This window comes from Rutidosis leptorrhynchoides, chromosome 1 (genome assembly GCF_046630445.1).
Source record: "Rutidosis leptorrhynchoides isolate AG116_Rl617_1_P2 chromosome 1, CSIRO_AGI_Rlap_v1, whole genome shotgun sequence".
Classification (NCBI taxonomy): domain Eukaryota; kingdom Viridiplantae; phylum Streptophyta; class Magnoliopsida; order Asterales; family Asteraceae; genus Rutidosis; species Rutidosis leptorrhynchoides.
Window position 1 is genome coordinate 447,104,242 of NC_092333.1, and position 144,179 is coordinate 447,248,420.

Genomic DNA, 144,179 nt, shown 5'->3' on the forward strand with positions numbered 1-144,179 from the left:
TATTTCCAGAAGATACGTCAACACCTCCAACTGCTTAAAATTTCGGGACGAAATTTATTTAACGGGTAGGTACTGTAGTGACCCGAACTTTTCCATGTTTATATATATATTAAATGAAATTGTTATTTACATGATTAAGTGTTTCCAACATGTTAAGTAATCAAACTTGTTAAGACTTGATTAATTGAAATAGGTTTCATATAGACAATTGACCACCCAAGTTGACCGGTGATTCACGAACGTTAAAACTTGTAAAAACTATACGATGACATATATATGGTTATATATATAGTTAAAATGGTTTTATTATAAGTATGTATCTCATTAGGTATTTTAACAATGAGTTATATACATAAAAATGAGACTATTAATTTAAGAAACTCGAAAACGATATATATAACGATTATCGTTATAACAACATCTTACTAGGTACATATGAATCATATTAAGATATTGATACACTTGGTTAATTATGTTAAATGATAAGTAAATATATTATTAAGTGTATTAACAATGAAATACATATGTAAAAATAAGACTACTAACTTAATGATTTCGAAACGAGACATATATGTAACGATTATCGTTGTAACGACATTTAACTGTATATATATCATACTAAGATATATTATATATCATAATATGATGATAATATAACAATTTAACATCTCATTTGTTATAATAAACAATGGGTTAACAACATTCAACAAGATCGTTAACCTAAAGGTTTCAAAACAACATTTACATGTAACGACTAACGATGACTTAACGACTCAGTTAAAATGTATATACATGTAGTGTTTTAATATGTATTCATACACTTTTGAAAGACTTCAAGACACTTATCAAAATACTTATACTTAACAAAAATTCTTACAATTACATCCTCGTTCAGTTTCATCAACAATTCTACTCGTATGCACCCTTATTCATACTCGTACAATACACAGCTTTTAGATGTATGTACTATTGGTATATACACTCCAATGATCAGCTCTTAGCAGCCCATGTGAATCACCTAACACATGTGGGAACCATCATTTGGCAACTAGCATAAAATATCTCATAAAATTACAAAAATATGAGTAATCATTCATGACTTATTTACATGAAAACAAAATTACATATCCTTTATATCTAATCCATACACCAACGACCAAAAACACCTACAAACACTTTAATTCTTCAATTTTCTTCATCTAATTGATCTCTCTCAAGTTCTATCTTCAAGTTCTAAGTGTTCTTCATAAATTCCAAAAGTTCTAGTTTCATAAAATCAAGAATACTTCCAAGATTGCAAGTTTACTTCCAAGTTTTCTAAATCCATTCCAAGTAATCATCCAAGATCAAGAAACCTTTGTTACTTACAGTAGGTTATCTTTCTAATATAAGATAATAATCATATTCAAACTTTAATTCAATTTCTATAACTATAACAATCTTATTTCGAGTGGAAATCTTACTTGAAATTGTTTTCGTGTCATAATTCTGCTTCAAGAACTTTCAAGCCATCCAAGGATCCTTTGAAGCTAGATCGATTTTTCTCATTTCCAGTAGGTTTATCCAAGGAACTTGAGGTAGTAATGATGTTCATAACATCATTCTATTCATACATATAAAGCTATCTTATTCGAAGGTTTAAACTTGTAATCACTAGAACATAGTTTAGTTAATTCTAAACTTGTTCGCAAATAAAAGTTAATCCTTCTAACTTAACTTTTAAAATCAACTAAACACATGTTCTATATCTATATGATATGCTAACTTAATGATTTAAAACCTGAAAACACGAAAAACACCGTAAAACCGGATTTACGCCGTCGTAGTAACACCGCGGGCTGTTTTGGGTTAGTTAATTAAAAACTATGATAAACTTTGATTTAAAAGTTGTTATTCTGGGAAAATGATTTTTATTATGAACATGAAACTATATCCAAAAATTATGATTAAACTCAAAGTGGAAGTATGTTTTCTAAAATGGTCATCTAGACGTCGTTCTTTCGACTGAAATGACTACCTTTACAAAAATGACTTGTAACTTATTTTTCCGACTATAAACCTATAACTTTTCTGTTTATATTCATAAAATAGAGTTCAATATGAAACCATAGCAATTTGATTCACTCAAAACGGATTTAAAATGAAGAAGTTATGGGTAAAACAAGATTGGATAATTTTTCTCATTTTAGCTACTTGAAAATTGGTAACAAATCTATTCCAACCATAACTTAATCAACTTGTATTGTATATTATGTAATCTTAAGATACCATAGACACGTATACAATGTTTTGACCTATCATGTCGACACATCTATATATATTTCGGAACAACCATAGACACTCTATATGTGAATGTTGGAGTTAGCTATACAGGGTTGAGGTTGATTCCAAAATATATATAGTTTGAGTTGTGATCAATACTGAGATACGTATACACTGGGTCGTGGATTGATTCAAGATAATATTTATCGATTTATTTCTGTACATCTAATTGTGGACAACTAGTTATAGGTTACTAACGAGGACAGCTGATTTAATAAACTTAAAACATTAAAATATATTAAAAATGTTGTAAATATATTTTGAACATACTTTGATATATATGTATATATTGTAATAGGTTCGTGAATCAACCAGTGGCCAAGTCTTACTTCCCGATGAAGTAAAAATCTGTGAAAGTGAGTTATAGTCCCACTTTTAAAATCTAATATTTTTGGGATGAGAATACATGCAGGTTTTATAAATGATTTACAAAATAGACACAAGTACGTGAAACTACATTCTATGGTTGAATTATCAAAATCGAATATGCCCCTTTTTATTAAGTCTGGTAATCTAAGAATTAGGGAACAGACACCCTAATTGACGCGAATCCTAAAGATAGATCTATTGGGCCTAACAAACCCCATCCAAAGTACCGGATACTTTAGTACTTAGAAATTTATATCATATCCGAAGGGTGTCCCGGAATGATGGGGATATTCTTATATATGCATTTTGTTAATGTCGGTTACTAGGTGTTCACCATATGAATGATTTTTATCTCTATGTATGGGATGTGTATTGAAATATGAAATCTTGTGGTCTATTGTTACGATTTGATATATATAGGTTAAACCTATAACTCACCAACATTTTTGTTGACGTTTAAAGCATGTTTATTCTCAGGTGAATACTAAGAGCTTCCGCTGTTGCATACTAAAATAAGGACAAGATTTGGAGTCCATGTTTGTATGATATTGTGTAAAAACTGCATTCAAGAAACTGATTTCGATGTAACATATTTGTATTGTAAACCATTATGTAATGGTCGTGTGTAAACAGGATATTTTAGATTATCATTATTTGATAATCTATGTAAAGCTTTTTAAACCTTTATTTATGAAATAAAGGTTATGGTTTGTTTTAAAAATGAATGCAGTCTTTGAAAAACGTCTCATATAGAGGTCAAAACCTCGCAACGAAATCAATTAATATGGAACGTTTTTAATCAATAAGAACGGGACATTTCATGATGGCCCTAATGTTCTTCACCATTTGGGGTGTTCCTTAGCACAAAATAGCATAACGTGCTAGCGTCGATGAAACAACGTAATAGAAATAGACCAGAAACGAGTGGTGATTGAATCGACTAGGAGTGAGGAAGAGTGTTGAATAGCGGTTGGCAATGATATATAGTAAGGAATTGCGATATGAGATGATGGGTATGTTCAATATATATCAACTAATGATACGTAGTAACAAGTGGGGTCATTAGTGATGAGTTGTAGTATGTACATATATTATCGATAGGTTATGAGAGACTATTAGGTTCATTTTATAAGCAGTGCAAATTAGAAAAATTTCTTTAACTAGCCTCCCATTCCTTATGTCATGCTTTCAAAACTTCCATATAAGTTACCGTAATATAATCCCGGTCATTACATTACGCCGACTCATACTTTCATTTCGACATTACTTCACAAGTTCAGATTAGCAAAACACGTACGGTTAATCCATTGCACGTAGCGAGAATCTATGTGTACTTTTACCCACTGGAAGAAATACTAAACTGAAAATCTGAGATGATAACGTTATCGGCCTCGAAAAACTACTGAATTTAGACCCGAAATTCACCTTCATACGATTTTTCTATGACTTTATAAAAATTGACAAAGTTCCTTATACTTAAATAAGTGCTGTAATATTTCAGAGATACAGTCACGTGCGTTTTAATTTAATGCGACTTTTCCTACAAAACGTTAGGGACGGTTATTTGGATGAGTTATAAGGGACTTCACTACGAAATCTCTGACGTGCATTTCAAGCCAACAGAGCTGTACTTATATTATATAAAAATTTCAGAGTTGATTGTACGCTATACTATACCAACATGTAAACAAAGTGTATGACACTCGTGTTTTAGTTTAAATCAACGTTAGTGTAACTGTCCAAATGACATAACCTTAGTGTAAATAAATAGTAGTAATGGTATGAACAACTTTCAACAACACATGCACGAATAAAATAGAAGGAATAGCATTCAAAATATGAAAGTACAATAAAAGGTCTCGAAGTGATTAAATATGTCTCATAAAACAAATAATGAAACATGTCTGCTAGTCTTAACACGAAACAAGGTACTGTAGGTAACGTACATTAAGATAAACTCGATCTCACTCGGAGTCATCTTCATCTGGAAATTTCCGCTCTAAACGGAGAAAACTTGGTCCGACGCGCTCTTTGAATGCGGCCAACTCATCGTTCAGGTCAGCATACTTTTCGCTAAGGCGTTCATAGTCTTCTTGGATGGCTGCTGTGGCTTTTTGTTCCTCTTCTAACACTGAAACTCTGGCTACCAAACTCCTAACAATCTCCTTTAACTCTCGGACTTCATCGGTAGGGGATGATGAAGGCTTTGCAACACTAGTAGTTGTTATATTAGAACGGTGACGAACAACACGAGGTAGGGAAGTACTTGAGCCATAGTAGCATGTAGTATCATTGTCATGAGAACTAAATGTAATTTTACGCTTACAGGAATTCTTGGCGGGTGGCAATACACGAGATTCGGTAAGGGTAGTAGGTGTAGTGATAGGTATAATCGGATCCTGGGGTCTTGGTTTAGTAGTGAGCAGTTCCTTAGACTTTTCTTCACCCTCGGAATCCTTTTCCTTCTCGGATCCCTTTTCTTCATCAGAATCTTCTTCATCAGAATCTTCCTCATTCACGGGTTCCTCTTCTTCATCGGAATCATCTCGGTCGAGAAAATCAAACAAAGGGTTATCCTCGGCATTGGAATCTTCCTCGTCCTCTTTGGTTTCAGGCTGCCCAACAGTCTCAGACAATCTCTCTTTATCAGTACAAGGTGTAAGAGTATCCCGAGCAGTCACGGAAGTATCGGACTCGGTATCCGCATCCCAAGCACTTAAGTAAACATCATGAAGATACTTCATATGGTGTCAGCATGGAAGCACGCTCACATTAGAACATCTAATATATAATAATAGTAGGCATTTATATATAAACATACATGATATACTAAGCAGACATAGAATCAAGTAAAGTAGTAAGTAGTGTAACTACAGTCTATGTAGCTTAACTAGTCTATGGTTACAGTCCAGATGCACTAGTTGTCCTAGCGTTCGACTCTCTAATGCAGCCTAGTCCTGGGTAACCAATTGGCAATGATACCAACTTTAAAACCCCGCCAAATTACCATCTGACGGCGTATTAATTCAGGTCCCACAGTTAACAGTTACGCCCTCTATATGAGACGTTTAAAGCAATCGCATTTAATTTTATTTAAAAAAAAGATTAACTTTCAAAAGCATAAGTAAATAATCCTAAAATAGAAACACTGTTGTGATCGTAACCACAAGCTAACAGTATTTAAACAGTATAAAAGTTTTAAATGCGAAAGTAATTAATGTTCTTTAAAATCAAATGCTGACTCTACGGCCAGTCATGCAGCAAACACAGCGGAAGCATACCTCTTAAGGACCTGAGAATAACAACACGCAAAAACAGGTCAACAAATAATGTTGGTGAATCTACAGGTTTAAAGTAATGTAATAGTATCTGAAAAACAGTTATCAGAAAAATAGTTTAGTTTCCTTGACCACGAGATTTTAACGTTTGCATAATCTGAGCACCTGAATACTAGCAATGACCCGAGTATAGAAGCCACTATACCCGCCTTTACCTCCTAAAATGTTATACAATTGTTCAAATGTATTTAATGTTCAAAGTAAATGCACTACAATTTTTATAGTGGGTGAGGTTGTCAACCTAACGGATCCGTCCATCTAAATTGTGCTTACACCGATGGTATTAAAAGTATTCAAGCTAGAGGCATTTTGAACAAACTCAATATGCATATATAGTTCTCATGTCAATACAAAAGCATTTGAAAATGTAAGTATAACAGCGTGTATTCTCATCCCTGAAAACATGTAAAAAGCGGGACTGTAGACTCACCTTTGAATAAAGCTCGGATTGAAAAGTGGACAATTAACTTGTACGGTTTATAGCCGAGTAATGCAACCTAAGTATACGTATTTAGGTTGGTCAATATATATATCTTAAATAAGTGTGGTTTCATAGTGTACGTTGTCATATTGCTCGACTCGACGCGTTTCAAAGTAAAAGTCAACTATATCATACAAGTCAAACAAAGTCAACCGAAGTCAAACCGAAAGTCAAACTTGGTCAACGTGGTCAAATAAAGTCAACATCAGTAGGTTCATGTCAAATATTGGTCAACATTTCAAACCTAAGTCAAACAATACGTTTTAGGTCATGAATGATCATTTTCACAATTTCAGTTTATCGTTATGCACAAAGTTCATGAACACGTAGCATACTTAGCACATTATCTCATAGTACAAAAATAATGTAATCATGAAAAACTCCAGATCATAAATATACTTAAAATCAATTCCAAAAAGTCTGGCCAGGGACTCATACGATAATTAAAAGTCAGGAATCAGAAGGGATACATTTGGGGTTTGCCAAGTCAGTTTCTGACCGCGCACTGATTTCATTTTGGCTATAACCGGAGTTAGGAACATGCAATTGATACAAGACCAGTGGCCATAGTTTAAGGACAAATCAAAGTAACACATATCAAATCTAGTAACTTTTGTTTAGCCAATTTGTACAGTTTATTCGTGAAATTTGAACATTCAGTTTTCAGCTCAAATCAGAATTCACATAAAGTATGGCTCTATTGTGCCCAATGCATAAGGTTTCAGAGATTGACATAAACTAAAAATAAGTCACATATCATGTTAAGTTTCATTTTACAGAAGCATACATTCTCATGCAATTCACACAATCCACAAAGTACAAAACCGTGAGCAAGTTACAGATTCGATTCTTATTTAGTTAGTCACATTCGCACGCGATTATCCGAAGATCTAGATACAATTAGCCTATGATATCCACATGAAAGATGAAGTAATTTTTGTCTAATTTCCAAATAAGCAAAGCTTTAATCACAAAAGTTAACACATTTTATCATACAAGGTTATTTTCATGCAAGTGCTGTATAAAACTACTTTTACACTAATTCAAGTATATCTCGGGCTATAAACAAGAAAATGACATGATATCCTAGTCTAAATTGGTTATTTTTAAATTATATTTCCAGTGGTATAAGTCTCACATGCCAATTCGTTGTCTATCAATACCAGATTTCTGATCAAGCAACAAAAACACAACGATAATTCAAATTGACATAACTTAATCATACGGAAACGAAATCAAGCGAATCCAAAGCCTAAACTCAATAGTTTTTCGCAAGGAATCTGATTATAACATAATAATTAAAATTTGAAAAACTTAATTTTTCTGATCAAGAAAATACAAATTCGTTTTTAAACCCTAGCGCATCAAACAATCAAAATAACGATTACAATTAACACGTACGCGTATAGACTTGAGCAATTGACAACATAACTATGAAACTCTAATAAAAATCAGATTTTAAGAATTAGAGTTCATGTAATTATACCTTAGATCGCTAAAAGAATTATACCAACGCGTAGAGGAGATCGAGAATTGCAACTTTCGTGTTCAAGGTTTTATCAAAAAGTGAAAATTGAATGGTATGATGATGGTGGTGATGGTCGACGTGAAAGAGAGCCAGGGAGGGAGATCGACTGTTCAAAATTTGATGTAGGGGATTATGACTAAATTAGGTTAACACATGTTATTTATATCTAGCCCTAATATTGATAAATACACTTAAGTCCCTCAACTAAACCAACATTTAACAAAATAAAGGGGAGGGGGAGGGGGGGAGGCCGAATGGGGCCCATGGGAAATGTCCGGGCTCGTGTTGTCCAATTCCTTGTAATCGTGGTCCGTTTTAAGTGTCGTTTAGTCGTACCGAAGGCCCGGAACGCTAACCCGATCGTTAAACGCAACCAATCGCTTAATTTATTAAAAACTCAATAAATTAAATATTTTAAAAAGTTAATAATTAATAAAATTAATTATTAAAATAAACCCGAGCGTTTCGTTGCTCAAAAAGCTATTATCAAAATCGTATCGTTTTTATCGTATTTCATTATCCGAAATATTTATTTGAATTAATATCAACCCATATTAATTATTGTAACCCTCTGAAGATCAAGTATGCATTTATTACACATAAAGACATAAAAGTTAAATAATCGCCGTTAAATAACTAACTGAAGGTTAACGGAAGTAACGGAAAAATCAGGGTTGTTACACTATATCACCCAACGCGATCTACCAGGTCCACTACGCCGTGAACCAGGTCTTGCATTAATCCAAACCGAGAAGGATTCATGCTGCGTCGAAACTCAATACTCTCAACGGTCCATAACCGTACCACTGAACGATCGCACATTCGTTTATGTGCAAACATTTGTTTTCCACCCTAGAAAACCCGTGATTCGCAATTTTTACAAGTCGATGCCAACGGGGCAATCAAAACGCTCCTCCGACTAGTACTTCTTACAGTCACCACAACCGGGTTATTCCTTCAACAACGAAATTGCGGTAACCTTGAAATAAGCCCTTCAGGAGCACCACCTTTCCATTGATCGATCCACACGTGACTATCCGTCACTGGATTAATCCCGGACGATAATAATACACCACGAGTTAGACGAAACATCAACACTCGATACAAGGTTCCTGCCTTAAATCCTCCAACACATCCTTACAATTGCGGCTTCCTAGTACTAGCATGGAAACTATTCGTGTACTAGAATACCGTCAACAACGGATTATCATCACAACAATTCACAATTCGTCACGAGACCCGCAAAAATATCCACCAACGCCTGGTGAATCCTCTTGCCTCGACCGTCCGTTAACGATGGCCTCGACATCTCAATGCAACTAATGGGTCACATCACTAGGTAACTTGCACACATAAACAAACAACAACCACGTGTCTCTAAGTGAGGCAATTGGAACCTGCACTCCCCATTTCACAATCATTCATAAAGTGGAATAATCCACTGACATTTTCCACGAACACGTTTCTCGACAGGGAAAATACAGTTTCCTTCGCGGCATCAAACTTCTACCCATTCAATAATACTATATGAGTTTCACGACAACCCAGATTTTTACTATGAGAGCACCCACAACGACAGCTTCATTCTCTCACTTCGGGATCTCAAACTTCACATTTGGTCTCATACCGCACATTGGTACTACACGACCACCTTACATAGAAAGTCTTACACTTCCTTCGATCCCATGATCCCAATCTTCACGCATAACATTCCAGAATTGTAACTCACGATCGTAATGCACGATCTCGAGTTGACATCAAAACCCGTCACTCTTCCTCGTTAGGAACTCCGAATACCTATTGAGGCTTAGCACGGTACACTCCGACACTTCGGTATACAATACACCACCGGATCTTCCTCGGCGGCAATAAAAACTCCCCCACTTAGGATTTATCTCCACATTCTCACCGCCAAGATGATAACATCCCGCGGAATCGAAATTCCACGTCACACATGACCATTCTCACTGTTGGTCATTAACACCAAATCACCGCAAATTCACTTTAGGCTCTCAGAGCCGACATACACAATCACAATTAACATCTCTCCAACGTTCTCAAAGCGAACTCCACCGAAGTCCCACATACGCTTCTAAGCCTTGGCATATGCCTCTCCGCTTAATTAGTCATGCATCTCAGTCGAGATCACCCTACCTTCCACTCAACGAACCATTATCCGTAATTGCTCACTCTCATAGAGAAGAGTGACCAATCTGATACAATAATTACGTTGACCACAATATCAACACTTCATCATAACCTTAGGCCTAACCGAACATTAAGTCCACCGCCGGTTCACCGGTCATTTTTACCCGTCTATCACTTAAGTGCAACAAGATTCGCTCACTCGTCACTTCATAAGATGTATTTACCGCGATGCTCTTAAACTTCGACTTCTGCAACCGTCGAATTACTATCACCTGTCGATCACTATTATAATCTCCAATGCTTCCAAGGGTATCTCAAGGGCACCCTAAGCATAAAGTGATCACACCATCACCAGAGTTAAACATTACACTAGAAGGTATAAGAAGGCACCTGACGCCGTGTCATGCAAACTCTATCCACAATCTGCCGAATTCTAAAACTCGGTCTTTGGGTTCCATACACCCGATGTCACCTACCTCACCACAATAATGACCTAAAGTCTTACCTTCCCGAAAAACCTTACGGTTTATTGTCTTATCGAAAGTCTCTATCGATCACATGCTACCCGCAATTTCCACAAGGCCAAAAGATATAGCCTAACGAAACCTTCCGTCTAACACTAAGAGGTGCTTGGAGACACCAAGTCCTATGCCCTTCCGCACCTCGACACATCCACTACAATAAGGGATATTCCGTTAGGAATGTTACCCTATAAACCATCACAATAACGCGACCATTGTCATACGGATCTTACTCCTATGAGTTTAATGACCCAAAGACTCCTCGATTCACAAATTCCAAGATGACTCATAACTAAAGTCCTTACGCGATTCTCTAACCACACACTCTACGGAATGTAACCCAATTCTACAGTCATTAGGCTTGTTACGTCCCATTACGGGATTTAAGTCTTCGTCGCACACATACGCACATCATTATGGGTTATCCTAGTTACGATGGGTAACCACAACCAATGACAATCTCAATAGTGCACCCACTACTTAGGGTGACTACGCACGCTCCGAACTCGTGAGTTTGCTCACTCACCTTAGCTGACCGAAACCACTATAACACTTCCCGACTCACAAAGAACTCGATGTGACAACAAGCACATTACTCGAGACCGCAATATCCTAGGAACCAATAAAAGATTCCTAATTCGTCCCGTTCTACCCCAACCATGCCACGTTTCCTCCGTTCGGTACTTGTCATGTCATGCTTGGTGTCAAGATACACTTTTGTAATAATGGTGATCGGTCACTATTACAATTACGTACCTTACCATTTCCACATGGTCACACAAAGTACTTTACCCGGACTGACGCAACATTCACACAAAATAACACGCGTTAACTCCTAGTACCCGAATGACCAAATTCCTTACCGTGAACTTGACACTCAAAACCACCAAACACCCGAATCTCTCCAATAGATTCGTCTCTAGGACACCGCACCAATAGATACCTGTATATATACACCTATATACAATATAATAATAAATATACACAAGCACACCGCAACAACAAGTCAACCTACAACCTAAGTGACTATCACTAAAACAATGTCCAAGTTCGCCTACTTACATTAGGCACTAACAATCTAAGGCACTAATTTACACACGGAATAAGGCCCCACATAATCACACTTTGAACAAACACAAGTCCTAGTTAGTCACCTACTATAAGGCACTAACAAATCTCAATCCGACCCGCAATCCTACAAGTCCCGCAAATAACGCACCACTTGAAAGGACCCGTTCATATACATTATAAACGATTCACAATAGTTGATTACATTGCGAGGTATTTGACTTCTATATGATACATTTTACAAACATTGCATTCGTTTTTAAAAGACAATCTTTCTTTACATCGAAAATTGACAGGCATGCATACCATTTCATAATATCCACTATCCAACTATAAATTGATTTAATAATAATCTTTGATGAACTCAATGACTCGAATGCAACGTTCTTCGAAATATGCTATGAAAGACTCCAAGTAATATCTTTAAAATGAGCAAATGCACAGCGGAAGATTTCTTTAACACCTGAGAATAAACATGCTTTAAAGTGTCAACCAAAAGGTTGGTGAGTTCATTAGTTTAACATAAATAATCATTTCATAATTTTAATAGACCACAAGATTTCATATTTCCATTTCTCATAACATACGTCCCATGCATAGAGACAAAAAATATCATTCATATGGATTGAACACCTGGTAACCGACATTAACTAGATACATATAAGAATATCCCCTATCATTCCGGGATCCTCCTTCGAACATGATATAAATTTCGAAGTACTAAAGCATCCGGTACTTTGGATGGGGTTTGTTAGGCCCAATAGATCTATCTTTAGGATTCGCGTCAATTAGGGTGTCTGTTCCCTAATTCTTAGATTACCAGACTTTAATAAAAAGGGGCATATTCGATTTCGATAATTCAACCATAGAATGTAGTTTCAATTACTTGTGTCTATTTCGTCAAACATTTATAAAAGCGCATGTATTCTCAGTCCCAAAAATATAGAGGGTAAAAAGGCAAATGAAACTCACCATACTGTATTTCGTAGTAAAAATACATATAACGTCATTGAACAAGTGCAAGGTTGGCCTCGGATTCACGAACCTAAATTAATTATATATATTTATGTGTTGGTCAATATTTGTCTAACAAATTAGGTCAAGTCATAGTGTACCACAATCCTAATGCTCGAGACTAATATGCAAAAGTCAACAAATGTAAATTTGACTCAAAATAATTTCCAAAAATCTATACATGATTAATATATAGTTTAAATATCGTCGTTTTATATTTTTAAATATTTTTAAAAGATTTATTAGAGTAAATAATATAATTTATTTATTAATAAATAAAATTTTATATTAAATTTATATAATAAAATATACTTTTATATATATTAAGTAATAAAATTTATAGGGTTCATTTAATATCATAAAGATAATATGATAGGTATTATTAAAGTAAGTTATTACACGTAGTAAAATATGTTTGTATCACATATTCATTTGATAAAATAATATCTATAATGATAGTAAGTAAAAGTTGTATTATTTTGTAATAATAATTATTATTATAAAAATATCAATATTTATAATTACTAAGATGACATTATGATAAAACGAAAATTCTAATTATGATAACTTTAATATTTACGATAATTTTTAATATTATCTTTAAAATAATAATTCTATTTAAAATAATAATAATAATGATATTTTATAGTAACAATGACATTTCTATTAAAATGATAATTTTTGTTAAAATGATAGTTTTAATACTAACGATACTTTTAATAATAATAGTAATGATAAAAATAATAAGAACGATAATTTTATCTAAATCAATATCTTATAATATTTTAATTTCATCATGATACTCTTACCCATTATTTCCTAATCGTTTCGTTTAATAGCTTTAAATCGTCTTTTATATCGTGTTTATAATAATGATAATAATAGTAATCAAAATAATTAGGTGTTACAAATATTTGTTTTAATTACACTAATATTAATAATGATAGTTACTATAACATTATTAACGATAATACTAATAATTAACTTAATGATAATATAGTAATAATAATAATAACAATAACAATAACAATAACTATTTTTAAATAATGATATATATATTAATAATGATAATAATAATAACAATAAAAATAATAATAATAATAATAATAATAATAATAATAATAATTGGATAATAATAATAATACTAATTATAACTTTAACGATAATAACGATAGTAATAATAAAAAAAATAACAATTTTTAATGATAAATCTCTTTTATTGATAAAGATAATAATAATGATAATAATAAGATAAAACTAGAACGACGATAAAAACGACGATAATAATAATCATTTTTAAAAAATATCGAAAATTCAATTGATTATAACTTCTAATCCGTTCATCGAAACCATTCGATATCTAAAGGAAAAGTTCTTAATTTTTCGCTAGCTTTCCAAGGACATGCATATCTTATACCTTATCTCAACCGCAAGTGTAACTAATTCAAGATTCAACCTAACCTGTCTAAGGGCAATATCAAAAGTACAAGCATGCATAATCCTAAATACTCGAGCACTAGTCAGGGATACACTATTAGTATGTAAAAGTTAAATTATGAGTACTCACGTATCAATATTGAGATTCAATATTGTAGGAAAGGTACATAGACGCAACGGAAATGATAAACACTATATTGACCTCACGAGCATACCCATAAACCATACTCAATCACCTCCATTGCTATAACCCATAATTTCCTTAATCCTATCCCACTCGAAAAACAATTTTGAAATCACTCGGACAGCACTCTGCCGTAATATTTTATGTATACTAATAATATCTTGAAATAATACGGAGTAAATATATATATGTAAATCGATTGAGAGAGTTTAGAGAAAAATATTTTCAAGTTTCTATGAAATAATGAAACCTATTGAATTCTATTTATAATAGATTTTTGAATTATTAAAGTGAATTATTAAAGTATGAATTATTAAAGTGAATTATTAAAGTACAAATTATTAAAGTGAATTATTAAAGTACGAATTATTAAAGTATGACTTATTAAAGTAAATTATTAAAGTATGAATTATTAAAGTGAATTATTAAAGTTAAAGTAAAGTAAAGTAAAGTTGAAGTATAGTAAAAGTATAAAACTATGTACGTATAATACGCATATAAATATATATAATATTAATTTAAATCGCTATATATATTTAATAAAATAAAATATAAATATCGTTATCTTTATCATACTAGTTAAGTAATGAGTTGTCAAAAGTGGTTCTAGATATTTATAAAAGTTATATACGTTTTAATAATAAAGTTCTTTTTAAACTGAAAACGTTTTTGTACGTTTGAAACTAAATAGATCAATCGAGTCTTTATGAGATTCAATCTTCCACTATCCTTTGTCTAGTTCTCAATGATTGACAATTTGTTCTTATTTATAAATCAATTTACCATTTTCCGAATATTGTTAAAATGGAAAGATTTCTCAAATCAACGTGGGCCTTTCAACAGAGACTTGTAATCTTAATTCAATATATCTGATAATTCAATCATTTGATCTTATCTTCTAATTCCATTGATAAACATTTTGAAACAGATACAATCATATAAAGTATTTAATCTAATATTTTATTTACGTTTCAAGTTATAATATATATACACATATACATATACAATCATATTCGTTTAATGGTTCGTGAATCGTTGGAACTTGGTCGAGGTTGAATGAATGTATGAACATAGTTTAAAATTCTTGAAATTTAACAAATATTGCTTATCGTGTCGGAAACATATAAAGATTAAAGTTTAAATTTGGTTGGAAATTTCCGGGTTGTCACAGTACCTACCCGTTAAAGAAATTTCGTCCCGAAATTTGAGTGGAAAGGTCGTGAATGATAATAAGTATGTTTTCATGATGCATACGGGCTGAAAATTAGAGTTTTATCATCAGCGAATAATTTGGATAAACAATCCATTTATATGAAGAGTACAAATGAAGCTAACATAGAAGAGTGAAATGAGTAAGTGTAGATTCATCTTATCCTTTGACGTAGATATGATTGATTCCCAGATTTCAAGGGATTTGAAGAAAATCTTCTTAATAAGATTTGACTCTCCAGTAATCAAGGGAATTAGGATCCGCTTTAAATGCGATCGTCCATTTTAATTGTTCTGTCAGAGATTTTCTTATAAATTCACCTCCTTCGTTTCCTTACAACTCACACCTTCTGTTGATGCATTTTATGCAAGTCCCTAGACATCTACCCACGTCCATTGCAGGTACAACAGTTTACAGGCCACCATGATTACTCGTTATTATCCTATCCGTGTTTGTATGTGGTTACAGGAACTGCAGGAATGAGATTTAAATGTTTGACTATGTTAGACTTAGTCAGACGTACGAGTGAAGCCTCACTAGTACGGCTAACAGGCTCATACACACGGTTGATGCTGAGTTAAGTCACAATTACAACCTAAATGAGAAGACACGAATGAGTGATCACCCGTACGGCTGATGAAGACAACTCGTACGCGTGATGAATGAATCGTATGGGTGAGTCAACAGCAGGGGTATATAAAGTCTTATGTTCTTCATTTTAGGTTAAGCCTCTCATTTGTTACACACACTCAGATCTAGTGAGCTCCTCCGATTCTCTCTCAGTCCAAATCACCCAGGTGGTGAATAATAGCTCTAGGTGTTGATCTAATCACACTTGATTTAGTTGTCGTTTGACTAAATTAATCAAAAAAAAAAAACTTAACCTATTCACTAGAGGGTTTGATTCACTTATTCCGCCATTGTGTGAGTTAAATCTGTTGATTTCTAAGTTCCTAGTCATGTTTCATCACCTTCTATTCTTTCCCCCTCAACTCATATTTTAAAGTATTCATCAATATGCTCCATCAAGTTCTGATTCTCGATATACTTCTAACTTTCATATCGGTCATTCTTCCTTTTCATCTACCGCCGGAAGAATCTATTTACTTCTACTATACTCTTGGGTTTATAGTGTTTCTAGTTCTCCCGTGTCTTTATATTGCTATATGCATCGATATATATGGTTTATAATTTCTGGTTTATCGTTGGGCTTTATATGTTCCCTTATATTTCAAAGTCTCTGCTTCTGTCTTCTATAATCATTATCATTCACAGTTAATGCTCTGTTTTATTTGCTGCAATTTATACCCCAATTTCTATTTCGGAGTTTTGTCCTTTCGTTTCTTCTTTTTGCGATTAAGCACCGCTTGTAATGGTCCAGAATTCACAGATATGAATTTCGGAATGAACATTGTTAATGTTCTAGGAAGGAAATTGTGATGGCATGATCTTGACTTGTCAAATTACTAGAATACCTTGGAAAAGGCCGAATCATCAAGAAATATTTTCTTGATATTTTAGAGGTTAAATAGAATACAAGAGTCGTATAACATGGCACATGATGATGTTATGATTTGTGAATCATCACTTTCCATTTAGAAACTCAGCATGACTTAATGTAATATAATCACGTTGATCAAGTGTCATTATATTATACTAATTCATGCTTCAGTTCCCAACACTACTTCAAAATATTCCTATTTTAAACTTGAATGTTTCAGAATTTAGAAACTAAAATAGTTTCTTTTATGATGTAATACAGATAGCGCGAAGAGCTAAATGATCTCAAATAAGAAAAAATTAAGAAAATATCTTCAAAAATATGGAGGATATTTATAATGAAAGATATGTTGATATTTTAGAATTTCTAATATCAGAGGATGATGAAGAATATTGTCCGCAGGGGTTTAGAGTCAGGAGTAAGGTATTCGTTAATGACTTCAGCAGGTACTGAATCATTTGGATCCTTTAAAGTCAGGTTCAGTCTTTGTAATTTGTCCACAGCCTCCTTCCTACTTTGCTCAATCCGTTTTACAGTTCCAAAACTTCTCTTTTTCCGCGCTTTGCCAGCACACTTCATCATTATCATCCAGCTTTTACCGTTTAAATTCGTTTATAGTTTTTGCTGCTTCATCAGCATTTTTTCCATTTTCGGAGAACCAATTCGTAGTTCGGAGTGTTTTTCAGAAACTTCACATTCAAATTAAGTCCAGAAAATAGACGTTATATATACACATATAACTGTTGGCGTAGACATGCTGCGAGATTTCAAAATACTGATTGCTAATTCCCAATGATTCGTATGGAAATTCTCATTACAAGATGCGAATGAGTAAATGATGGGGTTTCAATAAATAATTATAATGACTTTTTGGAGAGGCTAAAGTCAAAGGGTAATGAAGTTGTTGGTATATCTGCTAATAATGTGGTGGAATGTAAAAGGTTCCCTGATAACGATGGTGTATATCTCAAGGTTATAATAAGGTTAGTCTGACTAAAAAGTCGAAGTTGACTTGCTGGAGCTGTGACAAAACTAGCTACTTTGAATAGGAGTCGTAAAGTTATTTTTGCTAATAAATGCCAAAGGATCTGACGCGGATACATTGTTTAACTTTTACTTTGGTTTCAAGAGTTTTTCGGGTACATAACTGTGGGTAGCATGTGGTTGGATCATCATCTCGATTGCTCATCATTCGAAGTGTCTTCAGAAATTTTCGAAGGGTTTGAACACAGATTGTAATCGTTAACATACATTTGATGTTCTAACACAGTTTTGAAGTCAAAATATAGCTTGTGAAAGATGTAAGGATCTAAGAGTTATGATTTTGGTCATATCTCGAGTTGAATTTTGAGATTTCAAAATCAGAATATGTAATTAAATTTTGAATGAGTATGGTTGTTTTAATTTCTATAAAAGAATGTATATTGTTGTGAAAGTAGAGAGTATAATGGATGATTTGCTGAATCAGATTCGAAGAATGTAACATATTATTTGTGAATTTATATATCTCTCGGGTATTACCTACCCGTTAAAAAAATTCACAATTAATATTTTGTACAAAAGAATTTTATTACAGTCTTTATGAAAATATATATATGTATATTTTCTTCAGATGTAACATAAATTTAATGAGTTAATGTTAAATTAAACTCATTTGATTTACGGTTGAAACTAGAATTGAATAATCCCTAAAGGCTTTAAAAATTACATAACTTTTACGCAGTATTTCTTTAATGACATTGAAATTATGAATCAATACTTCGTTATTTGTTGATGTATGATGTTCGGTTCGTGGAATTCTTGTGAATTTCGCAAATTACGAATGATGTTATCTTAAAAGTTTCGGGTACATCGATGATGGAAGTGTAAAATCAAATATATACTTGATTTATTATGAATTGGAATTTGTTGAATTGCGACAGAGATTGTAGTTAACGCTGGTTAAGTTGCGGCCGAAGGACGTACATTATTGCATATTTGTAATATGAATTAACCGAGTAGTTAAGATTCACACACAATAGCTTAGCACGGAAAGATTTATTTCAAAATATATATATATATATATATATATATATATATATATATATATATATATATATATATATATATATATATATATATATATATATATATATATATATAATATACATATAATTTCTTCAGAGGGAATGAGTTAATTCTTCATAACTCGTTGATACAATATACACGTTATAGATTCGTAATGATGTCCACAGTGATTCTTGAACTGACAGAGTTTGTGATGTTATCGGTGTTGTTGATTCGGATGTTGACTGTACTGACGATGCTGGTAACGCTGACGGTACTGTTAATGCTGTTGGTAAAGCAAGTTTAGCTTGTTAATCACACACCATTTTTGTCAGGGTTTCTACTCTTCCTTCTATCATTTTGGTTCGCTTAACTGATTTATGGTTAGGGCTAGATTAGATAATCTCTAAGACTTTAGAGATTACATAATCGTCGCGGAATGTTTCTCCAATGAAGTTATGAATTAATACTTCGTCAGTTATTGTTGTTGGTACTCCTTGGTATCTATGGTGCGTATGACGTTGATGCTCGTGGGACAGATTGTGAAGTTGAGGTTTACGACGCAGTTGTGATTGGAGGTGGTAATGGTACTGTTGGCGTTGATGATGGTGGTACTGGTTATGCTGCTGATGCTGCTGCTGGTGTTTGTAATCTCTGCACCATATTCTCCAAAGCCACTACCCGAGCGCGAAGCTCATTGACTTCTTCTATTACACCGGGGTGATTTTCGGTTCAGACGAGCGGATAAATAAAATCTAAAATTTGATGTAATATATAATCGTGACGAGATACTCTGGAAATGAGCGAGAACAGGGTGTTTCGGACAGGTTCACCGGTAAGTGCTTCAGGTTCTTCGTCAAGAGCGCAATGTGGTGGATGGAAGGGATCACCTTCTTCTTGTCTCCAATGATTGAGGAGGCTACGAACCCATCCCCAATTCATCCAGAATAGGTGATGACTGATTGGTTGATCTATTCCGGTCACACTGCTTTCGAAGCTTGAATGGGATTCCATTTCGGAATCTGAGTGACTTGAACTGATGACGAATTCCATTTCGTACGATTGGATAAAGGATTTTTTTTTCTGATATGAAATGATTTTGGCTAACGGATGGTATTCTAATTACATAGAATATATATATATATATATATATATATATATATATATATATATATATATATATATATATATATATATATATATATATATATATATATATATATATATATATATATATATATCAAAAGATTTTGTAGATTACGGAGGACTTTGCGGGATATGTCAGGCAAAGTTTAAAGTAACAGATACGATAAGATATGATTTAGCAGATATGCTATGATATGAATTTTTGTCTATACACTATTCATGCAATCAATGCATCAAGACGTGTCTTAGACTAAAAATGATAAGCAGGTAATTTCCTGAGGATGATAAGTAGTTAATTTTCGACACAAAATGATAAGCAAAACTTTTGACATGCAGACACGGTCGAAGTCCAGACTCACTAATGCATCCTATCGACTTATCAGTTAGACACACTAATGCAGACCTGGTTTGCTAAGACCACCGCTCTGATACCAACTGAAAGGACCCGTTCATATACATTATAAATGATTCACAATAGTTGATTACATTGCGAAGTATTTGACTTCTATATGATACATTTTACAAACATTGCATTCGTTTTTAAAAGACAATCTTTCTTTACATCAAAAATTGACAAGCATGCATACCATTTCATAATATCCACTATCCAACTATAAATTGATTTAATAATAATCTTTGATGAACTCAATGACTCGAATGCAACGTTCTTCGAAATATGCTATGAAAGACTCCAAGTAATATCTTTAAAATGAGCAAATGCACAGCGGAAGATTTCTTTAACACCTGAGAATAAACATGCTTTAAAGTGTCAACCAAAAGGTTGGTGAGTTCATTAGTTTAACATAAATAATCATTTCATAATTTTAATAGACCACAAGATTTCATATTTCCATTTCTCATAACATACGTCCCATGCATAGAGACAAAAAATATCATTCATATGGATTGAACACCTGGTAACCGACATTAACTAGATACATATAAGAATATCCCCTATCATTCCGGGATCCTCCTTCGGACATGATATAAATTTCGAAGTACTAAAGCATCCGGTACTTTGGATGGGGTTTTTTAGGCCCAATAGATCTATCTTTAGGATTCGCGTCAATTAGGGTGTCTGTTCCCTAATTCTTAGATTACCAGACTTTAATAAAAAGGGGCATATTCGATTTCGATAATTCAACCATAGAATGTAGTTTCAATTACTTGTGTCTATTTCGTCAAACATTTATAAAAGCGCATGTATTCTCAGTCCCAAAAATATAAAGGGTAAAAAGGCAAATGAAACTTACCATACTGTATTTCGTAGTAAAAATACATATAACGTCATTGAACAAGTACAAGGTTGGCCTCGGATTCACGAACCTAAATTAATTATATATATTTATGTGTTGGTCAATATTTGTCTAACAAATTAGGTCAAGTCATAGTGTACCACAATCCTAATGCTCGAGACTAATATGCAAAAGTCAACAAAAGTAAATTTGACTCAAATTAATTTCCAAAAATCTATACATGATTAATATATAGTTTAAATATCGTCGTTTTATATTTTTAAATATTTTTAAAAGATTTATTAGAGTAAATAATATAATTTATTTATTAATAAATAAAATTTTATATTAAATTTATATAATAAAATATACTTTTATATATATTAAGTAATAAAATTTATAGGGTTCATTTAATATCATAAAGATAATATGATAGGTATTATTAAAGTAAGTTATTACACGTAGTAAAATATGTTTGTATCACATATTCATTTGATAAAATAATATCTATAATGATAGTAAGTAAAAGTTGTATTATTTTGTAATAATAATTATTATTATAAAAATATCAATATTTATAATTACTAAGATGACATTATGATAAAACGAAAATTCTAATTATGATAACTTTAATATTTACGATAATTTTTAATATTATCTTTAAAATAATAATTCTATTTTAAAAAACAATAATAATGATATTTTATAGTAACAATGACATTTCTATTAAAATGATAATTTTTGTTAAAATGATAGTTTTAATACTAACGATACTTTTAATAATAATAGTAATGATAAAAATAATAAGAACGATAATTTTATCTAAATCAATATCTTATAATATTTTAATTTCATCATGATACTCTTACCCATTATTTCCTAATCGTTTCGTTTAATAGCTTTTAATCGTTTATTATATCGTGTTCATAATAATGATAAAAATAGTAATCAAAATAATTAGGTGTTACAAATATTTGTTTTATGTTTTAATTACACTAATATTAATAATGATAGTTACTATAACATTATTAACGATAATACTAATAATTATCTTAATGATAATATAGTAATAATAATAATAACAATAACAATAACTATTTTTAAATAATGATATATATATTAATAATGATAATAATAACAATACCAATAATAATAATAATAATAATAATAATAATAATAATAATAATAATAATAATAATAATAATAATAATAATAATAATAATAATAATTGGATAATAATAATAATACTAATTATAACTTTAACGATAATAACGATAGTAATAATAAAAAAAAATAACAATTTTTAATGATAAATCTCTTTTATTGATAAAGATAATAATAATGATAATAATAAGATAAAACTAGAACGACAATAAAAACGACGATAATAATAATCATTTTTAAAAAATATCGAAAATTCAATTGATTATAACTTCTAATCCGTTCATCGAAACCATTCGATATCTAAAGGAAAAGTTCTTAATTTTTCGCTAGCTTTCTAAGGACATGCATATCTTATACCTTATCTCAACCGTAAGTGTAACTAATTCAAGATTCAACCTAACCTGTCTAAGGGCAATATCAAAAGTACAAGCATGCATAATCCTAAATACTCGAGCACTAGTCAGGGATACACTATTAGTATGTAAAAGTTAAATTATGAGTACTCACGTATCAATATTGTAGGAAAGGTACGTAGACGCAACGAAAATGATAAACACTATATTGACCTCACGAGCATACCCATGAACCATACTCAATCACCTCCATAGCTATAACCCATAATTTCCTTAATCCTATCCCACTCGAAAAACAATTTCGAAATCACTCAGACAGCACTCTGTCGTAATATTTTATGTATACTAATAATATCTTGAAATAATACGGAGTAAATATATATATGTAAATCGATTGAGAGAGTTTAGAGAGAAATATTTTCAAGTTTCTATGAAATAATAAAACTTATTGAATTCTATTTATAATAGATTTTTGAATTATTAAAGTGAATTATTAAAGTATGAATTATTAAAGTGAATTATTAAAGTATGAATTATTAAAGTGAATTATTAAAGTACGAATTATTAAAGTGAATTATTAAAGTATGAATTATTAAAGTAAATTATTAAAGTATGAATTATTAAAGTGAATTATTAAAGTTAAAGTAAAGTAAAGGTAAAGTTGAAGTATAGTAAAAGTATAAAACTATGTACGTATAATACGCGTATAAATATATATAATATTAATTTAAATTGTTATATAGATTTAATAAAATAAAATATAAATATCGTTATCTTTATCATACTAGTTAAGTAATGAGTTGTCAAAAGTGGTTCTAGATATTTATAAAAGTTATATACGTTTTAATAATAAAGTTCTTTTTAAACTGAAAACGTTTTTGTACGTTTGAAACTAAATAGATCAATCGAGTCTTTATGAGATTCAATCTTCCACTATCCTTTGTCTAGTTCTCAATGATTGACAATTTGTTCTTATTTATAAATCACTTTACCATTTTCCGAATATTGTTAAAATGGAAAGATTTCTCAAATCAACGTGGGCCTTTCAACAGGGACTTGTAATCATAATTCAATATATCTGATAATTCAATCATTTGATCTTATCTTCGAATTCCATTGATAAACATTTTGAAACAGATACAATCATATAAAGTATTTAATCTAATATTTTATTTACGTTTCAAGTTATAATATATATACACATATACATATACAATCATATTCGTTTAATGGTTCGTGAATCGTTGGAACTTGGTCGAGGTTGAATGAATGTATGAACATAGTTTAAAATTCTTGAAATTTAACAAATATTGCTTATCGTGTCGGAAACATATAAAGATTAAAGTTTAAATTTGGTTGGAAATTTCCGGGTTGTCACACCACTGTCAATAAGTCTAAGACTAGGCACCTACTCCAAGGTTACCTAATTCCCTTAGACTATGCTCTGATACCACTTGTAACGACCCAACTTCGTTTTACCAATAACACGACAAATTTTTTATTTTTTTTAAACAGACCATCTGGACGGCGCCCAGACCTCTAGACGGCGTCCAGTTACAAAGAGCAGGACGGCGTCCAACAATCAGGACAACGTCCAGTAACACTATAATGTTCTGAGACAGAAAACACCTAACCCAGTTATACTGGACGGCGTCCAACCAATCTGGATGGCGTCCAGGATACCTGATGTAGTGACCCGAACTTTTCCATGTTTATATATATTAAATGAAATTGTTATTTACATGATTAAGTGTTTCAAACATGTTAAGCATCAAACTTGTTACGACTTGATTAATTTAAATAGGTTTCATATAGACAATTGACCACCCAAGTTGACCGGTGATTCACGAACGTTAAAACTTGTAAAAACTATATGATGACATATATATGATTATATATATATAGTTAACATGATATTATGATAAGTAAGTATCTCATTAGGTATTTTAACAATGAGTTATATACATAAAATTGAGTTTATTGAATTAAGAAACTCGAAACGATATATATAACGATTATCGTTATAACAACGTCTTACTAAATACATATGAATCATATTAAGATATTGATACACTATGTTTAATCATGATAAATGATAAGTAAACATGTCATTAAGTGTATTAACAATGAACTACATATGTAAAAACAAGACTACTAACTTAATGATTTCGAAACGAGACATATATGTAACGATTATCGTTGTAACAACATTTAACTGTATATATATCATACTAAGATATATTAATATATCATAATATCATGATAATGTAATAATTTAACATCTCTTTAGATATAATAAACAATGGTTTAACAACATTTAACAAGATCGTTAACCTAAAGGTTTCAAAACAACATTTACATGTAATGACTAACGATGACTTAACGACTCAGTTATAATGTATATACATGTAGTGTTTTATCAAAATACTTCTACTTAACAAAAATGCTTACAATTACATCCTCGTTCAGTTTCATCAACAATTCTACTCGTATGCACCGGTATTCGTACTCGTACAATACACAGCTTTTAGATGTATGTACTATTGGTATATACACTCCAATGATCAGCTCTTAGCAGCTCATGTGAGTCACCTAACATATATGGGAACCATCATTTGGCAACTAGCATGAAATACCTCATAAAATTACAAAAATATTAGTAATCATTCATGACTTATTTACATGTAAACAAAATTACACATACTTTATATCTAATCCATATATCAATGACCAAAAACACCTACAAACACTTTCATTATTCAATTTTATTCATCTAATTGATCTCTCTCAAGTTCTATCTTCAAGTTCTAAGTGTTCTTTATAAATTCTATAAGTTCTAGTTTCATAAAATCAAGAATACTTCCAAGTTTGCTAGCTTACTTCCAATCTTGTAAAGTGATCATCTAACTTTAAGAAATCTTTCTTATTTACAGTAAGATATCTTTCTAATACAAGGTAATACTCATATTCAAACTTTGATTCAATTTCTATAACTATAACAATCTTATTTCGAGTGGAAATCTTACTTGAACTTGTTTTCGTGTCATGATTCTGCTTCAAGAACTTTCAAGCCATCCAAGAATCCTTTGAAGCTAAATCTATTTTTCTCATTTCTAGTAGGTTTATCCACAAAACCTGAGATAGTAATGATGTTCATAACATCATTCGATTCATATATATAAAACTACCTTATTCGAAGGTTTAAACTTGAAATCACTAGAACATAGTTTAGTTAATTCTAAAATTGTTCGCAAACAATAGTTAATCCTTATAACTTGACTTTTAAAATCAACTAAACACATGTTATATATCTATATGATATGCTAACTTAATGATTTAAAATCTGGAAACACGAAAAACACCGCGGGCTGTTTTGGGTTTGATAATTAAAAACTATGATAAACTTTGATTTAAAAGTTGTTCTTCTGGGAAAATGATTTTTCTTATGAACATGAAACTATATACAAAAATCATGGTTAAACTCAAAGTGGAAGTATGTTTTTCAAAATGGTCATCAAGACGTCGTTCTTTCGACTGAAATGACTACCTCTTACAAAAATGACTTGTAACTTATATTTCCGACTATAAACCTATAATTTTTCTATTTAGATTCATAAAATAGAGTTAAATATGAAACCATAGCAATTTGATTCACTCAAAACGGATTTAAAACGAAGAAGTTATGGGTAAAACAAGATTGGTTATTTTTTGATTGTTGTAGCTACGGGAAATATTGTAACAATTCTATAAAAATCATATCCTAGCTAACTTATATTGTATTATACATGTATTCTAATATATTATGTAATCTTGGGATACCATAGACACGTATGCAAATGTTTTGACATATCATATCGACCCATGTATATATATTATTTGGAACAACCATAGACACTCTATATGCAGTAATGTTTGAGTTAGCTATACAGGGTTGAAGTTGATTACAAAAATATATATACTTTGAGTTGTGATCTAGCCTGAGACGTGTATACACTGGGTCGTTGATTGATTCAAGATCATATATATCAATTTATTTCTGTACATCTAACTATGGACAACTAGTTGTGGGTTACTAACGAGGACAGCTGACTTAATAAACTTAAAACATCAAAATGTATTAAAAATGTTGTAAATATATTTTGAACATACTTTGATATATATATGTATATATTTGTTATAGGTTCGTGAATCAACCAGTGGCCAAGTCTTACTCCCGACGAAGTAAAAATCTGTAAAAGTGAGTTATAGTCCCACTTTTAAAATCTAATATTTTGGGATGAGAATACATGCAGTTTTATAAATATTTTACGAAATAGACACAAGTAAATGAAACTACATTATATGGGTGAATGATCGAATCTGAATATGCCCATTTTGCTTGGTAGCCTAAGAATTAGTAAACCGATCTACTAATTAACGCGAATTCTAAAGATAGATCTATTGGGCCTAATGAACCCCATCCAAAGTACCGGATGCTTTAGTACTTCGAATTCGTTTTTATCATGTCCGAAGGATTTCCCGGAATGATAGGGGATATTCTTATATGCATCTTGTTAATGTCGGTCACCAGGTGTTCACCATATGAATGATTTTTATCTCTATGTATGGGATGTATATTGAAATATGAAATCTTGTGGTCTATTATTATGATTTGATAATATATAGGTTAAACCTATAACTCACCAACATTTTTGTTGACGTTTTAAGCATGTTTATTCTCAGGTGATTATTAAGAGCTTCCGCTGTTGCATACAAAAATAAGGACAAGATTTGGAGTCCATGCTTGTATGATATTATGTAAAACCTGCATTCAAGAAACTTATTTTTGATGTAATATATTCTTATTGTAAACCATTATGTAATGGTCGTGTGTAAACGGTATATTTTAGATTATCATTATTTGATAATCTACGTAATGCTTTTTAAATCTTTATAGATAAAATAAAGGCTATGATTATTTTAAAAATGAATGCAGTCTTTGAAAAACGTCTCATAAAGAGGTCAAAACCTCGCAACGAAATCAATTAATATGGAACGTTTATAATCAATATGAACGGGACATTTCAGTTGGTATCCGAGCGTTGGTCTTAGAGAACCAGAAAGTTGCATTAGTGTGTCTTATCGAGTTTGTTAGGATACATTACTGAGTCTGGACTTCGACCGTGTTTTCTTTAAAAACGATTGCTTAACACTTTTGTTGGAAACTATATATTATTAACATGTAAATATTATGTGATATATTAACCTCTTAATGTGTTTGATATTGTGTGATAGATGTCTACCACTAGTACAAATCCCATCGATTCACCTAATAAGAATGAAGAGTCGAATATATTTTGGGAAGATTCACAAATTCCCGAAGAGGAACCTGAAGAAGAGGAACCAGAAGAGGAGGAACCGGAAGAGGAGGAACCGGAAGAAGAGGAACCGGAAGAGGAGGAACCAGAAGAAGAAGAGGCTCCGGAGGAAGAAATATTGATACCTATAGTAAATCGATTAAATAAAAGAAAATCCTCAACCAACGGACCAAAGTTAATAATGGTCAATGGTGTTTCCGCCGAGGAAGCAAAATATTGGGAAGATTATCAATTTTTCGATGAATCGGATCCCGATGAGGATTCCGATGATGTTATAGAAATTACCTCGACCCAATTTAATAAAGCGAAAGAAAATAATAAGGGAAAAGGTATAAAAATAGAGAAACCCGATTCCAACCCCGATGAACTTTATATGTATCGGCAACATCCGTATTTCCTAAAATGTAACAATGACCCGGGAACCTCTAAACCACCAGGTTTTTCTAAACCATTGGGGAAAACGACGGCTCGTATTAGAGGAACACCATATATTAATAGAAAATTAAGAAAACGAACCAAGTCCGAAGAAGTAGAAACCAATGATTCAGATTAGAGGGTTGTAATCATGTTGTGTATTATATGTATTGTAGTGTGCTTGTACTTTTATGTTCTATATAAAAATTGCTTGTATTGTTTGTTAATTATCTTTTACGAATCTAATCCTTGTCTATTTTACAGTATAAAAACAAAATGGACGTTAAGGGTAGACAACCTAATATTTTAGAAGATCTACCAGAGGTTATGATTGAGGAAATCTTGTCTAGAGTCGGTCAGAATTCATCAGCATAATTAATTATGGCAAAATTAACTTGTCAATCATTTGAAAGACTTTCCAGAAATGCCTTAGTTTATAAAAGGCTTTCCTTTGATAGGTGGGGTATATCACATTGGGAAGACCGTAAGTTACGCCGTGTTTTCTTTAAAGCGTTAAATGCGGGGAACCCAAATGCAATTTTACGCTACGGGTTAAGAACCTATTTTGACTCAACATATCCCAACATAGGATTTCGTGAATTAGAAAGAGCTTCTAACATGCATCATAAAGAAGCATGTTATGCTTACAGGTTAGTGATGTTTGCTTCTTACCAAAGTGAGAAAAAGAACATTGGATTGCAGCTTTTAAATAAAACCTTCCCACAAGTGACGGATTCAGTAGTTGGGGTGAGAAACAAGGTTTTTAGATTATTACGGGGCTGTTGGACATTACGAAACCCTCATCCTTTTGACGACATTACAACATGCTGCCTAGCCAATGGTTATAACGGTTATTTTCCACAAGACCAAGGATGGGAAGTTGTCTTAGTAAAACCAGAATGCATGACTTGTTTCTGGACTTATGAATTAAGTGTACTATATTTCATGTTATATGTAATATAGCGATGTTGTAAGTTTGAAGAATATTTATATGTGATATATTATTATAATTAGTTTTTCATATGGAATTGTAGTAGTTGAATTGTATATTAGCTACTAAGTATGAACTTAACGGGTAGGTAGTACCCGAATTTAAACTTATAAAACGATAATATGAAGAAAAAGCTTTTATAAATGAGTTCATATTATGCTACGAAATACTATTGACTACTCTTAATATTCTGTATGATTAACTCGATTCAGTTGGCTATTTTGAAGGAAATGGCACCGACTACTCGACACACCATGAATATGAGCGAAGAGGAATTTCGTACCTTTCTTGCTGCAAACGTAGCCGTAGTACAGGCTGCGCTACATACCAACAATAACTCTGAATCTAGCAATGCAGCTAACGGTGCAAGAAATCGTGTAGGATGCTCCTACAAAGAATTCACTGCCTGCAAACCTTTGGAATTTGATGGAATAGAAGGACCAATTAGATTGAAACGGTGGACAGAGAAAGTCAAATCGGTGTTTGCCATACGTAAGTGTACTAAAGAGGATAAAGTTAAGTACGCTACGCATACCTTCACAGGTACTGCGTTAATGTGGTGGAACACCTATCTTGAATAGGTAGGACAAAATGCTGCTTACGCACTACCGTGGTCGGCATTCAAGCAATCGATGAACGAGCAGTACCGTCCTAGAAACGAAGTCAATAAGCTCAAGGTAGAGCTTAGAGAGTTACGAACACAAGGGTTCAACATTACCACATATGAACGACGATTCACAGAGTTATGCCTATTATGTCCAGGAGCGTTCGAAGATGAAGAATGGAAGATTGACGCGTTTGTAAAAGGGTTACCAGTAAGGATTCAAGAAGATGTGAGTTCACACAAGCCCGCTTCCATACAAAAGGCAAGTCGAATGGCTCATAAACTCATAAATCAGATTGAGGGAAGAATTAAAGAGTAGGCGGCCGAAGAAGCCAACACGAAACAACTCAAGAGGAAGTGGGAGGAAAACGGTGACAAGAGTCACCAGTACAACAACAATAACAATTACAACCACAATCGCAACAACTATCCCAACAACCGCAACAACAATCGCAACAATAACCGCAATCCTAACAATAACTACAATAAACATCCCAACAACAACAATAACTAAAACAACCGTTTCAACAACAATAACAATCCCAACAACAACCTCAATAACAACAACGGCAACAAAAACCAAAAACAGCCATGTCATAGGTGTGAAAAAAATCATCAGGGGTTTTGCACGACATTTTGCAACAGGTGTAAAAGAAATGGTCATAGCGCGACAAAGTGTGAGGTCTACGGACCAAAGTTTAACAGAACTAAAGGAACAAATAGTTTCGGAACAAGTAATGCCGGAACGAATAGTGTCGGAGCAAGTAATACCAACGCTGTTTGTTATAAATGTGGAAAACCAGGCCACATTATTAGAAATTTCCCGAATCAGGGGAATACTAATGGGCAGGGCCGTGGAAGAGTTTTCAATATTAATGCGGCAGAAGCACAGGAAGACACGGAGCTTGTTACGGGTACGTTTCTTATTGACGATAAATCTGCTTATGTTTTATTTGATTCGGGTGCGGATAGAAGCTATATGAGTATAGAATTTTGTGTTAAATTAAGTTGCCCATTGACGCCTTTAGATAATAAATTTTTACTCGAATTAGCAAATGATAAATTAATTTCAGCAGATAATATATGTCGGGATAGAGAAATTAAACTGGGTGATGAAACGTTTAAGATTGATTTAATACCAGTCGAGTTAGGGAGTTTTGATGTAATAATTAGCATGGACTGGTTGAAGAAGGTAAGAGCAGAGGTCGTTTGTTACAAAAATGCGATTCGCATTATGCATGAAAAAGGAAAACTTTAATGGTGTACGGAGAAAAGAACAACGCGAAGTTAAATCTTATTAGTAGTTTGAAGGCGCAAAAACTAATAAGAAAAGGTTGTTACGTCATTCTAGCACACATCGAGGAAGTTAAACCTGAAGAAAAGAACATCAGTGATGTTCCCGTCGCAAAAAAATTTTCCGATATATTTCCGAAAGAATTGCCGGGATTACCCCCACATCTGTGACAACCCGGAAATTTCCAATCAAATTTAAACTTTATCTTTATATTATTCCGACACGATAAGCAAAGTTTGTTAAGTTAAATCTCAAGAATTTTAAATTGTGTTCATACATTCATTATAACCTCGACCAAATTCAGACGATTCACGAACCGTTATATATAAATAAATATGTATATATATGTATATATATATATATATTATAACTTGAGAATATTAATAAAGTATTAAACGTATAATACTTTACATGATCGTATTTGTTTCAATATGTTTATCGATGGAATTAGAAGATAATATCAAATTGTTGATTTATCAGATACATTATGATATGATTACGGGTCTATGTTATGAGGTCCACTGTGATTTAAGAAATCTATTCTTTTTGACAACATTCGGAAAATGGTAAAGTGATTTATAAGTAAGAACGTGAAGTATAAATAACTTAGATGTTGGATATCGACAAGTTAAGTAACTCGACATTTTTCATTAAGATGATTTCATACGTTTATTTATCCTTTGAACTTTATCCCATGCTTCACCAACAAACTGTAATTTAAAAACTTGAAACCTATTATGAATATATATGATTCTACTTTTTTAAAACATTTTATGATATAACGATTTCCATTATTTTAACCTTTAAACAAAATGATTCTTAAAAATATATTTGGTTTTGGAAAACAAAATTATTATATTTATTTGATTTAGTTTCAAACGTACAAAAACGTTTTCAGTTTAAAAAGAACTTTATTATTAAAACGTATATAACTTTTATAAATATCTAGAACCACTTTTGACAACTCATTACTTAACCAGTATGATAAAGATAACGATATTTATATTTTATTTTATTAAATATATATAACGATTTAAATTAATATTATATATATTTATACGCGTATTATACGTACATAGTTTTATACTTTTACTATACTTAAACTTTACCTTTACTTTATTTTTACTTTACTTTAACTTTAATAATTCACTTTAATAATTCATACTTTAATAATTCACTTTAATAATTCATACTTTAATAATTCACTTTAATAATTCATACTTTAATAATTCACTTTAATAATTCATATTTTAATAATTCACTTTAATAATTCAAAAATCTATTATAAATAGAATTCAATAGGTTTCATTATTTCATAGAAACTTGAAAATATTTTTCTCTAAATTCTCTCAATCGATTTACATATATATATTTACTCCGTATTATTTCAAGATATTATTAGTATACATAAAATATTACGTCAGAGTGCTGTCCGAGTGATTTCGAAATTGTTTTTCGAGTGGGATTGGATTAAGGAAATTATGGTTTATAACTATGGAGGTGATTGGTATGGTTCATGGGTATGCTCGTGAGGTCAATATAGTGTTTATCATCTCTGTTGCGTCTACGTACCTTTCCTGCAATATTGAATCTCAATATTAATACAAGAGTACCCATAATTTAACTTTTACATACTAATAGTGTATCCCTGACTAGTGCTCGAGTATATAGGATTATGCATGTTTGTACTTTTGATATTGCCTTTAGTTAGGTTATGTTGAATCCTGAATTTGTTATATATGCGACTGAGATAAGGTATAAGATATGCATGTTGTTGGAAAGCTAGCGAAAAATTAAGAACTTTTCATTTAGATATCGAATGATTTCGATGAACGGATTTGAAGTTATAGTCCATCGAATTTTTGTATTATTATTAAAAATGATTATTATTATCGTCGTTATTATCGTCGTTCTAGTTTTATCTTATTATTATTATTATTATCTTTATCAATAAAAGGATTTATCATTAAAAATTGTTATTTTTTTTATTATTACTATCGTTATTATCGTTAAAGTTATAATTAGTATTATTATTATTATCCAATTATTATTATTATTATTATTATTATTATTATTATTATTATTATTATTATTATTATTATTATTATTATTATTGGTATTATTATTATTATTATCATTATTAATATATATATCATTATTTAAAAATGGTTATTGTTATTGTTATTATTATTATTACTATATTATCATTAAGATAATTATTAGTATTATCGTTAATAATGTTATAGTAACTATCATTATTAATATTAGTGTAATTAAAACAAATATTTGTAACACCTAATTATTTTGATTACTATTATTATCATTATTACGAACACGATATAAAAGACGATTAAAAGCTATTAAACGAAACGATTAGGAAATAATGGGTAAGAGTATCATGATGAAATTAAAATATTATAAGATATTGATTTAGATAAAATTATCGTTCTTATTATTTTTATCATTACTATTATTATTAAAATTATCGTTAGTATTAAAACCATCATTTTAACAAAAATTATCATTTTTATAGAAATGTCATTGTTACTATAAAATATCATTATTATTATTATTATTATTTTAAATAGAATTATTATTTTAAAGATAATATTAAAAATTATCGTAAATATTAAAGTTATCATAATTAGAATTATCGTTTTATCATAATGTCATCTTAGTAATTATAAATATTAATATTTTTATAATAATAATTATTATTACAAAATAATACAACTTTTACTTACTATCATTATAGATATTATTTTATCAAATAAATATTTGATACAAACATATTTTACTACGTGTAATAACTTACTTTAATAATACGTATCATATTATCTTTATAATATTAAATGAACCCTATAAATTTTATTACTTAATATATATAAAAGTATATTTTATTATATAAATATAATATAAAATTTTATTTATTAATAAATAAATTATATTATTTACTCTAATAAATCTTTTAAAAATATTTAAAAATATAAAACGACGATATTTAAACTATATATTAATCATGTATAAATTTTTGGAAATTATTTTGAGTCAAATTTACTTTTGTTGACTTTTGCATATTAGTCTCGAGCATTAGGATTGTGGTACACTATGACTTGACCTAATTTGTTAGACAAATATTGACCAACACATAAATATATATAATTAATTTAGGTTCGTGAATCCGAGGCCAACCTTGCACTTGTTCAATGACGTTATATGTATTTTTACTACGAAATACAGTATGGTGAGTTTCATTTGCCTTTTTACCCTTTATATTTTTGGGACTGAGAATACATGCGCTTTTATAAATGTTTGACGAAATAGATACAAGTAATTGAAACTACATTATATGGTTGAATTATCGAAATCGAATATGCCCCTTTTTATTAAGGTCTGGTAATCTAAGAATTAGGGAACAGACACCCTAATTGACGCGAATCCTAAAGATAGATCTATTGGGCCTAACAAACCCCATCCAAAGTACCGGATGCTTTAGTACTTCGAAATTATATCATGTCCGAAGGAGGATCTCGAAATGATAGGGGATATTCTTATATGTATCTAGTTAATGTCGGTTACCAGGTGTTCACCATATGAATGATTATTTTTTGTCTCTATGCATGGGACGTATATTTATGAGAACTGGAAATGAAATTCTTGTGGTCTATTAAAATGATGGAAATAAATGATTATGATAAACTAATGAACTCACCAACCTTTTGGTTGACACTTTAAAGCATGATTATTCTCAGGTGTTAAAGAAATCTTCCGCTGTGCATTTGTTCATTTTAAAGATATTACTTGGAGTCTTTCATAGCATATTTCGAAGAACGTTGCATTCGAGTCATTGAGTTCATCAAAGATTATTATTAAATCAATTTATAGTTGGATAGTGGATATTATGAAATGGTATGCATGCCTGTCAATTTTTGATGTAAAGAAAGATTGTCTTTTAAAAACGAATGCAATGTTTGTAAAATGTATCATATAGAGGTCAAATACCTCGCAATGTAATCAACTATTGTGAATCGTTTATAATGTATATGAACGGGTCCTTTCAGTTGGTATCAGAGCGGTGGTCTTCGCGAACCAGGTCTGCATTAGTGTGTCTAACTGATAAGTCGTTAGGATGCATTAGTGAGTCTGGACTTCGACCGTGTCTGCATGTCAAAAGTTTTGCTTATCATTTCTAGTCGAAAATCATCTGCTTATCATCCATAGGAAATTACCTGCTTATCATTATTAGTCTAGACACGTCTTGCTATATTAATTACATGAGTAGTGTATAGACAAACTTCATATCTTAGCGTATCTGCTAAATCAAATCTTATCGTATCTGTTACTTTAAACTTTACCTGACATACCCCGCAAATTCCTCCGTAATCTATGAAATCTTTTGATCTCTATATATAAATATCCTATGTAAATAGAATACCACCCGATAGCCGAAAAATCATTTTTATATCGAAAATCCTTTATCCAATCGTACGAAATGGAATTTGTCATCAGTTCAAGTCACTCGGATTCCGAAATGGAATCTTACTCAAGCTCCGAAAGCAGTGTGACCGGAATGGATCAACTAGTCAGTCATCACCTATTCTGGATGAATTGGGGATGGGTTCGTAGCCTCCTCAATCATTGGAAACAAGAAGAAGGCGATCCTTTCCATCCACCACATTGCCCTCTTGGCGAAGAACCTGAAGCACTTACCGGCGAACCTGTTCGAGACACCATTTTCTCTCTCATTTCCAGGGTATCTCGTCACGATTATATACTACATCAAATTCTAGATTTTATTTATCCGCTCGTTCCGACCGACAATCATCCTGGAATAATAGAAGAAGTCAACGAACTTCGCGCTCGGGTAGTGGCTTTGGAGAATATGGTGCAGAGATTACAAACACCAGCAGCAGCACCAGCAGCATAACCAGTACCACCATCATCAACGCCAACAGTACCATTACCACCTCCAACCACAACCGCGTTGTAAACCTCAACTTCACAATGTGTCCCACGAGCATCAACGTTATATGCACCATAGATACCAAGGAGTACCAACAACAATAACTGACGAAGTATTAATTCATAACTTCATTGGAGAAACATTCCGCGGCGATTATATAATCTCTAAAGTCTTAGAGATTATCTAATCTAGCCCTAACCATAAATCAGTTAAGCGAACCAAAATGATAGAAGGAAGAGTAGAAACCCTGACAAAAATGGTGTGTGATTAACAAGTTAAACTTGTTTTACCAACAGCATCAACAGTACCGTCAACGTCACCAGCATCGTCAGTACAGTCAACATCAGAATCAACAACACCTATAACATCACAAACTCCGTCAGTTCAAGAATCACTGTGGACATCATTACGAATCAATAACGTGTATATTGTATCAACAAGTTATGAAGAATTAACTCATTCCCTCTGAAGAAATTATATATATATTTTATATATATATATATTTTTTGAAATAAAAAATAAATTTTTCCGTGCTAAGCTATTGTGTGTGAATCTTAACTACTCAGTTAATTCATATTACAAATATGCAATAATGTACGTCCCTCACCCGCGACTTAACCATCGTTAACTACAATCTCTGTCTCAATTCAACAAATTCTAATTCCTAATAAATCAAGTATATATTTGATTTTACACTTCATCATTGATGTAACCGAAACTTTTCAGATAACATCATTCGTACTTTGCGAAGTTCACAAGAATTTAACGAAAACCAACATCACATCTCAACAAATAACGAAGTATTGATTCATAATTTCAATATTATTGAAGAAATAGTTATGTAACCTCTAAACCTTCAAGGAATTATTCAATTCTAGTTCCAACCGTAAATCGAATGAGTTTAATTTAGTATTAACTCATTAAAATCTATGTTACATCTCAGGAGAATATATACATATATATTTTCATAAAGACTGTAATAAAATTCTTATGTACAAAATATTAATTGTGAAAATTTTTTAACGGGTAGGTAATACCCGAGAGATATATATAAATTCACAATTAATATGTTACATTCTTCGAATCAGATTAAGCAAATTATCAATTATACTTGCTACTTTCACAATAATATACATTCTTTCATAGAAATCAAAACAACCATACTCATTCAAACCCAATTACGTATTCTGATTTTAAAATCTCAGAATTCAATTCGAGATATAACCTGTAACATCCCGCATTTTTCCGTTAAATTACTTTAACGCCCGTCTTTTTCTTTTTAAATAATACCCTTCGTATCTAGATTCGTATCCTTTGTTATGTAACATTTTAAATATTCTCGTTGTTGGAAGATAACGTCGCCCGTACTCTCGTGTAATTTAAATTATTCGATCGGTTAAATCCCGCACCCGCTTCTAAACTCGAGGGACTAAAATTGACACGGGTCAAACTAGTTGACTAGGTCAACTAGTCCACCCCAATCACCACCATTCAACCATCTCCCTCTCTCTCTCTTTCTCTCTAGCAAGAACACACACACAAACCCCAACTTCATAAAATCATCATCTAAATTCGGGATTGGAAGCAAACTTCAAAACAAATTACATATTCGTGATCCTCTCTTCATCCTCTACATTTTGGTACCAATTTCATCGAGTTTGGGTAACTTTCTAAAAACTCTAGATTTCTATAAATTCGTGTTTTTGACTTGAAATTGTGTTAGTTAGTGTCTATGGCTCGTGTCTAGCATGAATATATGATTTACTTGCTCGATTTGTTGTTTTGAGTAACTAGTTTGAGTTTTTGAAATGGGTTTGCTTAATCCTTGATTTTGGATGAGTTAATGTTGTTAGATTGTTAAAGTTCATGTTTTAATTGTGTTACTAGTATCACTAGCTTCGTTTTGATGTATTGGTTGATTTGTAAAACTTCAAAAACATGATTAATGATTTTGTGATTCTTGACTAGGGTTTGATGGTTCTTGACATGAATTTTTGGATGCTTGAATGCCATGGAATGTTAATTGTTAGTGTTTAGTTGTAATGTATGCCTCATTACCTTCAAAACGGTATATCATATGTGAGAATTGGATTCCCGAAACTCAAAATGCATTTAATGAACTTGAAAATTTGAAAATAGACTTTTATTGATTACTTGACGAGAAATCGGTTGTTGAAAATGATGTTTTTGATTGATGATACATGTTTAGTTGTGTTCCTTGTCAAAAGAGCTTTCCAACGGTATAAGATACGCCTTCTAGTTGTTTACGGTTTGCGTTTTATGGTTGTTTGAAGTTTTGACCAAGACTTGAACATTTGAAACTGACCAGGTACCAGGCCACGCCTAATGTCGCGGCGCGACACCTCTGGCCGCGGCGCGGCATATGCCGTGGTCAGATTCTGACCTACTTTGTCAAATTTCGAAAAATGTTTGCTATGCTACGCACCTCCGATTAACATGTAACTTGGCCAACATGCTCATATATGACTTCTAAGCTTAGAAAAATAGTTCGGGACCCGACCCGAACGTGTTGACTTTTCGTTGACTTTGACCAAGTTTGACTTTTAGTCAAACTTAACCAAACTTTTATACAATCGTTCTAACATGCTTTTGTACGTGATTCTTGCATGAAACTTGACAACGTGATTCACATGCTATACTATTCAAGTCGTATTGAGCCATAGGACTAATTGAACACATTTCACCCGACCTTGTGTCGTAACCGGTTAATTGATACAACTTATTTGTTTAGGTCAAGGCTAAGCAACATTCATGCACACGTTTACTTTGTGAAGTACATTTATACTCGTGCACTCGAGGTGAGATCATAGTCCCACCTTTTCAACAACTTTTATACTTTTAAATCGTGGGCTGAGAAAACATATACTTTGTTACATCTTGTACTACTTACTTTTATGTTTTGAACACAAGTGTGAAAACAAACATTCTACATACGAGTTTAGAACAAAAATCCTCAATTCGATTATCATTAGTTACACTTGCCGGGTGTAAGCGAGAACTTATGTTATATGGCCATATGGGTTGACAACCCTCATCTTTGACGGTTAGCTACCGTCTACGGATGAAATATATTTTCGAGAATCAGTGTTTGTTCTAGCACTAAGTGATGGGGTATACAATGGAAGGAATGTTAAGCTTTGATAATTGGGTGCTCGTGAAACAAACTTTTGGAATGTATTACTATTATTTCATTGATGCAAATCTTGTGGTTCACTTGTACTTACTTACTTAAACCTATGATTTCACCAACGTTTTCGTTGACAGATTTCTATGTTTTTCTCAGGTCTTGCACGATATGTGAAACATGCTTCCGCTTACTATTTGATACTTGCATCCGATGTCGAGTATACATGCATTTCATGGAGCGTCTTTTGACTTTACTTTAAACCGTGTCGCCTAGATTTCAATCGTACTTATAACGTTGTAACTTAACTTTTGGTTGAACAATTCTTGTAAACTTTGAAACAATCTTTATTTTGAAATGAAGGCAACATATTTTGGTCAAACGTTATCTTAAAGACTTATAATCAGGCAATGGGACCCATGTAGCCGACGCCGTCACTTGACGATTTGTCGGGGTCGCTATAAGTGGTATCAGAGCCTTGGTTGTAGGGATTTAGAGTTCATTTGTGTTCACCCCGAGTCATAGGGTACATAGGTGAATCTAGACTACAACCGGCATATAGACTGAAGTAGGAATTATTTGACTAATTGTGCATTTATACTCGAACTCTTCTATCATATCTAACTCGTATTCGATCTTGATCTTACGTTGATAAATTTTGTTGGTGCGCCACCTTGACTTTATGAAGTAATGTTAAATGCACATGAGAATCAGGGTAATATAATTTCTGGGATTATATTACGGTGATTCACATGGACGTTCCGACATTATGACATAGAGAATTTAAGGCGAGTCAAGGAAAATTTTCTCTCTATCCTTATTCCATGCCACGGTTAGTATTGTTGAAAATACTAACCAACGATATTCTTGTCTCATGAAGGAACAATGGCTCACCAAGGTCAACACAATACTCCTCTCGAAACTCTAGAACTAGCTCTTCAACGAATGATAACCACCGCTGTGGGTACGGCCGTGGCCGATCACTTTTCTAACAACAACAATCATGGAGCCGGTAATTCAATCGAAGGTTGCTCCTACAAGAACTTCATGAAGTACAATCCTCCCACTTTCGATGGAACCGGGGGACCGGTTACTCTCACCCGATGGTTTGAACAAATGGAGACCGTTTTTAACACAAGCGGTTGTCGAGACCAAGATAAGGTCAAGTTTTCCACCCTCACTTTCACCGGTATTGCTCTCTCATGGTGGAACACGTATGTACAATTAGTGGGAAGCGATGAAGCCCACACACTCTCTTGGACCGAATTAAGAGAAAGAATGATCACCGAATACTTCCCGCGCGACGAGACTCGAAGGCTCGAACAGGGTCTAAGGAATTTAAAAACGGCCGGAAATGACCTCAAGGCTTATAATCAACGGTTTACCGAACTAGTCTCGATGTGTCCAATTCTCATGACTCCCGAATCCCTAAGAGTCGAACTTTACATGGATGGCCTCCCTAAGAGCATTCAACACAAGGTAATGACATCTCAACCCACTAACCTACAAGAGGCTTTAACAATGGCCCGCCAAGCCTTAGAAACGGTGAATGAAATGGAAGCACCGGCACCAATGGTCGAGAACCACCCGAGTAACGACAAAAGAACATGGGAAGCCTCTCAATCAAGCAACCACAACAATAACAACAACCCCGCCAAGAAGCCTTTTACCTCCAACGACAAGAAAGGCTATGCCGGAAAACTGCCTTTTTGTGACGAATGCCACAAGCATCACTTTGAAGGATGTGGCAGGTTTCGCCACCGGCGCCAAGGACCCGTCGCTCGAAAGATGCCCAACGCACACAGAACGGGTGCTTGCTTCGAATGTGGCCAACTGGGTCATTTTAGGAATGTGTGCCCAAATAAGAAAATCAACCCCAACGCACGCCGTTGAACCTTCGACATCGACACCAAGGATGCCCGGAACGACGATGGACTAGTAACGGGTACGTTTCTTCACAACAAACCGTATATTTCATACTTGTTCGATTCGATTACCGCTAGACGTTTTATAACCAAGGATTTGACTCATGCTCTTTATATTCCACCTCTTTCCCCCAGATACTACTTAGACGATTTAAGTGACCGACGAAAAATATTGTGTGCCTATAAATTTTATTGGATGATATACGTTAAGACTTTTGACTTGACACCTATAGAACTAGGGAGCTCGGAACCAAAAAAAAAAAAAAAAAAAAAAAAAAAAAAAAAAAATGTTTCCCCATCATCTTGTATAGATTATCGTGAACTGAGTAATTTTCGGTTGGAAACCGATACCCTCTCCCTCGCATCCATGACCTCATGATTATTTGCACGAATCCCGTATGTTCCAAATCGACCTCCGTTCCGGTTATCATCAATTGGGGGTTAAGTGAGACGATGTCTCCTAAGCCACTTTCCGAACTCGCAACGTTAGTTGTAAAACTCTCTTAGTACCGTTTGATTTATTTAGGGCTCGCCCGTATCCATAAACCTCTTGAACCGCGTATGCAAATTCATATAGACTAATCTGTTATCGTATTTATAGATGACATCTTAACTTATTTAAGTAAAGAAGGAAAACGAACAACATCACCATCTTACGCTCGAACTTTTGAGAAAAGAGCAACTTTATACCAAATTCTCCGAGTGAGAATTTCTGTTGAACGAAGTCCAATTTTCTAGACCATGAAGTTAATGGTCAAGGCATTACAATCAATCTCGAAATCAAGCCACATGTAATCAGGAAACTCTCCCAACTCAGACTTGTATTCGTAAAAATCTTAGATCTCACCGGTTGTTACCGAAGATTCATTTCTGACTTTTCTCGTATTACACGACTTTAATCTCTCCGCGATCGAACCTTGAGCGTGATTCTTCACACCAACATTTCTAGCTAAATTCGTACAACACCAGATGGGACTCAAATATGGAAATATTTCTACTTGGACGCCGAAAGGCATACTCCCTCGACTCGAAATTAACGGGACGGAAATTCGTTATTTTGCACGAAGAATTCGAATACTAAATTGTGGATCCGATCAATATTCTTGTCATCACGTACCACACTACATACCTCTGTTATTTCACCGTTACCGTCTGATATTACTGGAAATTAAGATAACACACAATCCAACGATACTTCACTCTTCTTTGACTTAACGCCCTTGTGTTTCTGATAATCGGTCAACTATTATTCAACCCCGAACTATACAACTACGTGTACTACCTCGTTTCTCTTTCAGACTTCAACTTTTGACAACTAGAGGCACGTTATAGTAACCTCGAGATGTAAACTCATCCTATTCTAAGTCCTCATTTCACTACTATCTTTACCGTTCTCATTTCCGTTTAAAGAAACTCCTTGTAACATTTCTCCATGGATAGAGAAACTCCTCATATTACATAAGTATTCGCCACGAGGGTGAATAGTCCTAACGAACATTTTTCGAACCCTAACTAACTTGTTCAAACGTATCTTAAGAGATTCTATTCCAACACGGTGTATCTTTGTCAATTATTCTGTATCGAAATACTCGTTTCACTTCTAGTTTTACAAGAAACCTTGGGAACCTGCTTAGACATGAGTACCGCGTACCACCCACAAACTGACGAACCGAGCAAACGAACGATTTACGTCTTGGAAAGACATCTCACAAACTCGTATTGTCACCTTTAGTAGATCACTCTTACAACAGTAGTTACCACTCGTGTGTTCACGCGCACTTTTCGAAACCTTATATGACCGCTAATGTCATACCCCTGTTCATTTAACCAAAGCATCAACCACCGAAATCTGAACTCCATCAAGAAACAACAATTGAGATCGTTCAAGTCCGAGAAGGGCTCGAGACAACCCATTGTCGCCAGAAGAGTTATACCAAACTTAGAGGAGAACCTCACAAATCCCAGTGTGTAACCGCGTAATATTGAGAACCCGCACCTTGGAAGGGTGTAATCCGTTTCGGGAATCAAGGAAAGTTAAACCCGCGACATGTTAACCCTTTTGAAACCTTGGGGCGTATTGGAACCGCTCCCTACCGTTTAGAACTTCCGACTCAATTAAGTTTCCGTTTACCCTACATTTCGTGTAACAAACTTAGAAACGTGCCCTGCGGAACAGGAACGTGCAATCCTGCTGGATACATCAACTATCGATGACAAACTTCTCTTCATAGGAAAACCAGTTGAAACTGGGGATCGTAAAAACCGAACCTTAATGCAACGTAAAACCCTGACTATCCAAATTCATGAGAACCCTCAAGAACGTACTTTCACTTATTCATAGCATTGACAACGTAAAGTCTCGAGTAAGAGATATCGACTACTACTTCCAACTAAATTTCGGGACGAAATTTCTTTTGAGGTGTGGATAATGTAACATCCCGCATTTTTCCGTTAAATTACTTTAACGCCCGTCTTTTTCTTTTTAAATAATACCCTTCGTATCTAGATTCGTATCCTTTGTTATGTAACATTTTAAATATTCTCGTTGTTGGAAGATAACGTCTCCCGTACTCTCGTGTAATTTAAATTATTCGATCGGTTAAATCCCGCACCCGCTTCTAAACTCGAGGGACTAAAATTGACACGGGTCAAACTAGTTGACTAGGTCAACTAGTCCACCCCAATCACCACCATTCAACCATCTCCCTCTCTCTCTCTCTTTCTCTCTAGCAAGAACACACACACAAACCCCAACTTCATAAAATCATCATCTAAATTCGGGATTGGAAGCAAACTTCAAAACAAATTACATATTCGTGATCCTCTCTTCATCCTCTACATTTTGGTACCAATTTCATCGAGTTTGGGTAACTTTCTAAAAACTCTAGATTTCTATAAATTCGTGTTTTTGACTTGAAATTGTGTTAGTTAGTGTCTATGGCTCGTGTCTAGCATGAATATATGATTTACTTGCTCGATTTGTTGTTTTGAGTAACTAGTTTGAGTTTTTGAAATGGGTTTGCTTAATCCTTGATTTTGGATGAGTTAATGTTGTTAGATTGTTAAAGTTCATGTTTTAATTGTGTTACTAGTATCACTAGCTTCGTTTTGATGTATTGGTTGATTTGTAAAACTTCAAAAACATGATTAATGATTTTGTGATTCTTGACTAGGGTTTGATGGTTCTTGACATGAATTTTTGGATGCTTGAATGCCATGGAATGTTAATTGTTAGTGTTTAGTTGTAATGTATGCCTCATTACCTTCAAAACGGTATATCATATGTGAGAATTGGATTCCCGAAACTCAAAATGCATTTGATGAACTTGAAAATTTGAAAATAGACTTTTATTGATTACTTGACAAGAAATCGGTTGTTGAAAATGATGTTTTTGATTGATGATACATGTTTAGTTGTGTTCCTTGTCAAAAGAGCTTTCCAACGGTATAAGATACGCCTTCTAGTTGTTTACGGTTTGCGTTTTATGGTTGTTTGAAGTTTTGACCAAGACTTGAACATTTGAAACTGACCAGGTACCAGGCCACGCCTAATGTCGCGGCGCGACACCTCTGGCCGCGGCGCGGCATATGCCGTGGTCAGATTCTGACCTACTTTGTCAAATTTCGAAAAATGTTTGCTATGTTACGCACCTCCGATTAACATGTAACTTGGCCAACATGCTCATATATGACTTCTAAGCTTAGAAAAATAGTTCGGGACCCGACCCGAACGTGTTGACTTTTCGTTGACTTTGACCAAGTTTGACTTTTAGTCAAACTTAACCAAACTTTTATACAATCGTTCTAACATGCTTTTGTACGTGATTCTTGCATGAAACTTGACAACGTGATTCACATGCTATACTATTCAAGTCGTATTGAGCCATAGGACTAATTGAACACATTTCACCCGACCTTGTGTCGTAACCGGTTAATTGATACAACTTATTTGTTTAGGTCAAGGCTAAGCAACATTCATGCACACGTTTACTTTGTGAAGTACATTTATACTCGTGCAATCAAAGGTGAGATCATAGTCCCACTTTTACTCTTTTTGAACTTATATTTGGGATGAGAAAACATAAACGATTCTTTTGAACTAAGTGAACACAAGAACGGGAAAACAAACATTCTACATACGAGTTTAGAACAAAAATCCTCAATTCGATTATCATTAGTTACACTTGCCGGGTGTAAGCGAGAACTTATGTTATATGGCCATATGGGTTGACAACCCTCATCTTTGACGGTTAGCTACCGTCTACGGATGAAATATATTTTCGAGAATCAGTGTTTGTTCTAGCACTAAGTGATGGGGTATACAATGGAAGGAATGTTAAGCTTTGATAATTGGGTGCTCGTGAAACAAACTTTTGGAATGTATTACTATTATTTCATTGATGCAAATCTTGTGGTTCACTTGTACTTACTTACTTAAACCTATGATTTCACCAACGTTTTCGTTGACAGATTTCTATGTTTTTCTCAGGTCTTGCACGATATGTGAAACATGCTTCCGCTTACTATTTGATACTTGCATCCGATGTCGAGTATACATGCATTTCATGGAGCGTCTTTTGACTTTACTTTAAACCGTGTCGCCTAGATTTCAATCGTACTTATAACGTTGTAACTTAACTTTTGGTTGAACAATTCTTGTAAACTTTGAAACAATCTTTATTTTGAAATGAAGGCGACATATTTTGGTCAAACGTTATCTTAAAGACTTATAATCAGGCAATGGGACCCACGTAGCCGACGCCGTCACTTGACGATTTGTCGGGGTCGCTACATAACCGGTACCATTACTTTTAGATTCCTACATCTTTCAAAGCTATACTTTGACTTCAAAAGTGTGTTAGAACATCAAATGTATACAAACGATTACAATCTATGTTCAAGCCCTTCGAAAATCTCTGAAGACACTTCAAATAATGAGCAATCGAGATGATGATCCAACCACATATTACCCACAGTTATGTACTTAAAAAGCTCTCGAAACCAAAGTCATAATTCAACACATATCTGTGTCAGATCTTTTGGCATTTATTAGCAAAAATAACCTTGCAATTCCTTTGCAAAGTAGCAAATTATATCACAGCTCCAGCAAGACAACTTCGATTTTTTCATTCGGAGTAGCCTTATCATAATTTTGATATATGTGATTACCCTTTTGTTACCGGAGAACCTTTCATATTCCACCACATTAGCAATAAACTTACCAACAACTTCACTGATCTTGGGCATTCTGAAGAATCTTTATATTTATCGAAACCTCATCATTTACTCATCTGCCTCTTGTAACGAGAATTGTCATATGAATCATTGGGAGTTAGCAATCAGTATTTTGAAATCTCACAGCATGTTGACGCCAACAGTTATACATAACGTCTATTTCCAAGGCTTACATACTTCGAATGTGAAGTTTCTGAAAAACACTCTGAACCGCGAACTAGTTCTCGAAATACTGATGAAGCAACAAAAACTGTAAACGACCTTAGCAGTAAAAATTTGATGATAAAGATTAGTGTATTAACAAAGCTCAGAAATAGAGAAGTTTTGGAACTGGAAAACGGATTGAGCAAAGTATGAAGGAGGCTGTGGACAAATCACAAAGACTGAACCTGCCTTCAAAGAATCTAAATGATTCAGTGTCTGCTGAAGTCATTAACGAATACCTTGCTCCTGACACTAAACCCTTACAGACAATATTCTTCATCATCCTCTGATATTAGAAATTCTAAGATATCATCGTATCTTTCATTATAAATATCCTCCATATTTCTGAAGATATTTCCATAACTATTCTTATCTGGAATCATTTATCTCTTTGCGCTATCTGTATTACATCAAAAAGGAAACTGTTTAGTTCCTATACTCTGTAAACCTTTGAGTTTAAAATATGAATGTTTTTGAAGTAGTGTTGGAAACTGAAGCATGAGTTAGTATAATATAATGACACTTGATCAACGTGATTATATTACAGTAATTCATGCTGAGTTTCTAAATGGAACGTGATGATTCACAGATCATAACATCATCATGTGCCATGTTATACGACTCTTGTATTCTATTTAACCTCTAAAATATCAAGAAAATATTTCTTGATGATTCGGCCTTTTCCAAGGTATTCTAGTAATTTGACAAGTCAAGATTGTGTCATCATAATTTCCTTCCTAGAACATTAACAATGTTCAATCCGAAAATCATATTTGTGAATTCTGGACCATTACAAGCGGTGCTTAATCGCAAGAAGAAGAAACGAAAGGACAAAACTCCGAAATAGAAATTGGGGTATAAATTGCAGCAAATAAAAGAGAGCATTAACTGTGGATGACAATGATTATAGAAGATAGAAACAGAGACTTTGAAATATAAGGGAAGATATAAAGCCCAACGACAAACCAAAAATTATAAACCATATATATCGATGCATATAGCAATATAAAGACACGGGAGAACTAGAAACACTATAAACTCAAGAGTATAGTAGAAGTAAATAGATTCTTCCAGCGGTAGATGAAAAAGAAGAATGACCGATATGAAAGTTATAAGTATATCGAGAATCAGAACTGGATGGAGCATATTGATGAATACTTTAAAATATGAGTTGAGGGGGAAAGAATAGAAGGTGATGAAACATGACTAGGAACTTAGAAATCAACAGATTTAACTCACACAATGACGGAATAAGTGAATCAAACCCTCTAGTGAATAGGTTAAGCTTTTTGTGATTAATTTAGTCATACCACAACTAAATCAAGTGTGATTAGATCAACACCTAGAGCTATTATTCACCACCTGGGTGATTTGGGTTGAGATAGAATCGGAGGAGCTCACCAGATCTGAGTGTGTGTAACAAATGAGAGGCTTAACCTAAAAATGAAGAACATAAGACTTTATATACCCCTGCTGTTGACTCACCCGTACGATTCATCCATCACACATACGAGTTGGCTTCATCAGCCGTACGGGTGATCACTCACTCGTGTCTTCTCATTTAGGTTGTAATTGTGACTTAGCTCAGCATCAATCGTGCGTATGAGCCTGTCAGCCGTACGAGTGAAGCTTCACTCGGACGTCTGACTAAGTCTAACATAGTCAAACATCCACATCTCGTTCCTGCAGTTGCTGTAACCACATACAAACAGGGATATGATAATAGCGAATGATCATGGTGGCCTGTAAACTGTTGTACCTGCAATGGACGTGGGTAGATGTCTAGGGACTTGCATAAAATGCATCAACAGAAGGTGTGAGTTGTAAGAAAAGGAAGGAGGTGAATTTATAAGAAAATCTCCGACAGAACAATTAAAATGGACGATCGCATTTAAAGCGGATCCTAATTCCTTTTGTTACCGGAGAATCAAATCTTATTACAAAGATTTTCTTCAAATCCCTTGAAATCTGGAAATCAATCATATCTACGTCAAATGATAAGATGAATCTACACTTACTCATTTCACTCTTCTATGTTAGCTTCATTCGTACTCTTCATATAAATGGATTGTTTATCCAAATTATTCGCTGATGATAAAACTCTAATTTTCAGCCTGTATGCATCATGAAAACATACTTATTATCATTCACGACCTTTCCACTCAAATTTCGGGACGAAATTTCTTTAACGGGTAGGTACTGTGACAACCCGGAAGTTTCCAATCAAATTTAAACTTTATCTTTATATTATTCCGACACGATAAGCAAAGTTTGTTAAGTTAAATCTCAAGAATTTTAAATTGTGTTCATACATTCATTATAACCTCGACCAAATTCAGACGATTCACGAACCGTTATATATAAATAAATATGTATATATATGTATATATATATTATAACTTGAGAATATTAATAAAGTATTAAATGTATAATACTTTACATGATCGTATTTGTTTCAATATGTTTATCGATGGAATTAGAAGATAATATCAAATTGTTGATTTATCAGATACATTATGATATGATTACGGGTCTATGTTATGAGGTCCACTGTGATTTAAGAAATCTATTTTTTTTGACAACATTCGGAAAATGGTAAAGTGATTTATAAGTAAGAACGTGAAGTGTAAATAACTTAGATGTTGGATATCGACAAGTTAAGTAACTCGACATTTTTTGTTAAGATGATTTCATACGTTTATTTAACCTTTGAACTTTATCCCATGCTTCACCAACAAACTGTAATTTAAAAACTTGAAACCTATTATGAATATATATGATTCTACTTTTTTAAAACATTTTATGATATAACGATTTCCATTATTTTAACCTTTAAACAAAATGATTCTTAAAAATATATTTGGTTTTAGAAAACAAAATTATTATATTTATTTGATTTAGTTTCAAACGTACAAAAACGTTTTCAGTTTAAAAAGAAATTTATTATTAAAACGTATATAACTTTTATAAATATCTAGAACCACTTTTGATAACTCATTACTTAACCAGTATGATAAAGATAACGATATTTATATTTTATTTTATTAAATATATATAACGATTTAAATTAATATTATATATATTTATACGCGTATTATACGTACATAGTTTTATACTTTTACTATACTTAAACTTTACCTTTACTTTATTTTTACTTTACTTTAACTTTAATAATTCACTTTAATAATTCATACTTTAATAATTCACTTTAATAATTCATACTTTAATAATTCACTTTAATAATTCATACTTTAATAATTCATACTTTAATAATTCACTTTAATAATTCAAAAATCTATTATAAATAGAATTCAATAGGTTTCATTATTTCATAGAAACTTGAAAATATTTTTCTCTAAACTCTCTCAATCGATTTACATATATATATTTACTTCGTATTATTTCAAGATATTATTAGTATACATAAAATATTACGTCAGAGTGCTGTCCGAGTGATTTAGAAATTGTTTTTCGAGTGGGATTGGATTAAGGAAATTATGGGTTATAGCTATGGAGGTGATTGGTATGGTTTATGGGTATGCTCGTGAGGTCAATATAGTGTTTATCATCTCTGTTGCGTCTACGTACCTTTCCTGCAATATTGAATCTCAAAATTGATACGTGAGTACTCATAATTTAATTTTTACATACTAATAGTGTATCCCTGACTAGTGCTCGAGTATATAGGATTATGCATGTTTGTACTTTTGATATTGCCTTTAGTTAGGTTATGTTGAATCCTGAATTAGTTATATATGCGACTGAGATAAGGTATAAGATATGCATGTCGTTGGAAAGCTAGCGAAAAATTAAGAACTTTTCATTTAGATATCGAATGATTTCGATGAACGGATTTGAAGTTATAGTCCATCGAATTTTTGTATTATTATTAAAAATGATTATTATTATCGTCGTTATTATCGTCGTTCTAGTTTTATCTTATTATTATTATTATTATTATTATTATTATTATCTTTATCAATAAAAGGATTTATCATTAAAAATTGTTATTTTTTTATTATTACTATCATTATTATCGTTAAAGTTATAATTAGTATTATTATTATTATCCAATTATTATTATTATTATTATTATTATTATTATTATTATTATTATTATTATTATTATTATTATTATTATTATTATTATTATTGGTATTATTATTATTATTATCATTATTAATATATATATCATTATTTAAAAATGGTTATTGTTATTGTTATTATTATTATTACTATATTATCATTAAGATAATTATTAGTATTATCGTTAATAATGTTATAGTAACTATCATTATTAATATTAGTGTAATTAAAACAAATATTTGTAACACCTAATTATTTTGATTACTATTATTATCATTATTACGAACACGATATAAAAGACGATTAAAAGCTATTAAACGAAACGATTAGGAAATAATGGGTAAGAGTATCATGATGAAATTAAAATATTACAAGATATTGATTTAGATAAAATTATCGTTCTTATTATTTTTATCATTACTATTATTATTAAAATTATCGTTAGTATTAAAACTATCATTTTAACAAAAATTATCATTTTAATAGAAATGTCATTGTTACTATAAAATATCATTATTATTATTATTTTAAATAGAATTATTATTTTAAAGATAATATTAAAAATTATCGTAAATATTAAAGTTATCATAATTAGAATTATCGTTTTATCATAATGTCATCTTAGTAATTATAAATATTGATATTTTTATAATAATAATTATTATTACAAAATAATACAACTTTTACTTACTATCATTATAGATATTATTTTATCAAATAAATATTTAATTCAAACATATTTTACTACGTGTAATAACTTACTTTAATAATACGTATCATATTATCTTTATAATATTAAATGAACCCTATAAATTTTATTACTTAATATATATAAAAGTATATTTTATTATATAAATATAATATAAAATTTTATTTATTAAAAAATAAATTATATTATTTACTCTAATAAATCTTTTAAAAATATTTAAAAATATAAAACGACGATATTTAAACTTTATATTAATCATGTATAAATTTTTGGAAATTATTTTGAGTCAAATTTACTTTTGTTGACTTTTGCATATTAGTCTCGAGCATTAGGATTGTGGTACACTATGACTTGACCTAATTTGTTAGATAAATATTGACCAACACATAAATATATATAATTAATTTAGGTTCGTGAATCCGAGGCCAACCTTGCACTTGTTCAATGACGTTATATGTATTTTTACTACGAAATACAGTATGGTGAGTTTCATTTGCCTTTTTACCCTTTATATTTTTGGGACTGAGAATAGATGCGCTTTTATAAATGTTTGACGAAATAGACACAAGTAATTGAAACTACATTCTATGGTTGAATTATCGAAATCGAATATGCCCCTTTTTATTAAAGTCTGGTAATCTAAGAATTAGGGAACAGACACCCTAATTGACGCGAATCCTAAAGATAGATCTATTGGGCCTAACAAACCCCATCCAAAGTACCGGATGCTTTAGTACTTCGAAATTATAGCATGTCCGAAGGAGGATCCCGGAATGATAGGGGATATTCTTATATGTATCTAGTTAATGTCGGTTACCAGGTGTTCACCATATGAATGATTATTTTTTGTCTCTATGCATGGGACGTATATTTATGAGAACTGGAAATGAAATTCTTGTGGTCTATTAAAATGATGGAAATAAATGATTATGATAAACTAATGAACTCACCAACCTTTTGGTTGACACTTTAAAGCATGTTTATTCTCAGGTGATAAAGAAATCTTCCGCTGTGCATTTGCTCATTTTAAAGATATTACTTGGAGTCTTTCATAGCATATTTTGAAGAACGTTGCATTCGAGTCATTGAGTTCATCAAAGATTATTATTAAATCAATTTATAGTTGGATAGTGGATATTATGAAATGGTATGCATGCCTGTCAATTTTTGATGTAAAGAAAGATTGTCTTTTAAAAACGAATGCAATGTTTGTAAAATGTATCATATAGAGGTCAAATACCTCGCAATGTAATCAACTATTGTGAATAGTTTATAATGTATATGAACGGGTCCTTTCAACATCGATCCGTTGAATTTCAAATAGACCTTATACCAGGAGCTGCACCAATAGCTCGTACTCCATACAGCCTCGCACCCAGTGAAATGAAAGAATTACAAAGTCAGTTACAGGAACTTTTAGAGCGTGGTTTCATTCGACCAAGTACATCACCATGGGGAGCTCCTGTTCTGTTTGTCAAGAAGAAAGATGGTATATTCAGGTTGTGTATCGACTACCGAGAGTTGAACAAACTTACCATCAAGAACTGTTACCCATTACTGAGAATCTACGACTTATTTGATCAACGACGAGGCTCGTCGGTTTATTCGAAGATCGATTTATGTTCTAGATATCACCAAATGCGGGTGAAAGAGGATGACATTTCGAAGACTGCTTTTAGGAAGCGTTACGGTCATTACGAGTTTATGGTTATGCCGTTTGGATTGACTAACACACCAGCTGTGTTCATGGACCTCATGAACCGAGTGTGTGTGCCATATCTTGACAAGTTTGTCATTGTTTTCATCGATGACATACTTATTTACTCGAAGAATGATCAAGAGCACGAAGAACATTTGAGAAAAGTGCTAGAGTTGCTGAGAAAAGAAAAACTATACGCTAGGTTTTCAAAGTATGCATTTTGGTTGGAAGAAGTTCAATTCCTCGATCATATATTGAACAAAGAAGGTATTCAGGTGGATCCAGCAAAGATTGAAACCATTGAAAAGTAGGAAACCCCGAGTACTCCGAAACACATACGCCAATTTTTAGGGCTAGCTGGTTATTACAGGAGATTCATCCAAGATTTTTCCAAAATAGCAAAACCCTTGACTTCATTAACGCATAAAGGGAGGAAATTTGAATGGAAGGATGAACAAGAAAAAGCATTTCAATTGTTGAAGAAAAAGTTAACTACGGCACCTATAATGTCATTACCTGAAGGGAATGATGATTTTGTGATATATTGTGACGCCTCAAAGCAAGGTCTCGGTTGTGTATTAATGCAACGAACGAAAGTAATTGCTTATGCGTCCAGACAATTGAAGATTCACGAGCAGAATTATACGACGCATGATTTGGAATTAGGCGCGGTTGTTTTTGCATTAAAGACTTGGAGGCACTACTTATATGGGGTCAAAAGTATTATATATACCGACCACAAAAGTCTTCAACACATATTTAATCAGAAACAACTGAACATGAGGCAGCGCAGATGGATTGAATTATTGAATGATTACGACTTTGAGATTCATTATCACCCGGGGAAGGCAAATGTGGTAGCCGACGCCTTGAGCAGAAAGGAAAGAGAACCCATTCTAGTAAAAGCTATGAATATAATGATTCACACTAACCTTACTACTCAAATAAAGGAGGCGCAACACGGAGTTTTAAAAGAGGGAAATTTAAAGGATGAAATACCCAAAGGATCAGAGAAGCATCTTAATATTCGGAAAGACGGAACCCGGTATAGGGCTGAAAGAATTTGGGGTCCAAAATTTGGAGATATGAGAGAAATGGTACTTAGAGAAGCTCATAAAACTAGATACTCAATACATCCTGGAACGGGGAAGATGTATAAGGATCTCAAGAAACATTTTTGGTGGCCGGGTATGAAAGCCGATGTTGCTAAATATGTAGGAGAATGTTTGACGTGTTCTAAGGTCAAAGGTGAGCATCAGGAACCATCAGGTCTACTTCAAGAACCCGAAATCCCAAAATGGAAATGGGAAAACATTACCATGGATTTCATCACTAAATTGCCAAGGACTGCAAGTGGTTTTGATACTATTTGGGTAATAGTTGATCGTCTCACCAAATCAGCACACTTCCTGCCAATAAGAGAAGATGACAAGATGGAGAAGTTAGCACGACTGTATTTGAAGGAAGTCGTCTCCAGACATGGAATACCAATCTCTATTATCTCTGATAGGGATGGCAGATTTATTTCAAGATTCTGGCAGACATTACAGCAAGCATTAGGAACTCGTCTAGATATGAGTACTGCCTATCATCCACAAACTGATGGGCAGAGCAAAAGGATGATACAAACGCTTGAAGACATGCTACGAGCATGTGTTATTGATTTCGGAAACAGTTGGGATCGACATCTACTGTTAGCAGAATTTTCCTACAACAACAGCTACCATTCAAGCATTGAGATGGCGCCGTTTGAAGCACTTTATGGTAGAAAGTGCAGGTCTCTGATTTGTTGATGTGAAGTGGGGGATAGACAGATTACGGGTCCAGAGATAATACAAGAAACTACCGAGAAGATCATCCAAATTCAACAACGGTTAAAAACCGCCCAAAGTCGACAAAAGAGCTACGCCGATATTAAAAGAAAAGATATAGAATTTGAAATTGGAGAGATGGTCATGCTTAAGGTTGCACCTTGGAAAGGCGTTGTTCGATTTGGTAAACGAGGGAAATTAAATCCAAGGTATATAGGACCATTCAAGATTATTGATCGCGTCGGACCAGTAGCTTACCGACTTGAATTACCACAACAACTTGCGGCTGTACATAACACTTTCCATGTCTCAAATTTGAAGAAATTTTTTGCTAAAGAAGATATCACTATTCCGTTAGACGAAATCCAAATCAACGAAAAACTTCAATTCGTCGAAGAACCTGTCGAAATAATGGATCGTGAGGTTAAAAGACTTAAGCAAAACAAGATACCAATTGTTAAAGTTCGATGAAATGCTCGTAGAGGACCCAAGTTCACCGGGGAACGAGAAGATTAGATGAAGAAGAAATACCCGCACTTATTTCCAGAAGATACGTCAACACCTCCAACTGCTTAAAATTTCGAGACGAAATTTATTTAACGGGTAGGTACTGTAGTGACCCGAACTTTTCCATGTTTATATATATTAAATGAAATCGTTATTTACATGATTAGGTGTTTCCAACATGTTAAGCAATCAAACTTGTTACGACTTGATTAATTTAAATAGGTTTCATATAGACAATTGACCACCCAAGTTGACCGGTGATTCACGAACGTTAAAACTTGTAAAAACTATATGATGACATATATATGATTATATATATAGTTAACATGATATTATGATAAGTAAGTATCTCATTAGGTATTTTAACAATGAGTTATATACATAAAATTGAGTTTATTGAATTAAGAAACTCGAAACGATATATATAACGATTATCGTTATAACAACGTCTTACTAAATACATATGAATCATATTAAGATATTGATACACTATGTTTAATCATGATAAATGATAAGTAAACATGTCATTAAGTGTATTAACAATGAACTACATATGTAAAAACAAGACTACTAACTTAATGATTTCGAAACGAGACATATATGTAACGATTATCGTTGTAACAACATTTAACTGTATATATATATCATACTAAGATATATTAATATATCATAATATCTTGATAATGTAATAATTTAACATCTCTTTAGATATAATAAACAATGGGTTAACAACATTTAACAAGATCGTTAACCTAAAGGTTTCAAAACAACATTTACATGAAACGACTAACGATGACTTAACGACTCAGTTAAAATGTATATACATGTAGTGTTTTAATATATATTCATACACTTTTGAAAGACTTTAAGACACTTATCAAAATACTTCTACTTAACAAAAATGCTTACAATTACATCCTCGTTCAGTTTCATCAACAATTTTACTCGTATGCACCCGTATTCGTACTCGTACAATACACGGCTTTTAGATGTATGTACTATTGGTATATACACTCCAATGATCAGCTCTTAGCAGACCATGTGAGTCACCTAACACATGTGGGAACCATCATTTGGCAACTAGCATGAAATATCTCATAAAATTACAAAAATATTTGTAATCATTCATGACTTATTTACATGTAAACAAAATTACACATCCTTTTTATCTAATCCATATACCAATGACCAAAAACACCTACAAACACTTTAATTCTTCAATTTTCTTCATCTAATTGATCTCTCTCAAGTTCTATCTTTAAGTTCTAAGTGTTCTTCATAAATTCTATAAGTTCTAGTTTCATAAAATCAAGAATACTTCCAAGTTTGCTAGCTTACTTCCAATCTTGTAAAGTGATCATCCAACCTCAATAAATATTTCTTATTTACAGTAAGATATCTTTTTAATACAAGGTAATACTCATATTCAAACTTTTATTCAATTTCTATAACTATAACAATCTTATTTCGAGTGGAAATCTTACTTGAACTTGTTTTCGTGTCATGATTCTGCTTCAAGAACTTTCAAGCCATCCAAGGATCCTTTGAAGCTAGATCTATTTTTCTCATTTCATGTAGGTTTATCCACAAAACCTGAGGTAGTAATGATGTTCATAACATCATTCGATTCATATATATATAAAACTACCTTATTCGAAGGTTTAAACTTGAAATCACTAGAACATAGTTTAGTTAATTCTAAACTTGTTCGCAAACAAAAGTTAATCCTTCTAACTTGACTTTTAAAATCAACTAAACACATGTTCTATATCTATATGATATGCTAACTTAATGATTTAAAACCTGGAAACACGAAAAACACCGTAAAATCGGACATACGCCGTCGTAGTAACACCGCGGGCTGTTTTGGGTTTGATAATTAAAAACTATCATTAACTTTGATTTAAAAGTTGTTCTTCTGAGAAAATAATTTTTCTTATGAACATGAAACTATATCCCAAAATCATGGTTAAACTCAAAGTGGAAGTATGTTTTTCAAAATGGTCATCAAGACGTCGTTCTTTCTACTGAAATGACTACCTCTTACAAAAATGACTTGTAAATTATATTTCCGACTATAAACCTATACTTTTTATATTTAGATTCATAAAATAGAGTTCAATATGAAACCATAGCAATTTGATTCACTCAAAACGGATTTAAAACGAAGAAGTTATGGGTAAAACAAGATTGGATATTTTTTGATTGTTGTAGCTACGGGAAATATTGTAACAATTCTATACAAATCATATCCTAGCTAACTTATATTGTATTATACATGTATTCTAATATATTATGTAATCTTGGGATACCATAGACACGTATGCAAATGTTTTGACATATCATATCGACCCATGTATATATATTATTTGGAACAACCATAGACAATCTATATGCAGTAATGTTTGAGTTAGCTATAGAGGGTTGAGGTTGATTCCAAAAATATATATACTTTGAGTTGTGATCTAGCCTGAGACGTGTATACACTGGGTCATGGATTGATTCAAGATAATATATATCAATTTATTTCTGTACATCTAACTATGGACAACTAGTTGTAGGTTACTAACGAGGACAGCTGACTTAATAAACTTAAAACATCAAAATGTATTAAAAATGTTGTAAATATATTTTGAACATACTTTGATATATATATATGTATATATTTGTTATAGGTTCGTGAATCGACCAGTGGCCAAGTCTTACTCCCGACGAAGTAAAAATCTGTGAAAGTGAGTTATAGTCCCACTTTTAAAATCTAATATTTTGGGATGAGAATACATGCAGTTTTATAAATATTTTACGAAATAGACACAAGTAAATGAAACTACATTATATGGGTGAATGATCGAAGCCGAATATGCCCCTTTTGCTTGGTAGCCTAAGAATTAGTAAACCGATCTACTAATTAACGCGAATCGTAAAGATAGATCTATTGGGCCTAACGAACCCCATCCAAAGTACCGGATGCTTTAGTACTTCGAATTCGTTTTTATCATGTCTGAAGGATTTCCCGGAATGATAGGGGATATTCTTATATGCATCTTGTTAATGTCGGTCACCAGGTGTTCACCATATGAATGATTTTTATCTCTATGTATGGGATGTATATTGAAATATGAAATCTTGTGGTCTATTATTATGATTTGATAATATATAGGTTAAACCTATAACTCACCAACATTTTTGTTGATGTTTTAAGCATGTTTATTCTCAGGTGATTATTAAGAGCTTCCACTGTTGCATACTAAAATAAGGACAAGATTTGGAGTCCATGCTTGTATGATATTATGTAAAACCTGCATTCAAGAAACTTATTTTTGATGTAATATATTCTTATTGTAAACCATTATGTAATGGTCGTGTGTAAACGGTATATTTTAGATTATCATTATTTGATAATCTACGTAATGCTTTTTAAATCTTTATAGATAAAATAAAGGCTATGATTATTTTAAAAATGAATGCAGTCTTTGAAAAACGTCTCATAAAGAGGTCAAAACCTCGCAACGAAATCAATTAATATGGAACGTTTATAATCAATATGAACGGGACATTTCACCTGATCAGCTCCATTACATTTCAAAACACACTTAACACTTTAAATCAACAACCAAACGCTTTGTAACAACCCAATCAAGTTTTACATCAACAAAACGTTAAATAAAAGTGTTTACACCACAATTACGGGTTAGGACTCAATAACCCAACCCAATACCAAGAGCATAATTCCGGGGACTACCAAATCCCCAATCCACGTCCAAATATCCAATAGCTACCCCATCGAGCCCAAGCGCTCCTACGCATCTAGTCTAACAACTAGCTAGCTTCACAAATCACTATACATGTAAAAAGGTAAACAACGAGAGGGGTAAGCATAAAGCTTAGTGAATGCAATAATTATACATATACATATATAATCTACTTACTTGCAAACACTTACACAAATACCGTATACATGCTAGCAATCTAATTAGCATACCATCGCAAGTATAAAGCTAATAATCTCCCATACCGTAAGCTAGCATAACCAATAGCATATATCCATCACAATATTAAATGCTAAATAAACAACACACACACAATATGGTTAACCATACCCACGCTATGGTGCTACCTGCTCTTTGGTTCACACCATATGTCACATGTTATGGCGCTACCGGCTCTTTGGTTCAAGCCACTACGCATTTGTCATGATGCTACCGGCTCTTTGGTTCACATCATAACTCTAAGTCATACTCACTCTAAGGTGCTACTGGCTCTTTGGTTCACACCCTAACAACTCGTGCTATAGTGCTACCGGCTCTTTGGTTCACACTACAACACACGTACCATGATGCTACCGGCTCTTTGGTTCACATCATATCACACTCGCAAATACTATGGCACTACTGGCTCTTTGGTTCATACCATAGCACACAAATAAATACACTATATACATACACGTATAATTACTCCACTCACCTTGGAAACGTCCGCACGAGTACTGTATTAAGATCTCCGTCCTCATATCCGAGAAAATAGTTACCTATATCGCACATAGGCACAATATACACATAAATATACATTCTCTAAAAGAGAATCCGACACAATTATCCCTTAGCCGAGGGATCACACCTTGCTCGCCAAAACCTGCCCATTTAACACCTAATGGACACAAACCAATTACCACTACGGGTGGTAATTTTGACCCATACAAATAAGTACTCACTAACACTTAATGTTCTTGATCATACAAAACTAACCCATAAGTGCAACTCGAACCAAATTTCACTTAACCACTAAAATAAGTCAAGTTTGACCCATAAGCACCATTACTAGTGATTATGTCATAAAATCACCAATTTAACACTTAACACAAAGTTTGACTTCCATTGACCAAATTAGGTTTAACTCACTTTGACTTGTCAAATTACACCCAAAGTACCTACAATCACTAACAACTAGTGATTGTGTCTCGAAATCAACATTTGACACCAAAAATCAAGAACACTTGACCCATTTCAACTCAAAACTCATTTTGACCCAAATTAGGGTTTACACCCAAAACCAAGTCAACACCCACCAAGATCACTAGTACACAAGTGTTCTAAAGTTTAACCAACACATGCAAGATTCAAACTTACAATTTCATCAATCAAAACCCTAAGTCACCCATTTAGGCTTACTTACATGAATCTTACCCAAAACCCCCAAATTTCACAATAAATGGGTTTATAACTCTAACTAACACAAACCCTAACTCAAACAAGAATCAAACACTACAATTCGGATTAGGGTTTACCTCAAGCACCAAAACGAGCTCTAGTAGCTAGAAACACCAACAAGCACCAAGGACCACTCCAATTTGGGAAAAAATCACCACCTTCATCACCATTTGAAGCTTCCTCTCTCTAGAACTCTCTCTCTCTCTCTCTAAGATGTGATGAGAGAGTTGTGGATGTTAAAATGATCCAAAAGTGGATCTAAAACTGATATTGAAGCCACCAATCAGTCCATAAGTGAAAAGACCAAAGTACCCCTTTTAATTTAAGTAAAATACAGCTGATGGCCCGTCAGGCCTTTTGGACGGCGTCCAAAAAGGTTGGACGGTGTCCAAATCAACTGGATCAGTTTTGTGAACTTGTTTTGTTCATAACTTTCAAATCGTAACTCCGTTTTTCATGAATCAAATATCGTTGGAAACGTAATGAGATTTACTATCCAATGGTAAGGTTTTAGAACATCAACTCCAACTTTATTTGGGATCCAAATATACGTTTACATACCTCGTAATTCGAATGACGTCCAAAATAACGTGTAACTGAAAACGGGATGTTACAGATAATGCAACACATCTTTGGAGTCTAGACAACCAACTAACCGCAGTCTTCCCAACCATGAAAACAAAACCCGTAGTGGTTTTCCCCGAATCATCACATCCACCCAAATCAGCATCAACGTACCCTCTTAAAATGGAATTACTTTTAGTGATTGCAACCCCATTTTAGAAGTACCTTTTAATTAGTGCAAACGCCACTTTATTCCTTCCCAATGCTCAGTACCCGGATTCGACATAAACCTACCCTCAACTCCCATTGCATGAGCTATATCGGGTCTTGTGATACCATAGCATATATAACAATTCCAACCGCAGATGCATAAGGAACTTGAGCCATTGCCTCTTTCTCTTTATACATTGTAGGTCATTGACTCATCGATAACTTCAAAGTACCGCCTAAAGGCAAGGACCGTGCCTTTAAATCTTCCATGTTGAACCGCTCTAACACTTTCTCGACATACTTGGTTTGAGACAAAGTTAAAGTACCTTTAACCCAATTCCTTGTAATACTCATCCCGATTTGTTCAGCATCACCCAAATCTTTCATTTCAAACTCAAGAGATAATTGTCTCTTCAACTTATTGATCTCCAACATTTCCGATCCTGCAATCAACATATCATCAACATATAGTAACAATATAACATAGGAGGACTTGAATATCTTCAAGTAACAACAATGATCTGAATTGCTTCTCATGAAGCCTTTCCTAGTCATAAAGTCATCGAACTTCAAGTACCATTGTCGAGGTGCTTGTTTCAACCCATACAGACTTTCCTTTAATTTGCAAACTAACTTCTCTTTATCAACTACCTTGAAGCCCATAGGTTGCATCATGTAAATCTCTTCATTAAGATCCCCTTATAAAAACATGTTCTTAACATCTAACTGTTCTAGATGTAAGTCATCTGCAACAACAATACTTAAACCCAATCGAATAGTACTCATCTTCATAACCGGCGAGAAAATCTCTTTAAAATCGACCCCCTCCCTTTGTTGAAACCCTTTAACTACCAACCGACCCTTGTATCACTTTTTCCCGTCTAACTCATCTTTGACCCGAAAGACCCATTTATTGTGCAACACCTTTTTATTTGGAGGTAATTTCACTAGTGACCATGTCTTGTTCTTTATTAGTGACCCCATCTCTTCTTTCATAGCAAGCTCCCACTGTATGGATTCTTTAGAATGTCTTGCTTCAAAATAACTCTCGGGTTCACCATTTTCGATATTGAGCAAATGGTTTGTCGATGGAGAAAACCTAACATTAGGTTTGGGTGTTCTACTTGAGCATCTTAATGGTGGTGTAACGGGTTATGGGGATTGAGTTACATCACCACTATCTCCACCATTAGAGCTCCCACTACTTTCGGAGCTTTGATCACACTCTCCGAATCATCCCCATCGTTTTGATCCTCACCGTTAATCCACAATTCAATAGTTTTCGAACTCTCACTAGAACCTATATTTACATCAACAACCTCATCAAATATAACTGGATCATAATTGGAATTAACCGTTACCTTAGTGCCATACAACGAGTTTTCATCAAAAATAACATCTCGATTACGAATCACCTGTAGTGACCCGAACTTTTCCATGATTATATATTATATGATATCTATATTTACATGATTAAATGTTTTCAACATGTTAAGCCATATCAAACCTGTTAAGACTTGATTAATTGAAACGGATTTTGTGTTAACGTTTGACCACCCAGTTTGTCCGATAATTCACGAACGTTATAACTTGTATATGACATGATATTATATATATATATATATATATATATATATATATATATATATATATATATATATATATATATATATATATATATATATATATATATTTATATATATATTTATATTTAACATGATGAAATGATAATTAAGTATCTCATTATGTATATTAACAATGAACTTTATACATAAAACAAGACTATTAACTTAAGAAATTCAAAACGATATCTATACGTAATGATTATCGTTGTAATAACGTCTTAATATTTATATATCATATTAAGATATATTAGTACATCATGTTATCATGATAATATAACAATTTAACATCTCATTAGATATAATTACAATGGGATTAATTACATTTAACGAAATCTTTAACTTAAAGGTTCCGAAACAACACGTACATGTAACGACTAACGATGACTTAACGACTCGGTTAAAATGTATATTCATGTAGTGTATTAAGATGTATCAATACACTTTTGAAAGACTTCAAGACACATATCAAAGTACTTCAATTTAACAAAAATGCTTACACTTACATTCCCATTCGTTTTCATCAACAATTCTACTCGTATTCATTCAAGTATTGTACTCGTATTATACCCAGCTTCTAGATGTATATACTATTGGTATATGCACATAAAAATCTGCTCCTTAGCAGCCTTAAATGATTAAGAAACATTTGGGAACCGACTATTTAACATCTAGTATGACTAATGAGCTAGAAGCAAACTTAAGGATCTTTTTTTTTCCTTATAACAAGTAATCCCATTTTTATGATTTCACCTCATTTTCCCATTCCATTTTCTCATACTTACACTCCAAATTCTCTCTCAAAATACTCCTAACATCATACTTGATCATCTCCAAGAATTTTCACCATCTTTTAGCTTCAATTAAAAGCTTTAATCATCATAAAAACAACCATTCAAGAACACTTCAAGAAATCTTTCAAACTTGCTAGATTACTTCCAAGCTTTCAAATCCATTCCAAGTAATCATCCAAGATCAAGAAACTTTTGTTAATCTCAGTAGGTTTTCATTCTAAATCAAAGGTAAGAATCATATTCAAGCTTTGGTTCAATTTCTATAAACATAACTATCTTAATTCAAGTAGTAATCTTACTTGAACTTGTTTTCGTGTCATGATTCTACTTCGAGAACTTTCAAGCCATCAAAGATCCTTTGAAGCTCAAGTTATTTTCTCATCATTTCCAGTAGGTTTACCTACTATACTTGAGGTAGTAATGATGTTCATAACATCATTCGATTCATATATATATATATATATATATATATATATATATATAACTATCTTATTCGAAGATTTAAACTTGTAATCACTAGAACATAGTTTAGTTGATTCTAAACTTGTTCTCAAACAAAGTTAATCCTTCTAACTTAACTTTTAAAATCCGCTAAACACATGTTTTATATCTATATGATATGCTAATATAATGATTTAAAACTTGGAACCGCAAAGAACACCGTAAAACCGGACATACGCCGTCGTAGTTAAACCGGGGGGCTATTTTAGGTTGGAGTTTGATTTAAAAGTTGTTCTTCTGGAAAAATGATATTTCTTATGAACATGAAACTATATCCAAAAATCATGGTTAAACTCAAAGTGGAAGTATGTTTTTAAAAATGGTCATCAAGATGTCGTTCTTTCGACGGAAATGACTACCTCTTTCAAAAATGACTTGTAACCTGTATTTATGACTATAAACCTGTACTTTTTATATTTAGATTATTAATGTTCGGTTCGATACGAAACCATAGCAATTTTATTCACTTAAAACGAATTTATAACGAAGAAATGGTGGGTAAAACAAAATTGGGAAAAATTACTAGTTTTAGCTACGAAAATTTTTATAACAAATCTATACTAACCATATCCTAACTAACTTATACTATATATATATATATATATATATATATATATATATATATATATATATATATATATATATATATATATATATATATATATATATATATATATATATATACACCTTGATAGACCATAGACACGTATACAATGTTTTGACATATCATATTGACATCATCTATATATATTATTTTGGAATAACCGTAAGACACTATATGTGGTAATGCTCGAGTTAGCATATAATGGGTCGAGGTTGATTCTAAAATAATATATATACCTTGAGTTATGATCGAGTCTGAGACATGTATACATTGGGTCGTGGATTGATTTGAGATAATATGCATATGTTAATTTATTTATGTACTACTAACTGTGGACTACTAATTGTGGACTACTTTGGACTGCTAACTTAACAACTTAAATCGTCAACACGTAATAAAAAATTGTTGTGAATATATTTCGATCATACTTTGATATATATGTATATATTTGTTATAGGTTCGTGAATCGACCCGTGGCTAAGTCTAATTCTCGACGAATTGATAATCTGTGAAAGTGAGTTATAGTCCCACTTTTAAAATCTAATATTTTTTGGATGAGAATGCATGCAGTTTTATAAATGTTTTACAAAATAGACACAAGTACGCAAAACTACATTCTATGATTGGATTATTAAACCGAATATCGCACCTTCAAGTCTGGTAACCTAAGAATTAGGGAAATGGCCCCTAATTGACGCGAATCCTAAAGATAGATCTATTGGGCCTAACAACCCCCATTCAGGTTATGGATGGCTTTAGTACTTCGATTAAATGGTGATTGTGATTGCCAGTATATGGCATACTTGCGAGTATGCGGGGGATATTCTATATGCATTAAAGTTAATGTCGGTTACCAGGTGTTCATCATACGAATGATTTTTATACGCTTGCAAGTGTATGATTATTTATTAAATGAAATCTTGTGGTCTATTATTACAATTTGATATATATAGGTTAAACCTATAACTCACCAACATTTTTGTTGATGTTTTTAAGCATGTTTATTCTCAGGTGATTATTAAGAGCTTCCGCTATTGCATGCTAATTAAGGACAAGATTTGGAGTCAGCATGCTTGTATAATATTGTTTAAAAACTGGATTCGACAACTTATTTTATTGTAACATATTATTATGGTATACCATTATGTAATGGTCGTGTGTAAGCGTGATATTTTAGATTATCATTACTTGATAATCTAGGTTATGTCCTTTAAACCTTTGTCGATAAAATAAAGGTTATGGTTTGTTTTAAAAATCGAATGCAGTCTTTGAAAAATGTCTCATATAGAGGTCAAAACCTTGCAACGAACCAATTAATATAAAACGTTTATAATTGATATGAACGGGACATTTCAGTTGGTATCCGAGCATTGGTCTTAGAGAACCAGAAATTTGCATTAGTGTGTCTAACCGAGTTTGTTAGGATGCATTAGTGAGTCTGGACTTCGACCGTGTTTAATTTAAAAAAAAAATGATTGCTTAACATTATTGTTGGAAACTATATATTTTTAACATGTAAATGTTATGTGATATATTAATCTCTTAACGTGCTTATTATTGTGTGATAGATGTCTACTTCTAGTACAAATCCCATCGACTCACCTAATAACAATGAAGAGTCGAATGTATTTTGGGAAGATTCACAAATTCCGAAAGAAGAAGAAGAACCGGAAGAAGAGGAACCGGAAGAAGAGGAACCAGAAGAAGAGGAACTGGAAGAAGAGGAACCGGAAGAAGAAGAAGAAGAAGAAGTTCCAGAGGAGGAAATTTTAAAAACCACATAAAAACAATTAAATAAAAGAAAATCATCAACCAATGGACCAAAGTTAAAAATGGTCAATGGTGTTTCCGCCGAGGAAGAAAAATATTGGGAAAATTACCAATTTTCTGATGAATCGGATCCCGATGAGGATTCCGATGAAGTGATAGAAATTACCCCGGCCCAATTTCAAATAGCAAAAGAAAACAATAAGGGAAAAGCTATCAAAATAGAGAAACCAGAGTCCAAACCTGATGAACTCTATGTTAACATGAAATATCCCGATGGGATATATCGTAAACACCCGTATTTCTTAAATTTTAACTATAACACGGGAACATCTAAGCCACCAGGTTTTCTAGACCATTTGTGAAAATGACGGCTCGAATTAGAGGAGCACCATTTATCCCTAGAAAATTAACAAAACGAACCAAGTCTGAAAAAGAAGAAAAAAGTGAGTCGGAATAAAGAGTTGAAGTCATTTACTCTTATCATGCCGTGTATTATATGTACTGTAGTGTGCTTATACTTTTATGATGTATGTAAAAATTGCTTGTAATGTTTGTATTCTATCATCCTTTACAAGATCTAATTTTTCATCTCATTTACAGTATAAAAATATAAAATGGACGTTAAGGATAGACAACCGAATATTTTAGAAGACCTAACACGGGATATGATTGATGAAATCTTGTCTAGAGTTGGTCAGGATTCTTTGGCTCAATTGTTTATGGCAAAATTAGTTTGTAAGACATTTGAAAGACGTTCCAGGCATGCCTTGGTTTATAGAAGGTTTTCCTTCGATAGGTGGTGTATATCGCATTGGGGAACCTTAAGTTACGTCATATTTTCTATAAGGCTATGTGTGCAGGAAACCCTAATGCAATTTTCCGCCAGGGGTTGAGGGTCTATTTTGACTTCGAATATCCCAATATAGGATTTCATTCATTAAAAAGGGTTTCAAACATGCAACTTAAAGAAGCATGTTACGTTTATGGGTTAGTGATGTTCGCCTCTCATCAAATTGAGAAAAAGAACATAGGTTTGCAACTTCTTAATGAAACATTCCCACAAGTGACAGATTCAGTAGTTGGAGTAAGAGATAAGGTTTTTAACTTGTTGCAGCACTGTTGGATATTACGTAACCCCCATCCTTTTGATGACGTTACAACATGCTGCCTTACCAACGGTCACAACGGTTATTCCCCACTTGATTAAGGATGGGAAATAGTACTAGTGAAACCCGAATGCATGACTTGCATCTGGTCTTATGAATTACGTGTCTTTATTGCCTTCACTGAACAGTTTGAGTTTCACTAGAATTCTCCTAATTGCTGCCTGGTATTTTGGTCATCGTGTGCCTTATTTCATACTGTATTTAAAATAACGGTATTGTATGATTGTATGATATTGTATCGAAAGTTTAAGCGTGAAATGTTAATGAATTAAAGTTTTTCAAGATAGAATATTATGTTGATAGTAGTAGTTAATTTTTGTACTAGCTATTAAGTATGAACTTTAACGGGTAGGTAATACCCTAATCACAATTATAAAACGCTAATATGAAGAAAAAGCTTTTATAATAAGTTCATATTATGCTACAAAATACTACTCTTAATATTCTATATGATTAACTTAATTCTTTTGGCTATTTTTGAAGGAAATGACACCGACTACCAGGCAGAACTTGAATATGAGCGAGGAAGATTTTCGTTCATTCCTTGCTGCAAATATAGCCGCAGTACAGGCTGCGATGCAAAATAACAATAACTCTGAATCAAACAATGGAACAAATTCCACAAGAAATTGTGTAGGATGCTCCTACAAGGAATTCACTGCCTGCAAACCTCTGAAATTCGATGGAACTGAAGGACCAATCAGATTAAAACGGTGGACCGAGAAGGTCGAATCGGTGTTTGCCATAAGTAAATGTACTGAAGAATACAAGGTAAAGTACGCTACGCATACCTTCACGGGTACTGCGTTAACATGGTGGAACACCTATCTCGAGTAGGTGGGACAAAATGTTGCTTACGCACTACCGTGGTCAGCATTCAAACACATGATGAATGAGCAGTACCGTCCCAGAAACAAGGTCAATAAGATCAAGGCAGAGCTTAGAGAATTACGAAGATAAGGATTCGATATCACCACATACGAACGACAATTCACAGAGTTGTGCCTATTGTGTCCAAGAGTGTTCGAAGATGAAGAAGAGCGGATCGACGCGTTTGTAAAAGGGTTACCAGAAAGGATTCAGGAGGATGTGAGTTCAAACAAGCCCACCTCTATACAAAAGGCAAGTCGAACGGCTCACAAACTCATAAACCAGATTGAGGGAAGAATTAAAGAGCAGGCGGCCAAAGAGACCAAAAAGAAGCAAGTCAAGAGAAAGTGGGAAGAAAACAGTGACAAGGGTCACCAATACAACAACAACAACAACAATAATCACAACCACCATCGCAACCACAACCGCAACATTTACCGCAACAAGAATAGCAATCCCAACAACAACTACAACAACAACTACAACAACCGTACCAATAACAATAACAATCGCAACAACAACAATCCCAACAATAACAACAAGAGGCAGAAACCATGCCAGAGGTGTGAAGGATACCATCCGAATGGGTACTGTACGGTATCAAGTGCTAAGTGTAATAGAAAGGGTCATGGTGCGACGAAGTGTGAAGTTTACAGACCAATGACTAACAAGAATAAAGGGACAAATATTTTCGGAACAAATAATGCCGCCATTATTTGTTATGGATGCGGAAAGCCGGGTCATATCAAAAACGAATGCCCAAATCAAGGAAATAATAAATAACAAGGCCGCGGAAGAGTTTTTAATATTAAAGCGGCAGAAGCGCAGGAAGACCCGGAGCTTGTTACGGGTATGTTTCTTATTGACAATAAATCTGCTTATGTTTTATTTGATTCGGGTGCATATAAAAGCTATATGAGTAAAGATTTTTGTGCCAAATTAATTTGTCCATTATCTCCTTTGGATAATAAATTTTTACTCGTATTAGCAAACGGTAAATTAATTACAGCAGATAAAATATGTCAGAATCGAGAAATTAAACTGGTTGGCGAAACATTTAAGATGAATTTGATACCAGTAGAGTTAGGGAGTTTTGACGTGATAATTGGTATGGACTGGTTGAAAAAGGAGAGAGCTGAGGTCGTATGTTACAAAAACGCAATTTGCATCGTACGTGAAAAAGGAAAACCCTTAATGGTGTACGGAGAAAAGAGCAACGCGAAGTTAAATCTTATTAGTCGCTTGAAGTCACAAAAACTAATAAGAAAAGATTGTTATGTCATTCTAGCACACATTGAGAAATTACAAACTGAAGAAAAGAACATCAATGATGTTCCCGTCCCAAAAGAATTTCCCGATGTATTTTCGAAAGAATTACCGGGACTACCTCCACACCGATCTGTTGAATTTCAAATAGATCTTGTACCAGGAGTTGCACCGATAGCTCGTGCTCCTTACAGACTCGCACCCAGTGAAATGAAGGAATTACAAAGCCAATTACAAGAACTTTTAGAGCGTGGTTTCATTCGACCAAGTACATCACCGTGGGGAGCTCCGGTGTTGTTTGTCAAAAAGAAGGATAGTACATTCAGGTTATTTATCAACTATCGAGAGTTGAACAAACTTACCATCAAGAACCGTTATCCACTACCGAGAATCGATGACTTATTGATCAACTACAAGGTTCTTCAGTTTATTTGAAGATTGATTTACGTTCCGGGTATCATCAAATGCGGGTGAAGGAGGATGATATTCCGAAGACTTCTTTTAGTACTCGTTACGGTCATTATGAGTTTATGGTTATGCCATTTGGATTGACTAACGCACCAGTTGTGTTCATGGACCTAATGAACCGAGTGTGTGGACCATATCTTGACAAGTTTTTCATTGTTTTCATTGATGACATACTTATTTACTCAAAGAATGATCAAGAGCAAGAAGAACATTTGAGAAAAGTGCTAGAATTGTTGAGGAAGGAAAAATTATACGCTAAATTTTCAAAGTGTGCATTTTGGTTGAAAGAAGTTCAATTCCTCGGTCATATAGTGAGCAAAGAAGGTATTCAAGTTGATCCGGCAAAGATTGAAACCGTTGAGAAGTGGGAAACACCGAAAACTCCTACGCAGATACGCCAATTTTTAGGATTGGCTGGTTACTACAGAAGATTCATCCAAGATTTTTCCAAAATAGCAAAATCCTTGACTGCATTAACTCATAAAGGGAAGAAATTTGAATGGAAGGATTAGCAAGAGAAAGCGTTTCAATTGTTGAAGAAAAAGCTAACTACAGCACCTATATTGTCATTGCCTGAAGGGAATGATGATTTTGTGATTTATTGTGACGCATCGAAGCAAGGTCTAGGTTGTGTATTAATGCAACGAAAGAAGGTAATTGCTTATGCGTCTAGACAATTGAAGATTCATGAGCAGAATTATACGACACACGATGTGGAATTGGGCGCTATTGTTTTTGCATTAAAGATATGGAGGCACTATCTATATGGGGTCAAATGTACCATATATACGGACCACAAAAGTCTCCAACATATATTTGATCAAAAACAACTGAACATGAGGCTACGTAGGTGGATTGCGCTGTTAAATGATTACGACTTTGAGATTCGTTACCACCCGGGAAAGGCAAATGTGGTAGCTGATGCCTTGAGTAGAAAGGACATGGACCTTATTCGAGTAAAAGCTATGAATATAATTATTCATACTAACCTTACTACTCGAATAAAGGAGGCGCAACAAGGAGTTTTGAAAGAAGGGAATTTGAAGAATGAAATACCCAAAGGATTGGAGAAACATCTTAATATTCGGGAAGATGGAACCCGGTATAAGGATGAAAGAATTTGAGTACCAAAGTTTGGAGAGCTGAGAGAAACGGTACTTAGGAAAGCACATAAAACCAGATATTCAATACATCCTGGAGCTGGAAAGATGTACCAAGATCTCAAGAAACATTTTTGGTAGCCAGGTATGAAAGCTGATATTGCTACATACGTAGGAAATGTTTGACTTGCTCTAAAGTCAAAGCTGAACATCAGAAACCATCAGGTCTACTTCAACATACAGAAATCACGGAATGGAAATGGAAAACATTACCATGGATTTCATTACTAAATTGTCAAAGACTGCAAGTGGTTATGATACAATTTGGGTAATAGTCGATCGTCTTACCAAGTCAGCACACTTTCTACCAATAAGGGAAGATGATAAAATAGAGAAGTTGGCACGACTATACTTGAAAGAAATCGTCTCCAGACATGGAATACCAGTCTCTATTTGAAGGTATTTCGTATGCCCGAGAGACATATTAAAGTAATGTGGCTAATGTGTTATGATCCAAGTCGGGTCATACCCAATAACAAACTTACCGACACCTTATTAGTATTTGATTTTAACGATTGAATCATTGATTAAATACGCGACACTTGAATTTTAAGGAAAATGTTTCTTAAATAATATTACTTGATATGTTTATATAAGTTATGGAATAACTTATATAACAAGGATTTAATTATTTATAGGTTAAATAATTAATTAAGTTATGTTACACTTTATAAAATTGGTTTTATAAAATATACATAACAAATAATATACAAGTTTATAAAATGTGTTTTATAAAATCATGTTTTATAAAAAAACTGATTTTATAAATTCAGTTTTTTATAAAAGTATATTATTACATGCAATTGTGAGTGGCATGGGAGTTGCAATAAGCATGCAATTGTTTATTAGTTACTACCCATGCTTAACCAAGACCAATACATAGTGTTCTACACTCACATATGCAAAAATACACATCAAGTATACTTGAAAACTGCTGAGTTTTTCCGGCTATTATGCTGCATTTTCATGAGCTATATATGGGCAGAAAACAGGTTCTTTTGTTTTAATTACAAGCTTATTTTCAAGTGTCATCAAATCCTAACAAAAGTACTAGGTGTTGGTATCAAGTTTGGGGTATAATCTCTTGAGGTTTCATCATTTTGAGGCTTGCATTCTCATCATCTTTCAACTTCCTGCTGGCTGAATTTTCACAGTAAATAGAAGAGGTTTCTAGCTTGGTTTTATATGTGTTTAAGTGTGTTAATCCTAACAAACTTAAGGGTGGTGTTGGTGCATCAAAAGCTTGGCGTTGTACACCCTCCATCATCTTCATTATCACTTATTAACCTCCTTTCTTGGAGAAGGTATAATCTCTAAACATCCTTTTAATTGTAAGCATTCTTTCAAGACTTGATATTATCATGGAATTTAATATGAATGGCTAAACATATAAACATGAACTTAACTTCATGCTTCCGCTTGCTTTAAATCTAATTAAAATTGGTTTTGTAATTATATCTACTCAATAAGAACATGTTTTATGAACTTGTTAAATTCCATCAATGGTATCTAGAGCCGAAGTCTATGAAATATGCTTCTTTAATATGGTCTTTAAAACCCACCAACTTTACATTTTATTAACATGCATGAAAGTAGAATGCAAAATTGATGGATTTGAGGTGGGTACATAATTTAGGCCGAATTATGGGGTTCCAAAAATGGTTTTGGGTTGCCATTTGGTTCATATTAGTTGTATGTTAATGTTCACAATCATAGCCGAGACCTTGTGTTTGAATGGTCGCATGCATGGTTGATTTATTTATTATTCATTTGGTTTGTAAAAATATTTATTCAATTGGTTTGTAATAATATTATTTTGGTTATGTAATTTACTTTATATTTGGTATGTAAAATAGATTAGGTTGTATTTTCATTTTTTAGAAAAATGTATTAGGATATATTTTTTTGTAAAAATGAAAATTCAAGATGAAGACAAGGAAGATGCAAGATTAAGTGGGAGATTCGAAATCTCCTACTTTGTGTTATAACCCTTACCGGTGGCATTTGTTTTCGGCTAAACAAATGTCTACCAAATTGGCTTGATTGTGAACATATTTGTTTTGCATGCATGGTTGGTTATTGTATGATTGTGGATTGTATGTTTGTATGCTACAAGTTAATCACACAAGTTAACAACAAGCAAAATGGCAATTTAATTGGTTAAATTAGACATTAATTAACGACATGCAAAACGACAATTTAATTGGTTAAATTAAAAATGACTAAAAGAACTTTAATAAACGGTTATTAAGAACATGATAAAGATCATATATATAAAATGGTTTATATCAAGTAATTGGCTTAATTACAAGACATGAAAATGGTTTTTCATAAGTACCACACACTAAATGCATGTTGGTGTATGGCATAGAAGTTTTCTTAAACTAGAAATAATGAAAACTTAAAATCTCTTATTAACAAGGCAAACAATTTAAACGTCATCCTTTTGTGTGACACTTAAAAATATTAAGGAACTCATAATGGGATAAAGGTCACCTAACCGTTATGAGCAAACTAATATGATTAAGGTGAATTTCACACACTTGTGGGATAAAGGTCACCTAACCACTTGTATGTTAAATTTACCCGTTTACACAAGTAGGACGACTTGATTTGGGAATCATGAACTTAGGGTCACCGAAGCATGAGGAACAAATAGGCATTAATGGGATAAATATGCCATGCAAAAGGATTGCATGATCCCATAACTTAGAAGTTGCAAAAGGATTGCAATTGTCATATAATGACTACCTAGCTAAATCAAATGACGGGATAAAGGTCACCTAACCAAAATTTGGTTTACCGTTGGATTCTAAAATTTAATAAATATCAATTGGATTTAAAGGGTATTGATTGTTAAATTAAAATTAATACTTAAACAACTTTGTTAAATTTTGTAGATGGCCGCCAATAACAACAACATTCCTAACGCACCAATCAACTTTAACAACCTATCGTTGAGGTCAATCCTCGAAAAGGAAAAACTCAACCATACGAACTTCATGGATTGGTTTCGCAATCTAAGAATTGTCCTCAAACTTGAGGATAGGGCGTATGTGTTGGAAGACCCCATTCCCGATCAACCGGATGAGGATGATACGGAAGGCATGGCTTATTGGGAGAAATATTGCACCAATTCGTTGCAAGTTTCTTGCCTTATTCTTGGGACTATGATACCCGAACTCCAAAAGGACTTCGAGCATCATAGTGCATATGACATGATCACACACTTGAAGGAGATGTTCCTTCAACAAGCTCGTGTCGAGCGCTTTGAAATGGTCCGAGCGCTTCATGCATGTCAGATGGACAACTCCCAATCTGTTTCATCTTATGTCCTTAAGATGAAAAGCCTAATTGATCGAGCGAACCGTCTAAATTGCAACGTGTCTAATGAATTAGCCACGGACCTTATCCTTAACTCATTGTCAAAGAGGTTTAACACATTCGTGTTAAATTATAAAATGAATGGTTGGGATAAAAGCATTGGCGAATTACATGCCATGCTTAAGATGGCCGAAGCGAGAATGGGTAAAAGGGCTTCACCCATGTTTATGATCAATGAAGGTGGGTCCAAAACCAATAACACTTCTAAGCCGAAGGCGGCTAAGAGGAAAGGACCCGCCTACCAAGGCAAGAGCAAGGGAAAAGGGAAAATGGTTACCCCAACCAATAATAACAAGAAGCAAAAGGTTGTCGGTAAAGCTAACCCCAAGGAAGATCCGTGCTTTGGTTGCGGTGAAATGGGTCACTGGAAACGCAACTGCCCGGTCTACCTAAAGGAGTTGAAAGAGAAGAGGGATGCAGGACAGGCCTCAGGTAATGTATATATGGTATACATTGAGCTTAGTATTACTTCTTCTAATACATGGTTATTAGACACATGATGTGGAACTCATATTTTCAATTCTTTGCAGGGGTTCAGAAGAAGTAATCAAGATGCGAGAACAACAAGTCTCTTCATGGGAAATGGAGCAAGGGTGCAAGTGAAAGCTCAAGGAGACTTTGTTTTAAAGCTTCCAAGTGGTTTGGAGCTTATTTTGAAAAATGTTTTGTATGCACCCGATTTATCACGAAACATTATTTCTGTATCCCGTTTGAAACAATATGGTTTTAATCTTAATTTCATTAATGATGATATCCATGTTTCTTTAGATAATGTGTTCTATTTTAAGGCTTCGCCTTTGAATGGTATTTATGAATTGGTTCATGATGACACATCATACAATAGCTCAATGTTCCATGCAAACACCAAGAAACTCAAAAGGGATTTGAGTGATTCCTAATTATGGCATTGTCGCCCTGGTCACATAAAACAAGAATCGAATGCATACACTTCAAAAGAATGGACTTTTGAAATCAAATGAACTAGACTCGTTTGATATATGTGAATCTTGTTTACAAGGAAAAATGACTAGAGCACCTTTCAAAGGGACCTATGAAAGGGCTAAAGACTTATTGGGATTAATACATTCGGATGTATGTGGACCCTTTAAGCCTATAACTAGGAATGGTGAAAGATACTTCGTTACTTTCATTGATGACTTCATTCGTTTTGGATATGTCTACTTATTGAGACACAAGGACGAAACTTTTGAAGCATTTAAAGAATATCAAAACGAAGTACAAAATCAACTCAATAAGACAATCAAGGTACTTTGTACCGATAGAGGAGGCGAATACCTAAGCGATGCTTTCCAAGATCATCTTAAGGGTTGTGGGATTATCTCGCAACTTACTCCTCCTGGAACACCCCAACTTAATGGAGTTTCTGAAAGGAGGAACCGAACCCTAATGGATATGGTTAGATCTATGATGGCTAGAAACTCGTTACCTCTATCATTTTGGGGTTATTGTCTATGCACCACGGCTCGTATTTTAAATATGGCCCCAACCAAGAAAGTGGAACGAACACCTCATGAGATGTGGTTTGGAAAACCTTCATCTCTATCATACTTAAAGGTATGGGGATGTGAAGCTTACCCTAAGCTTTACGTCCCTAATAAGTTAAATGCTCGATCCACAAAGTGTATCTTCATAGGATATCCCAAGGATAATATGGGATATTATTTCTATGATCCTTCTGGGCAGAATGTATTTGTTGCTCGGAAGGCTGAATTCCTTGAAACTAAGTTCCTAATGGAAGGAAATAGTGAAAGGAAGATAGATCTTGAAGAGGTTCAAGATTAAGTAGATGATACACAATTGGTTGACACTAGCACTCAACGTGAAAATGTTGAGAATGATCAAATGGATGATCAAAATACACAAGACGTTCACATATCTGGTAGGGTTAGTAATCCTCCTGAGAGATATGGGTTTCTCATGGATGGTTGCTATGTGGTTGATTTGGATGAACCAACAAACTACCAAGATGCTTTATCAAGGATTGATAAGGATAAATGGCAGGAAGCCATGAACGCTGAGATGCAATCCATGTATGACAACCAAGTTTGGGAACTTGTTGCACAACCTACTGGCTCAAGGCTAGTTGATTGTAAATGGCTTTTCAAAATGAAAACTGACATACATGGAAACTTGGATACATATAAAGCTAGACTTGTAGCAAAACGTTTCACTCAAACTCAAGGGGTTGACTATGATGAAACTTTTTCGCCTGTGGTAATGCTAAAGTCTATTAGGATATTATTTGCCATTGCTACTCATTATGATTACGAAATATGGCAAATGGATGTCAAGACCGCTTTCCTAAATGGATATCTTGTGGAAGATGTCTATATGGTTCAGCTTGAAGGTTTTGTTGATCCGAAATATCCTAAAAAGGTATGCAAGTTAAATAAGTCAATCTACGGATTGAAACAAGCATCTAGAATGTGGAATCATCGTTTTAATGAGGAAGCCGAGAAATTTGGCTTCATTAAAAATGGTGATGAAGCTTGTGTATATAAGAAAGCTAGTGGGAGCACTATCATGTTCCTTGTACTATATGTGGATGATATATTGTTATTTAGAAATGATATTCCGGCAATGCAAGGAGTTAAAACTTGGCTAAGTAAATGCTTCTCCATTAAGGATCTTGGAGAAGCACAATACGTTTTGGGGATTGGGATCTACAGGGATAGATCCAAGAAACTGATAGGTTTGAATCAAAGTGCATACATTGAAAAGGTCTTGAAAAGGTTCAAGATGGAGAACTCTAAGAGTAGGTTGGTACCTATTCAAAGAGGGACGCTTCTCAGTTCATCTCTGTGCCCTACCATGAAAGATGAACAAGAGAGAATGAAGAGAGTCCCGTATGCATCTGCTATTGGGTCAATCATGTATGCAATGATATGCACTAGACCGGATGTGTCATGCGCCCTAAGCTTGACAAGTAGATACCAGAATAACCCAGGAAACAGTCATTGGATTGCGGTTAAAAGTATATTGAAATACCTTAGGAGGACTAAGGATATGTTTCTAATATATGGATCTGGTGAGGAAGAACTCGCTGTAAAAGGTTACGTGGATGCGAGTTTCCAAACTGATCGAGATGATTCTCGATCACAATCCGGTTATGTCTTCACATTAAATGGAGGTGCGGTCTCTTGGAAGAGTTCAAAACAGGATGTTGTTGCCTTATCCACTACAGAGTCGGAGTACATTGTCGCCTCATTGGCAGCTCAGGAAGCTGCATGGATGAAGAAATTCATCGACGACTTAGGAGTAGTCCCTTCCATTCAGGACCCTCTTGAGATCTTTTGTGACAACGAGGGTGCGATTGCTCAAATCAAAGAACCTTGTACTCACCAAAAGACCCGTCACATTGAGCGGAGATTCAACTACTTAAGGGATGAAGTTGAAAAGGAAAAGATATGTATTCGCAAAGTTCACATAGATCTTAATATAGCGGATCCACTCACGAAGCTCTTACATGGTGCAAAACATCAAGGGCATGTTAGTGCATTAGGACTTCGATATTCTAGTGATTGGTTGTGATCTGTTTTAAGTATTGTAATGGAACAAAATTGTTCAAACTCATTAATATAATTATGGCATTAATTTATTTTGAGTTATGTTCCTATTTTGCATATTTTATCCATGAATAAGTAATTATTCTAAATTCTGTAGTCGATCACATTTGTGGGAACAAGTGTGAGGTTTAGACTATTATGAACTTAGATTGGTATACATTCACGGGTTGAATGTGGGGCAAGGTTGCTACCAAGGTTCATAGATATTTGTGGGATACAAATATTAGAAGACCCGCCCTCAAGACTTACTAAATGGAGCCTTTGTGGTTGATCACATGTAATCTTGAGTAAAGGTAAATATCATTGTATCCTCTGACCTGAGATACATATTGGATTCGGATATTTACCAAGTATTGTACATTGATTCTTTCCTTCGCTATTTTGAAATATGCTAGTTCATAAGGAAGAGCTCAGGTATAATACAAAGTATATATTTAGGACGTATGTAGTCAAGATGGAATTTGTCCCTCTTATTCGTTGAGAGTCAGATGTCTAAGGCCTGATAAAGTTAAATCTAAAAGAGAGTGATCACTCTGTATCTCTTGGATTTAACATGACATATAGGACGAAAGGATATAATGAAAGATTCACCTATTCATATTTGAGATGGGAACTCGAAAGGGATGATGTTATTGAATGGCACAAAGTCATAACATATTAGGGGTGATGGACGGTCGTTAGGTGGTATCCATCACTTGCATTAATTTCTTATGTTTCTCGTGCAAGTGGGAGATTGAAGGTATTTCGTATGCCCGAGAGACATATTAAAGTAATGCGGCTAATGTGTTATGATCCAAGTTGGGTCATACCCAATAACAAACTTACCCACACCTTATTAGTATTTGATCTTAACGATTGAATCATTGATTAAATACGCGACACTTGAATTTTAAGGAAAAGGTTTCTTAAATAATATTACTTGATATGTTTATATAAGTTATGGAATAACTTATATAACAAGGATTTAATTATTTATAGGTTAAATAATTAATTAAGTTATGTTACATTTTATAAAATTGGTTTTATAAAATATACATAACAAATAATATACAAGTTTATAAAATGTGTTTTATAAAATCATGTTTTATAAAAAAACTGATTTTATAAATTCAGTTTTTTATAAAAGTATATTATTACATGCAATTGTGAGTGGCATGGGAGTTGCAAGAAGCATGAAATTGTTTATTAGTTACTACCCATGCTTAACCAAGACCAATACATAGTGTTCTACACTCACATATGCAAAAATACACATCAAGTATACTTGAAAACTGCTGAGTTTTTCCAACTATTCTGCTGCATTTTCACGAGCTGTATATGGGCAGAAAACAGGTTCTTTTGTTTTAATTACAAGCTCATTTTCAAGTGTCATCAAATCCTAACAAAAGTACTAGGTGTTGGTATCAAGTTTGGGGTATAATCTCTTGAGGTTTCATCATTTTGAGGTTTGCATTCTCATCATCTTTCAACTTCCTGCTGGCTGAATTTTCACAGCAAATAGAAGAGGTTTCTAGCTTGGTTTTATAAGTGTTTAAGTGTGTTAATCCTAACAAACTTAAGGGTGGTGTTGGTGCATCAAAAGCTTGGAGTTTTGCACCCTCCATCATCTTCATTATCACTTATTAACCTCCTTTCTTGGAGATGGTATAATCTCTAAACATCCTTTTAATTGTAAGCATTCTTTCAAGACTTGATATTATCATGGAATTTAATATAAATGGCTAAACATATAAACATGAACTTAACTTCAAGCTTCCGCTTGCTTTAAATCTAATTAAAATTGGTTTTGTAATTATATCTACTCAATAAGAACATGTTTTATGAACTTGTTAAATTCCATCACTATTATCTCTGATATGAATGGTAGATTTTTTTCAAGATTTTGGCAGACGTTACAACAAGCATTACGGGTCCGGAGATCATCCAAGAAACTACCGAGAAAATCATTCAAATTCAACAACGATTAAAAACCGCCCAGAGTCGACAAAAGAGCTACGCAGACAGTAAAAAAAAGATATAGAATTTGAAATTGGCGACATGGTCATGCTTAAAGTATCACCTTGGAAAGGCGTTGTTCATTTTGGAAAATGGGAAAAACTAAACCCGAGATACATTGGGCCATTCAAGATTATTGATCGTGTCGGACCGGTAGCTTATCAACTTGAATTACAGCAACAATTAGTCGGCGTACGTAATACCTTTCACATCTCGAATCTGAAGAAATACTTAGCTAAAGAAGATCTCACTATTCCTTTAGACGAGATTAAGATCAACGAAAAACTACAATTCGTTGAAGAACCCGTCGAGGTAATGGATCGTGAGGTTAAAGGACTTAAGCAAAACAAGATACCAATCGTTAAAGTTTGATAGAATTCTCATAGAGGACCTGAGTTCACCTGGGAACATGAAGATCAGATGAAGCAGAAATACCCGCACTTATTTCCAGAAGATACGCCAACATCTCCTACTGGCTGAAATCTCGGGACGAAATTTATTTAACGGGTAGGAACTGTAGTGACCCGAACTTTTCCATGATTATATATTATATGATATCTATATTTACATGATTAAATGTTTCCAACATGTTAAGCAATCAAACTTGTTAAGACTTGATTAATTGAAACGGATTTTGTGTTAACGTTTGACCACCCAGTTTGTCCGATGATTCACGAACGTTATAACTTGTATATGACATGATATTATATATATATATATGAACATATATATATGTTTAACATGATGAAATGATAATTAAGTATCTCATTATGTATATTAATAATGAACTTTATACATAAAACAAGACTACTAACTTAAGAAATTCAAAATGATATCTATACGTAACGATTATCGTTGTAATAATGTCTTAATATTTATATATCATATTAAGATATATTAGTACATCATGTTATCATGATAATGTAACAATTTAACATCTCATTAGATATAATAACAATGGGATTAATTACATTTAACGAAATCGTTAACTTAAAGGTTCCAAAACAACACGTACATATAACGACTAACGATGACTTAACGACTTAGTTAAAATGTATATACATGTAGTGTATTAAGATGTATCAATACACTTTTGAAAGACTTCAAGACACATATCAAAGTACTTCTATTTAACAAAAATGCTTACACTTACATTCCCATTCATTTTCATCAACAATTCTACTCGTATTCATTCAAGTATTGTACTCGTATTATACCCAGCTTCTAGATATATATACTATTGGTATATACACATAATAATCTGCTCTTTAGCAGCCTTAAATGATTAAGAAACATGTGCTAACCAACCATTTAACATCTAGTATGACTAATGAGCTAGAAACAAACTTAAGGATCTTTTTTTCTTTATAACAAGTAATCCCATTTTTATGATTTCACCTCATTTTCCCATTCCATTTTCTCATACTTACACTCCAAATTCTCTCTCAAAATACTCCTAACATCATACTTGATCATCTCCAAGTATTTTCGCCATCTTTTAGCTTCAATTACAAGCTTTAATCATCATAAAAACAACCATTCAAGAACACTTCAAGAAATCTTTCAAACTTGCTAGATTACTTCCAAGCTTTCAAATCCATTCCAAGTAATCATTCAAGATCAAGAAACTTCTGTTAATCTCAGTAGGTTTTCATTCTAAATCAAAGGTAAGAATCATATTCAAGCTTTGGTTCAATTTCTATAAACATAACTATCTTAATTCAAGTAGTAATTTTACTTGAACTTGTTTTCATGTCATGATTCTACTTCAAGAACTTCCAAGCCATCAAAGATCCTTTGAAGCTCAAGTTATTTTCTCATCATTTCCAGTAGGTTTACCTACTATACTTGAGGTATTAATGATGTTCATAACATCATTCGATTCATATATATATATATATATATATATATATATATATATATATATATATATATATATATATATATATATATATATATATATATATAACTATCTTATTCGAAGATTTAAACTTGTAATCACTAGAACATAGTTTAGTTGATTCTAAACTTGTTCGCAAACAAGGTTAATCCTTCTAACTTAACTTTTAAAATCAAGTAAACACATGTTTTATATATATATGATATGCTAACATAATGATTTAAAACTTGGAACCGCAAAGAACACCGTAAAACCGGACATACGCCGTCGTAGTTAAATCGGGGGCTGTTTTGGGTTGGATAATTAAAAACTATGATAATTTTTGATTTAAAAGTTGTTCTTCTGTGAAAATGATATTTCTTATGAACATGAAACTATATCCAAAAATCATGGTTAAACTTAAAGTGGAAGTATGTTTTTAAAAATGGTCATCAAGATGTCGTTCTTTCGACGGAAATGACTACCTCTTTCAAAAATGACTTGTAACCGGTATTTCCAACTATAAACCTATGATTTTTCTATTTAGATTATTAATGTTCGGTTTAATATAAAACTATAGAAATTTGATTCACTTAAAACGAATTTGTAACGAAGGAATGGTGGGTAAAACAAAATTGGGAAAAATTACTAGTTTTAGCTACGAAAATTTTTATAACAAATCTATACTAACCATATCCTAACTAACTTATACTATATTCTATATATATATATATATATATATATATATATATATATATATATATATATATATATATATATATATATATATATATATATATATACCTTGATAGACCATAGACACGTATACAATGTTTTGACATATCATATTGACATCATCTATATATATTATTTTGGAATAACCGTAAGACACTATATGCGGTAATAAGTTAGCATATAATGGGTCGAGGTTGATTCTAAAATAATATATATACCTTGAGTTGTGATCGAGTCTGAGACATGTATACACTGGGTCGTGGATTGATTCGAGATAATATACATATGTTAATTTATTTATGTACTACTAACTGTGGATTACTAATTGTGGACTACGAACGTTGGACTGCTAACTTAACAACTTAAATCGTCAACACGTAATAAAAAATGTTGTGAATATATTTCGATCATACTTTGATATATATGTATATATTTGTTATAGGTTTGTGAATCGACCCGTGGCCAAGTCTAATTCTCGACGAATTGATAATCTGTGAAAGTGAGTTATAGTCCCACTTTTAAAATCTAATATTTTTGGGATGAGAATACATGCAGTTTTATAAATGTTTTACAAAATAGACACAAGTACGCAAAACTACATTCTATGGTTGGATTATTAAACCGAATATCGCCCCTTCAAGTCTGGTTACCTAAGAATTAGGAAAATGGCCCCTAATTGACGTGAATCCTAAAGATAGATCTATTGGGCCTAACAACCCCCATTCAGGTTATGGATGGCTTTAGTACTTCGATTAAATGGTGATTGCGATTGCCAGTATATGGCATACTTGCGAGTATGTGGGGGATATTCTATATGCATTAAAGTTAATGTCGGTTACTAGGTGTTCATCATACGAATGATTTTTATACACTTGCGAGTGTATGATTATTTATTAAATGAAATCTTGTGGTCTATTATTACAATTTGATATATATAGGTTAAACCTATAACTCACCAACATTTTTGTTGACGTTTGTAAGCATGTTTATTCTCAGGTGATTATTAGGAGCTTCCGCTGTTGCATGCTAATTAAGGACAAGATTTGGAGTCAGCATGCTTGTATAATATTGTTTAAAAACTGCATTTGAGAACTTATTTTGTTGTAACATATTATTATGGTATACCATTATGTAATGGTCGTGTGTAAGCGTGATAATTTAGATTATCATTACTTGATAATCTAGGTTATGTCCTTTAAACGTTTGTCGATAAAATAAAGGTTATGGTTTGTTTTAAAAATCGAATGCAGTCTTTGAAAAACGTCTCATATAGAGGTCAAAACCTTGCAACGAAACCAATTAATATGAAACGTTTATAATCGATATGAACGGGACATTTCATCACCTTCCTCGCCTCATTGTCCCAACACCTATAACCCATGTCATCCAAACCATACCCGATAAATGTACATCTTCTTGATTTTGCATCAAGCTTGTCTTTGTCAATATCTTTGGTCTTCACACAAATATTACAACCGAAAACCCTTAAGTGAGCCAAACTCACCTTTTTACTGGTCTATTCTTCTTCAGGAATTCGAAACTCTAACAGTGTCGAGGGTCCCCTATTAATCAAATAAGCTGTCTTGTTCACGGCATCTGCCCAAAACATCTTTGGTAGACCCGCATGTAACCGCATACTCCTACCCCGCTCATTAAGTTTCCGGTTCATGCGTTCGGCAACCCATTGTGCTGTGGTGTTTCCGAAACTGTTTTCAACATACAAATACTATGTTTCGCACAATAGTCTTCAAACTCTTTGCTGCTGTATTCTCCTCCATTTTCAGATTTCAAGCACTTATCTTTCAGGTTAGTCTCGTTTTCAACAGCAGCTCTCCACACTTTAAAAGTAGCAAATACATCAGATTTAGCCTTAAGAAAGTAAACCCATACCTTCCTTGAGGAGTCATCAATGAAAGTGACATAGTAGCGGGAACCACCATGTGACCCAACCGTTGTAGGTCCATAAACATCGGAATGTACAAGTTCAAGCTTCTCCTTCTTTGGCGCAATTCCCGATTTCCCGAATGACACCTTCTTTTGCTTCCCCAAAGTACATGGTTCGTAAAACCCGATATTCACTTTCTTTAAATCCGGAATCTTCCCATTATAAACTAGCAACTTCATCCCCTTCTCACTCATATGCCTTAAACGACAGTGCCATAGAGTAGAATCGGCCCCTACATTACTCGTCACATTAACCTCATCATCGTCGAATACCTCGACCATGTATAAAGTTCCCCTTTTATGTCCCGATGCCACAATACGACCATCCCTTTTAACTTTCCATTTGCGATCACCAAAGGTAGTGTGGTAGACCCGCATGTAACCGCATACTCCTACGTAGCTGATTACATATTTCTACGTCCAATCGGTTAGATTGCTTTAGTCAACGGCCAACTATAGTGATTTTTATTGATATTTTTGTACATACACTTTAGGGTTACAATATGATGTATTTATATGCATAAAATAACAAAGACACAACTTAGGGAGCAAGAAAACGCGTCTTTCCCCCGTCAGGTGCAGGCCGCCACGCGCCGGAAGGGGCCGCACCGCGCCTTAAAGCGTGATCTCGAAACAGAGAATTTTGCAACTTTCGAACCTCATCCAAGTGTTGAGCCGCGATGCGCCTAGGACGGCCGCGACGCGGCTTAAAGCTGCAACGAATTTCTTCTTTGTTTTTGATATCCTTTACACATCCAAGAGTCTTTGCACCCCCATATATCGTTTATGTAGCAATTCTGACCCATATAGAATCTGCACAACTATTTGACAGAATGTAACACATTAATATTATATATTATATAAATATAAACTACTATTTCACATTAGACCAAATAACTTAAAAAAAAAAAAAAAAAAAAAAAAAAAAAAAAAGACACTTATAAAGAAATTCCATTCGCTATTCGTACACACAGTGGGTTCAATATAAAAACAACAAACTAAAACGTGAACAATTACTTGTAAACTACTGATCCCTAAGGGAAACAATTCATTAACATACAAATATTTATAAAGACAGTTACATATAAAAAACATCAATTTCAAACGATAAGAGTAAGCAGATATGAACAATATTCACATACCATTAACATCAAGCGGTTAGTACCACCAGTGACCCGATTAATGCCATCACTTCCAACAACATCTACATGTATCAGTATTAAATACACATATCAGCAAATATACTAAAGTAAAACTAAAGTATAACAACAATATTAGAATACGATATAAAAACATTAGAACGTTACAGTTTGATAAAACATTAAGATCAACAGGTGATCTTCCAGAAGTACTTAACGGGTATGTAAACGTGGATGCAAAGGTAGCAGCAGCTTCTAACATAGAATTTCAAATCTTACCTGGACTGCTAGAACAGTATCTTCAGCACTACCTCTCAAAACACCTAACAATTTGTTCAGTGCAATCTCTCATAGATCTAGTGCCTGTGTCGTCAACATAGTTTTCAAATGCGTAATTACGCTTATTATGCTCGATCAATTTAACATTAAGTACAACAATTCCTTTATATTCAGTGATTCAAAGTATTTATAGATTTTGGTCCAATATAATTTTGTCTGTAATAAAGGAATATCTTTAAATATTTGAATAGTAAAGAACCTTTCAAGTAGTAGCGCATATAGTTGCATTTATTTGATCTAATGGGAATTAATGATACAATCAAGTATATTATAATCCTCACGTCTTTAACTACTATGCAACATTTTTCGTTATTTTTCGGATCACATCTTAAGTTAATATCAATCCCGAAAGAAAGGAAACCATCAAAGAATCAGTCAGAAGGAATCAGACCTAAGATTTCCTTATGGTGGACATGTCAAAAACTAAATTTAGTGTTCACTGAGCAGTCTGATTTTGAACTCAATATCGACTTATTTTGAAATTACTAATTTAAGAAGCAAAACGTAAAGGGTAACATAAGATCGATAAAAGCTTGAAAGAGGAAACTGAGATCATTAAATATGCCAACCTAAGTAGTAAAAGAATTAATATCTGAAACTCTTAATCGTATCGAAGATCAGAAACTGGTCTGAAGAACATGTGGTTATGTTGAAGGCGCACGTGGGCTGCTGTTGTAGTAGAAAAACAATGCATTAGCCAAATATGCATGACGAAACTACTCAACCTTGAAAACATGCTAAAAAAAAAACTTAGTATAATAGTAAAATACTGAATATATCTAAATAGTAAGATAGTAAATATGCATGACCAAACTTAGACTTACCAAAGACTTACCAAAGAGTATGTAAAACAACAATATTCTTATTTATCATCTTCAAATTTAGTTACTCGATCAAGTTATACAATTGCAAGTCAGTAATCAAGTATGATTACTGCTTGTCCTACTTGATAGTTTCCCAAAAATCATGAAGAAAAGCATACAAAATTTTAGAAAATTCTAGCATTTTCCATTCTCATCTAAGATTTTAAAATTAAATGAAATAAGAAGAGATGGACAGCTAACATTGTAAAGTGCGAGCACCCATTATTTTGATCGGCATCTTATGTAATAAAGGTTCATACTTTATTACTTTAACACCATTCATGGCTTCCTATTGCATGTATTAAGATTAAGAAACAATGTGAGAATGTAAACAACCTTGTGTCTATTTATAGCAACCTTCAAATATGCAGAAGTTGAATTCTATGTAATGTTGTAACTTGTAAGAAACATGTTCCTGTAATCGCCTCCATTGGAAGTGCAACCTGGGGGAAAAAATGAAAATTATCAGAGGTGTTTCTGGTCAATCCGCCATTAGATACTATTCGATAAAAAAGTATTTCTGGTCACTGAATTGACTGCAAACACTTTCTGAGTAAGATCTTTAACATCTTTTAATGGATTAGTGTATCAAAAAAGGATTATAGAAGCATCCATTTGTGTGAGTTGTCTGACCCGTTTCACGTTTAAGCCATTAGAGATTTCAGTATCAAAGATTAAGAACAAAATAAATGAAAACATTTATTAAACTTCAGAAAACCAACGATATAATGGTGGGCTAGACACATTTATTAAACTCTTGGATGTAGTTTCGTTGGTCCCGTATTCCCACTTTACTTTGCATATAATTTTCATTTTAATAATAATGCATTAATTAATTGTAAGTTCTAAGGGGCTTGTATTTTTCAATTGGTATCAAGAGCTAAGGACAACTTCAATTAAGGTCATGTTGTTCTTGTGAAGAAACTGAACTTGGGTACAAGAAAACGGTATAATCAGGTGGGTTGTTTTCTTGGGTGGTGGACACTACTAGAAAATCTGGAATTAGCTTCGGATTTGCGACGGCCTATAATTCCGTCCCTAATTACCGACGACTTTCCAACGAACTCATAAAAAGCACATTTGCGACGGCTTAGCGACGGATTAACTACGGCGACTCATCCGTAGGTAATCTGTCCCTAAATATAAGTTTTGCGACAGATTACCGACAGATTAGCTACGTCCATAAATTCGTCCCTAATCCGTCGGTAATTAGAGACGGATTTGGGACGGATGTTTTTAATAATTGAGATTTTATCGAGTTTACGAGCACGAATGAACACGTATAAGTACCAAAATGTCTTAGAATACACTTTTACTATCAAATATACATCAATATATTATACGTTTTCAGATGTATACCTTTGGTCTAGTGTGTTTATATATAAGTTTCATAATCGTTGTTAGCAAATATATGCATACTCGTACGTTTGTTTGCATTTATACGCTACTTAATATTTTTAAAATGTTTGTTACCTAATATAGATGCATTTAGGAATGAGTGTCTATGCATTTTCATCTCAATCATTATTTTAAAAAATATATAAATATATGGCCGTCCCTAATCCGTCGGTAATTAGGGACGGATTTGGGACGGGTGTTTTTAATAATTGAGATTTTATTGAGTTTACGAGCACGAATGAACATGAATAAGTACTAAAATGCCTTAAAATGCACTTTTACTATCAAATATAACATATATACATCAATATATTATGCCTTTGTCGGATGTATATCATTGATCTAATGTTTTTATATATAAGTTTCATAATCGTTGTTAGTGGATATATGTATACTCGTACGTGTGTTTGCATTTATACGCTACTTAGTATTTTTAAAATGTTTGTTAACTAATATAGATTCATTTAAGAATGAGTGTCTAAGCATTTTCGTCTAAATCGTTATTTAAAAAAACATATAAATATATGGTCGTCCCTAATCCGTCGGTAATTAGGGACGGATTTGGGACGGATGTTTTTATTAATTGAGATTTTATCGAGTTTACGAGCACGAATGAACACGTATAAGTACCAAAATATCTTAAAATACACTTTTACTATCAAATATGACATATATATATATCAATATATTATGCATTTGTCGCCTGTATATCTTTAATGTAATGTTTTTATATATAAGTTCCATAATCGCTGTTAGTGGATATATGCATACTCGTACGTTTGTTTGCTTTTATATGCTACTTAGTATTTTTAAAATGTTTGTTAACTAATATAGATTCATTTAGGAATGAGTGTATAAGCATTTTCGTCTAAATTGTTATTTAAAAAAATATAAATATATGGTCGTCCCTAATCTGTCGGTAATTAGGGACGGATTTGGGACGGATGTTTTTAATAATTGAGATTTTATCGAGTTTACTAGCACGAATGAACACGTATAAGTACCAAAATGTCTTAAAATACAATTTACTATCAAATATAACATATATACATCAATATATTATGCATTTGTCGGATGTATATCATTGATATAATGTTTTTATATATAAGTTCTAAAATCGTTGTTAGTGGATATATGCATACTCGTACATGTGTTTGCAGTTATCCGCTACTTAGTATTTTTAAAATGTTTGTTAACTAATATAGATTCATTTAGGAATGAGTGTCTATGGATTTTCCTCTAAATCGTTATTTAAAAATATATATACATATATGGTCGTCCCTAATCCGTCGGTAATTAGGGACGGATTTGGGACGGATGTTTTTAATAATTGAGATTTTATCGAGTTTACGAGCACGAATGAACACGTATAAGTACCAAAATATCTTAAAATACACTTTTACTATCAAATATGACATACATACATCAATATATTATGCATTTGTCGCATGTATATCATAGATGCAATGTTTTTATATATAAATTCCATAATCGTTGTTAGTGGATATATGCATACTCGTACATGTGTTTGCAGTTATCCGCTACTTAGTATTTTTAAAATGTTTGTTAACTAATATAGATTCATTTAGGAATGAGTGTCTATGCATTTTCCTCTAAATCGTTATTTAAAAATATTATACACATATGGCCGTCCCTAATCCGTCGGTAATTAAGGACGGATTTGGGACAAATGTTTTTAATAATTGAGATTTTATCGAGTTTACGAGCACGAATGAACACGTATAAGTACCAAAATATCTTAAAATATACTTTTACTATCAAATATGACATACATACATCAATATATTATGCATTTGTCGCATGTATATCATAGATGTAATGTTTTTATATTTAAATTCCATAATCGTTGTTAGTGAATATATATACATACCCGTACGTGTGTTTGCATTCATACGTTACTTAGCATTTTTAAAATGTTTATTAAATAATATAAATGCATTTAGATATGAGTGTTTATACGTTTTCAACTAAATCGTAATTAAAAAAAATATATAAATATATAGTCGTCCCCAATCCGTCGGTAATTAGGGACGGATTTGGAACAAATGTTTTTATAATTGAAATTTATCGAGTTTACGAGCACGAAATAACACATATAAGTACTAATGGAATGAACGATATATACACAAATACAAATATATAAATTAACTAATATAATAATATATTTATAATTATAATATATATATATATATATATATATACATATATATATATACATATATATATATATATATATATATATATATATATATATATATATATATATATATATAAATATAAATACTCCAATAATACTGAGTAACATGGAGTATAGTATAAATGTAAAAGCAATGGAGCAAGTTATGGTGATTGGTGAAAACACATCACACGGAATGCCATTTTAGCTACAAATCTACCGTCTGATTAAATTTCATCAAACGGATGTCAACCACTAAAATAAAAAGCTTCTTATTTTCAGATTTCTAATTTCTAAATCCCACTTGTGATAAGCTTTTCTAATACTCCGTATCTCTCAATCAATCCTCTCTACTCTCCATTTTCTATATCTTCTTTCTTCATCTTGAAACTTAAAAGGTACAAAATCTTGAACTTCTATTTTCAAGCACCATCTCCGGCTACCTCCGTCATCCAACTCTGCCATCAATCTATACCAGCCACCACCGTAATCCAGCACCTCTATCCACTACCACCGACATCCACCACCACCGTATCTGTTGGTTATGTTTTTATTTTTTCGACCGACATGAACTCCGGCGACCACGAGGTGGTGCATTTTTCCGACCACGACTCTTAAAAGACTTGTAATTTGTGCTTATTTTGTTGTACTTTGTGTATGTTTTGTTGTATCATGTAACCTTGTGAAATTTATTACTCCGTATTATTATTTATTATAATAGTGTCTTTTTGTTAATTTATTTGTGTTAAAAAGTGTTTACAGTAAAATTTAAATAAATGGTAATGAGAATAATGTTACGCTACCGTCATTGTTGGTGCACCGATGAATAAAGGTGAAATGATATAAATTTTATATGTTGGATACATTGAAAATTATAGGACAATTGTAGACATTCATAACATGTGCAAATTATAAGAAAAAATATTTTTTTACATTAGCGACGGATTAGGAAGGGTAAATTCTGTCGGTACAATTCGGTCGCTAATCTGTCATTGCTAATCCGTCGCTAAAATCTACCATCGCTAATCCATCGCTAAAGTCACTGTCGTTAAGTTGTCACTAAGTTTCCGTTGTCGTTAATCCGATGGTAAATATGTCCGTCCCTAATATATCCGTCCCAAATCCGTCAGAAAGACCTAATGAATATCCGACGCAAATCTGATGCAAATCCGTTGCTAAATCTGTCATCGGAAATATGTCACTAAGTTTTACTGCCGTCGCAAAATCCGTCCCTAATTTTTACCGAGGGCGACGGATTAACTACGGCGACTCATCCGTAGGTAATCTGTCCCTAAATATAAGTTTTACGACAGATTATCGACAGGTTAGCTACGTCCATAAATTCATCCCTAATCCATCGGTAATTAGAGACGGATTTGGGACGGATGTTTTTAATAATTTAGATTTTATCGAGTTTACGAGCACGAATGAATACGTATAAGTACCAAAATGTCTTAGAATACACTTTTACTATCAAATATACATCAATATATTATACGTTTTCAGATGTATACCTTTGGTCTAGTGTGTTTATATATAAGTTTCATAATCGTTGTTAGTAAATATATGCATACTCGTACGTTTGTTTGCATTTATACGCTACTTAATATTTTTAAAATGTTTGTTACCTAATATAGATGCATTTAGGAATGAGTGTCTATGCATTTTCATCTCAATCATTATTTTAAAAAATATATAAATATATGGCCGTCCCTAATCCGTCGGTAATTAGGGACGGATTTGGGACGGGTGTTTTTAATAATTTAGATTTTATCGAGTTTACGAGCACGAATGAACATGTATAAGTACTAAAATGCCTTAAAATGCACTTTTACTATCAAATATAACATATATACATCAATATATTATGCCTTTGTCTAATGTATATCATTGATCTAATGTTTTTATATATAAGTTTCATAATCGTTGTTAGTGGATATATGTATACTCGTACGTGTGTTTGCATTTATACGCTACTTAGTATTTTTAAAATGTTTGTTAACTAATATAGATTCATTTAGGAATGAGTGTCTATGCATTTTCGTCTAAATCATTATTTAAAAAAACATATAAATATATGGTCGTCCCTAATCCGTCGGTAATTAGGGACGGATTTGGGACGGATGTTTTTATTAATTGAGATTTTATCGAGTTTACGAGCACGAATGAACACGTATAAGTACCAAAATATCTTAAAATACACTTTTACTATCAAATATGAAATATATACATCAATATATTATGCATTTGTCGCCTGTATATCATTAATGTAATGTTTTTATATATAAGTTCCATAATCGCTGTTAGTGGATATATGCATACTCGTACGTTTGTTTGCTTTTATACGCTACTTAGTATTTTTAAAATGTTTGTTAACTAATATAGATTCATTTAGGAATGAGTGTATAAGCATTTTTGTTTAAATTGTTATTTAAAAAAATATAAATATATGGTCGTCCCTAATCCGTCGGTAATTAGGGACGGATTTGGGACGGATGTTTTTAATAATTGAGATTTTATCGAGTTTACTAGCACGAATGAACACGTATAAGGACCAAAATGTCTTAAAATACAATTTACTATCAAATATAACATATATACATCAATATATTATGCATTTGTCGGATGTATATCATTGATATAATGTTTTTATATATAAGTTCCAAAATCGTTGTTAGTGGATATATGCATACTCGTACATGTGTTTGCAGTTATCCGCTACTTAGTATTTTTAAAATGTTTGTTAACTAATATAGATTCATTTAGGAATGAGTGTCTATGCATTTTCCTCTAAATCGTTATTTAAAAATATATATACATATATGGCCGTCCCTAATCCGTCGGTAATTAGGGATGGATTTGGGACGGATGTTTTTAATAATTGAGATTTTATCTAGTTTACGAGCACGAATGAACACGTATAAGTACCAAAATATCTTAAAATACACTTTTACTATCAAATATGACATACATACATCAATATATTATGCATTTGTCGCATGTAATCATAGATGTAATGTTTTTATATATAAATTCCATAATCGTTGTTAGTGGATATATGCATACTCGTACATGTGTTTGCAGTTATCCGCTACTTAGTATTTTTAAAATGTTTGTTAACTAATATAGATTCATTTAGGAATGAGTGTCTATGCATTTTCCCCTAAATCGTTATTTAAAAATATATATACATATATGGCCATCCCCAATTCGTCGGTAATTAGGGACGGATTTGGGACGAATGTTTTTAATAATTGAGATTTTATCGAGTTTACGAGCACGAATGAACACGTATAAGTACCAAAATATCTTAAAATACACTTTTACTATCAAATATGACATACATACATCAATATATTATGCATTTGTCGCATGTATATCATAGATGTAATGTTTTTATATATAAATTCCATAATCGTTGTTAGTGAATATATATCCATACCCGTACGTGTGTTTGCATTCATACGTTACTTAGCATTTTTTAAATGTTTATTAAATAATATAAATGCATTTAGATATGAGTGTTTATACGTTTTCAACTAAATCGTAATTAAAAAAATATATAAATATATAGTCGTCCCCAATCCGTCGGTAATTAGGGACGGATTTGGGACGGATGTTTTTATAATTGAAATTTATCGAGTTTACGAGCACGAAATAACACATATAAGTACTAATGGAACGAACGATATATACACAAATACAAATATATAAATTAATTAATATAATAATATATTTATAATTATAATATATATATATATATATATATATATATATATATATATATATATATATATATATATATATAATATAAATACTCCAATAATACTGAGTAACATGGAGTATAGTATAGATGTAAAAGCAATGGAGCAAGTTATGGAGATTGGTGAAAACACATCACACGGAATGCCATTTTAGCTACAAATCTACCGTCTGATTAAATTTCATCAAACGGATGTCAACCACTAAAATAAAAAGCTTCTTATTTTCAGATTTCTAATTTCTAAATCCCACTTGTGATAAGCTTTTCTAATACTCCGTATCTCTCAATCATTCCTCTCTACTCTCCATTTTCTATATCTTCTTTCTTCATCTTGAAACTTAAAAAGTACAAAATCTTGAACTTCTATTTTCAAGCACCATCTCCGGCTACCTCCGTCATCCAACTCTGCCATCAATCTATACCAGCCACCACCGTAATCCAGCACCTCTATCCACTACCACCGACATCCACCACCACCGTATCTGTTGGTTATGTTTTTATTTTTTCGACCGACATGAACTCCGGCGACCACGAGGTGGTGCATTTTTCCGACCACGACTCTTAAAAGACTTGTAATTTGTGCTTATTTTGTTGTACTTTGTGTATGTTTTGTTGTATCATGTAACCTTGTGAAATTTATTACTCCGTATTATTATTTATTATAATAGTGTCTTTTTGTTAATTTATTTGTGTTAAAAAGTGTTTACAGTAAAATTTAAATAAATGGTAATGAGAATAATGTTACGCTACCGTCATTGTTGGTGCACCGATGAATAAAGGTGAAATGATATAAATTTTATATGTTGGATACATTGAAAATTATAGGACAATTGCAGACATTCATAACATGTGCAAATTATAAGAAAAAATATTTTTTTACATTAGCGACGGATTAGGAAGGGTAAATTCTGTCGGTACAATTCGGTCGCTAATCTGTCATTGCTAATCCGTCGCTAAAATCTACCATCGCTAATCCATCGCTAAAGTCACTGTCGTTAAGTTGTCACTAAAATCCGTTGTCGTTAATCCGACGGTAAATATGTCCGTCCCTAATATATCCGTCCCAAATCCGTCAGAAAGACCTAATGAATATCCGACGCAAATCTGATGCAAATCCGTCGCTAAATCTGTCATCGGAAATATGTCACTAAGTTTTACTGCCGTCGCAAAATCCGTCCCTAATTTTTACCGAGGGCGACGGATTAACTACGGCGACTCATCCGTTGGTAATCTGTCCCTAAATATAAGTTTTACGACAGATTATCGACAGGTTAGCTACGTCCATAAATTCATCCCTAATCCGTCGGTAATTAGAGACGGATTTGGGACGGATGTTTTTAATAATTGAGATTTTATCGAGTTTACGAGCACGAATGAATACGTATAAGTACCAAAATGTCTTAGAATACACTTTTACTATCAAATATACATCAATATATTATACGTTTTCAGATGTATACCTTTGGTCTAGTGTGTTTATATATAAGTTTCATAATCGTTGTTAGTAAATATATGCATACTCGTACGTTTGTTTGCATTTATACGCTACTTAATATTTTTAAAATGTTTATTACCTAATATAGATGCATTTAGGAATGAGTGTCTATGCATTTTCATCTCAATCATTATTTTAAAAAATATATAAATATATGGCCGTCCCTAATCCGTCGGTAATTAGGGTCGGATTTGGGACGGGTGTTTTTAATAATTTAGATTTTATCGAGTTTACGAGCACGAATGAACATGTATAAGTACTAAAATGCCTTAAAATGCACTTTTACTATCAAATATAACATATATACATCAATATATTATGCCTTTGTCGAATGTATATCGTTGATCTAATGTTTTTATATATAAGTTTCATAATCGTTGTTAGTGGATATATGTATACTCGTACGTGTGTTTGCATTTATACGCTACTTAGTATTTTTAAAATATTTGTTAACTAATATAGATTCATTTAGGAATGAGTGTCTATGCATTTTCTTCTAAATCGTTATTTAAAAAAACATATAAATATATGGTCGTCCCTAATTCGTCAGTAATTAGGGACGGATTTGGGACGGATGTTTTTATTAATTGAGATTTTATCGAGTTTACGAGCACGAATGAACACGTATAAGTACCAAAATATCTTAAAATACACTTTTACTATCAAATATGACATATATACATCAATATATTATGCATTTGTCGCCTGTATATCATTAATGTAATGTTTTTATATATAAGTTCCATAATCGCTATTAGTGGATATATGCATACTCGTACGTTTGTTTGCTTTTATACGCTACTTAGTATTTTTAAAATGTTTGTTAACTAATATAGATTCATTTAGGAATGAGTGTATAAGCATTTTTGTTTAAATCGTTATTTAAAAAAATATAAATATATGGTCGTCCGTAATCCGTCGGTAATTAGGGACGGATTTGGGACGGATGTTTTTAATAATTGAGATTTTATCGAGTTTACTAGCACGAATGAACACGTATAAGTACCAAAATGTCTTAAAATACAATTTACTATCAAATATAACATATATACATCAATATATTATGCATTTGTCGGATGTATATCATTGATATAATGTTTTTATATATAAGTTCCAAAATCGTTGTTAGTGGATATATGCATACTCGTACATGTGTTTGCAGTTATCCGCTACTTAGTATTTTTAAAATGTTTGTTAACTAATATAGATTCATTTAGGAATGAGTGTCTATGCATTTTCCTCTAAATCGTTATTTAAAAATATATATACATATATGGCCGTCCCTAATCCGTCGGTAATTAGGGACGGATTTGGGACGGATGTTTTTAATAATTGAGATTTTATCGAGTTTACGAGCACGAATGAACACGTATAAGTACCAAAATATCTTAAAATACACTTTTACTATCAAATATGACATACATACATCAATATATTATGCATTTGTCGCATGTAATCATAGATGTAATGTTTTTATATATAAATTCCATAATCGTTGTTAGTGGATATATGCATACTCGTACATGTGTTTGCAGTTATCCGCTACTTAGTATTTTTAAAATGTTTGTTAACTAATATAGATTCATTTAGGAATGAGTGTCTATGCATTTTCCCCTAAATCGTTATTTAAAAATATATATACATATATGGCCATCCCCAATTCGTCGGTAATTAGGGACGGATTTAGGACGAATGTTTTTAATAATTGAGATTTTATCGAGTTTACGAGCACGAATGAACACGTATAAGTACCAAAATATCTTAAAATACACTTTTCCTATCAAATATGACATACATACATCAATATATTATGCATTTGTCGCATGTATATCATAGATGTAATGTTTTTATATATAAATTCCATAATCGTTGTTAGTGAATATATATCCATACCCGTACGTGTGTTTGCATTCATACGTTACTTAGCATTTTTTAAATGTTTATTAAATAATATAAATGCATTTAGATATGAGTGTTTATACGTTTTCAACTAAATCGTAATTAAAAAAATATATAAATATATAGTCGTCCCCAATCCGTCGGTAATTAGGGACGGATTTGGGACGGATGTTTTTATAATTGAAATTTATCGAGTTTACGAGCACGAAATAACACATATAAGTACTAATGGAACGAACGATATATACACAAATACAAATATATAAATTAATTAATATAATAATATATTTATAATTATAATATATATATATATATATATATATATATATATATATATATATATATATATATATATATATATATATATATATATATATATATATATATATATATATATATATATATATATATAAATACTCCAATAATACTGAGTAACATGGAGTATAGTATAGATGTAAAAGCAATGGAGCAAGTTATGGTGATTGGTGAAAACACATCACACGGAATGCCATTTTAGCTACAAATCTACCGTCTGATTAAATTTCATCAAACGGATGTCAACCACTAAAATAAAAAGCTTCTTATTTTCAGATTTCCAATTTCTAAATCCCACTTGTGATAAGCTTTTCTAATACTCCGTATCTCTCAATCAATCCTCTCTACTCTCCATTTTCTATATCTTCTTTCTTCATCTTGAAACTTAAAAAGTACAAAATCTTGAACTTCTATTTTCAAGCACCATCTCCGGCTACCTCCGTCATCCAACTCTGCCATCAATCTATACCAGCCACCACCATAATCCAGCACCTCTATCCACTACCACCGACATCCACCACCACCGTATCTGTTGGTTATGTTTTTATTTTTTCGACCGACATGAACTCCGGCGACCACGAGGTGGTGCATTTTTCCGACCACGACTCTTAAAAGACTTGTAGTTTGTGCTTATTTTGTTGTACTTTGTGTATGTTTTGTTGTATCATGTAACCTTGTGAAATTTATTACTCCGTATTATTATTTATTATAATAGTGTCTTTTTGTTAATTTATTTGTGTTAAAAAGTGTTTACAGTAAAATTTAAATAAATGGTAATGAGAATAATGTTACGCTACCGTCATTGTTGGTGCACCGATGAATAAAGGTGAAATGATATAAATTTTATATGTTGGATACATTGAAAATTATAGGACAATTGCAGACATTCATAACATGTGCAAATTATAAGAAAAAATATTTTTTTACATTAGCGACGGATTAGGAAGGGTAAATTCTGTCGGTACAATTCGGTCGCTAATCTGTCATTGCTAATCTGTCGCTAAAATCTACCATCGCTAATCCATCGCTAAAGTCACTGTCGTTAAGTTGTCGCTAAAATCCGTTGTCGTTAATCCGACGGTAAATATGTCTGTCCCTAATATATTCGTCCCAAATCCGTCAGAAAGACCTAATGAATATCCGACGCAAATCTGATGCAAATCCGTCGCTAAATCTGTCATCGAAAATATGTCACTAAGTTTTACTGCCGTCGCAAAATCCGTCCCTAATTTTTACCGAGGGCGACGGATTAACTACGGCGACTCATCCGTAGGTAATCTGTCCCTAAATATAAGTTTTGCGACAGATTACCGACAGATTAGCTACGTCCATAAATTCGTCCCTAATCCGTCGGTAATTAGAGACGGATTTGGGACGGATGTTTTTAATAATTGAGATTTTATCGAATTTACGAGCACGAATGAACACGTATAAGTACCAAAATGTCTTAGAATACACTTTTACTATCAAATATACATCAATATATTATACATTTTCGGATGTATACCTTTGGTCTAGTGTGTTTATATATAAGTTTCATAATCGTTGTTAGTAAATATATGCATACTCGTACGTTTGTTTGCATTTATACGCTACTTAATATTTTTAAAATGTTTGTTACCTAATATAGATGCATTTAGGAATGAGTGTCTATGCATTTTCATCTCAATCATTATTTTAAAAAATATATAAATATATGGACGTCCCTAATCCGTCGGTAATTAGGGACGGATTTGGGACGGGTGTTTTTAATAATTGAGATTTTATCGAGTTTACGAGCACGAATGAACATGTATAACTACTAAAATGCTTTAAAATGCACTTTTACTATCAATTATAACATATATACATCAATATATTATGCCTTTGTCGGATGTATATCATTGATCTAATGTTTTTATATATAAGTTTCATAATCGTTGTTAGTGGATATATGTATACTCGTACGTGTGTTTGCATTTATACGCTACTTAGTATTTTTAAAATGTTTGTTAACTAATATAGATTCATTTCGGAATGAGTGTCTAAGCATTTTCGTCTAAATCGTTATTTAAAAAAACATGTAAATATATGGCCGTCCCTAATCCGTCGGTAATTAGGGACGGATTTGGGACGGATGTTTTTATTAATTGAGATTTTATCGAGTTTACGAGCACGAATGAACACGTATAAGTACCAAAATATCTTAAAATACACTTTTACTATCAAATATGACATATATACATCAATATATTATGCATTTGTCGCCTGTATATCATTAATGTAATGTTTTTATATATAAGTTCAATAATCACTGTTAGTGGATATATGCATACTCGTACGTTTGTTTGCTTTTATACACTACTTAGTATTTTTAAAATGTTTGTTAACTAATATAGATTCATTTAGGAATGAGTGTATAAGCATTTTCGTCTAAATTGTTATTTAAAAAAATATAAATATATGGCCGTCCCTAATCCGTCGATAATTAGGGACGGATTTGGGACGGATGTTTTTAATAATTGAGATTTTATCGAGTTTAATAGCACGAATGAACACGTATAAGTACCAAAATGTCTTAAAATACACTTTACTATCAAATATAACATATATACATCAATATATTATGCATTTGTCGGATGTATATCATTGATATAATGTTTTTATATATAAGTTCCAAAATCGTTGTTAGTGGATATATGCATACTCGTACATGTGTTTGCAGTTATCCGCTACTTAGAATTTTTAAAATGTTTGTTAACTAATATAGATTCATTTAGGAATGAGTGTCTATGCATTTTCCTCTAAATCGTTATTTAAAAATATATATACATATATGGTCGTCCCTAATCCGTCGGTAATTAGGGACGGATTTGGGACGGATGTTTTTAATAATTGAGATTTTATCGAGTTTACGAGCACGAATGAACACGTATAAGTACCAAAATATCTTAAAATACACTTTTACTATCAAATATGACATACATACATCAATATATTATGCATTTGTCGCATGTATATCATAGATGTAATGTTTTTATATATAAATTCCATAATCGTTGTTAGTGAATATATATATCCATACCCGTACGTGTGTTTGCATTCATATGTTACTTAGCATTTTTAAAATGTTTATTAAATAATATAAATGCATTTAGATATGAGTGTTTATACGTTTTCAACTAAATCGTAATTAAAAAAAATATATAAATATATAGCCGTCCCCAATCCGTCGGTAATTAGGGACGGATTTGGGATAAATGTTTTTATAATTGAAATTTATCGAGTTTACGAGCACGAAATAACACATATAAGTACTAATGGAATGAACGATATATACACAAATACAAATATATAAATTAATTAATATAATAATATATTTATAATTATAATATAAATATATATATATATATATATATATATATATATATATATATATATATATATATATATATATATATAAATACTCCAATAATACTGAGTAACATGGAGTATAGTATAGATGTAAAAGCAATGGAGCAAATTATGGTGATTGGTGAAAACACATCACACAGAATGCCATTTTAGCTACAAATCTACCGTCTGATTAAATTTCATCAAACGGATGTCAACCACTAAAATAAAAAGCTTCTTATTTTCAGATTTCTAATTTCTAAATCCCACTTGTGATAAGCTTTTCTAATACACCGTATCTCTCAATCAATCCTCTCTACTCTCCATTTTCTATATCTTCTTTCTTCATCTTGAAACTTAAAAAGTACAAAATCTTGAACTTCTATTTTCAAGCACCATCTCCGGCTACCTCCGCCATCCAACTCTGCCATCAATCTATACCAGCCACCACCGTAATCCAGCACCTCTATCCACTACCACCGACATCCACCACCACTGTATCTGTTGGTTATGTTTTTATTTTTTCGACCGACATGAACTCCGGCGACCACGAGGTGGTGCATTTTTCCGACCACGACTCTTAAAAGACTTGTAGTTTGTGCTTATTTTGTTGTACTTTGTGTATGTTTTGTTGTATCATGTAACCTTGTGAAATTTATTACTCTGTATTATTATTTATTATAATAGTGTCTTTTTGTTAATTTATTTGTGTTAAAAAGTGTTTACAGTAAAATTTAAATAAATGGTAATGAGAATAATGTTATGCTACCGTCATTGTTGGTGCACCGATGAATAAAGGTGAAATGATATAAATTTTATATGTTGGATACATTGAAAATTATAGGACAATTGCAGACATTCATAAAATGTGCAAATTATAAGAAAAAATATTTTTTTACATTAGCGACGGATTAGGAAGGGTAAATTCTGTCGGTACAATTCGGTCGCTAATCTGTCATTCCTAATCCGTCGCTAAAATCTACCATCGCTAATCCATCGCTAAAGTCACTGTCGTTAAGTTGTCGCTAAAATCCGTTGTCGTTAATCCGACGGTAAATATGTCTGTCCCTAATATATCCGTCCCAAATCCGTCAGAAAGACCTAATGAATATCCGACGCAAATCTGATGCAAATCCGTCGCTAAATCTGTCATCGGAAATATGTCACTAAGTTTTACTACCGTCGCAAAATCCGTCCCTAATTTTTACCGAGGGCGACGGATTAACTACGGCGACGCATCCGTAGCTAATCTGTCCCTAAATATAAGTTTTGCGACAGATTACCGACAGATTAGCTACGTCCATAAATTCATCCCTAATCCGTCGGTAATTAGAGACAGATTTGGGACGGATGTTTTTAATAATTGAGATTTTATCGAGTTTACGAGCACGAATGAACACGTATAAGTACCAAAATGTCTTAGAATACACTTTTACTATCAAATATACATCAATATATTATACGTTTTCAGATGTATACCTTTGGTCTAGTGTGTTTATATATAAGTTTCATAATCATTGTTAGTAAATATATGCATACTCGTACGTTTGTTTGCATTTATACGCTACTTAATATTTTTAAAATGTTTGTTACCTAATATAGATGCATTTAGGAATGAGTGTCTATGCATTTTCATCTCAATCATTATTTTAAAAAATATATAAATATATGGACTGTAGTGACCCGAACTTTTCCATGTTTATATATATTAATTGAGATTGATATTTACATGATTAAATGTTTCCAACATGTTAAGCAATCAAACTTGTTAAGACCTGATTAATTGAAATAGGTTTCATATAGACAATTGACCACCCAAGTTGACCAGTGATTCACGAACGTTAAAACTTGTAAAAACTATATCATGACATATATATGGTTATATATATAGTTAACATGATATTATAATAAGTAAACATATCATTAAGTATATTAACAATGAACTACATATGTAAAAACAAGACTACTAACTTAATGATTTTGAAACGAGACATATATGTAACGATTATCGTTGTAACGACATTTAATGTATATATATCATATTAAGAGATATTCGTACATCATAATATCATGATAATATAATAATTTAAAATCTCTTTTGATATTATAAACATTGGGTTAACAACATTTAACAAGATCGTTAACCTAAAGGTTTCAAAACAACATTTACATGTAACGACTAACGATGACTTAACGACTCAGTTAAAATGTATATACATGTAGTGTTTTAATATGTATTCATAAACTTTTTAAAGACTTCAAGACACTTATCAAAATACTTCTACTTAACAAAAATGCTTACAATTACATCCTCGTTCAGTTTCATCAACAATTCTACTCGTATGCACCCGTATTCGTACTCGTACAATACACAGCTTTTAGATGTATGTACTATTGGTATATACACTCCAATGATCAGCTCTTAGCAGCCCATGTGAGTCACCTAACACATGTGGGAACCATCATTTGGCAACTAGCATGAAATATCTCATAAAATTACAAAAATATGAGTAATCATTCATGACTTATTTACATGAAAACAAAATTACATATCCTTTATATCTAATCCATACACCAACGACCAAAAACACCTACAAACACTTTCATTCTTCAATTTTCTTCATCTAATTGATCTCTCTCAAGTTCTATCTTCAAGTTCTAAGTGTTCTTCATAAATTCCAAAAGTTCTAGTTTCATAAAATCAAGAATACTTTCAAGTTTGCTAGCTCACTTCCAATCTTGTAAGGTGATCATCCAACCTCAAGAAATCTTTGTTTCTTACAGTAGGTTATCATTCTAATACAAGGTAATAATCATATTCAAACTTTGGTTCAATTTCTATAACTATAACAATCTTATTTCAAGTGATGATCTTACTTGAACTTGTTTTCGTGTCGTGATTCTGCTTCAAGAACTTCGAGCCATCCAAGGATCCATTGAAGCTAGATCCATTTTTCTCTTTTCCAGTAGGTTTATCCAAGGAACTTAAGGTAGTAATGATTTTCATAACATCATTCGATTCATACCTATAAAGCTATCTTATTCGAAGGTTTAAACTTGTAATCACTAGAACATAGTTTAGTTAATTCTAAACTTGTTCGCAAACAAAAGTTAATCCTTCTAACATGACTTTTAAAATCAACTAAACACATGTTCTATATCTATATGATATGCTAACTTAATGATTTAAAACCTGGAAACACGAAAAACACCGTAAAACCGGATTTACGCCGTCGTAGTAACACCGCGGGCTGTTTTGGGTTAATTAATTAAAAACTATGATAAACTTTGATTTAAAAGTTGTTATTCTGAGAAAATGATTTTTATTATGAACATGAAACTATATCCAAAAATTATGGTTAAACTCAAAGTGGAAGTATGTTTTCTAAAATGGTCATCTAGACGTCGTTCTTTCGACTGAAATGACTACCTTTACAAAAATGACTTGTAACTTATTTTTCCGACTAGAAACCTATACTTTTTTTGTTTAGATTCATAAAATAGAGTTCAATATGAAACCATAGCAATTTGATTCACTCAAAACGGATTTAAAATGAAGAAGTTATGAGTAAAACAAGATTGGATAATTTTTCTCATTTTAGCTACGTGAAAATTGGTAACAAATCTATTCCAACCATAACTTAATCAACTTGTATTATATATTATGTAATCTAGAGATACCATAGACACGTATACAATGTTTCGACCTATCATGTCGACACATCTATATATATTTTGGAACAACCATATACACTCTATATGTGAATGTTGGAGTTAGCTATACAGGGTTGAGGTTGATTCCAAAATATATATAGTTTGAGTTGTGATCAATACTGAGATATGTATGCACTGGGTCGTGGATTGATTCAAGATAATATTTATCGATTTATTTCTGTACATCTAACTGTGGACAACTAGTTGTAGGTTACTAACGAGGACAGCTGACTTAATAAACTTAAAACATCAAAATATATTAAAAGTGTTGTAAATATATTTTGAACATACTTTGATATATATGTATATATTGTTATAGGTTCGTGAATCAACCAGTGGCCAAGTCTTACTTCCCGACGAAGTAAAAATCTGTGAAAGTGAATTATAGTCCCACTTTTAAAATCTAATATTTTTGGGATGAGAATACATGCAGGTTTTATAAATGATTTACAAAATAGACACAAGTACGTGAAACTACATTCTATGGTTGAATTATCGAAATCGAATATGTCCCTTTTTATTAAGTCTGGTAATCTAAGAATTAGGGAACAGACACCCTAATTGACGTGAATCCTAAAGATAGATCTATTGGGCCTAACAAACCCCATCCAAAGTACCGGATGCTTTAGTACTTCGAAATTTATATCATATCCGAAGGGTGTCCCGGAATGATGGGGATATTCTTATATATGCATCTTGTCATTGTCGGTTACCAGGTGTTCACCATATGAATGATTTTTATCTCTATGTATGGGATGTGTATTTAAATATGAAATCTTGTGGTCTATTATTATGATTTGATATATATAGGTTAAACCTATAACTCACCAACATTTTTGTTGACGTTTTAAGCATGTTTATTCTCAGGTGATTATTAAGAGCTTCCGCTGTCGCATACTTAAATAAGGACGAGATTTGGAGTCCATGCTTGTATGATATTGTGTAAAAACTGCATTCAAGAAACTTATTTTGTTGTAACATATTTGTATTGTAAACCATTATGTAATGGTCGTGTGTAAACAGGATATTTTAGATTATCATTATTTGATAATCTACGTAAAGCTTTTTAAACCTTTATTGATGAAATAAAGGTTATGGTTTGTTTTAAAATGAATGCAGTCTTTGAAAAACGTCTCATATAGAGGTCAAAACCTCGCAACGAAATCAATTAATATGGAACGTTTTTAATCAATAAGAACGGGACATTTCATGGACGTCCCTAATCCGTCGGTAATTAGGGACGGATTTGGGACGGGTGTTTTTAATAATTGAGATTTTATCGAGTTTACGAGCACGAATGAACATGTATAACTACTAAAATGCCTTAAAATGCACTTTTACTATCAATTATAACATATATACATCAATATATTATGCCTTTGTCGGATGTATATCATTGATCTAATGTTTTTATATATAAGTTTCATAATCGTTGTTAGTGGATATATGTATACTCGTACGTGTGTTTGCATTTATACGCTACTTAGTATTTTTAAAATGTTTGTTAACTAATATAGATTCATTTAGGAATGAGTGTCTAAGCATTTTCGTCTAAATCGTTATTTAAAAAAACATATAAATATATGGCCGTCCCTAATCCGTCGGTAATTAGGGACGGATTTGGGACGGATGTTTTTATTAATTGAGATTTTATCGAGTTTACGAGCACGAATGAACACGTATAAGTACCAAAATATCTTAAAATACACTTTTACTATCAAATATGACATATATACATCAATATATTATGCATTTGTCGCCTGTATATCATTAATGTAATGTTTTTATATATATGTTCCATAATCGCTGTTAGTGGATATATGCATACTCGTACATTTTTTTGCTTTTATACGCTACTTAGTATTTTTAAAATGTTTGTTAACTAATATAGATTCATTTAGGAATGAGTGTATAAGCATTTTCGTCTAAATCGTTATTTAAAAATATATAAATATATGGCCGTCCCTAATCCGTCGGTAATTAGGGACAGATTTGGGACGGATATTTTTAATAATTGAGATTTTATCGAGTTTACTAGCACGAATGAACACGTATAAGTACCAAAATGTCTTAAAATACACTTTACTATCAAATATAACATATATACATCAATATATTATGCATTTGTCGGATGTATATCATAGATGTAATGTTTTTATATATAAGTTCCAAAATCGTTGTTAGTGGATATATGCATACTTGTACATGTGTTTGTAGTTATCCGCTACTTAGTATTTTTAAAATGTCTGTTAACTAATATAGATTCATTTAGGAATGAGTGTCTATGCATTTTCCGCTAAATCGCTATTTAAAAATATATATACATATATGGCCGTCCCTAATCCGTCGGTAATTAGGGACGGATTTGGGACGGATGTTTTTAATAATTGAGATTTTATCGAGTTTACGAGCATGAATGAACACGTATAAGTACCAAAATATCTTAAAATACTCTTTTACTATCAAATATGACATACATACATCAATATATTATGCATTTGTCGCATGTATATCATAGATGTAATGTTTTTATATATAAATTCCATAATCGTTGTTAGTGAATATATATCCATACCCGTATGTGTGTTTGCATTCATACGTTACTTAGCATTTTTAAAATGTTTATTAAATAATATAAATGCATTTAGATATGAGTGTTTATACGTTTTCAACTAAATCGTAATTAAAAAAATATATAAATATATAGTCGTCCCCAATCCGTCGGTAATTAGGGACGGATTTGGGACAAATGTTTTTATAATTGAAATTTATTGAGTTTACGAGCAAGAAATAACACATATAAGTACTAATGGAACGAACGATATATACACAAATACAAATATATAAATTAATTAATATAATAATATATTTATAATTATAATATATATATATATATATATATAAATACTCCAATAATACTGAGTAACATGGAGTATAGTATAGATGTAAAAGCAATGGAGCAAGTTATGGTGATTGGTGAAAACACATCACACGGAATGCCATTTTAGCTACAAATCTACCGTCTGATTAAATTTCATCAAACGGATGTCAACCACTAAAATAAAAAGCTTCTTATTTTCAGATTTCTAATTTCTAAATCCCACTTTTGATAAGCTTTTCTAATACTCCGTATCTCTCAATCAATCCTCTCTACTCTCCATTTTCTATATCTTCTTTCTTCATCTTGAAACTTAAAAAGTACAAAATCTTGAACTTTTATTTTCAAGCACCATCTCCGGCTACCTCCGTCATCCAACTCTGCCATCAATCTATACCAGCCACCACCGTAATCCAGCACCTCTATCCACTACCACCGACATCCACCACCACCGTATCTGTTGGTTATGTTTTTATTTTTTCGACCGACATGAACTCCGGCGACCACGAGGTGGTGCATTTTTCCGACCACAACTCGTAAAAGACTTGTAGTTTGTGCTTATTTTGTTGTACTTTGTGTATGTTTTGTTGTATCATGTAACCTTGTGAAATTTATTACTCCATATTATTATTTATTATAATAGTGTCTTTTTGTTAATTTATTTGTGTTAAAAAGTGTTTACAGTAAAATTTAAATAAATGGTAATGAGAATAATGTTACGCTACCGTCATTGTTGGTGCATCGATGAATAAAGGTGAAATGATATAAATTTTATATGTTGGATACATTGAAAATTATAGGACAATTGCAGACATTCATAACATGTGCAAATTATAAGAAAAAATATTTTTTTACATTAGCGACGGATTAGGAAGGGTAAATTCTGTCGGTACAATTCGGTCGCTAATCTGTCACAAAAATCTGTCATTGCTAATCCGTCACTAAAATCTACCATCACTAATCCATCGCTAAAGTCACTGTCGTTAAGTTGTCGCTAAAATCCGTTGTCGTTAATCCGACGGTAAATATGCCCGTCCCTAATATATCCGTCCCAAATCCGTCAGAAAGACCTAATGAATATCCGACGCAAATCTGATGCAAATCCGTCGCTAAATCTGTCATCGGAAATCTGTCACTAAGTTTTACTGCCGTCGCAAAATCCGTCCCTAATTTTTACCGAGGACGATTTTAGGGTCGGACTAAATCCGTAGGAAATCTGTCACTAAACGTGTTTTGGGACGGATTAGGGACAGATTTTGCCGTCGGTAATTTCAGATTTTCTAGTAGTGGGAAAAGATTCGTGATGAAAGCCAACCCGGAGTACAAGAAATAGGTATAACCAGGTGTGTTTGTTTTATTGAGTGGGGGAAGATATTCTTGAGCAACTTGATCAGGAAAGTTGGAGTTATCAAAGGGTTAAATTAAGGCTGAAAAAAGAGAGGAGAACACACGGTGTATACATTGTGGCTATGGAGGTTCAAACGAGATGGTTTTGGACGTGACCGGGGAAGAGGTTGGGAGTCCGTGTGAGCCTAGATGGTGTTGAACAGTTCAAATCGAGATGACTGTGGATGTGATCGGGGAAGAGATCGGATGTCCAAGATAAGTCAAATTTGGTGATAGAGGAAGGTTCTCATAAGCTTATATATGCACATTTGTTTCTTTCACTTTCCGATGTGGGACACAATGAAACGATTAGCTCCAACAATCACCACCTTAATTGCTTCATTCCATGCTACTCCCACGGAGCGTTCAATACCATCTCGACTCTCCCGGACCCCCGACCTCTTCCCCGCCCACGTCCACAGTCATCGCGATTTGAACCTCTGCTAAATTTCTGCATCGTCCACACATCTAGGCAATAACCAGGCTCTGATACTATTTGTAGGATCATTTTCAAGTCCACCAAACATGTACAACATATAAGCTCAGGAGTTCCACATTACTCTAAAACCAATTGGTGATAGAGGGAGGTTTTCATAAGCTTATATATACACATTTGTTTCTTTCACTTTCTGATGTGGGACACAATGAACTGATTACTTCCAACCAATATAACCCCCTACCAGGTTGATTCTAAAACGACAATTAAGGAATCTAAAAACTGAAACTAAAAACGACAACTTGAACTTGTGTGGTTATAATATATTGATAGTGCTCTAAATGAACATATATTTAGTAGCAATATCCTTCCAATATGTAAAGTTTTCAGTTGCAATTGTTCTATTTTCAAGTAATATTCGTTTAAATAAATAAGTACGAAGACAAAAGGCGAAAACGGAGATTTGAAGACGCAAACGTCCAAAAAACTCAAACGTACAAGATACAATTCAAGTGGTTCCATTTATTGATGAGAAACGTCTAAAAATTACAAGAGTACAAGTTGCGGAACGCAAAGTACAAGATATTAAATTATACGAAAAAGCGTTCGAAAATCCGGAACCGGGACCTGAGCCAACTATCAACGGCCGACGCATCGGACCAAAAATTACAAGTCTACTATGCACAAGAATATAATATAATATTTAAATAATTATATAAATTATTTATATATTATATATTATATTAAATAACGTCGACAAGAAAATGGCCAAAAGTTGGTGAGCTGGAGTGCGTCGCTTCGCGATCTCGGAGCTGGAAGGCACAATTGCTAAGCGATAGCGGAGTAGCCAAAATCAGAAATGCCTATAAAAGGCACGAGCTTTTGCCGAGTTTGATACACCAAAAATCAATCTCTCTCTCTCTGATATATAATATATATATATATATATATATATATATATATATATATATATATATATATATATATATATATATATATATAATATAAATTAGTTTAGTTTTATATTAGATTAGTTTGGGTAATGTAAAGGTTATTTTACGGGTTTTGAAGTCGAAGTTCTCTCCGTGTAACACTACGCGATAAATAATCAATGTAAGCTATGTTCTCCTTTTTAAATTAATGTCTCGTACTTAAGTTATTATTATGCTTATTTGAGCCGAAGTAATCGTGATGTTGGGCTAAATATTAAGATGGGGTAATTGGGCTTTGGACCATAATTGGGGTTTGGACAAAAGAACGACACTTGTGGAAATTAGACTATGGACTATTAATGGGCTTTATATTAAATTAACGATACCTCGTTAATTTAATATAAAGGTTATGATTTGACGTATCTATATATAACCACATACGCTTAATTGGACACGATGGGTGGGATATTTATAAATACAAATTTTTGTTCATTTGACCGGACACGGGGATGGATTAATAGTCAATGGACTCATTAAAACAGGGGTGGATTACATTCAAGGGTAATTGGTGTAATTGTTAACAAAGTATTAAAACCTTGGTTTACACACAGTCGATAACCTGGTGTATTCATTAAACAAAGTATTAAGACCTTGTTACAGTTCGAATCCCCAATTAGTTGGAATATTTGACTTCCGGTATAAGGTTAAATTTGCCGAGCATTTTATAATTATGACCGATGAACTATTATGGACAAAAACCAGATAGGTTTCAAATACATCCAAGACAAAGGAAAATTAACCCAGGGTAATAAATTATAATCAAGCCGTCAAACATCATGGTTACGGAAGTTTAAATAAGCATAATTATTATATTGTTATTTATTTTACGCACTTTAATTATTGTCATTTATATTTACGCTTAAGTTTTAAAATCGACAAACCGGTCATTAAACGGTAAACCCCCTTTTATATATTATTATATATATTTATATATATTTTGTACAAATATAGTCATTTAAAATATAGTGTGAAATAAGCCATCTCCCTGTGGAACGAACCGGACTTACTAAAAACTATACTACTCTACGATTAGGTACACTGCCTATAGTGTTGTAGCAAGGTTTAAGTATATCCCATTTGTAAATAAATAATTAAAACTTGTGTAATTCGTAACGTATTTCGTAATAAATATATAACTATTTCCTAGTACACCTCGCATACATCAAGTATTTTTGGCGCCGCTGCCGGGGAGCGCGAAACGCTATATTTTTAATATATATTTGTATAAATATATTTATATTTAAGTTTGAGAAAAACAATATAAAATTATAAAAAAAATAAAAAAAAACAAAAAAAAAACGCGTTTGAGCCTGCAACCATTTTTGAATTTGCACTCTCCTAGATCGCGGAGCCACGTAGAGCAAATACCACGCGATCGCGTAGGGCTCTCTGACAGGTCAAACCACAAGCATTTATTACGGGATTAGGGTTTATTTTTATAATTATTATTATTATTATTATTATTATTATTATTATTTTGGTTTAATTATTACATATTTTTAATATAATTTGTATTTTAAGTTTTAGTTATTATTATTTACATATTTATTTTAATATTTTTATATAATAATAATAATATAAAAATAAAATTTTTATAAAATTTGTATTTTTATCATTTTAATTATAATTTGTATTTTTATCGTAATATTTGTATTTTTATCGTTCGTATCTAGTTTTAAGTTCTAATATTTGCCGTAGCTTATTTTATATTTCTAGATTTTTTTAGGCTTTGCCGTAAAATCCTTTAAGTGCTTTTTCTTTAGACTAAGATTTAGGTGCTCTAGAATTTTGCGACGCTATTTATAAATTTTAGTACCTTTTAAGTTACGACGCGCTATTTTCTTATTTTTATTTTTCGATGTTTTTCGACGCGTAATCTTTTTCTTTCTTATTTCTCGACACGCTAGTTTTTAGGACATAGATTTTCTATTTCTTCTCTAAAATTCCAAACAAAAAATTATTTTAAGCGGTTAAATTGATAGACATCCAAATTTTCTGATTCGTAGTAATAGTTGGAATTGTTAATGGCGAGTTGTGGGCTTCCGATTTAAAGGGTCCTGGCTACCTGCTGCATCTATTGGCTATTCGAAACGTGGGCAAAATCAGAAAAGTCTATTAATTTGATAACTTATATAATTTTTTATTTTATAACTAATAGGATAATCAGTAAATGCACCACATTGTAGCTAAAATTTGGCCATCGCAATAAAATGGAAAATTTTGAAAACAAGGCCTTGGAAATTCCTTTTGAACTCCAAAATCAATTAAATCAATACTCTCAAACGAGTGTTGATGAAAATTTGTTCGGTCAATCTTGGATCACGAATGACGAAACGATAACTGGTTGTGAAATCTGTGGAGATTATCACTCAACATGGGAATGTTATTATTACGTTCCTATGGAAAATTACGCACCCACAGAACCTGAATGGAATGATTATGAAGAATTTCAAATTGGGATTATTCCCAAGAATATATCCAAACTCAACAACCAGAAAACGAGGAAACTTATGTGTCTGAAAATTCTTTAGATTATATGAAAATCAAACTCGAAGAACATGATGCTCAAAATGAACAAATGAGAGAGTTTGTAAATAGGCAAGCTGAAACTCTATCAGACTACACACCTGTTGATCTGAGGAGTATTGTACAAGAAAATCTCATATCATTGAATTTTGATGAATTCGAGAGCTCCGAAATCACCAACTATCCCGATGATACTTTTTATTCAGCTTTACCAATTTCACAACATATCGACACATTAGCCTCTACCGACGAAATCATCGATCAATTAATGAATGAAGAAGAAGTAAGGGTGACAAATTGGTACTCTTGGGAAAACGATAACGTTAAAAATTTTACCCCCGAGACCAAAGTGGGACCGATAAGGACCGTTAATGAAAAAGAATTTGCTTCGATCCAGCCACAACCTTCCAACCCAATATTCTCAATAGACGAGTCATCTAACGAAGATGAACTACGAGCTGTAATAGATAATAACACCTCGGATTTTACCCAATTGGGTAATAGAGGTAAAAACTTTGATCCCGAGAATAAACGGAAGGAAATGTTAGGAATTTTCCACCCTATAGTATGTATGTCGGTGTATATCGATCCATTTGACCAAGAACCAGAATAGAGACATATCCATTTACTAAAAGCTACACTTAAAAAAGAATTAAGTAGTTACAATCGGGTGGGTCTAAAGTTTAAACCCATTGATATATTATACACCACCCGAGATGTAAATAACTGGCTCACTATTCTAATTCGTGGAACTTATTCTACCGACTTCACATGTCTTCAGCTAAGTGTGGGGAAGTCTAACCCCACTTAACGTTAAATTCGGGGTTCGGGTTAGCGCATAACTCGTTAATAAAAATGCACAATTAGGGTAAAAGACGTATTTTAAAATATTAGCAAACAGTTCAGAAAAGCAACCATTCTTGAAGAAAAACATGTGTGATAAAACAAGAAGGAATGAACGATGAGGTGCACCATCTATCATTCGACGAGCTTTGTAATTACAAACTGGGTATTTTTAATCACTTTTCTACACTAATCACCCTCATGAATTTATAATTATAGTCTGATTTCATGCAAATGAGGGCATTGCATGATCTCAAGTGTGGGGAAGGGTTATAAATTCTCTCAGGTTTATACTTGGTTTATTTTCTAAATTTTATGAAAATTTGAAAATTTTTCAACTAAATGAATTCAAAATCATGTTTATATATATTTATGAACGATAAAACTAGGTGTTAATACCGAAATTATTGTTACCTCGAAAAGGACATAAATTGAGAAACAACTAAATCGCTTGAATTTATTTATTAAGATATAAAAAGACGCATGAAAAAAGCTAAGTGTGGGGAGAATGTACCAAGTTATTCGATTAAAAACTATCTATCACATGTTTCTGTAAAGTTATTGCAGGTGCTTTATTTTGGACTAAATTAACTGTTTTACCCAACTTATTGTAATATATTTGAAAGAAAGATGGATCTACACAATGAATCAATTCCATCATTAAAAGGAAGTAAAGTCTTCCAAAAAAGACACGCGCTTCTTGATTTAGGTCAAGAAGTTGTCGTCCAGACCAGCTGTAGGTTGACGAAAAATCTAGAAAAGTCATCTCTAAAATCAGCAGGAAATCCTCGGACCTCAGCATCAAACAGGGTCGCCATGTGGTCAGACTTATCCTAACCATGAGAGGATCTGTCTCGTAAAATGGGGAGGGCGCCGTGCAAATTAGCTTGATAAGACTAATGAATCAGACCCCCAGAAAGGATAATCTCCTTAAAGATTAAAAATCAGCTTTTAAGCCTGATATTACTCAATCCTTGAGATTGACCTTAAAGATTGAGAATTATAACTCATGGAATTCGATGATATCTAAACTCGAGCTTGAACGAGAAAATATTTTGATCAAAATTACAAACCAATTTGTTTTCTAAAAACTCATTTTTCAATACGTTCATTACCATTGAACGTAAAATCCTAGGAATTCACCTGGAATTCATTAGGTCACCTGAACCAAATCGGGTGTCAACCGTAAGAACGGTGGTTGCATAGCATGGTCGAAGACAGGACCTTGTGCCAGACCGAAAAACTATAGGGTGATCTTTACTATTGCTCCTACAAAGGATAGTAATTGCATCCGGCACATTTTAGACCATGAACATCTGCATGTCATTAGACATTGCCTTAACAGTTGCATGTTCAACGCTTTCCTTTACAACCGGATGGTAGTTTACCGAAAGGTAATATACGGAGCAAGTATACTGGACGTGTTGATTTCCCAATACAAGGTTAGCAAGTGGGTGACACAAAACCGCAAGTTTTGAGCTAAAATTTTAAAATATGAAACCCACAAAACCCACAAAAATATTTTGCAAACACCAGTGAAGGGTTATTCAGGAAAACTTATCTAGGGTAAAAGCTAGATTGAATTTTCAAAAGATCAAATATTTTCATAAAGATCCAATTTCCTAAAGGATCTAAATTTTTATAGTCATGTGAGACTGTAAACCACATCGTTACTATCATTGTTTATACCGCCGTATCAAAATCACCGATGTATAAAGTGTGAAGAATAAAGAAGTGATTCGTGTGATTTAATTTCAAGTTTTGTATTGCTTGAGGACAAGCAACGTTCAAGTGTGGGGATATTTGATAGTGCTCTAAATGAACATATATTTAGTAGCAATTTCCTTCCAATATGTAAAGTTTTCAGTTGCAATTGTTCTATTTTCAAGTAATATTCGTTTAAATAAATAAGTGCGAAGACAAAAGGCGAAAACGAAGATTTGAAGACGCAAACGTCCAAAAAACTCAAACGTACAAATACAATTCAAGTGGTTCCATTTATTGATGAGAAACGTCTAAAAATTACAAGAGTACAAGTTTTAGAACGCAAAGTACAAGATATTAAATAATACGAAAAAGCGTTCGAAAATCCGGAACCGGGACCTGAGCCAACTATCAATGCCCGATGCAACGGACCAAAAATTACAAGTCTACTATGCACAAGAATATAATATAATATTTAAATAATTATATAAATTATTTATATATTATATATTATATTAAATAACGTCGACAAGCAAATGGCTAAAAGTTGGTGAGCTGGAGTGCGTCGCTTCGCGATCTCGGAGCTGGAAGGCACAATTGCTAAGCGATAGCGGAGCAACCAAAATCAGAAATGCCTATAAAAGGCACGAGCTTCTGCCGAGTTTGATACACCAAAAATCAATCTCTCTCTGATATAATATATATATATATATATATATATATATATATATATATATATATATATAAAATATAAATTAGTTTAGTTTTATATTAGATTAGTTTGGGTAATGTAAAGGTTATTTTGCGGGTTTTGAAGTCGAAGTTCTCTCCGTGTAACACTACGCGATAAATAATCAATGTAAGCTATGTTCTCCTTTTTAAATTAATGTCTCGTACTTAAGTTATTATTATGCTTATTTGAGCCGAAGTAATCGTGATGTTGGGCTAAATATTAAGATGGGGTAATTGGGCTTTAGACCATAATTGGGGTTTGGACAAAAGAACGACACTTGTGGAAATTAGACTATGGATTATTAATGGGCTTTTGATAATGCTAAAAACGAACATATATTTCATAGCATTATTCCTCAAGAAAGACAAGCTTTTAGTTGCAATTGTTCTATTTACAAGTGATATTCGTTTAAATAATAAAAGGTGAAGACAAAAGACAGATTCAACGAATTGAAGACGCAAACGACCAAAAAGCTCAAAAGTACAAAAGACAATCAAAGAGGTTCCAATTATTGATAAGAAATGTCTCGAAATTACAATAGTACAAGATTTAAAACGCAAAGTACAAGATATTAAATTGTACGCAAGGACGTTCGAAAATCCGGAACCGGGACCAGAGTCAACTCTCAACGCTCGACGCAACGGACTAAAAATTACAAGTCAACTATGCACATGAATATAATATAATATAAATTACAAGTCAACTAAAAATTGCGAGTCACGGAGGCCCAAACTCTGAAAATCCCTATAAAAGCAAACGAATTCTGATCGCAAAAATCAAAAAAATATATCCATCTCTCTATCTATATCGTATATATTTATATTTATATTTTAATTTTAATTTTAATTTTAATTTTAATCCTAATAATAAGGGTATGTTAGCGAATATTATAAGGGTGTAAGTCGAAATTCTGTCCGTGTAACGCTACGCTATTTTTAATCATTGTAAGTTATGTTCAACCTTTTTAATTTAATGTCTCGTAGCTAAGTTATTATTATGCTTATTTAATTCGAAGTAATCATGATGTTGGGCTAATTACTAAAATTGGGTAATTGGGCTTTGTACCATAATTGGGGTTTGGATAAAAAAACGACACTTGTGGAAATTAGACTATGAGTTATTAATGGGTTTTATATTTATTAAACAATACCTTGTTAATTTAATATACAAACTTATAATTCGACGTATTTATATATAACCACATACGCTTGACTGGGTACGGTGGGCGGGATATCTATAAATACCAATAATTATTCATTTTACCGGATACGGAACTGGATTAATAGTTAATAGACTTGTTGAAACAGGGGTGAATTACATTCAAGGGTAATTGGTGTAATTGTTAACAAAGTAGTAAAACCTTGGTTTACACGCAGTCGATAACATGGTGTATTCATTAAACAAAGTATTAAAACCTTGTTACAATTCGAATCCCCAATTAGTTGTAATATTTAACTTCGGGTATAAGGATAATTTGACGAGGACACTCGCACTTTATATTTATGACTGATGGACTGTTATGGACAAAAACCAGACGGACATATTAAATAATCCAGGACAAAGGACAATTAACCCATGGGCATAAAACTAAAATCAACACGTCAAACATCATGATTACGGAAGTTTAAATAAGCATAATTCTTTTATTTCATATTTAATTTCCTTTATTTTATATTTAATTGCACTTCTAATTATCGCATTTTTTAATTATCGCAAGTTTATTTTATCGCACTTTTATTATTCGCAATTTCATTATCGTTATTTACTTTACGCTTTAAATTAAGTCTTGTATTTATTTATTATTTTACATTTGGTTTTAACTGCGACTAAAGTTTTAAAATCGACAAACCGGTCATTAAACGGTAAAAACCCCTCTTTATAATAATAATATTACTTATATATATATTTGTATTTTTATAAAAGTAAACTAATATAGCGTTAAGCTTTGTTTAAAGATTTCCCTGTGGAACGAACCGGACTTACTAAAAACTACACTACTGTACGATTAGGTACACTGCCTATAAGTGTTGTAGCAAGGTTTAAGTATATCCATTCTCTAAATAAATAAATATCTTGTGTAAAATTGTATCGTATTTAATAGTATTTCCTGTAAAAATATAAGCTATTTCGTATACCCTTTGCTTTAACATCAAGTATTTTTGGCGCCGCTGCCGGGGATCTTCTTAAAAGCCGGAAGCGCAACGCTAATATAATAAATAAAAAAAGATTTTTAGTTTACTTTTATTAAAATTCGTTTTTATAAAAATACGTTTTAAAAATTCAAAAATATAAAAAGAAAAACAAAAATTTATATATTTTTAAGAGTTTGATAAATATTTAAGTTTTATTTAGTTTCTTTAGTTTGTAAAAATATAAGTTTTATTTAATTTATTTTATAATTATATTTCATAAAAAATAAAAAAAACCGAAAAAATAAAAAAAATTTAATATATATAAATCTATTTTTAAGATATTTTAAAAAATTATAAAGTAAGTTCTATTTTTATTTAAGTTTTTAATTATAAGTTTTTATTATACAATATAAACAGAAAATATAAAAACAGAAATAAAAAAAAAACGTCGAATAAAAAACGTACCTGAGTTGATTTTTAGAACCCCGCGACTCGCGGAGGTTTGATGCTTTAAATACCGCAACTCGCGGAGGGGACCTGACACCGACAGAAACCCTAACTGCAATTAATTACGGGTAATTAATTATAATTATTATTATTTAACCCTAATTATTATTATTATTATTATTAGTTTTATTTTAAGTTTTACTTTTTATTTAATTTGTTTTATTAGTTAAATTAGTTTAATTAAATTGTAAAATTAGTAGTTTTATTAAATAATTAATATAAAAATAATATTTTTATAAAAATTGTAATTTTTACAACTTTTTGTATATTTTTATATTTTGTCCCTTTTTAATCGTTTTAGCGTAATATTTGTATTTTTAGCCCATATTTAGTTTGAAAACTTAGTTTTTGCCATAGTTATTTTTACTTCTAGATTTTTAGGCTTTGCCGTAGAATTCCTTAAGTGCTTTTTCTTTAGACTAAGATTTAGGTGCTTTAGAATTTTGCGACGCCTTTTTAAGTTTTAGTTTCTTTTTAAGTTATTTTCATTTAGGATTTAGTTTTTCCTGTAAGATTTAATATTTTTAGACGACTTTTACCTATGTATCAATTATCATTCCAATTAGTAATCTCAATTTGTGATTATAATTTTAAGTTAGTTGTAGTAATAATGTTAGGTTAGTCAAGTGTTTTTAAGTTTTATAAGTTTCTTTTATTTTTCCGTCACCTTTTATCTTTCTTTCTTATTTTTCTTTTTCGATCTTTTTCCGACGAACTCTTTTTCTTTCTTATTTCTCGCTATTCTAGTTTTAGGACATAGATTTTTATTCTACTTCTTATCTAAATTTCTTAAAATTACGAAAATTTATTTTAAGTGGTTAAATTGATAGACATCAAAATTTTCTGGTTCGTAGTAATAGTTGGATTTGTACGTGGACCGGGTTATTGGAGCCAAACAGTCCTCAATTATATTGAGACCAAACGAATCCTGCCCCTCTGCTGCATCTTTTGGCTATTCGAAACGTGGACAAAATCAAAAAAGTCTATTGATTGGATAACTTATTATAATTTTTCTTTCCTTTTAAAAACTAATAGGATATTCAGTGAATGCACCGAGCAAGACGTTCACCACCTTTTGTACGTTCACCACCTGTAACTAGATCAAGACATTTAGCAAATATTACTGCCGTTGATTTTTCTTTAGAATCGTCATCCAGTCGACCAAGTACTCCAGTTCAAATTTCCGATAATCCATTTTTTGAACCCGACCTCACCATTGAGAATCCGGAGAATATCCAGGAACGATTCGTAGATCCTGAACCATTAAATTTTCCTCCGAAACCACCAATCATTCAAACAGAGATTGTTGAGGAACGAACCATTAAATCAGAATCCTCTAGTGATTCCGATTCAACAAATTCAATTATGGAGAATCTGGAACCTTTAAGTATGGAAGACCGAATGAGAGCTAAACGCACTGGCCAAGGTCACGCAATTACTCATTCAGACATTAATGCGCCAGATTATGAAATCAAAGGACAAATTCTACACATGGTGACAAATCAATGCCAATTTAGTGGTGCGCCGAAGGAAGATCCAAATGAACATCTACGTACCTTTAATAGGATCTGCACACTATTTAAAATCCGAGAAGTAGAGGATGAACAGATATATCTCATGTTATTTCCCTGGACTTTAAAGGGATAAGCCAAAGATTGGTTGGAATCGTTACCTGAAGGGGCGATTGATACATGGGATGTTTTAGTTGAAAAATTTCTTAAACAATTCTTTCCTGCATCTAAAGCCGTAAGACTTCAAGCAGAAATTGTTACATTCACACAGAAGCCGAATGAAACTCTATATGAGGCGTGGACAAGATATGGAAAGTTGTTAAGAGGATGTCCGCAACATAGTTTAGACACCTGTCAAATAGTACAAATATTCTACCAAGGATGCGACATCACTACAAGGAAAGACATAGATATAGCAGCTGGTGGTTCTATTATGAAGAAAACCGAAACTGATGCTTACAAAATTATTGATAACACTGCTTCCCACTCACATGAGTGGCACCAAGAAAAAGATATCATTAGATCATCTAAAGCAGCTAGAGCCGATTCTAGCCATGACTTATGAAATGTCCCGTTCTTATTGATTAAAAACGTTCCATAATAATTGATTTCGTTGCGAGGTTTTGACCTCTATATGAGATGTTTTTCAAAGACTGCATTCATTTTAAAACAAACCATAACCTTTATTTCATCAATAAAGGTTTAAAAAGCTTTACGTAGATTATCAAATAATGATAATCTAAAATATCCTGTTTACACACGACCATTACATAATGGTTTACAATACAAATATGTTACAACAAAATAAGTTTCTTGAATGCAGTTTTTACACAATATCATACAAGCATGGACTCCAAATATCGTCCTTATTTAAGTATGCGACAGCGGAAGCTCTTAATAATCACCTGAGAATAAACATGCTTAAAACGTCAACAAAAATGTTGGTGAGTTATAGGTTTAACCTATATATATCAAATCATAATAATAGACCACAAGATTTCATATTTCAATACACATCCCATACATAGAGATAAAAGTCATTCATATGGTGAACACCTGGTAACCGACATTAACAAGATGCATATATAAGAATATCCCCATCATTTCGGGACACCCTTCGGATATGATATAAATTTTGAAGTACTAAAGCATCTGGTACTTTGGATGGGGCTTGTTGGGCCCGATAGATCTATCTTTAGGATTTGCGTCAATTAGGGTGTTTGTTCCCTAATTCTTAGATTACCAGACTTAATAAAAAGGGGCATATTCGATTTCGATAATTCAACCATAGAATGTAGTTTCACGTACTTGTGTCTATTTTGTAAATCATTTATAAAACCTGCATGTATTCTCATCCCAAAAATATTAGATTTTAAAAGTGGGACTATAACTCACTTTCACAGATTTTTACTTCGTCGGGAAGTAAGACTTGGCCACTGGTTGATTCACGAACCTATAACAATATATACATATATATCAAAGTATGTTCAAAATATATTTACAACACTTTTAATATATTTTGATGTTTTAAGTTTATTAAGTCAGCTGTCCTCGTTAATAACCTACAACTAGTTGTCCACAATTAGATGTACATAAATAAATCGATAAATATTATCTTGAATCAATCCACGACCCAGTGTATACGTATCTCAGTATTGATCACAACTCAAACTATATATATTTTGGAATCAACCTCAACCCTGTATAGCTAACTCCAACATTCACATATAGAGTGTCTATGGTTGTTCCGAAATATATATAGATGTGTCGACATGATAGGTCGAAACATTGTATACGTGTCTATGGTATCTCAAGATTACATAATATACAATACAAGTTGATTAAGTTATGGTTGGAATAGATTTGTTACCAATTTTCACGTAGCTAAAATGAGAAAAATTATCCAATCTTGTTTTACCCATAACTTCTTCATTTTAAATCCGTTTTGAGTGAATCAAATTGCTATGGTTTCATATTGAACTCTATTTTATGAATCTAAACAGAAAAAGTATAGGTTTATAGTCGGAAAAATAAGTTACAAGTCGTTTTTGTAAAGGTAGTCATTTCAGTCGAAAGAACGACGTCTAGATGACCATTTTAGAAAACATACTTCCACTTTGAGTTTAACCATAATTTTTGGATATAGTTTCATGTTCATAATAAAAATAATTTTCTCAGAATAACAACTTTTAAATCAAAGTTTATCATAGTTTTTAATTAACTAACCCAAAACAGCCCGCGGTGTTACTACGACGGCGTAAATCCGGTTTTACGGTGTTTTTCGTGTTTCCAGGTTTTAAATGATTAAGTTAGCATATCATATAGATATAGAACATGTGTTTAGTTGATTTTAAAAGTTAAGTTAGAAGGATTAACTTTTATTTGCGAACAAGTTTAGAATTAACTAAACTATGTTCTAGTGATTACAAGTTTAAATCTTCGAATAAGATAGCTTTATATGTATGAATCAAATGATGTTATGAACATCATTACTACCTTAAGTTCCTTGGATAAACCTACTGGAAAAGAGAAAATGGATCTAGCTTCAACGGATCCTTGGATGGCTCGAAGTTCTTGAAGCAGAATCATGACACGAAAACAAGTTCAAGTAAGATCATCACTTGAAATAAGATTGTTATAGTTATAGAAATTGAACCAAAGTTTGAATATGATTATTACCTTGTATTAGAATGATAACCTACTGTAAGAAACAAAGATTTCTTGAGGTTGGATGATCACCTTACAAGATTGGAAGTGAGCTAGCAAACTTGAAAGTATTCTTGATTTTATGTAACTAGAACTTGTAGAATATATGAAGAACACTTAGAACTTGAAGATAGAACTTGAGAGAGATCAATTAGATGAAGAAAATTGAAGAATGAAAGTGTTTGTAGGTGTTTTTGGTCGTTGGTGTATGGATTAGATATAAAGGATATGTAATTTTGTTTTCATGTAAATAAGTCATGAATGATTACTCATATTTTTGTAATTTTATGAGATATTTCATGCTAGTTGCCAAATGATGGTTCCCACATGTGTTAGGTGACTCACATGGGCTGCTAAGAGCTGATCATTGGAGTGTATATACCAATAGTACATACATCTAAAATCTGTGTATTGTACGAGTACGAATACGGGTGCATACGAGTAGAATTGTTGATAAAACTGAACGAGGATGTAATTGTAAGCATTTTTGTTAAGTAGAAGTATTTTGATAAGTGTATTGAAGTCTTTCAAAAGTGTATAAATACATATTAAAACACTACATGTATATACATTTTAACTGAGTCGTTAAGTCATCGTTAGTCGTTACATGTAAGTGTTGTTTTGAAACCTTTAGGTTAACGATCTTGTTAAATGTTGTTAACCCAATTTTTATAATATCAAATGAGATTTTAAATTATTATATTATCATGATATTATCATGTATGAATATCTCTTAATATGATATATATACATTAAATGTCTTTACAACGATAATCGTTACATATATGTCTCGTTTAAAAATCATTAAGTTAGTAGTCTTGTTTTTACATATGTAGTTCATTGTTAATATACTTAATGATATGTTTACTTATCATAGTATCATGTTAACTATATATATATCCATATATATGTCATCATATAGTTTTTACAAGTTTTAACGTTCGTGAATCACCGGTCAACTTGGGTGGTCAATTGTCTATATGAAACATATTTCAATTAATCAAGTCTTAACAAGTTTGATTGCTTAACATGTTGGAAACATTTAATCATGTAAATATCAATCTCAATTAATATATATAAACAAGGAAAAGTTCGGGTCACTACAGTACCTACCCGTTAAATAAATTTCGTCCCGAAATTTTAAGCTGTTGAAGGTGTTGACGAATCTTCTGGAAATAGATGCGGGTATTTCTTCTTCATCTGATCTTCACGCTCCCAGGTGAACTCGGGTCCTCTACGAGCATTCCATCGAACCTTAACAATTGGTATCTTGTTTTGCTTAAGTCTTTTAACCTCACGATCCATTATTTCGACGGGTTCTTCGATGAATTGAAGTTTTTCGTTGATTTGGATTTCATCTAATGGAATAGTGAGATCTTCTTTAGCAAAACATTACTTCAAATTCGAGACGTGGAAAGTGTTATGTACAGCTGCGAGTTGTTGAGGTAACTCAAGTCGGTAAGCTACTAGTCCGACACGATCAATAATCTTGAATGGTCCAATATACCTTGGATTTAATTTCCCTCGTTTACCAAATCGAACAACGCCTTTCCAAGGTGCAACTTTAAGCATGACCATCTCTCCAATTTCAAATTCTATATCTTTTCTTTTAATGTCAGCGTAGCTCTTTTGTCGACTTTGGGCGGTTTTCAACCGTTGTTGAATTTGGATGATCTTCTCGGTAGTTTATTGTATAATCTCCGGACCCGTAATCTGTCTATCCCCCACTTCACTCCAACAAATCGGAGACCTGCACTTTCTACCATAAAGTGCTTCAAACGGCGCCATCTCAATGCTTGAATGGTAGCTGTTGTTGTAGGAAAATTCTGCTAACGGTAGATGTCGATCCCAACTGTTTCCGAAATCAATAACACATGCTCGTAGCATGTCTTCAAGCGTTTGTATCGTCCTTTCGCTCTGCCCATCAGTTTGTGGATGATAGGCAGTACTCATGTCTAGACGAGTTCCTAATGCTTGCTGTAATGTCTGCCAGAATCTTGAAATAAATCTGCCATCCCTATCAGAGATAATAGAGATTGGTATTCCATGTCTGGAGATGACTTCCTTCAAATACAGTCGTGCTAACTTCTCCATCTTGTCATCTTCTCTTATTGGCAGGAAGTGTGCTGATTTGGTGAGACGATCAACTATTACCCAAATAGTATCAAAACCACTTGCAGTCCTTGGCAATTTAGTGATGAAATCCATGGTAATGTTTTCCCATTTCCATTCCGGGATTTCGGGTTGTTGAAGTAGACCTGATGGTTTTTGATGCTCAGCTTTGACCTTAGAACACGTCAAACATTCTCCTACGTATTTAGCAACATAGGCTTTCATACCCGGCCACCAAAAATGTTTCTTGAGATCCTTGTACATCTTCCCCGTTCCAGGATGTATTGAGTATCTGGTTTTATGAGCTTCTCTAAGTACCATTTCTCTCATATCTCCAAATTTTGGTACCCAAATCCTTTCAGCCCTATACCGGGTTCCGTCTTCTCGAATATTAAGATGTTTCTCCAATCCTTTGGGTATTTCATCCTTTAAATTTCCCTCTTTTAAAACTCCTTGTTGCGCCTCCTTTATTTGAGTAGTAAGGTTATTATGAATCATTATATTCATAGATTTTACTCGAATGGGTTCTCTGTCCTTCCTGCTCAAGGCATCGGCTACCACATTTGCCTTCCCCGGATGGTAACGAATCTCAAAGTCGTAATCATTCAACAATTCAATCCACCTACGCTGCCTCATATTCAGTTGTTTCTGATTAAATATGTGTTGAAGACTTTTGTGGTCGGTATATATAATACTTTTGACCCCATATAAGTAGTGCCTCCAAGTCTTTAATGCAAAAACAACCGCTCCTAATTCCAAATCATGCGTCGTATAATTTTGTTCGTGAATCTTCAATTGTCTAGACGCATAAGCAATCACCTTCGTTCATTGCATTAATACACAACCGAGACCTTGCTTTGATGCGTCACAATAAATCACAAAATCATCATTCCCTTCAGGCAATGACAATATAGGTGCCGTAGTTAGCTTTATCTTCAATAACTGAAACGCTTTCTCTTGTTCATCATTCCATTCAAATTTCTTCCCTTTATGCGTTAATGCAGTCAAGGGTTTTGCTATTCTGGAAAAGTCTTGGATGAACCTTCTATAGTAACCAGCTAGTCCTAAAAACTGGCGTATGTGTTTCGGAGTTTTCGGGGTTTCCCACTTTTCAACAGTTTCTGTGACGCCCCGTACTAAATCATCATGTACGGACCATCATCAACAGGATCATTACAAGGTTAAGTACTATATGCGTTTTAAAAACAGAGTTTGCATTCATTAATAAAAGTGACGTCATAACATACGTCAATTGTTTTACAAATCAAAAGTATGCTTCACTAAGTAGAAGCATTAAATAAGTGTACGTGACCATAATGCTCGTTACATAACACAAGTTCATAAGTAAAAAGTTTGAATGCAACATAAGTAGTCATGCGATAACAACTCTAGGCAGCGGGTTCTACAGCACGACTAGTAAGATAGCGGAAGCGACTTCAAGAACCTGAGAAAATACATGCTTAAAAAGGTCAACACAAAGGTTGGTGAGCTATAGTTTAAGTATAACAGTAATGTAAGTAGGCCACGAGATTTCAGTGCTACAACGAGCGTTTCAAAAGTATGTAAAAGTATATGCTTAACCATGGGCACCCGGTAACTAACTTAACGTTTATGTACCCCCTGAAAGTGCACTTGGCAAGTGCGTATAACCTCGAAGTATTAAACACTCGTTAAATGCTAGCGCTACTAGCCCGAGTGGGGATGTCAAACCCTATGGATCCATATCTAAGATTCGCGTTCATGGTTCAAAAACCAATGATTAAACGTTACCGAGCTAAAGGGAATGTTTATGCCGTTGTATAACCCACACATATATAAGTTTAAGTACTCGTGCCTAGTATGTAAAACATAAAATCCGCATGCATTCTCAGTTCCCAAAATAAGTTAAAGTAAAAAGGGAATGCTATAACTCACAATGATTAGTAGTAATGGTAAGGTAGTAGTCGGAAAGTGGTGTGCAAGTAACGGTCCAAACGTCCTCAACCTAAGTCAAATAGCACTAAGTCAATAAGTCGTCTCAAAAGGTTTACAAGTATGTAATTAAGGTCATAAGGGTCATCATCAATCATCATTAAACAAAAGGTAACAAGTAAGACTCGTTTATGAAAGTCGTTTAAAACAAAGGCTGACTTCGGTCAGTCACCACAGCCTCTACCCTTACTGAATTAAGGTGAGACCAGTGGTCATGGCTCCGTCTATGAGTCCCTTAAGTGTGGTAAAATTTACAGAAGCAAACTCGTCTTGGTTTGACCGTGGCGACGGTCTAAGTGCGAGTAGGTCAGAAATTTCTGCACAACGTTAAAGGACATGGTAACGATCGGAGGGCTATAAATCCTAAACCGTAACTCGGATTAAGACGAGTCCTATATGAAAAGTTATCTACTCGAAAAGTTCTATCTAAAAATCAAGGTTAGGACAGCCCAGGTCTACTGGTCTGTTCCAGAAGCATCAGGTCAGTAGGTTTTGGACAGAACAGTGGGTTTTGGAGAGTTCCGGTTGTCTCGGTGCTTGATGTTCATCACGGTTCTCATTCTTGATGCGTATAGCTTCAAGTGTACAACTCGTTGATGTGTTAACATCATTTTGACCAAGGTTTGTCCATCATAACTCAAGTGCAAGTGTTGTAAGTGTTTGATGAACCAAGGTTACATCAAGGCTTAGTTTCAACACTTACATGAACTTTAGTAGTAAAAACAAGTTATAAACTTAAATCAACAACTAGTAAAGTGTATGTAAGCTTTATAGCTTTTGTTTATGACAAATTTAGAAGACCATAAGCTAGATAACTTAGATCCTTTGCAAGTTTATGAAGTCATAACTAGTAAGTTACACTTCCTTGTTCTTGAAAGTTAAATAAAGTTAACTTTTGTTCAAGAGAAATGAGATCAAGACTAACTTGTAGTTCTTGACCAAACAAACTAACAATATGTAAATAAGGTGCATAAAATGAAGTAAACAAGTTAAGTAAACAAGTTGCTAGTCCAAGTGTTGTTCATACTTTAAAGATTCAAGCCTAAGTCTTGATCTTTAAGGAAAGTAAACTTGAAGTTCACTTCCATGACTTGCAAGTATGATTTTAAACAACAAGAACTTGTAATCTTTGAAACAAATAAAGTAGAAAACTAACTAAACAAGAAAATGGTTCATAGTTGCTCATACTTTTAAAGATTCAACCCAAGTTGATCTTTAAGTGAAGTAACTTTAAAGTTACTTCAAGAACTTACAAGTAATGAGTTTCTACAACTATGAACTTTAAATCTTTGAAACAAAATATGTAGAACATAACTAGATAGCTTATGTTCTTGATGTTCTTGTAAAATACAAGATATAAATGGAGAATCAAACTAAAAAGTTTGTTCTTGTAACTTAGTAAAGAAAGACATGTAATTAAGTAATAATAACAAGTAACAAGACAAGTAATTAATCTTTAACAAGAACAAGTAATAACAACAAAGATTGATGATGATAATTGGGGACTAGGCTACGGTTTGCAAGAGAAAAAAAAGAGAGAAAAACTCTTCAAGTTGCTTACAAATTAGAGAGAAAAATGAGAGAAACTTGAGAGGAAATTGTGTGTGTTTTGAGAGAATGAAACAAGGATGAGTGTAATGAAAAAAATGAAAGCAAAAGACCTCTCTAAAGGCCTCAAACTTTCGGCCAGCAGCATTTGGGGAGTGGATGGAAGTATTTGATGGTCACTAGCATGTAAAGAGTTTAAAAGTTGGTTAAAGAGTGGGGTTACATGGGGATTATGGCAACTAGATTCCATTTCTAAGCAACTAACTAGTTCCATGTCCTAAATGATACTTACACTTGCAAGAGTTGGGCTAATTAATCCAAAATATGAGTAGGGTGGGCTTACACTAGTCCATTAACTCTTAAAAGGCCCAAGTTGTAAGTAGTTTACAAGTAATCCAATAAAAGTCCAAGTTAAGCCCAAGTAACTAACTAATAGCTTAGTTAATTAAAATGATTAATAAAATTAATCATGAATGTAAATAATACTTGAAAATATTATTCGTGCAAGTTCCGGGTGTCGCAAAGACGTTTCGGGCATTTAAAGTTCAAGTACGGGCAATTAAAGCAACATGTAAATGTAGTAACATACATTCGTTTAATCAAGCGTATTAATAATAATAATTATTAATAATTAACGTTGGAAAAACCAGGGTCGTTACATTACCCACCTGTTAAAGAAAATTTCGTCCCGAAATTTTAGGCTGAATCTGAAGGTGATGGAGGAGGTGGGAAAAGGTGAGGATACTTCTGTCTCATGCGGTCCTCTCGTTCCCAAGTGAACTCAGGTCCTCGTTTGGAATTCCATCGAACTCGGACGATCGGAATCCTATTGTGTTTCAACTCCTTGACTTCTTTTTCCATGATTTCAACGGGCTCTTCCACAAAGTGGAGTTTGTCATCGATAGTAAGTTCTTCCAATGGTATGATAAGTTCAGGTGGAGCAAGACATTTCTTCAAGTTTGATACATGGAAGGTAGGATGAACTGAGCTCAATTGTGCTGGAAGATCAAGACGATAAGCAACGGGTCCAACACGTTCCAAAATTTCAAATGGACCAATGTACCGCGGGTTTAACTTTCCGCGCTTCCCAAAACAAATCACACCCTTCCAAGGTGCAACCTTCAACATAACACGATCACCAACGTTGAATTCAAAGTCTTTACGTTTAAGATCAGCATAACTCTTTTGGCGATCACGGGCTACCTTGAGTCTGTTTTGAATCTGAGCAATCTTTTCTGATGTCTCATGGACTATCTCGGGCCCGGTGAGTTGCACTTCACCTAGCTCGGCCCAACAAAGAGGAGAACGGCACTTGCGGCCATACAACGCTTCAAAAGGTGCAGCTTTAATGCTCGAGTGATAACTGTTGTTGTACGAGAATTCGGCGAGTGGTAAATGCCTTTCCCAGGCCTTTCCAAAGTCAATAACACATGCACGTAGCATGTCCTCCAAGGTTTGAATTGTTCGTTCACTTTGCCCGTCAGTCTGAGGGTGATATGCAGTGCTCATGTCGAGACGAGTTCCCATGGCTTCTTGTAGAGAACGCCAAAATCTAGAAGCAAAACGAGGGTCGCGATCGGAGATGATTGATATAGGTATACCGTGTCGTGATACGACCTCCTTAATGTAAAGTTGAGCAAGTCTCTCCATTGTGTCGGTTTCCTTCATCGCTAAGAAATGTGCAGATTTGGTAAGGCGATCAACAATAACCCAAATGGTATCATATCCGCCCACCGTCTTTGGTAGCTTGGTGATAAAGTCCATAGTGATCATTTCCCATTTCCATTGTGGGATTTCCGGCTGTTGAAGTAACCCAGAAGGTTTTTGATGCTCGGCTTTGACCTTTGAGCAAGTCAAACACTTACTAACATAAGATGCAACATCTTTCTTAAGATTCGGCCACCAATACTGTTCCTTAATATCATGATACATCTTGCCCGCTCCGGGATGAATCGAATATCTAGACTTGTGAGCTTCATCAAGTATGAGGCTTCGTAGATCTCCATAACGTGGTACCCAAATTCTTCCGGCATAACATCGGAGTCCGGATTCCCTAACCTCGAATCTAGAGACGAGGATGTTCAAATATTCATACCGTAAGTGCTTCTCTATGAGAGCCTGTTCTTGGGCTGCTCGGATTTGGTTCTGAAGATTGGAATGAATCGTGATGTTCAATGCTCGAACACGAAGAGGTGCCGATCTCTCCTTTCGGCTTAATGCGTCAGCAACAACGTTGGCTTTACCCGGATGGTAGCGAAGTTCACACTTGTAATCATTTAGTGTCTCAATCCATCTTCGTTGTCTCATATTCAAATGTTTCTGATCGAATATATGCTGGAGACTCTTGTGATCGGTGAAGATAGTGCATTTAGTCTCATACAGATAGTGCCTCCACAATTTGAGTGCGAAGACAACGGCTCCAAGTTCAAGATCGTGTGTGGTATAGTTTCGTTCGTGGATCTTAAGTTGACGAGAAGCATAGGCGATGACCTTCATGCGTTGCATCAGTACACAACCATAACCAGTTTTCGAGGCGTCGCAGTAAACAACAAAATCGTCATTACCCTCAGGAAGTGATAAGATAGGTGCGGTGGTTAACTTCTGTTTCAAGAATTGAAATGCCTTCTCTTGTTCGTCTCCCCAAACAAATTTCTTTCCTTTGTGAGTGAGTGCGGTTAACGGACGTGAAATCAGAGAGAAACCTTCGATAAACCTTCGGTAGTAACCGGCAAGACCCAAAAATTGGCGGATGTGAGTCGGAGTAGTGGGGGTCTCCCACTTGCTGATCGCTTCTATCTTGGCGGGATCAACTTTGATGCCCTGGTCACTCACAACATGACCCAAAAACTGAACTTCCTTCAACCAGAATTCACACTTAGAAAACTTCGCGTAGAGTTGCTCTCGTCTCAAGAGCTCAAGTACTAATCGGAGATGATGCTCGTGTTCTTCCTCGCTCTTAGAGTAGATGAGGATATCATCAATGAAGACTATAACAAACTTGTCCAAGTACGGCTTGCAAACATGGTTCATAAGGTCCATAAATACAGCAGGTGCATTGGTTAGACCGAATGGCATTACAAGAAACTCATAATGACCATAGCGGGTTCTAAATGCAGTTTTCATCACGTCGCTTTCTTTCACCCTCAACTGGTGATAGTCCGATCGCAAATCGATCTTTGAGTAAACACACGATCCTTGCAGTTGGTCAAAAAGATCGTCAATCCGTGGAAGAGGATACCGATTCTTGATTGTTAATTTGTTAAGCTCACGGTAGTCGATACACATTCGGAAGGATCCATCCTTCTTCTTCACAAACAATACAGCTTTGTCTCCACAAATAATCTCGGCTCTAATCTTAGTCAACCAATCCATACCAATAATAACATCAAAACTTCCCAACTTAATGGGAATCAAGTCTATCTCAAAGTCTACACCGGCTCTGATACCAAATGTGACACCCCACGGCGAAGAACTTGGTTGAATAAACCCTCGATCAAGTAACTCTTGTAGTTGGCTTTGCAATTCTTGCATCTCGGAAGGTGCAAGTCTATAGGGTGCGCGAGCTACAGGTGCAGCTCCTGGCACTAAGTCAATCTGAAACTCTACTGCCCTCGGTGGCGGTAATCCAGGCAGTTCTTCGGGAAAGACATCGGAAAACTCGTTCACAATACGCACATCTTCCACTTTCTTCTCCTCGGTTCCTACGGTTTTCACATGAGCTAGGACAGCAAGGCGTCCCTTCTTCATTATCTTTTGCGCTTTCACGCAACTAATGAGGTTCAGTTGTGAGGTACATCTCTCGCCATAAATGGTTAGTGGCTCACCGTCTCCTTGGGGTATACGAAGAGCTTTGTCTCCACAAATAATCTCGGCTCTAATCTTAGTCAACCAATCCATACCAATAATAACATCAAAACTTCCTAACTTAATGGGAATCAAGTCTATCTCAAAGTCTACACCGGCTATGTTGATAATAGCCCCTCGGCCAATTTGGTCCACTTTTTCAAGTTTTCCGTTGGCTACCTCGACAAGCATACTTTCCTTTAAGGGAACTAACGACCAATCTAACTTATCACAAAAATGTCTACACACATAGCTCCTATCGGCACCAGTATCGAATAGGACAGAAGCTAAAAGATTGTTGATTTTGAATATACCTGTTACCAAGTCGGGGTTGTCGCGTGCATCTCTTGCATTAACATTGAAGGCTCTAGCACGTGGTGGTCCGCCATCCTTACGCTTGTTAGGACACTCGTTTCTGAAATGGCCCGTCTTTCCACATTCATAACACTTCTTAGGCCCATTGTTGTTGTGGTTTGGCTTCACATTCAAAGTGGTAACCTTGCAATCCTTGCCAACATGTCCAGATCGTTGGCACTTCTCACAGATAACATTGCAATACCCAGTGTGGTGTTTGTAACACCTATTGCATTGTGGTAAAGTTCCTTTGTAGTTCGGATTGGAGCGGTTGTTGTTGTTGGGGTTGGGGTTGTTATTTTGCCTAAACCCTTCATGTCGCTTCGCCGGGTTTTGATCATAGTTCCTACCCCTGTTGTTGTTGTTGTGGTTGTTGTCCCATTTCCTCTTTTCACCACTAACAGTTTCAAACTTAGCCTTCTCCGGCTCGTCAAGGATGATTTGATTCAAGAGAGTATGCGCCATGCGCATTGCTTCGGGAACACTTGGTGGCTTGGATGAGGTAACATTACCCTTGATGGACTTAGGAAGTCCCGAGAAGTATTTCTCCAAACGCTTAAATTCGGGGGTGACCATGGTTGGACACATAAGAGCCAATTCCAAAAACCTACGGTTGTAGCTGTTAAGGTCGTTCCCTACGGTTTTCAATTGCATAAATTCGATTTCCATCTTTTGAATCTCGGTTCTCGGACAGTATTCCTCGATCATAGCACATTTAAATTCTTCCCAAGGCGTAGCATACGCCTCATCAATTCCTTGCGCTTGGGCCATGGTATTCCACCATGTAAGCGCGCCATCAGAAAGTGTGCAAGATGCAAATTTCGTTTTGTTAGCCTCAGAACAATTGCTAACCCTGAATACCGATTCCAACTTTTCGAACCATCTGGTGAGACCGACGGGTCCCTCAGTGCCACTGAAGTAGTGTGGCTTGCAGCTTTGAAATTCCTTGTAAGTACACCCATCTCGGACGACAGGTGGATTGACAGGCGGTGGTGGTGGAGCTTGGGGTTGTCTTTCAGCTAGTGCAGCAGCGACTCGCTCGTTAATCATTTCCTCAATTTGTGCCGCGGTGGGGATAGATCTCCCGTTGGCCATGATGTTCTATACAAACATTTTGACTCAAGTCAAAATCCATTATGCAAATAATAATAGTACATTATATAACAACCAACATGAAAACAGCACAACACGTGTTGATTAAATAACGCAAGCAGATATAAGTACCACAAAACCATGAGATGATAACGTAAATAGAACACTTGCGCAAGAAGTAAGCAACACAAATTCCGTTCATTAATGATAATAAGTTCATACATTACAATAAGTTCGTACATTACATAAGTGAAATATGAAATTACAAAAGAGATTACAATACAGAATCTAGTACAAAGTCCTACGGAGATGGTGGGTACAAGATGTCCAAAACATGAGCCAACTGCTCCTCGAGCTCAGTAACTCGAGTCTGGAGAATCTCAATCTCCCGCCTCATTTCCTCATTAGAGGAAGATGGTGGGGCAGGTGGTGCTGGCGGTGCAGGTGGAGCTGGTGGTGCTGAAGTGGATGGTCCGGCTCTGGGTGGAGACGGTAATATCTGTGGGTCGGCGGGGTACGGCACCAGCCGTTTACGAGCAGTGATCCTACGACGCCGACCATAAGCGTCAGTGACAGTACGACCAGGAATTATGCCAGCGAAGCGATACCGCTTCTTCGGCGGGGTAGAAGGTGCCTGAATCGGTCGGTCAGCGTGATCCTCCTCATCACTGGAGTCGTCAGATGAGGTGTCGTCTGAAGAAACATCGGTGGAAGAACCGTCGTCTGAATCATGCGGTGGTGGCGTGGGCGGCTCAACATATCCGAAAGCGGCCAACATCTGTCGGTGTCGGTCTGGCGTAATCACGGCTAAGCGGCCGTCGGCAGTGCGTCGGCAAGGTGTGCGCCAGTGATTACGGAAGGGACCTTCCCCGAACTCCGCGGGGATCTCCATGCCACCAATGCGAGCCAGTTGCCTCGGGGGTCTGGAAGAAGACGCCGGGATAGGCACACTAGAGCTAGCTCCAGAACTAGAGGCGCCGGGGTCGCCAGTGGGTGTCGGGGCCGGAATGTTGGCAGCAGCAGCAGCAACAGGTGCAGCAGTGGGTGGAACAACGGGGCCTGAGCCGCTCGGGATGTCAGCAGGTGGAACGTCCGACATCTGAACAAGGAAAAATAAATTTTCCATGTCAGTATGTCATAAAGCAAGCAAATAATAGGCCAACAGTTTAAATCATGTATAACAATAAGTAGCATGGCAATATCAGTAATCGTACGAAACTAGCATGCAATCGAAAGCAAGTAATAGCATGCAGTAGTGAAATCACGTAGTAGCATACGGCATATAGCAGTAACAGTAAGCAGCAGCATGCAGTAAGTTCAGCGGAAACAAGTAAACTAACAAGTTGTAGATTAGCCCTATTAGTGAATCCTACTCGGGTCGGTCTTAGACTCACTAATGCATCCTAATTCCCTACAACCAATGCTCTGATACCAAATGTGACGCCCCGTACTAAATCATCATGTACGGACCATCATCAACAGGATCATTACAAGGTTAAGTACTATATGCGTTTTAAAAACAGAGTTTGCATTCATTAATAAAAGTGACGTCATAACATACGTCAATTGTTTTACAAATCAAAAGTATGCTTCACTAAGTAGAAGCATTAAATAAGTGTACGTGACCATAATGCTCGTTACATAACACAAGTTCATAAGTAAAAAGTTTGAATGCAACATAAGTAGTCATGCGATAACAACTCTAGGCAGCGGGTTCTACAGCACGACTAGTAAGATAGCGGAAGCGACTTCAAGCACCTGAGAAAATACATGCTTAAAAAGGTCAACACAAAGGTTGGTGAGCTATAGTTTAAGTATAACAGTAATGTAAGTAGGCCACGAGATTTCAGTGCTACAACGAGCGTTTCAAAAGTATGTAAAAGTATATGCTTAACCATGGGCACCCGGTAACTAACTTAACGTTTATGTACCCCCTGAAAGTGCACTTGGCAAGTGCGTATAACCTCGAAGTATTAAACACTCGCTAAATGCTAGCGCTACTAGCCCGAGTGGGGATGTCAAACCCTATGGATCCATATCTAAGATTCGCGTTCATGGTTCAAAAACCAATGATTAAACATTACCGAGCTAAAGGGAATGTTTATGCCGTTGTATAACCCACACATATATAAGTTTAAGTACTCGTGCCTAGTATGTAAAACATAAAATCCGCATGCATTCTCAGTTCCCAAAATAAGTTAAAGTAAAAAGGGAATGCTATAACTCACAATGATTAGTAGTAATGGTAAGGTAGTAGTCGGAAAGTGGTGTGCAAGTAACGGTCCAAACGTCCTCAACCTAAGTCAAATAGCACTAAGTCAATAAGTCATCTCAAAAGGTTTACAAGTATGTAATTAAGGTCATAAGGGTCATCATCAATCATCATTAAACAAAAGGTAACAAGTAAGACTCGTTTATGAAAGTCGTTTAAAACAAAGGCTGACTTCGGTCAGTCACCACAGCCTCTACCCTTACTGAATTAAGGTGAGACCAGTGGTCATGGCTCCGTCTATGAGTCCCTTAAGTGTGGTAAAATTTACAGAAGCAAACTCGTCTTGGTTTGACCGTGGCGACGGTCTAAGTGCGAGTAGGTCAGAAATTTCTGCACAACGTTAAAGGATATGGTAACGATCGGAGGGCTATAAATCCTAAACCGTAACTCGGATTAAGACGAGTCCTATATGAAAAGTTATCTACTCGAAAAGTTCTATCTAAAAATCAAGGTTAGAACAGCCCAGGTCTACTGTTCTGTTCCAGAAGCATCAGGTCAGTAGGTTTTGGACAGAACAGTGGGTTTTGGAGAGTTCCGGTTGTCTCGGTGCTTGATGTTCATCACGGTTCTCATTCTTGATGCGTATAGCTTCAAGTGTACAACTCGTTGATGTGTTAACATCATTTTGACCAAGGTTTGTCCATCATAACTCAAGTGCAAGTGTTGTAAGTGTTTGATGAACCAAGGTTACATCAAGGCTTAGTTTCAACACTTACATGAACTTTAGTAGTAAAAACAAGTTATAAACTTAAATCAACAACTAGTAAAGTGTATGTAAGCTTTATAGCTTTTGTTTATGACAAATTTAGAAGACCATAAGCTAGATAACTTAGATCCTTTGCAAGTTTATGAAGTCATAACTAGTAAGTTACACTTCCTTGTTCTTGAAAGTTAAATAAAGTTAACTTTTGTTCAAGAGAAATGAGATCAAGACTAACTTGTAGTTCTTGACCAAACAAACTAACAATATGTAAATAAGGTGCATAAAATGAAGTAAACAAGTTAAGTAAACAAGTTGCTAGTCCAAGTGTTGTTCATACTTTAAAGATTCAAGCCTAAGTCTTGATCTTTAAGGAAAGTAAACTTGAAGTTCACTTCCATGACTTGCAAGTATGATTTTAAACAACAAGAACTTGTAATCTTTGAAACAAATAAAGTAAAAAACTAACTAAACAAGAAAATGGTTCATAGTTGCTCATACTTTTAAAGATTCAACCCAAGTTGATCTTTAAGTGAAGTAACTTTAAAGTTACTTCAAGAACTTACAAGTAATGAGTTTCTACAACTATGAACTTTAAATCTTTGAAACAAAATATGTAGAACATAACTAGATAGCTTATGTTCTTGATGTTCTTGTAAAATACAAGATATAAATGGAGAATCAAACTAAAAAGTTTGTTCTTGTAACTTAGTAAAGAAAGACATGTAATTAAGTAATAATAACAAGTAACAAGACAAGTAATTAATCTTTAACAAGAACAAGTAATAACAACAAAGATTGATGATGATAATTGGGGACTAGGCTACGGTTTGCAAGAGAAAAAAAAGAGAGAAAAACTCTTCAAGTTGCTTACAAATTAGAGAGAAAAAGGAGAGAAACTTGAGAGGAAATTGTGTGTGTTTTGAGAGAATGAAACAAGGATGAGTGTAATGAAAAAAATGAAAGCAAAAGACCTCTCTAAAGGCCTCAAACTTTCGGCCAGCAGCATTTGGGGAGTGGATGGAAGTATTTGATGGTCACTAGCATGTAAAGAGTTTAAAAGTTGGTTAAAGAGTGGGGTTACATGGGGATTATGGCAACTAGATTCCATTTCTAAGCAACTAACTAGTTCCATGTCCTAAATGATACTTACACTTGCAAGAGTTGGGCTAATTAATCCAAAATATGAGTAGGGTGGGCTTACACTAGTCCATTAACTCTTAAAAGGCCCAAGTTGTAAGTAGTTTACAAGTAATCCAATAAAAGTCCAAGTTAAGCCCAAGTAACTAACTAATAGCTTAGTTAATTAAAATGATTAATAAAATTAATCATGAATGTAAATAATACTTGAAAATATTATTCGTGCAAGTTCCGGGTGTCGCAAAGACGTTTCGGGCATTTAAAGTTCAAGTACGGGCAATTAAAGCAACATGTAAATGTAGTAACATACATTCGTTTAATCAAGCGTATTAATAATAATAATTATTAATAATTAACGTTGGAAAAACCAGGGTCGTTACAGTTTCTATCTTTGCCGGATCCACCTTAATACCTTCTTTGTTCACTATGTGACCTAGGAATTGAACTTCTTCCAACTAAAATGCACACTTTGAAAACTTAGCGTACAATTCTTCCTTCCTCAATACTTCTAACACCTTTCTCAAATGTTCACCGTGTTCTTGGTCATTCTTTGAGTAAATAAGTATGTCATCAATGAAAACAATGACAAACTTGTCAAGGTATGGTCCACACACTCGGTTCATAAGGTCCATGAACACAGCTGGTGCATTAGTTAAACCAAACGGCATGACCATAAACTCGTAATGACCGTAACGTGTTCTGAAAGCAGTCTTTGGAATATCATCTTCTTTCACCCGCATTTGATGATACCCGGAACGTAAGTCAATCTTTGAATAAACAGACGAGCCTTGTAGTTGATCAAATAAGTCGTCGATTCTCGGTAGTGGGTAGCGGTTCTTGATGGTAAGTTTGTTCAACTCTCGGTAGTCGATACACAACCTGAATGTACCATCTTTCTTCTTGACAAACAAAACAGGAGCTCCCCACGGTGATGTGCTTGGTCGAATGAAACCACGCTCTAAAAGTTCTTGTAATTGGCTTTGCAGTTCTTTCATCTCGCTGGGTGCGAGTCTGTAAGGAGCACGAGCTATTGGTGCAGCTCCTGGTACAAGATCTATTTGAAATTCAACGGATCGATGTGGGGGTAATCCCGGTAATTCTTTCGGAAATACATCGGGAAATTCTTTTGCAATGGGAACATCATTGATGCTCTTTTCTTCAGTTTGTACTTTCTCGACGTGTGCTAGAACAGCATAGCAACCTTTTCTTATTAGTTTTTGTGCCTTCAAATTACTAATAAGATGTAGCTTCGTGTTGCCCTTTTCTCCGTACACCATTAAGGGTTTTCCTTTTTCTCGTATAATGCGAATTGCATTTTTGTAACAAACGATCTCTGCATTCACTTCTTTCAACCAGTCCATACCGATTATCACATCAAAACTCCCTAACTCTACTGGTATCAAATCAATCTTAAATGTTTCGCTAACCAGTTTAATTTCTCGATTCCGACATATATTATCTGCTGAAATTAATTTACCATTTGCTAATTCGAGTAAAAATTTACTATCCAAAGGCATCAATGGACAACTTAATTTAGCACAAAAATCTCTACTCATATAGCTTCTATCCGCACCCGAATCAAATAAAACGTAAGCAGATTTATTGTCAATAAGAAACGTACCCGTAACAAGCTCCGGGTCTTCTTGTGCCTCTGCCGCATTAATATTGAAAACTCTTCCGCGGCCTTGTCCATTCGTGTTCTCCTGGTTCGGGCAATTTCTAATAATGTGGCCCGGTTTTCCACATTTATAACAAACTACATTGGCATAACTTGCTCCGACACTACTTGCTCCGCCATTACTCGTTCCGACACCATTTGTTCCTTTCGTTCTATTAACCCCTGGTCCGTAGACCTTACACTTCGCCGCGCTATGACCATTTCTTTTACACTTGTTGCAAAATTTGGTGCAGAACCCCGAGTGATACTTTTCACACCTTTGGCATAGCTGCTTCTGATTGTTGTTGTTGTTGCGATTATTATTGTTGTTGAGATGATTGTTGTAGTTGCTGTTGCTGTTGTTGTTGTTGTTGTTGTTGTTGTTGTTGTTGTTGTATTGGTGATTCTTATCACCGTTTTCCTTCCACTTTCTTTTGACTTGCTTCACATTGGCCTCTTCACCAGTCTGTTCTTTAATTCTTTCTTCAATCTGGTTCACTAGTTTGTGAGCCATTCTACATGCCTGTTGTATGGAGGCGGGCTCGTGTGAACTTATATCTTCTTGGATTCTTTCCGGTAATCCTTTCAAAAACGCGTCGATCTTCTCTTCCTCATCTTCGAATGCTCCCGGACACAATAGGCACAATTCTGTGAATCGTCTTTCGTACGTGGTAATATCAAATCCTTGGGTTTGTAACCCTCTAAGTTCTGTCTTGAGCTTATTGACCTCGGTTCTGGGACGGTACTTCTCGTTCATCAAGTGCTTGAATGCTGACCATGGTAGTGCGTACGCATCGTCTTGTCCCACTTGCTCTAGATAGGTATTCCACCATGTTAACGCAGAACCTGTGAAGGTATGCGTAGCGTACTTCACTTTGTCCTCTTCAGTACACTTACTTATGGCAAACACCGATTCGACCTTCTCGGTCCACCGTTTCAATCCGATCGGTCCTTCGGTTCCATCAAATTCCAAAGGTTTGCAGGCAGTGAATTCTTTGTAGGTGCATCCTACACAATTTCCTGTACTGCTAGATCCAAGGTTATTGTTGGTATGTAGCGCGGCCTGTACTGCAGCTATGTTTGAAGCTAGAAAAGTACGGAATTCCTCTTCATTCATATTCACGGTGTGTCGAGTAGTCGGTGCCATTTCCTTCAAAATAGTCAAATGGAACAAGTTAATCATACAGAATATTAAGAGTAGTTAATAGTATTTCGTAGCATAATATGAACTCATTTATAAAAGCTTTTTCTTCATATTAGCGTTTTATAAGTTTAAATTCGGGTAGTACCTACCCGTTAAGTTCATACTTAGTAGCTAATATACAATTCAACTACTACAATTCTATATGAAAAACTGATTATAATAATATTTCGCGTTCAAACTTTTATACAATATTTTACAAACTTACAATACCGCTTATTTTACATAAAGCATGAAATATAGCACATAATAACTTTGATACAAGATAGTTGTGAAGTTAATTCTAGCTAGTACACAAGTCGTTCAGCAAAGGCAATAAAGACACGTAATTCATACGTCCAGAAACAAGTCATGCATTCTGGTTTTACTAGGATTACTTCCCATCCTTGGTCTTGTGGAACATAACCGTTATGGCCGTTGATAAGACAGCGTGTTGTAACGTCGTCAAAGGGACGAGGGTTACGTAATGTCCAACAGTCCCGTAACAATCTAAAAACCTCATTTCTTACCCCAATTACCGACTCCGTCACTTGTGGAAACATTTTGTTTAATAGTTGTAGCCCGATGTTCTTGTTCTCACTTTGGTGAGAAGCGAACATTACTAATCCGTAAGCATAACATGCTTCTTTATGTTGCATGTTAGCCGCTTTTTCTAAATCACGAAGTCCAATATTCGGATATATTGAGTCAAAATAATTTCTTAACCCGTTGCGTAAAATAGCATTTGGGTTCCCCGCAATATATGTGTCAAAGTAAACACATCGTAACTTATGGGTTTCCCAATGTGATATCCCCCATCTTTCAAACGAAAGTCTCTTATAAACCAAGACATTCTTGGAACGTTCTTCGAATGTCTTACAAACTGATCTCGCCTTAAATAGTTGTGCCGAGGAATTCTGACCGACTCTAGACAAGATTTCATCAATCATGTCTCCGGGTAGGTCTCTTAAAATATTGGGTTGTCTATCCATTTTGTGTTTTTAAACTGTAAAATAGACAAGAGTTAGATTCATAAAAAAAATACTTATTAATACAAGCAATTTTAACATATATCATAAAGCATAAGCACACTATATTACATATATTACACCACACGAATACAACTATCTTATTCCGACTCGCTCGTTTCTTCTTCTTCGGTTTTGGTTCGTTTTGCCAAGTTTCTAGGGATATATGATGTTCCCCTAATACGAGCCGTCGTTATCCACATTGGTTTAGAAAAAACTGGTGGTTTAGAGGTTCTCGGGTCATTGTTACAACTTAAGGACTTCGGGGGTTGACGATACATATAAAGTTCATCGGGATTGAAATTAGATTTCTCTATTTTTATGTCCTTTCCCTTATTATTTTCTTTTACCTTTTTAAATTCAGTTGGGGTAATTTCTATAACATCATCGGAATTCTCGTCGGAATCCGATTCATCGGAGAATTTGTAATCCTCCCAATATTTTGCTTCCTTGGCGGAAACACCATTGACCATAATTAACCTTGGTCGGTTGGTTGAGGATTTTCTTTTACTTAACCGTTTTATTATTTCCCCCACCGGTTCTATTTCTTCATCCGGTTCCGATTCTTCTTCCGGTTCCGATTCTTCTTCCGGTTCCGACTCTTCTTCCGGTTCCTCTTCGGGAACTTGTGAATCAGTCCACGAATCATTCCAATTTACATTTGACTCTTCATTATTATTAGGTGAGTCAATGGGACTT